The sequence below is a fragment of the Magallana gigas genome, chromosome 3 (assembly GCF_963853765.1).
Source record: "Magallana gigas chromosome 3, xbMagGiga1.1, whole genome shotgun sequence".
Lineage (NCBI taxonomy): Eukaryota > Metazoa > Mollusca > Bivalvia > Ostreida > Ostreidae > Magallana > Magallana gigas.
Genome location: NC_088855.1, coordinates 44,783,915 through 44,928,093, shown reverse-complemented (window position 1 = coordinate 44,928,093; position 144,179 = coordinate 44,783,915). Strand labels below are relative to the sequence as shown.

At 33.5% G+C, this 144,179-nt stretch overlaps 11 protein-coding genes across 16 annotated transcripts; 4 read left to right on the top strand and 7 right to left on the bottom strand.

Annotated features, from left to right (window-relative positions):
* The first annotated feature begins 344 nt into the window (after window positions 1–344).
* Window positions 345–2,477, top strand: LOC136274009 (toll-like receptor 5). Its single transcript, XM_066079979.1, has one exon. It carries the CDS (start codon window positions 450–452, stop codon window positions 2,331–2,333), a length of 1,884 nt encoding a protein of 627 aa, XP_065936051.1. The 5' UTR covers window positions 345–449; the 3' UTR covers window positions 2,334–2,477.
* A 1,235-nt stretch (window positions 2,478–3,712) lies between these two features.
* Window positions 3,713–6,202, bottom strand: LOC105319555 (ladderlectin). The gene is made up of 4 exons (XM_011417146.3): window positions 6,058–6,202; window positions 5,865–5,944; window positions 4,170–4,257; window positions 3,713–3,964 (listed from the first exon to the last, which is right to left on the bottom strand). The coding sequence occupies exons 1-4, from the start codon at window positions 6,110–6,112 to the stop codon at window positions 3,735–3,737; spliced, it is 453 nt and encodes a 150-aa protein (XP_011415448.2). The 5' UTR covers window positions 6,113–6,202; the 3' UTR covers window positions 3,713–3,734.
* A 2,342-nt stretch (window positions 6,203–8,544) lies between these two features.
* Window positions 8,545–11,992, bottom strand: LOC105319556 (C-type lectin domain family 4 member E). Its single transcript, XM_011417147.4, has 5 exons — window positions 11,864–11,992; window positions 10,759–10,838; window positions 9,717–9,804; window positions 8,748–8,970; window positions 8,545–8,664 (listed from the first exon to the last, which is right to left on the bottom strand). Exons 1-5 carry the CDS (start codon window positions 11,919–11,921, stop codon window positions 8,631–8,633), a joined length of 483 nt encoding a protein of 160 aa, XP_011415449.3. The 5' UTR covers window positions 11,922–11,992; the 3' UTR covers window positions 8,545–8,630.
* An 18,523-nt stretch (window positions 11,993–30,515) lies between these two features.
* On the top strand, window positions 30,516–33,466 carry LOC117680712 (toll-like receptor 7). The gene has a single exon (XM_034443083.2). It carries the CDS (start codon window positions 30,567–30,569, stop codon window positions 32,778–32,780), a length of 2,214 nt encoding a protein of 737 aa, XP_034298974.2. The 5' UTR covers window positions 30,516–30,566; the 3' UTR covers window positions 32,781–33,466.
* A 20,197-nt stretch (window positions 33,467–53,663) lies between these two features.
* LOC105342208 (retinol dehydrogenase 12) lies at window positions 53,664–60,349 on the top strand. Its single transcript, XM_034443082.2, has 4 exons — window positions 53,664–53,917; window positions 56,856–57,098; window positions 58,802–59,107; window positions 59,338–60,349. The coding sequence occupies exons 1-4, from the start codon at window positions 53,734–53,736 to the stop codon at window positions 59,718–59,720; spliced, it is 1,116 nt and encodes a 371-aa protein (XP_034298973.2). The 5' UTR covers window positions 53,664–53,733; the 3' UTR covers window positions 59,721–60,349.
* Window positions 60,350–68,131: 7,782 nt separating this feature from the next.
* On the bottom strand, window positions 68,132–77,920 carry LOC105335739 (mucin-22). Of its 2 annotated transcripts, none has more exons than XM_011439805.4 (11): window positions 77,817–77,920; window positions 77,219–77,263; window positions 76,895–76,977; window positions 76,737–76,805; window positions 76,367–76,490; window positions 72,356–72,450; window positions 72,134–72,202; window positions 71,665–71,875; window positions 70,586–70,687; window positions 69,691–69,849; window positions 68,132–69,515 (listed from the first exon to the last, which is right to left on the bottom strand). In XM_011439805.4, the coding sequence occupies exons 1-11, from the start codon at window positions 77,911–77,913 to the stop codon at window positions 68,248–68,250; spliced, it is 2,322 nt and encodes a 773-aa protein (XP_011438107.4). In that variant the 5' UTR covers window positions 77,914–77,920; the 3' UTR covers window positions 68,132–68,247. The 2 variants fall into 2 exon arrangements, with proteins under 2 accessions (XP_011438107.4, XP_011438105.4); XM_011439803.4 differs by having other exon boundaries at window positions 69,598–69,849; window positions 77,817–77,919.
* A 227-nt stretch (window positions 77,921–78,147) lies between these two features.
* Window positions 78,148–81,760, bottom strand: LOC109619698 (uncharacterized). 2 transcript variants are annotated; one of them, XR_010712260.1, is made up of 9 exons: window positions 81,177–81,760; window positions 80,980–81,027; window positions 80,585–80,667; window positions 79,862–79,930; window positions 79,338–79,461; window positions 79,030–79,130; window positions 78,849–78,917; window positions 78,405–78,554; window positions 78,148–78,273 (listed from the first exon to the last, which is right to left on the bottom strand). XR_010712260.1 is itself a non-coding variant. In XM_020070407.3 (9 exons), the coding sequence occupies exons 1-9, from the start codon at window positions 81,208–81,210 to the stop codon at window positions 78,221–78,223; spliced, it is 951 nt and encodes a 316-aa protein (XP_019925966.3). In that variant the 5' UTR covers window positions 81,211–81,760; the 3' UTR covers window positions 78,148–78,220. The 2 variants fall into 2 exon arrangements, 1 of the variants encoding a protein (XP_019925966.3); XM_020070407.3 differs by having other exon boundaries at window positions 78,405–78,774.
* A 299-nt stretch (window positions 81,761–82,059) lies between these two features.
* On the bottom strand, window positions 82,060–87,431 carry LOC105335736 (mucin-3A). Of its 2 annotated transcripts, XM_020070406.3 has the most exons (10): window positions 87,080–87,423; window positions 86,884–86,966; window positions 86,500–86,568; window positions 86,068–86,191; window positions 85,561–85,655; window positions 84,934–85,002; window positions 84,390–84,837; window positions 84,176–84,274; window positions 83,692–83,955; window positions 82,062–83,596 (listed from the first exon to the last, which is right to left on the bottom strand). In XM_020070406.3, the coding sequence occupies exons 1-10, from the start codon at window positions 87,153–87,155 to the stop codon at window positions 82,332–82,334; spliced, it is 2,592 nt and encodes an 863-aa protein (XP_019925965.3). In that variant the 5' UTR covers window positions 87,156–87,423; the 3' UTR covers window positions 82,062–82,331. The 2 variants fall into 2 exon arrangements, with proteins under 2 accessions (XP_065936049.1, XP_019925965.3); XM_066079977.1 differs by lacking the exon at window positions 83,692–83,955 and having other exon boundaries at window positions 82,060–83,596; window positions 87,080–87,431.
* A 5,098-nt stretch (window positions 87,432–92,529) lies between these two features.
* On the top strand, window positions 92,530–110,592 carry LOC105335737 (Na(+)/citrate cotransporter). Of its 3 annotated transcripts, none has more exons than XM_011439801.4 (15): window positions 92,530–92,555; window positions 95,791–96,037; window positions 100,699–100,848; window positions 102,004–102,119; window positions 103,056–103,183; window positions 104,454–104,571; window positions 105,570–105,731; window positions 106,889–107,017; window positions 107,130–107,210; window positions 107,434–107,538; window positions 108,010–108,092; window positions 108,314–108,492; window positions 108,823–108,987; window positions 109,721–109,858; window positions 110,253–110,592. In XM_011439801.4, exons 2-15 carry the CDS (start codon window positions 95,921–95,923, stop codon window positions 110,442–110,444), a joined length of 1,863 nt encoding a protein of 620 aa, XP_011438103.3. In that variant the 5' UTR covers window positions 92,530–92,555; window positions 95,791–95,920; the 3' UTR covers window positions 110,445–110,592. The 3 variants fall into 3 exon arrangements, with proteins under 3 accessions (XP_011438103.3, XP_011438100.3, XP_011438102.3); XM_011439798.4 differs by lacking the exon at window positions 92,530–92,555 and adding an exon at window positions 92,775–92,923; XM_011439800.4 differs by lacking the exon at window positions 92,530–92,555 and adding an exon at window positions 95,450–95,602.
* Window positions 110,593–112,221: 1,629 nt separating this feature from the next.
* Window positions 112,222–115,394, bottom strand: LOC117680710 (glioma pathogenesis-related protein 1). Its single transcript, XM_034443080.2, has 6 exons — window positions 115,257–115,394; window positions 114,601–115,098; window positions 114,197–114,374; window positions 113,967–114,070; window positions 112,822–112,931; window positions 112,222–112,566 (listed from the first exon to the last, which is right to left on the bottom strand). The coding sequence occupies exons 2-6, from the start codon at window positions 115,081–115,083 to the stop codon at window positions 112,467–112,469; spliced, it is 975 nt and encodes a 324-aa protein (XP_034298971.2). The 5' UTR covers window positions 115,084–115,098; window positions 115,257–115,394; the 3' UTR covers window positions 112,222–112,466.
* Window positions 115,395–121,199: 5,805 nt separating this feature from the next.
* On the bottom strand, window positions 121,200–140,383 carry LOC105335734 (TPR repeat-containing protein DDB_G0287407). Its single transcript, XM_066079976.1, has 27 exons — window positions 140,059–140,383; window positions 139,338–139,514; window positions 138,957–139,094; window positions 138,665–138,703; window positions 138,227–138,416; window positions 137,914–138,060; window positions 133,195–133,421; window positions 132,597–132,755; window positions 132,236–132,340; window positions 131,955–132,022; window positions 131,105–131,189; window positions 130,836–130,975; window positions 130,274–130,336; window positions 130,079–130,127; window positions 129,792–129,934; window positions 129,406–129,571; window positions 129,044–129,148; window positions 128,754–128,887; window positions 128,304–128,409; window positions 125,305–125,454; window positions 124,521–124,639; window positions 123,160–123,304; window positions 122,833–122,947; window positions 122,357–122,630; window positions 121,985–122,225; window positions 121,574–121,690; window positions 121,200–121,376 (listed from the first exon to the last, which is right to left on the bottom strand). Exons 1-27 carry the CDS (start codon window positions 140,320–140,322, stop codon window positions 121,215–121,217), a joined length of 3,828 nt encoding a protein of 1,275 aa, XP_065936048.1. The 5' UTR covers window positions 140,323–140,383; the 3' UTR covers window positions 121,200–121,214.
* Between the last annotated feature and the right edge of the window lie 3,796 nt (window positions 140,384–144,179).

The following is a 144,179-nucleotide window of genomic DNA, read 5'->3' as shown; positions in this document are numbered from 1 at the left end:
TGCAAATGGTCCACGTATTGTAGTCCTTTTTTAAAGGACAGCAACTTGTTTTACTTTATAAATTGAAGACATTTGAACTTCCCAGGGCTCCGGACGTCCCCCTCCCTTCACCCCCACCCCACCCCCTCCACTAGATCCACGCATGCATTCGATAATCAAAATTAAAAAGAAGGAATAAACCTACTCAGCACGTTAACTTGAAATGTTGCACGATTTGGAAGCCATTGTACGGGGGCTTCTTATTGGTACTGTTGGAATTTATAAAGGGGGTCACTGCTTATTACCTATACTGTACGCCCGTTGGAGCAGGTTTATCTAGGTAATAAATCGATGACACAGAACGTAAGGACTTCCTTATTGATAAATTTAATAACTTCGTTACTGATACATGTGCTGTGATAAAATGTCTTAATTTTATTTGGAACATTCGGTCCCGAAAAGCCCATACCATGGGGTATGGCTGGACCTCTGTTATTGTTGTTGGATTTTCCATCTACTGTACTAGTTTGAGCAAGAACAAGTTAGACTGTTATGGTGATATACAAAACAGTGATAATGGTACGGAGCTGGTCTGTCTAAAGGATGACCCTGGTTGTTTTAATTGTACTTGTCACAAGGTACCTGGATGGATGACGACAGATGATGCGGTGAAGCCTCTAGGTATTGAGATTGTCAGAAGATCGGGACATTCTGTGCTGATATCGAATTCATTGATATCTGCTTCGTTGATATCCAAATATTTTTATAGCGCGAGTTACACAAACAGTTTTTTGTCTCGACTGCCAGACAATATCTGCTCATTCCCAAGAATTGTAAGTGTGAACTTCTCACACAATTTAATAACAGAAATTGGTGAAATTCGGTGCTTGGTTTTCTTGGATACGTTACAACTTTCTTTAAATAGAATTTCATACATAAAGAAGGAATCTTTCAAGGGTCTGAAATACTTGCGTGTCTTAGATTTGTCGAATAATTTTATCACCGATATAGAACCTTTGTCGTTAACGAATGGACTACCAAGGCTATTTTGGATAAATCTTGAAAATAACCATTTGAAATCGGTATCGATTAAAAACGTCGTATTGAATAAACCGATTTGCAATCTAAATTATGGAAACAACAGAATCAAAGAGATCACGGGTTTATACAGAGTCAATCAAGACACTTTCTTGTCCTCAGAGAGCTGTGGGTTCCTTGATTTAAGCAATAACTTACTGCAATCGTTTCCAAAATTTCTACATCTTTTAGATCTTTCAAATCGAAGTATGTTATCCGAAGTTTTGCATTTCAAATTTTCTCTGGCGGAAAACTTCATCACATGTGATTGCAAACTGTACGAATACCTGGCGGAAGCAAGCCAATGGTTGGAGCAGAATTGGATCGAATATTCTGACATGAAATGTGGAAACCCTTTCGAGTCTCAGATGACAAACATAAAGGAAATTTCTAAATATCAAAAGTTTGATTCCTTAGTCTGCAATATAAGTCGTCAAGAGGGGTGTCCTTTCCCATGTTTCTGTTATTCCAAGCCAAGCAAAAGACATACCGTTGTAAACTGCTCGTCATTTTATCTCACCGAAGCACCCAAGCACCACATAAAGTCAAAGCATCCAGTTATTTATATATTTAAACGGCATTCTACATTGCATGGATCGAATTTCAATATATCTCTATTTTGTGATGCTCTAAGTCTTGCACTAATAGTGGCTATACCTCTCTTTGGTGTTTCGATCGCAATTGTAGTTTGTATTAATTGTGTCTACAAAGAAGACATTTATTTGCTCTCTAGAAGATTAAAATTTCCTCGAATAAATAAAAATGGATATGAATATGACGCCTATATATGCCTTTGTGAAAGTAACATTGGTATCGTCACGTGGGCGCTACACACACTACTTCCGTATTTGGAGAGTTATGGGTATTCAATTTTTTTCCCGCCTAGGGATGAAGCATTTGGAGGTTTTCGAGAAGAAGAAATTATAATGAAATTGAAGAAATGCCGGAACTATATTTTCTTGATGACTGAGGATTTTGAGATTGAAGGAGACAGCGAAAATGCACTTTGGTGTGGTTTGATGTGGAGGAATGCGTGGAAAAACTTCAGGGAACGGAGCAATGACCTAAATATTATTATCGTTAATTGTGACTATCTGCGATGGAAAAACTCGAAAAACAAAGTATTAAAGGCATACTTGCGGCAGCAACTGGCTGTCGAATTCTCGAACAAGAAACACGAAGTCTTGGATGCTATTAGGAAAAGAATGGGTGTTCCCAGAGCACTTGCTTCCGTCTTTTCAGCCACTGCTTCTAATTACAATAACTGTAACAATTGATTTACCTCTTTGAAGGTAAAGTTTATAATAGTAAATTGAAAAATACCTCGTTTGAATGCCAATTCACGTCGTCACAGCATACATTTATACGTCACAACATGAGGATTTATTTATGTTGTGTATAGTAGTACATGTACAGGTCGGTGACGTATACATGTATTACATACACATGTTTACAGCAATATATATAGGCTTAAAGACTGCAGCCTACACGTTATTTCATCAAGATGTATGAACAATTTAAATAAATCTAAAAATTGAAAAAAAATGGAAAAAATTACTGGTCAAATTAATTTAAAAAACTAATTAATCAATCAATCTTGAATCAATTAACTCAATCCGATTAATGACACACCAAACCTGATCACGGCAAATGAGCCCAAGTAAACGTCGACACGCACTTTGACTAGATTTATTATTGTAGATAAAATGAAACAACCAACCTTAATTAACCAATTTGATATGTACTTATGAAAAATAATCGTTAAATCATATCTATTCGTTAATATAATAACGAGTTTTCTCAACAAAGTACAGTATCTGGCACTATGTTTTCAGATAACGTGTTTTATGGCTGTTCCGTCTATCATTTATGGCTTTAAAGCGACGATACATAGATATTTCATTCAAATAAACATCAATATAAATATAAGCATTGAATGCTTATTTTTGGATATTGTCGGTCTTACAACACAGTAGGCCGTGGAGACAAATAGCGCGGTATGATAAATTGTCTGCACAGCCTGGTGTGTTATATACCGACGATATCCAAAAATAAGTATTCCATGCTTAAAAGTGCATCCATAATTAGTTTCGTTATAAAAAGACAAGTTTTATCATTCACCCGGAGAATTAGGTTATGGATTGTAAAGATTACTAATACAGGTATCTGTATGTTTATACATTAATTCACATAGACATAACAAAAAACATTCATTAAAGAATACGAGTCATTGTATCAAGTTAAATATGTTTTGCAAAATGCGTAGTTCTGTGATTGGTTCTGTAACAGTACACATTGAAAATAAAATCCAAAGGAAATCATTTTTTGGCATCTTCATTAAATTGAATGAAGTCAAAATATGGATAAAGTTGTGTGGACTAACTTTATCTATCAAATGCAGATATATCTAATATTGTATATTTACATTTGCAAATGTTTCCTTACATGAACCTATAGGATAGCGAAAACGTTCAATTCTATACGTGGTCAAATCTTTTGAGAAGCCCTTCGGGCTTCACAGGATTTGATCACGTGACAAACCAAGTTCATATCCTGGTGAACTTGCTGTTTATTTCTTAAATAAATTATGTTGTTATGACTGTATGATATTTGACAACATAAGTTGTTACTAACAAAGATTATCAACAAAGCTAGCTGACTGTATTCATTTATTATTTTCACATTCCATTGTTAAGTTCACAAATAAACTTTTCTGCACGCGTGCAGATGTAATCGCCCATTTTGGCATGAAGAGCAGCCATTAAGAGACCGCAGTTAGACGATGTGTAACCGTTCGGCTCATTGGTGGACCAAAGCGATGACGTCATGTTAACGAGTTCCTGTGTAGAAGCGTACATCCACATGTCTTCTTCTATCAAATCGGTAACGCCGATCCAAAAGTTTCCCCCTAAAGTCCAAAACAATTAATTTCATAGTCTTTCTTAGTGGGTATTTCTTGCTTGAATGTAAATACCAATCCCTATTTTAAATGCATATTTGTTATCACTGCTTTCTATATACCACTTGGTGATCTTGCATGGAATCTTACCATACGCGCTTTAAAAGGGTAAAAATATTAAAAGCAAGATAATCTTTAATTTAAAATGTCTTACCAATTTTCTGAGCGTGGCTAGTGAGAAAATGTCCTTCTTCTTCTGTGCGGGGTTCCGCTAACTTTGCATTGAAAGCTTGACAATATCCCTAATAAGTACATGTGTTGTACAAGATAATGTTATATTGTTAACGTTTTGTCTCTTGAATTAGATAGGGTATTAATTATATCAACTATACTAAAAAAATGCCTTATTCGAAAATGCAAAAGTTCAATAATACTTTGGCGATTGAGCAAAGTCTGGAGAAGGGTCAAATTAATCAATTGAATTCATTTAAATGTCAAAATATATTTACTTCAATGAAATAGTTATCAGCGTAAGTATAATATCAGGTCGTGATCCGGTTTGAAGTCGCGAAAGGAGTCAGTTCAAGTTCTTCGAGAAATACTGAAGGAATACTGAATGTATTCATACGCACCAGATTTGGTGATTGGGTCTTCTGTGTTTGGCGTAAATATAACTCAAATCAACCAATGTAATTTAATAGAGGGAAAGAAAGTGAATGTAAATATATTCACATATATGAGGTGATAATAATTTCACAGTCGATAAATTAGGTTAAACGGTTATAAACTATAGTTTACGGAAGAAAATTATAGTTAACGACGTTAATCTATATTTCACATTTGCAAAGCATGGTTTATCTATGTTTCAGAAGTGTAAAACTATAATTATGATACTGAAAACAACAATTTGCGATTGCAAAACGTAGTTTGTCTGTTTAATATAATTTCACGATTGTGAATCTATGATAACAACTCTTAATTATAGTTATCAAATGCAAATTATAGTTCAAGGATCTATATTTATCTAATCTATTGTTAAGGTTTATTTACAGAAAGAAATCAAAACTTAGATTTGCATTTGTAAACTAAAGTTTACAATTGTTAAATAGTTGTAGTTTTACCGATGAAAACTAAGATTAACGAATGGTAAATTATAGATTGCGTTTGTAAACTTCATCGTCGATAAACCTAGTTTATCAACTGTGAAACTATCTTAAACCCATTTTTGTGAGTTTGGCGTGCCATACCTATCGATGCAGTGTGCTACGATTAAAGAGCAAAGGGGATTATCTCTACAGCAAACAGTTAATTCTTCATATTCCATTTATAGGCACGTCGGAATTAAAGATAGAACCATTTTAACAAGAGCTTGGACTTTGGATAGTTGTGTCAAACAGCAATGTGACGTAGGCCTGTCTATTTCATTGCTGGCCACTGAGCCATGGCTCTCTGAAATCAACAAGATTTGTTTAAGCGAAGACTACGCAATCGGTGTATATTTCTCTTGAAACCACGTCATTTTAACTTGTTTTGACGCAAGAAATAGATAGTTACATCCTACTGAAAGTCCAAGGCCTTGATAAAATGGTTCTATATTATGATTAAGAGTGCGGTCGAAGTTATGGAACTTTTGCCCAATGCCAATTGTATTTTTGTACAATAAAATATGTATAAATCAAGGATACATATCCCTTTGGCCGCAGCATCTTTGCACTTTCGCTTTTTCGACATCGCAACTTACATTTCCAAATGTCAGACATAATAAATATAGCAAAATGAACAAAGACAAATATAGGCCTTGTATATCATTTTAAAGTATTGCTATTCTGACATAAAATTGCATTATTTGTGTTGTTAATTTCCTTGATAGAATGATAAGAGATTCAATATTAATTGGTCGTAATCCTACCGAAGCCACTCCCCATTCCTTAGCCATGCTGTTGAACATGTAGCATTTGTTTTGAAATTGAATCCATCCTGTGAAACAACCTGTAGAAAACACGTGGTTTCAGTACATAAGCGCGCACAGAGAGAGAGAGAGAGAGAGAGAGAGAGAGAGAGAGAGAGAGAGAGAGAGAACATTCCAATATATTTTTACTCACTTTCTACGTTGTCAGCGGATATAGCAATCAGGAAGGCAAGGTATACTAGATTCATGATTGATTTTGAGCTGAGAAACAGATAGGACTTGTCATTTGGAGTTTGTCGTTATCTGTTCTAATTGTAGATCTTTGATATGACATATAGGCCTAGTAAGTAATCTTCTCAAAGTCTTTGGAAGGCCCGTTGCAGCGAAAATATAACGGGAAAATTGTAGCAATATAGACATACTAGCATGTTTCTTGCACTAAGCGATGTCAAAACTATTAGAAGAATAAATATCGAAAACATTTTGACATTTTTCAAACACAATTGTCACAAAAACAAATAAATATACACAAAATATCAAAAGATTAAATAGAAAAAAAATAACAAATTTCGTGAGTACAAGGGTTGATTTTATTCCTGCTTAGATTGAATTAAACTTCATTACGTCTCTTCCACATCCCACCACTTCTGGTGTTTTGATTATGTGAAAACATGGACTTAAAAATAAGTCCACGGTTGCCAACTTTTGGGTCTCAACAGACTGTTTCTTAAAATGAACCATTTAAAGTTTAATGCTCCTAGACCTCACTTCAAGGTATAAGCTTGAAACAATTCAGGTATGTAATGCCACGAGCCAAGATGAACTACTTTCACTTATGATCTAGCAGATCATTTTTTTGTTGGTCTTGATAATTTAAGTGCTCAGGGTGTGAGCTTCACACAAATTTTATTGTTTGGCAATTTTAATATTTTTGGATATCTGGTTCTTGCGTAGACATTTATAAAACACCACCTAATATTCATTCTATTTTTTAACATTCGTTTAAGGAAAGCTTTGCCATTCATTTGAAAAGTAATGAGAGTTCTTCACCCGATACTTTTTTCCAAGTTTCAACAGGTCAAAACTGAGTTCGTTTTCATGGAAATAAAAATGATGATAAAAGAAAAAAGACAGAGGCCGAGCAAATTTTTCTTCTGAAACATTTACATGATCTTTCATTTTCAGATTTGTTGTGCTCTTCAATGATTTTTCGATTACCAATAACCATTACCCCGAATGAGAACCACACCAAAAAAAGGTGCGCAATGTTTGTAATGGCTTCCCTGTTAATCCTCACTATGCACTGTTCTCTGACATTTTGCAGTCTGGAGGGCAAAGGTAAAACTATATAAACTAACTAAATAAACTATTTTCACCTGAAGCTATTAATTTCGGTAATGAGATGATTAACTATCAAACAAGACTTGAAAAAAATTGTCAAAGTGCGTTAAATTTGGGACCAATTTAACCCACTGAATTTTGTTTTAAAAGTGCGTTTTGAAGGTACATGAACATTTTTTTTAGTGTCGAGACACTTAACACACTTTGAATAAATATGCATAAATCAGAAATTCTGGAATAGAATTCCTAATTTGTCGATAATGTGATGATTTGTTAACACTTGTGAATCTAATTTACCGTCTTTGAGAACGGGAATGGGGACGGGGGTAGGGGTTAACCAACGATATAGGTCAACTAGACACGATCTCGTTGCGACCAACGAGTGGGTCTTCCGTTTGATTACGAATTAATGATAGGATTGAATTAAAATATTGACATTTGGTACGATAGATAAAAGTCAATATGCTCCGAAAAAGAATTTAAAGGGACTTGGACACGATTTGAGATCAAAAATTTTATTTTTATTTTTTATGTATAAAATGCATTTTAATTGATTGACCAAAATATTAAATGTTAAAGTCAAGTTACAAGCGAGATACAGAGGTAAGAATTGATTGTTATGTAAACAAAGCTCGAGTCCTATAGTTGTTTACAAAAAAGTAATGTAGAGAATTACCATTTCTTAGACAAAATCTCACGTAAATAACAATTTAAACTAATTCAATATCTTCTTAAATAATATTTTCAACAAAAGAAAGTTACATTTGATTGAAATTTACACCAGTACAACGAATATGTAAAAAATGACAATATTCGAGTTTTGTTTACAAACAAAGAATTATAAACTCTGTATCTTGCTTATAAATTGATATTTGAGTTTCAAATTTTGACATGGCATTATAAACTTCTATATTTATCAGTATAAACATTGAAAATGGAAAAATAAAATTTGAAAATTTTAAGTCGAATCGTGTCCAAGTCCCTTTAAATTAAAAAAATTCGACCTATGCTTTTCACTTAGAATATTGCTTGGAATCGCTGCACACTTTCTACCTACTTGCATCGAAAAATCTAAAATATGCCCTGGAAATATCGAATCGGATGTATTAAAATACTAATTAATATTTGGTCCCTTATGATGATCACTCATGGAAATTTAATGGATGACATTTTTTGACAATTGAAAAATACATTAACAAAAAATCAAAGAGTTAAAATTACACATTCGTAAGTGTAAAATTATCAATAGTATTGATAAATGAATTAAGTTTTTCCCGAGTAACTGCATGTATGTTATCAGGATTTGATTGAAATCAACTCCCCAATAGAACTATGTCGACATGGTTTTGATTTTTTTATTACCATAGAGTGATGTAAATTTGTAAAAGTACAATACATCAATATACATGTATTTCTGTTTTTATATCAACCAATAATTACATTTTGTACCTCGGAGAATCTGAAAGATAATACAATCGAAATGTAAACAATTAAAATAGAAATGTATCGAATTCTGATCAGCTGAATTCATTATAAACTTACTCTTGATCTTGTTCACAAATAAAATTTAGGCCTCCGGCGCAAGTATAATCTGCCATTTTGTCATGACTTCCTGACCACAGCATTGCGCAGTTCTCGACAGCGTGTCCGTTTGGTTCGTGTACTCCCCAAAACGAGGCTATGTGAATTGGTTGCTGATTGGACGCATACGTCCAGGTTGTTTCTTCCACCATATCAGTGATCCCAATCCAAAAGCTTTTCCCACCTTAATTAGATAAAACCTGAAGGCTGGTTGGACAATTAGACTATCCGTCAAATCTACCTTAGAACCATTTTAACAAGGCCTTGGACTTTCAGTTAGACGTAACTATCTATTTCTTGCGTCTAAACAAGTTAAAATGACGCTGGTTTTAAGCGAAATATACACCGATTGCATAGTTTTAGCTCGAAAGCCAGACAAATCTTGTTGATTTCAAAAAGCCATGGCCGAGTGGCCAGCAATGAAATAGACACAATGCTGTTTGACACAACTACCCAAAGTCCAAGCTCTTGTAAAAATGGTTCTATTTTATCATAAACAAAATAGTTCTAAACTTTCTTATTTTTTTGCTTTAAATTTTGAATACAATATCTTCCTAGATTTTTTTTTATCAAAAGCCCTCCTTCTAAAGGATGTTAGGAGGCTGGGGGGTGTCACCAAATTAACCATCAAATCTTCCTGACATTTTGTCATGTCATATTTTTGGCCATAAACGAATATCTAATCAAGAAATAACTCCGAATGTTTTAGCTTTAAAATTTGAGCATATTACTATTTATATCTTTAGACAGAAGTCTTCGTCTTAGGGAGGTAAATACACACAAAAAATGGACAATATAATCTTAACGACCACCATCGATCTCTCTTGATTGGATTTACAAAAACTATTTAATAAAAAGTATTTAATTACCGTGTATTGTCCAAGATTTAAAGATGTATTATAAAACTAAATTAATTATATGAGAACAAACCGAATTTTTGAGCATGGCTTGACAGGAAGTGAGCTTCAGCCTCGGTTTGAGGTTCTGCCAACTTAGACTTGAACGCTTTGCAATAGCTCTGAAAAACCATACACGTATGAATGAACGCACTATTCTTAAGCGTTCTTAATGTTTTAATTAACATCAAATTAGGTGTTTTTAAATGCCATGATATACATTAAAATTTTACATATACTGTGAAATCTTAGGTGTTCTTAATTGCTTTGATATACTATATAGACCGATGAAATAGAACCATTTTAACAAAATCATGTACTTTCTGTAGAACGTAAATATTCTTGGATCAAAACAAGTGAAAATGAGTGGTTTAGAGAGGAATTTGCATAAATTGCGTAGTATTGGCTCAAAAGATAGACAATATTGTTCATCTTAGATTAAGAAAGCTAAGATCAGTGGCTAACAATAAAATAGAAATGGGCTATGCCACAATGCTGTTTGACACAACTACCCAAAGTCCAAGCTCTTGATAAAATGGCTCTGATGTACTTTGATCTTAAATGCTTTAGTCAAAACAGTTATACAAAGTTAGTGGTTCTATAAAGTAAACAACATAGTCCGCTCTAAAGGAAGAGCGAAGTGGACTACTAGAAAACTGCAGAGCTGTAGCCCACGCCGAATTATTCATAGTGACTACAGTCTTGCAGATTTAGCCCCAAGAGGTTGGTACATGTATTTAACATCCTAAAATAAAAGAGATAATTTTGAATAGAGTAAGGTTTATGTACTTTATCAATCTGTTCTGTGTTAATACAACAAATCTAATAATTCAGAGCACTTAGACAAAAAAATCAAATAATTTATAGCTTTTTTATGACAAATTAAGAGTTGGTCAAAACGGGTACATTTTATTCCAAATCGAAATATACTCTCTCTCTATCCCCCTCTCTCTCTCTCTCTCTCTCTCTCTCTCTCTCTCTCTCTCTCTCTCTCTCTCTCTCTCTCTCTCTCTGTGTGTGTGTGTGTGGATATCTCTGGATAGTGGATAACAATAATTAGAGGATGAAATTCTTACAGACGCTACGCCCCATTCCCTTGCAAGAACACTGAAGTAGTAGCACTTGTTCTGAAACTGCATCCACCCTGTCTTGCAGCCTGAACATAAAGAAAAACCCACAAAAATGTGATTAGCTTGTAAAAACGTTTTAATTTGAAAATGTTCTAAACAATAAACATTAAAACATTCTCATTAATAATTTACTATGAAGATAATGGGCATTGCAGGGGAAAAAACCCCAAAATCCTACGTTAGCAAATCATTTGATTAATTATGCAATGACCGTTGTCTTTTGCATTTCATTTGAACCAGCGAAACAACTCTTTACGCATGTATTTCCAAATTTCTTCAAACGAACTTAATTAAAGTTCTTAAAGCAGAAAAATGGATTGATAAACATCAATGTAAGGAACAGACTACATCACCTATCCGTAAATTGATACCAATATCTTTAATTCTGTTGAGAGCACTGATATCAAAAGAGTACCTGTATATATAGTAGTACTGTCAAAGTATAAAATACGGCAACTGATAAGAATATCATTATTTATATTTTACTCTTCACTCTAAATGTTTCTGCTAGGTTTGATTTTGATATGTTGGACTAAAACGCATAGATTAATCGAAATTGGTCATTTAAATCAGAATGACGATAAACTCTTTCATGTACAAAATATAAAGAATATATAAATAATATCTTTAAAAAACCATATGCAATAAACTTTCACAAAATCAAAATTTATACTTTAAATCAAATGAATTTATATTCATATAAAAGATGCATTAGGGAATTGAAGACATTTCAAAAATACCAGTTTTTCTACAATTCCTTTTATTAACGAATACAAGTATTTGTATTGCCAGGTTGTGATCGGTATGTTTTGCATACATGAGTAAACTGCACATAATATATTCATTACATTATTAGATCCACTTTACTTCAAAGACTATCGTTCTTGTTCAGTAGGTGTAAATAATGACAATTTCATCATAATAGATAAATAAATAAATAAATAAATAAATAAACAAACAAATATATAAATTTATTTATTTTTGAAATCATTTTTGAAAACTAAACTGGTGAAATTAAGATCCGAGTTTTAATTAAACCACGAGTACATACCATAAGTACAGTTTACGGTCAATATAACCAATAAGTACACGAAACAAAATCCCCTCATGTTTCTTGTGTCCTGTGCTATGTGACCTAGGCACTTGTACAATTCCTTATCTTTATGCCAGTTAATGGGCTGAGGAGTACAGTCTTGTCCAAAAAGTACGATACAGTAAGTCAATAGATAAAGTACGTCTACATTTTTTATAGTCTAGAGACGAAGTTGAGCACCCCTCCCACCACCACCAGAAAAACAATAAAAAAAAATTAAGCTTGCAGCACATTGAATAGAATAGAAAGGTCATTCTTTATGTCTGTAAGGTTAGGCAATTTTGTGCCTTGCTTATAATTATATCTTTCTTTTTCTCGATCAATTTCTTATCATCAGTCGATTCTTGTTGGATTTTTGTTTTGTTCTTTATCATGGGTTTGCTCGACATCAGACACATAGTCGACTCCTTCTGTTTTGCTTGTGTTTTTGTTCTCATCAGGAGAAAAGTAACGTTTAATAAACAGGTCAATTCATTATTTAGAGCAAGAATCACAAGCAAAATCTAAGACACCGTTAAGGCCGGTTAACATGGCAATAGATGTTGTAAACAACTTGTCACATACAACATTTGTGATATGTCCTCGCATATCATCACGATAACACAGATTTAACGAGGATGTGCGGCCATCTTGTACATTTTAGGGATAAGAATGTAAGCATTTCTTGAACGAACTGGCTTGTTAAAGCCCAAAACTGGCCAAAATTGTTGCCAAAAGATATAAAAGCAATAAATAGGAAGTCCTGCATGTCATTTTGTTGGAAAAGTATGCATACAAGAACAGGACAATGTCTTTTTAATCACCCAGAACAGCTGTCGAACTGTGCAGTTACAGACTTATTTGAAGATTTAAAAATCTGAAAAAATATGAAGGGGGTTCATTGGTGTCCTCTCTACAACCATCTGCTCCTAAAATTTCTAAGCTCGCTTATTTAAGTTGCAACTTTGTCTCAAAGTAAGGTATCCAATTCTTAAAATGGGTCCAAAAACCACCAGATATATTTGTCTGTGTCTATGGGGGTACATTGCAGATATATTTTCATTGAAAAGTGATGTATACTTTTTTAATTTAAGACAATCACTTTTTTGGACCTCTATCCCACTTCTAAAAAAAGTTTAATTTATACGTATAGAACTAAAAATTCCCCATAAAACAAACATGGGACAGGTATAGAGATGTATATCAAATTCAAAACAGGTTTGTATGAATTGACATTTATTTTTTTCTATAAAAATATAATGTCAATGTGTCTCCAAAGACACAGGAGTTCTTAGTATAGGATTTTTCTTGTTCTAAAAATAGTTCGCATGCCGACTGATAAAAATAGGGTACCCTATTTGGGGCAAAGTTACAACTTAAATAAGCAAAATTCAAACTTTTTCTTAACAAATGGTTGTTAAGAGGACACCAATGAACCCCCTTCATATTTTTTCAGTTTTTTAAATCTTCAAAATAAGTCTGTAGCTGCGCAATTCGACAGCTGTTCTGAGTGATTAAAAAGGCATTGTCCTGTTCTTGTATGCATGCTTTTCGAACAAAATGACATGTTGTACTTCATATTTATTGCTTTTATATCTTTTGGCAACAGTTTTGGTCAGATTCGGACAGAAACAAGCCAGTTCAAGAAATGTTTATATTCTTATCCTCAAATGTACAAAATGGTCGCACATTCCCCTTAATTTTCAAGTCCAATAACTCGCGCTCGGTTGTCAGATAACGCAGTTCCTTAGTATTTTTTCTCCGAAGACAAAAATTATTCAAATTGGTACGTTAACTTATAAGTATTTTAAGTATTGCAATGTAAAAATCAACTAAATCCCACATCTCAGTCAGCTTTTGTGTGCATTTTTTTTAAATGTACATTGAATGCTCTAGCACCTTAACATGACTGAACAACTGAGTATCTGTGATTTAAATTCCCCTCTACTGTTAATCAAAATTACCGATATACCCTATTTGAAAAAAAATTGTCGACAAGGAAGTAACGGAAAAGAATAAAGGAAAATGACTCATACAAAATATGCGTCTAAAAATTGACCGTGATAATTTGTATATTAGACAATAAAGCATTAAAATAGATCTCTGCAGCCTCTGATTGGCTATCAAAGATAAAATAGAGCGCTTTACAGACTAGAGTCATGCTCTACTTGAAATATAGGTTTAAATGTCAACTAACTGCACCGTATAGCACAGCATTTTGCTGGATACAACATGCTTTATTAATACAGCTTGCTTTCCCGTGTAATTAAGAGGGTAACAATATCTAATGGTTATATACATGAGTCCCGGTGAACAAGGATGCTGCCTGTTTACCTTCGATGAAAAAATGACAACAAAAACCCTGAACCATCTCAAAAATCTATAAAACGAAATACAAATTCAAAACAGAGCAACACGGACCTCCAAATAGATAGAAGTAGGATCAGGTGCCTAGGAGGAGTGAGCATCCTCTTAAATTCTTTTAAGATACAAACTGCTAAGACATCCGAAGGAATGTGGCTCTTTACTAATCTTACATGACTGTGTTTAATTTCTTATAATTTTGTAACTGGTCATGTTTTTAAGCGTGTATCGTATTGGAAAGATGTGCAAAAAGAGGACGTATAATATATCCATTGTTTACATGATCATTTCAAATAGTCAAACACCTGAATTCGAAGGTGTGAACCCTTCACACCTGCAGGGTGGTGTGTGTGTATATAACACCTAACTGAAGCCATTGTTTTATTAATGATACCGATCAGTTTCATTTCCTGTTTTTATAAGATCAACTGGCAAAATTGATATTGAAATAAAAAAACCACACACCAGTTTTAAACTGTTTATGTGTGTCCTAACTACATGTACATGTAAAATAATGTATTTTCATTTACACTGTGTGATGGATGTTTACCAACTCACCTCGGGTAAGTACTCCTTTTAAAGAATTACAAAATGATGCCACTTATTTTAAATACTCGAAATTGAAAAAAATACAAATTAAAAATATACCCGGACCTTTTATGTTAGGCGGACATTTTCTTATACGGGCCGGACCCTTTTAGTGCAAAGGCGGACCGTAAATGTTAACATTTATGGTCCGCCCCGAACCATTTTACAGGGCGGACCTTAAATTATACGACACCGGTAACACCCGCCGTGAGCTCTTTGTCGTAGTCGGTAAAAAAAATCGGAAAAGTCCGTAGACAATTAGGTGATTAATTATGGTATAACAATTAGTATGAAAAACGTCAGTCAGCATGCGACCCATTGGAAGATTGTATTTGCTGACAAGGTCGTTGTATCGACCATAGAACTTACGAAAAGTTGACTTCAAGCGAGACTGTTGATAGTCCTGTGTTATCAACTTGTTTGTCAGTAGCTTGCTTCGTCTTAGAAACTGTTCATACGAAGAGCATGCCCTTGCGTATCGAATCAACTGAGAGACAAAAACACCATATGCAGATGATGAAGGTTTATTGCTACGTTAGTAAGGAAAGTTGAAAAATTAAAGTCATCGCGTTTATCATAAAGAAAGTTTTTTTGTTAGTTTACCATCAATGTCCATGTCCAGGCAAATATCCAAATATGAAACAGATGACTCAGACTCTGTGGTATCTTTTATTTCATCTTCACTGGGATATATCGCGTCGACGTAAGTATCGAAATAACAATTGTTAATTGATAATACGTCGTCGATATACCTGAATGTTGAGTTGAAGGCCACAGCGAGTGATTTATTTTTTTCACGTACAAGTTCTTGAATAAATTCTGCTTCTTAAGAATATAAAAATAGATCAGCTAACAATGGGGCACAATTGGTACCCATGGGAATTCCAACAGATAGTTGATTTACAAAAACTACATAGATGCATATATATGTTGTCTATCAGAAACTCAAGCATCCTTTTTCTGTCAACTTCAGAGTACTTGTGTGTGCAATCATAATGGTTTTTAACAAAATAATATTTAGCCGGGCTCTGCTGAAAGCAGAGTCCTGGCTGTAGGCAGGCAAATCGCCAATGTTACTGTAAATAGCACAACTTCAAAAGTAAACAAAATCCGAAAAGCGTCAAAATAAAAGCTTCCGCTATACTAAATAGTAACACAAAGAGCCACGTTTTGTCAAAAGTGTTGTTGTTTTTTTGTTCGTTTTGTTTTTAATTTCAAGAGAATTGTCTATCTTTTTTAGTGTTCTTATTAAATACATGTTTTAAAAACAGGACGATGCATTTTGGACACATACAATGCGCATGAATTTCCATGAACTATTTTGATGCAACTGTTGAATTTTTTTCTACTAGACATATTTTTGTAGCCGCTTACAAAATTTGGTCGCTCTCCGACGCTCTGCCGACATTTAAAGCACGAGAGAGAGAGAGAGAGAGAGAGAGAGAGAGAGAGAGAGAGAGAGAGAATTTTTCAATCTTTACTACACAAAATGCATAAAGACACATCAAAAGAGCCCGGCTTTCAGTACTTTGATTTAGATATCCAATGACAAGGTGAGCATTTTTACGATGATAGTATTTTTTCTGTTTCAGCTAAATAAAAATCACTGCATATGCGCACAGTGTTTGTCAAAGAAGATTAAGTAGAAATTTAAGAAACTTTCAGAAAAATTACTTTTTTTCTTTTAATTCTTTAGATATCTGAATTTGTGTTTTATTACTTTTACAAATCTTGCCTTAATTAACATTAAATAAACCCCGGATTATGTTTACCTTATAAAACAGTTCCGGTGATGATATACAATACAATATGGCTTATTTAATATTATTTAAATAGGCTTTCAAAATGAAACTGACATCAAAGTTGTTTAAAGACATTCAAATGCCATTTATCCAAATTCTCTCTGCGTAATTGAAAAAAATGCGATTAAGTGACTGAGTCAAAATAATTCTTAATCGCTTAGATCATGATCTAATTTTTCATGGGCCGATCAAAACTATTTTTTCTATATATCTCTCTCTCTATATATCTCTCAATTGAATATTTAATTTGACGTCGTTGTGAACTTCGAGACATTCTAGTAGAGTAAAAGCATTCTATTATACAATGTATATGTATGACCTTCAATTGTACACGTTTGACATCAATTTCAGTAGAAGGGCGCTGATGGTCCAAAACCTTTGTATCAAAATTTCAAATCAAATCATTAAACCACCCAATACCCAACACTTTATAAATAGTTAAGCAAATATGTTTCAATACGTTTGTAAAGTATCAATAGCATGGAAAAACCCAAAATTGGAAGTTAAACCGTCTTTGTTCAGCAGTAAAAGCAATACCGTACCATGTTTCATTACAGAACTTACAGGTACGATATTTGCACATAATAGTTCTCTTGATGTGTCCGTACGAATGAGAAGCAATGTTTATTTTTATTTTCTACGTTGCAATTTTACAAACTATGCAGGGAGACATTACTTTTGGACATTTGTACAGACCCTGGAATGATACAGCAAATCCAAACCGAACAAATCTATTTTGTCCTTCTGACTGTGATCAACAATATGCAACATATATACACAGAGAAGATGGCTGTTGTCGATGCCGTATGAAACCTGCCTGGGAACTGGATCTTACAGACGTTGAATTTCTCAATGTAGAGTATAGAAGGAGGCGCGGAACAGCATTTATCATTTTGATCGAACAACTCATGAACTACAAGTACCAGATATTGATTCATACATACGGATTCCTCAGCAAAATCCCTGAAAATGTTTGTGATTTTGCACAGAAATTGGTAAAACTAGACCTTTCAGGAAACGGAATTACAAATTTTGAAAGCATCAGCTGCTTGACAAATTTGGACACTCTTCTCTTAGCACGAAATAAAATATCACATGTTAAAAACGAAACTTTTTTCGGATTGTCGATGTTGCGTGTATTAGATTTGTCGAACAACGACATAAAAGTGCTTGAACCGAACACCTTGTCAGATACCTCGCTGTTTCTTCACAGTGCAAATTTCCGTCAAAACCAAATGAAGACCATAGACATAACCAACGCCGTCATTGAAAACCCATTCTGCAAAATCGATTACTCAGACAATAAAATCACCGATTTTACAAATGAAGTTTCTTTTCAAATTAATCCAGATAAAATTTATGGCGACGGAGGTTATATCGATTTAGCTGACAACGTGTTTCAAACATGGATTAACTTTACTGATTTGGGCTTTCCTGATCTTAATTATTTTGGAAAGGTTGTTTCCTATGGTTTTGATTTACGAAGAGCAAACTGGACCTGCGACTGTAAAATGCAACCATTTTTGGAGAAAGTGAAGCCTTATTTAGGGAAAATATGGAGGGATTATTACAATATAACGTGCACAGAACCTCCCGAATTGTCAGGGGTCTCTATTGCAGATATGTCCATGAAAAACAAATTGGATAACTTTATATGCAATATTTCAGTTACCAGTGGATGTCCTCTTGGTTGTCATTGTTACGAACAGCCCAGCGAGAGGCGAACTGTGGTAAACTGTACGGGAGTAGGGTTAACAAAAATGCCTTCCAAACTTCCGGCTTTCAGCAATATTGAGCTATTATTGGAGAACAATTTAATACACGAACTAGGCGACATAGAATATTTAACACAACTTAAAAAATTGGAAATTAACAATAATCCGCTCCGGAAGATTTCATCAGCTTTAGCTAAACGAATAAAATACAACGTTGATATCAGTTTAAATTGCACGAATCTGGAGAAAATTCCGATTACGTTTAAACAATTAGACCAACATCGAGTGAAATTAGGCATTTGCAACATAACCTGTGACTGCTCGTCCAAATGGGTAAAAGAATGGATTTTTGCAAAATATGATAATTCTAATCACAATGAATTGTACTGTAAAGCATCTGGGGGGAATATTCCTATTATTTCATTTAACTTTGATGCATTGGATTGCGCAGTCGACCAGTTCCTAATTTACATTGCTATCGCTCTAGCTTTGTTTTTAATTATTTTGTCGGTTGGTATGTTTGTGCTATATAATTACCGGTATGAATTAGTCCTTATTCACAAAAACCCAACCATTGGAAGAGAAAATATGGTCTCAATGCTATACGATATCTATATCGTTGTAAATGAAAATAATGATGAGGCACTTTTATGGACAAAGACGGTTTTAACCCATAAACTAAGAAGACTCGGGTATAACACATACTTTCCATGCAGGGATAACATTTTGGGAGATTTAAGAGAGGAACAGATTATTCAAATGCCATCGAAGAGCAGGGATGTTATTGTTCTTCTAACATCAGAATTTAATTCAGATGAGGAAAATTTAAACACGCTTTATGCGAATTTGGAATGGCGCCATGCTTGGAACAATTTCAAAACCAATTCCAGTGAGCGAAACCTTATTGTTATCAATTTTGATCAGTTGAAAGCAGGGGATTTTGACGTATCTCCCCTAAAGGCGTTTCTCCGTCTGAAGATGACGTTAGATTTTGCAGACAGAAGTCACAGCCTTATGAGAGACCTGCTTGCAAGAATTGGGCCCCCGTCTCGTGTTAATAAAAAACCAATCTACAAACAGACACACAGGGATCACACACAATTTATTGAGCTGTATTTTGAGTGAAAAAAGATTGCACTTTGGACTGAATGCTAATAATGGATATTATAATAACCTGAATATTTTACAATATTTATCAAAATGTAAATAAAAAATGCATAAACGCATGTTCATATTTAATAATTCCTTCTATATGTTGTTATTTCAAGAATTAAAGATGTTCACATATATATCTTGTTTGGTTTAACATTTTTATGAATGTTAAGAATACTTTAATAACTAAGAATGAATCTTTAAAAGCAAATTTATTTTCTGCGATAAATATACTTAATAAGTGTTGTATAATACAATTTTAAAAATACATGTTTACGAAAATTACAATCACTTTTTACAATGTCGTTAAGTAACAATATGCCTATTAGCTATCTGTGCATATGTTTAAATCTAGAGATGGCTCCGCGCCCTAGGCCTCTCTAAAAAATCTACACTTCATAGAATTAAGAAAATATGCCCTCTTTACCCGTCAAACAAAACTCGGACCCCCTTTGGAAAATGTCTGAATCTACGCATAAGCTTCAGTTCTAACTTTACCATACATGTCGAAATTTGATGTTATTAGTCAACAAACTTTATTTGATATAAATCAACAATACAAATTTGAAAAAAATGTCAATTAAAATTACTTCCATGGTTATTTATAACCAAAATTAAACTTTTATAGGTTTATATTTCTGAGTCTAATTGGATCAATTTCGGTGTGACAGAGGAGGAAGAAATTTAATTCATTAAGAACTGGTAATTCTCTCAGCCAACCAATTTACTAGTTACTTGAAGAAAAAATGCTTTCTTTTTGTGATTTATGCAGGATTTGAAGGTGGCGACATTGCGGAAAACTACATAACCCGCGTTAGCAAGTTATATGCTTTTTGCAATGGTTGCTACTTTTAGAACCCGTATGAATTATCAAAGAAAGCCTTTTTGTTTTTGTTTTTAGTTACATCTTTCTTTTAACATATTAATAAATCGCTTGTAAAAAAGTAAGTTAAATTAACTAAATCACTGTTAATAAACATCATTACATTAGTTAAAAGAAACAGCTAAATCGTCTCCTATGGTAATTTGAGTCTTTAACCATCATGGTTATTTCCTGCAGTCCGTAATTTTTCTTTGGTTGTTTTATAATTCTACAAATCGATAGACGGGACGTTTAAATTTTAGTCTTGTCAGTTTCCTGTCAGTTTCAGTCGCTGTAGGTTTTTGTAGGCTGTATACAAAAGGTCAGACACAGAAGCAGTGTAAGACTTAAAAGTGTCTTGATATAATGTCGTAAATTACAAATATCAATCATCATTTTAAAACAATGAAAACAATCACTTTAATGACTAAACTTTCGAACAAAATATGGTCTTGAGGCCAGATTGCAGAATTAATAATGTCATTTCTTAAAGAGCAATTCAACAGAACTATAAATAGTTTTTTTGCAGAGGGAAAGTACAATATGTTGAATTATTTTTCATTTTTTTTAAAAATTATTGTTTGGTGGAAGTTTCGCTTTTATAGTAGATGTAGATAATTACACCCCATTCATAACGAAGAATAGAATCAGCAAAAAAAAATTAAACCGATTAGGATCAGATTTTAAGATCAAAAACTAAGACAAAAGGCCAATTGGCCTTAATGGTCACCTGCGTAGCATATATCCCATACACAAACTTGTCATGGAGGCTCATATATGCATCTAATTAATTAGATTTCATACTGGAGTAGAAAAATTATAAATTTGTAATGACGACCACATTTCAAAAAGAACTGTGAAACCTATAATGTTGGTGAAAAACTAAAAGATCTGGTCTTCAAAATCATGAATTCAGTTTTCCTTTCAGGTGTGTGGGAGTAAAGAAGAAATTTTTTAACGTTATATGCATTAACATCTATACATCCATTTTGGCTCTGCCCTAGAGTCAAAACCCATACCCCAGGGGACATGAAAATTAAAATTTCAGTAGAGGACTTCCTGGTAAATATAATTATGTGTCAGTTTTTTATACAGATGTGTGAGAATAGAGAAGAAGAGTTTTAAACATTATATGCATTAACACTATATTGCCATATTACCCCCCCCCCCTCATGTCCTGAACCCCTGACCCAGGGGCCATGAATTTCACAATTTAGGTAAAGGAGATTGTGGATATTATAACCATGTATTCAGTTTTTTGCCCACATGTGTGGGAGTAGAGAAGAAGATTTTTTAAGTTTTAAATTTTTTTAACTATATTGGCCCCATCCTAGAGCCTGAACACCTAACGAAGGGGTCATGAATTTCACAATTTTGGTAGAGGGCCTCATGGACATCATAACCATGCATTAAGTTTTTAACAAAAATATTTGGGAGTAGAGAAGAAGATTTTCTAAGATTTAATACATTTTTACTATTTGGCCATATTGGCCCCACCCTAGAGCCTGAACCCCTGACCCAGGGGCCATGAATTTCACAATTAAGGTAGAGGGCCTTATGGACATCATAATCATGCATTTAGTTTTTAACAAATATATATGAATGAAGAGAAAAAGATTTTCTAAGATTTAATACATTTTTATTATTTGGCCATATTGGCCCCACCCTAGAGCCTGAACACCTAACGAAGGGGTCATGAATTTCACAATTTTGGTAGAGGGCTTCATGGACATCATAATCATGCATTTGTTTTTTAACAAATATATATGGTAGTAGAGAAAAAGATTTTCTAAGATTTAATACATTTTTACTATATGGCCATATTACCCCCACCCTAGAGCCAGAACCCCTGACCCAGGGGCCATAAATTTCACAATTTTGGTAGAGGGCCTCATGGACATTATAACCATGCAACCAGTTTTTTCCTCACATGCGTGGGAGTAGAGAAGAAGATTTTTGAAAATTTGGCTTTTTTTCACATTTGGCCCCGCCCGTGGCACCCCAGGGGTGGTAGAGCCATAAATTTCACAATTTAGATTCTTCTTACCATAGAGATGCCTCACACAAAAAATGGTAACGATTGGCTTGGTAGTTTTCAAGAATAAGTTAAAAATGTAAAATTGTTAACGCACGACGACGGACGAAGACCAATTGCAATAGGTCACCTGAGTGACTCAGGTCACCTAAAAAGCTTTAACTTAGCTATTTAGCTTTTCAATTACTGGTCCCTTTGTTTTGTACTTTGAGATATAAACCAACAGCCGTACTTTTTTCGAATTATTCAGATAATTTGAAAATTGTTTGCACATTAGAATTTATACCTAATTTATAGCCATGAAGCCAAATACTACTTAGACCATTTGAAATAAAATATGGAGTCTCGGCTATTTCGAATTATTAGTTTTGCTGAATTTTTTTTTTACCTTTTAGTTCCGAAATTATAAAACCAACTTTTTAACCTTCTCTGATCAATTGTACCCCATCACATAACTAAAGGTCTACGTATTTAACACCACAGAAAGATCATTTTCTTTATTTTTTACCATTAATCTTTCTTTATTATTTTTTTCATTACACTTTCTTTTTAATGAAAATGAACTTTGGCAAATTATTTTTTGTAAAATGCCAGCCAGACTTGATAGGAATCTTCTACATGTAATGTTTGTTGTCTTTTTAATTAACAGGTTCAAACTTAAACCCTGCAGTGGACAACACATTCTGGGCCCACGTTCGAAAATGCGTCCATCATCAATTTATTTCGTCGATTCTGTGTTTCAAAAATTGAGTGGTCTCTTGTGACTTCACAAAATCGGAAAATGATGAACAATAATTACGATGTCGTTTTTTTAACTTGCAACTTTGGTCTTTTTTTTCTTATAGTAAATGCTCAAAATAATTTTGTTCAATACTTTTAATGGTACAAAGTTGATATTTATTAGGAACAGACAACTTCTGTAAACATCCGCCTCCGATGACATTTAAGGTTCAGTTTTCGAAACAGGTTTCATATGGCATCGACAAAAGTGTTCTACTCTGTATTTGAATACCTGTCGATCACAGTCAGAATGTCAAAACATATCTGTTCGGTTTGGATTTGCTGTATCTGTCCATGGTTTATACGAATGTCTAAAACTAACGGATCCATGCGTAGTTTGTAAAATTGCTAAGTAGAAAATATAAATAAACATTTCCTCATTTTTGGAATGAATCAATTGTACCAATCATCATTCGTGATTATCCAAATATATAGCAAAATTTGGTGCATTTTAATATTTTGAGATGGCCCCAACTAAAAACCAGACGGTAGAATTTTGTGTTTTTTACATATAAGGTAGGAAATATATTACTAATCATATATAACAATTTGAGAAAAAAGGCTATTGTAGTATTTTTAAAACTGCTTTGATGTGCGGAAAATGACAGTTTTCTATATATTCCTATAGTAAATGTACATCTATTTTGAGATGGTCCCTAAAAAGAACCAGACGGTCGATTTTCATTATCCTTCGCAAATAAACTAGAGTTGGTTTAAATTACATATGGTTAAAAAATAAAGAGTTATGCTATTGTAGTTTTTCCGCAAAAAAACCCCAAATCGGTCTCCTTAATTTGTAGCCAAAACAAAACTGATGTGTTGAAGAAACAAAAAAGTTTCGGTTGTTTTACTTGATAAAAGTAATCTACATAGTAAAATTTAGACGACAATCGGTATGACTGAGCAATAGTACTAACTGACATCCACAAAAAACTGTTCAACACATTGAAAAGTATACATTTGAAAGATAATTCTTTACGTCTGCAAAAAGAGTGAAAGGACATGTCTTCAATTTGTTTATTAATAAACAAAGGAGTTGCGGGAATATAAAGCCCGTACACTTTATCTTTAGGTGTATGTTAAGCAATGTTTGTGCCCACCTTATAATTGTAAAATACCTTTTCTCAATCTGTTATCATCAGTCGATCATTATTATTAGCTTTTGTTCTTTATTATGGGTTTTCTCCGCGTCGGACATAAGTTTGCCTTTAGTCGACTCGTTTTTATCTCCTGCATAAGTCCTCCTAAGTGTGCGTAAAGTTTGTTCATCTTTTCTTTAGGTTTCTGAATTTTATGTGTTCAATTTCAAAACGATACAGTAGATTTTTGTTGTTGTTGAAAAACACAGTCATGGTAATTACCATGACTTTGATCATTATTTTTAATTATCGTACGATTCCTTTGTCCTTTTACAAAAGTGTATTTTCGTTCTTTGGTTTCTCAATTACGATGAATTTGCAAATTTGATTAATAAACATGATATCGTGGGACTGACCGAAACGAAAACTGACGACACCGACAAAATAAAGATACCCGGATTTGTCACATTTATGAAAAACAGGAAGAAACTAACGAAAACCCGCTCCGGTGGCATTATGCTAGTTGTTAAAGATGATTTTGTTAAATATGTAAACATCATAAATACAGATTGTAAATATGTTCTTTGGTTTAAGTTAAGCAAAGTTTTATTGAATACTAAAGATGATTTACTATGTGGTGTTATTTATATTCCACCGGAGGGCAGCAAATATTCCTCCATAGACTGTTTTTCTGATATTGAACAAGAGCTGTTGTCCATTAGAAATGATAAGGAATATATTTGTTTGTTTGGTGATTTTTAATGCTAGATTTGGTCATTTACCTGATTTTTATACACCCGATAATTATTTAATGCATGAACATAACTGTGAAGATATTTTTCTATCTGATATTGCTACTTGGTCTCTGGTTTTTGAAAAATGCAGTGTAGCATTAGAAACTGCACAAGACCATACTGTCAACAATTACGGTTACATGTTAATTGAACTCTGTAAAAACAATGATATGTATATAGTAAATGGTCGTATGTTTAATGATAAGAACATTGGTAGATTAACATGCAAAAACAGTAGTACCGTTGATTATGTCCTAGCTAGTACATATACACATGAATCTATCCGAGAGTTTGCTGTCCTCGATTTCTGTAATTTGTACTCTGATGTTCACAACTAAATTTCGTTTTCATTTTCTCATTGTAAAAACTTGTCAACAAACGAGTGTATAGGTGAAAAGCAACCAACTCTAAAATTATGGTCAACAGACAAAGCACAAGATTTCTGTAAGAATATTGATACTTCAGCGGTAGACGCTATTCAGTCAGACTTAGAAGAAATGTCTGTTTGTGTTAATAATGTATGTAAAACAAATGTTACTACTATAACTACAAAAATGTGTAATGTTTTTCACAAAGCAGCAAGCGATACATTCGGTAATTACAATATGGGATGCAACAAACTTTCAGGAAAAAAGTCGAATAATAAACCATTGTTCAACAATGAATGTAGAACAGCAAGGAAAAATTTTCATTTGGCAAAGAAAAATCATAATAACTGGAAGTATGAGGAAAAATTGAAGTTTTCTTAAGTCTCAAAGCAAAAAAAAAGCGGGTTATGGTCGAGTGTATAAAAAATTACAGAAAAAGCAAAAATAAAGAATGTGCGTACTACAAATACCAAAGAGTACTGGAAAATTTTAAATTCAACATGTAAAGACAAAAAGTGTGCTGTTGATATAAATGATTATTTTAATTTTATATAGGGTATTAGTGAAACTGAAGATGAGTCGCTTGCTGTAGAAAATGATGACTACTTTTTAAATGTCGCTTATGAAAATGTTAATGACTTTCTTAACTGTGAAATAGGTGACGGTGAAATATTGGCTGCGGTTAAAAAATAAAAAAAACAACGAAGCATCAGGTTTTGACAGAGTGTTGAACGAACATATTTGTTCTACTATTACTGTTTTTTTACCAGTGTACAAAAAATTATTTAATGTTATTTTTGATAGTGGTATTGTTCCAGACGAGTGGTTAATTGAATTGTAAAGCCTATTTATAAAAACAAAGGGGACCCTACGAAATCTGAATATTATCGTCCTTTAACTTTATTAAGTTGTCTTGGTAAACTTTTTACATCTATTTTAAGCACACAACTGGAAGCATATGCAAATGAGATTAATATAATAAGTGAAAGCCAAACTTGTTTCCGAAAAGGCTGTTCTACCCTAGATCATGTGTTAACTTTGCAGTTTTTATCAGAAACTCTTATGAAACAGAAAAAGAAATTATTTTGTGCCTTCATCGATTTTAAGCAAGCAATTGACACTATTTGGAGAAGTGGGTTATGGTACAAAATGTCAAAAATGGTATTAGTGGAAAATGTTATGTTTATATTAAAAATATGTACCAGGGTATTAAATCTCTTATTAGTATGAATGGTACCACATCTGATTTTATAAACTGTAATGTTGGAGTTCGCCAAGGCGAAAACCTATCACCATTTTTGTTTTCATTGTATATCAGTGATTGGAGAATTTTTATTAGACAAAAACATTGAAGGTCTCGAGTATTTCAGATGCTATAGAAAATGAATTATTTATGTATATGAAACTTTTTATCCTTTTTTATGCTGATGATACTGTAATTATGACTGAGACTGCCGAAGACCTCCAAAATGCACTGAATGAATTTTATCTATATTGTAGTCAATAGAAGTTACAAGTCAATACTGACAAAACAAAAATTTTGATTTTTTTCAAAAAGCCCTCTACCGAAAAATGTGTTTTATTACAATAAGGTTGCTATAGAAAATGTCAAAGATTTTAAATACCTGGGTATAATCTTTTCCAGAACAGGATCGTTTGCTAAATCTAAAAAAACATTTGTGTGAACAGGCACAGAAAGCAATGTACAGTGTTCTTAGAAAAATAAGACAATTTAATTTACCAGTCGATTGTCCGTTTCACTTATTTGATAAAATTGTAGTTCCAGTGTTATTGTATGGGTGCTAAATTTGGGGTTACGAAAATGTAGAAGTTATTGAACGTGTACATTTGAAATTTTTAAAATATGTTTTTAACTTAAAAAGTAGTACATCATCCTATATGGTTTACGGGGAAACAGGTCGTTTCCCTTTATGTATCAATGTATATACCAGAATGATTTCCTACTGGTCAAAGTTATTTACAAACTCTGAAAGCAAAATTGTTTCTGTTTTATACAAGTTTTTGGTCTTGCAATATCAAAGGGGAAATATGTTGGATTGCAGGTGTTAAAAATATTTCGGATATGTGTGGTTTTTCAAATATTTGGTATGAACAAAATAATGTAAATGTAAAGTGGATTTCTACAATTGTAAAACAAATGCTACAAGACCAATATATCCAAAAATGGTCTAGTGAAATTAATGACTCGTCAAAAGGGCAAATTTACAAGAATTTTAAGAAAAATTTTAATTATGAAAATTACATTTATATATTGCCACTTAAGCTCAGAAAGGTTTTTATGAAATTTAGAACCTCAAATCACTATGTCCCAGTGGAGACTGGGAGATGGTACAATACACCTTTAAACCAAAGAGTGTGTAAACTGTGTAATTCAGGTCAAATTTCTGACGAATTTCATTATATTCTTGAATGCAAAGAACTATTGACATTTTGACGTACTGTAAATATCTTGATGATAAATACTGGTCAGCGCTAAATACTATTAAGTTTTGTGAACTTATGTCTTGTTCTAATGCTACAACCCTGAAAACATTATGTTATTTTATTATCAAAATATACAGTTTGATATAATAGTCTGTCCTCCATTATTATACTTTTTCCTATCTCCATTGTATATATTGTATATTTATGCTTATTTACTATTTATCTACTACTTATCTATTCATTTATACAATGTACCTCTGACTTTTGAACTGTATATAATGATTGACCTCATGTACCATTCCATGGTGTGAGCGAATAAACTGAATTGAATTGAATTGGTTTTTATGTGCGCTGAAGATGTTACAAAATGATGAAATTTAAAGGGTGCAGGTCTGTTGCTCCCGGTATAAAAATATCGGATGGGATCTACGGTTTGTAACGTGATTAAAAGGTGCAAAGGCACACAAAAATTTGCGTAGATTTAAACTGATTAAAGTGATTTTCACGCAAATTCTGTGAAAAATAATTAGTACCATCAAATTTTTCATATCCCCCAAAAAGGAGGGTTGCTTTGAGGTGCACATCAAGAGTTGTATTTTCGACAAACTACAGTACTTCACTTTACGGAGTTCTTGATTTAAAAAGAATATCAGAGACAGGTAAAGATGTTTGAAGTAAAATGAACGAGGAATATTTTGGAATCAAATATTTGTACAGAATCAGAAACATTTATAATAATGATTATTGTTATAACAATAATGATAATTACAACAATAATGATAATTACAACAATAACATTAATAACAATGATAAACAACATATTATGCTAGAGCAATTTTTATTAGTATGTCTTTTTTTGTTATTGAAATTAGTATATTCGTCATTTTGAATTGATTTTATCTTAGGAAATCTTCTGACAGATCTGAAATCATTTTTCGGTAAAAGTTTTCTATATGTCTCTTGTTTGACGGTTTAGATATAATTATTCATCACTAATAATGGTAAATCACATTGCAACACAGCACTGTTACTGTTAGTTGAACGTAAATGGTCGCCAAACATTTCTTTATCCTATATATTGAATAAATTTTCCAGTTTTTTGGGCCATAAGAAATTTTTTAAAGATATGTATATAAGGTCAGATACCAGCAGTCAAAATAATACAACAGAACAACATAAAACCTTTTCACTCGAGCGTAGATCTAGAGTGCAAGATATTAGGAAGAGTTCTGACATCCCCTTCTAAAGATAATAAAAAATATGCATTGATACTACCACCTCACCCCCCAGACACTGGGGAATATGTAACCAATTTTATTATTTGGTAGAAACAGAGAATATAACACGTATAAATGAAAAAAAAGTTTGTCTTAAAATCAGAATCAGTGTAATCATATCAAATACATGAGAAGTTCGCTATAAAAAATTATATGTATATTTATAAATAGTTATTGCACCAAGTAAAAAGTTATATTTCATTTTATTTTTTAACACACACACAAATAATATAGGATTCTAACATGTTTATCGTTTCCACACATAACAACTACTTAATCATCTTATATGACTATTGAGGGTTTCGTGTTTCTATGTACGTAATAATGATTTCGGACACCTTTATTCAGCATACTCTTAAGATAACTTTAGTTTTCACTCTTAAGTTTGACTAAACGATAAAATAGATTTAAACAAAAAGCCTCGGTTGTCAGATAACGCAGTTTTTTATTTTTTGCCTACGAAGACAAAAATGATTCAATTTAGTAATCTTATATGTATTCATGTAAACAATCCACTCATAATCCATGTTTAAATCAGGTTTAAAGAGTTTAATTTTTTAATGTTTTTTTAATACATATTTAACATTATTGAAAAATCGAACCCTGATAATTTAAATTCCCCTCTATACTTATCAAAGTTACCGAAATGGAAAACAGGTGAAAAAATACAGGTGAAAAAGTTCATTTTTTCGTCTACATTGAAGACCCTAGAAGAGAGTTATGGATGGTGTGTATGATGACTATATGAATCGTTCAAATATGGACATCTAAAAGTAGACGTATATCAGTTATGTTTATTAATTAATAAAGCATTATTAAATGTTAAAATCCCATGCCTCTAATTAGTTTCTGAAGACTAAAGGGAGAAGGGAGAGAAGCGACCGAATCATTTCTTAATCGCAAAGATCATGATTAAACTTACTTAAAACATCACCCACTTTTTCATTGGACCATCAAAAGTTCTGCACCAATTTGCTCTATTTCTCTAAGGTGTTGATTCAACATTTGTGGTCGCTGGGAACTTGCAGAAATTCTAAACGCAGAATGCTTTGCAGTTGCTAGTTGAATGTAAAAAGTAGGTAGGTTATGCTAACTAATAAAGATTATAATCTATACACTTTATGATCTACATTTATACACAATTGATATCAATCAATATAAGGGCTTTGATGAGACCATAACCTTTATATCAAACGTTCAAATCAAATATTTAAACTACCCAATAGCCAGCATTTTATAAATAGTTAAGACGACATGCTTCTATACGTTCTTTTTAAATATCAATAGCATGGGAAAACCTCAAAAAGAGATTTTAACCCACTTTGTAACTAACAAAAAAAGCAATATCATACCATGTTTAAATACTGTTCAGATAGCTGAACATAATAGTTCTCTTGATGTGCAAGAACGAATGAGAAACAATGCTGATTTCTATTTTCTTCTTTGTGATTTTACAAACTACGCATGGATTTGTTAGTTTTGGACATTTGTTCAGACCCTGGACAGATACAACAAATCCAAACCGAACAAATCTGTTTTGTCCTTCTGACTGTGATAAAGAAGTGTTCATACACAGAGTAAAACGATGTTGTCGATGCCAAATGAAAACTGTCTGGGAACTGGAGCGTAAGGACGTTGAATTTCTCAATGTAGAGTATAGAAGGAGGCGCGGAACATCATTTATCGTTTCGATAGAACATTTCATGAACTACAAGTACCAGATATTGATTCATACATACGGATTCCTCAGCGAAATCCCTGGAAATGTTTGTGATTTTGCACAAAAATTGGTAAAACTTGACCTATCACAAAACGCAATTACATTTCTTGAAAATACCAGCTGCTTAAAAAATTTGGACACGCTCGTATTAGCGCAAAATAAAATAACACAGGTTAAAAACGAAACTTTTTCCGGCTTGTCGATGTTACGAGTGTTAGATTTGTCAAACAACGTCATAAAAGTGCTTGAACCGAACACCATGTCAGATACCTCGCTGTTTCTTCATAGTGCAAATTTCCGTCAAAACCAAATGCAGACCATAGACATAACCAACTTCGTCCTTGAAAAGCCATTCTGTAAAATCGATTACTCAGACAATAAAATGACCGATTTTACAAATGAAGTTTCTTTTCAAATTGATCCAAATAAAATTTATGGCGACGGAGGTTATGTCGATTTAGCTGACAACGAGTTTCAAACATGGCTTAATTTTACTGAGTTGGGCTTTTATGACCTTAATCTGTTTGGAAAGGTTCTTAAGTATTCTTTTGATTTTCGAGGAGCAAACTGGATCTGCGACTGTAAAATGCAACCATTTTTGGAGAAAGTGAAACCCTTTTTACCCACACTATGGAGAGATTTTTTCAATATAACGTGCAAAGAACCCCCCGAGCTTTCAGGGGTCTCTATTGCAGAAATGGCCATGAAAAACAAGTTGGATAACTTTATATGCAATATTTCAGTTTCCAGCGGATGTCCTCTTGGTTGTCATTGTTACGAACAGCCCAGCGAGAGGCGAACTGTGGTAAACTGTACAGGAGTAGGGTTAACAACAATGCCTTCCAAACTTCCTGCTTTCAGTAATATTGAGCTATTGATGAAGAACAATTTAATACAAGAATTAGGCGACCTGGAATATTTAACTCAACTTAAAAAAATAGAAATGAATAATAATCCGCTTCAGAGGATCTCATCGGGTTTGGCAAACCGAATAAAATTCAACGTTGATATAAGTTTAAATTGCACGAATCTCGAGAAAATTCCGAACACGTTTAAACTATTAGACCAACATCAAGTGAAATTAGGCATTTGCAACATAACCTGTGACTGCTCGTCCAAATGGGTAAAAGAATGGATTTCTGCAAAATATGATAATTCTAATCTCAATAAATTGTACTGTAAAGCATCTGGGGGGAATATTCCTATTATTTCATTTAACTTTGATGCACTGGATTGCGCGGTCGACCAGTTCCTAATCTACGTTGCTATCGGTCTAGCTTCGTTTTTAATTCTTCTGTCGGTTGGTACGTTAGTACTCTACCATTACCGGTATGAAGTAGTCCTTATTCTCAAAAACCCGACCATTGGCAGAGAAAATGCGGTCTCGTTGCATTACGATATCTATATCGTTGTAAATGAAAATAATAATGAGGCACTGTTATGGGCAAAGACGGTTTTAACCCATAAACTAAAAAGACTTGGGTATAATACATACTTTCCATGCAGGGATACCATTTTGGGAGACTTTAAAGAAGAACTGATCGTTCAAATGTTATCAAAGAGCAGAGATATTATTGTTCTTCTAACATCAGAATTCAAATCAGGTGAGGAAGATTTAAACACGCTTTATGCAAATTTGGAATTGCGACATGCTTGGAACAATTTCAAAACTAACTCTAATGAGCGAAACCTAATTGTCATCAATTTTGATCAATTGAGGGCAGGAGATTTTGACGTATCTCCCCTAAAGGCTTTTCTCCGTTTAAAGATGACCTTAGATTTTGCAGACAAAAGTCACAGACTTATGGAAGACTTGCTGGCAAGAATTGGGCCCCCGTCTCGTGTCAATAAAAGACCATTATACAAACAGACACACAGGGATCACACACAATTCATTGAGCTGTATTTTTGGTAAAAATGACTGCACTTTGGACTGAATTATAGTATTTCAAACGTTCGATATTTTAATAATCTGAATATTTTACATGATTTATCAAAATGTAAATGAAAAATGCAAAGAGGCAAGTGCATATTGAATACTATTTTGTATATATTATTATTTTAAAAATTAAAGATGTCCACATATTTTGTTTGGTTAAACATTTTATTAACTTTAATGTGACTTTCATAACTGGGTCTATGAATTCCCAATTAAATTTATTAGATTTGGGTTTTGCTATAAATTTTTTTATCAGTGTTGTATAATACGATTTCAAAAATATATGTATACAAAAATTACTATTACTTTTTAAAATAGTCAGTAGGTAACCACATGCCTATTAGCTACCCGAGCAGATCTAAAGAAGGCTTCTAACCTAAGCCTCCCTAGAAAACGATGTCAATGAATATTCCATGTTTATTTAGATCCAAAGTTAACTTTTAAAGTTTTATATTTCAAAGTCTTAATGGGCTCGATTTGTTGTGACACATGGGCAAGAAAGTTAATACATTAGGTACTAGTAATTCCCTGTCTGTCTGTCGCCCATTTTGTGTCACTCATGATTTATGAAGGTTTTGGGTTTTATGGTTCAAAATTGATTCGTAATGTTATCACAGACAAAGGCAGTTGAAAATGTAAATATATGAATATTGTATGTAAAGGCTTAGATTTCTACTTATGACTTCTTTTTTACATGTGCCTTATTAAAAATGATAATACCTGAAACATTTAGGAGAATAAATGAAGCATAACTTTTAGTTGATGTCCCTTGTTGTATTTCAAAGAGTCAGACACAGAAGCAATGTTACACTTAAAAGCGTCTTCAAATAACAATGAAAAAACTATCATTTTATGACTTACTAAAATTTTGACCAAAATCTGATCTTGAGGCTAGAATGCAGAAATTATAATGTCATTTAAAAAAAATCAAATAATTAGAATTATAAATGAGGGTTTGTTTGCAAAGGAAAGGTACAATATATTGAATTATTTTTCATTCCGTCAAAAGTCACGAAGCCAAATACCACTTCTATGATAAAATATGGAGTGTCGGCTGTTTTGAATTATTATTTTTGTTGATTTTGTTTTACTTTTTTTCCCGCAATTAAAGGAGGAATATTAAAAACTTTCCTGATCAATTGTACCCATCCTTAACTAAAACCCTACACATTTAACAATGCAGAAAATTATTTTCTTTCTTTTTTACCATAAAATCTTTCTTTTTTTTTCTTTGATAATACCTTCTTTTTAATGAAAGAATAATTTATTAGAGAAAATGAACTTTGGCAACTTTCTATTTTGTAAAAGGTTAGCCAGATCTTCTACCTGTAATTTTTTTGTCTTCTTAATTAACGTAGCTCGCGGGTTTGCTGACGTCACAATAGGATTCGGCGTACAGAGTTGACCGTCAAAGCAAACTCATACATTTCTTTTAAAAATAACAAATGATCTTAAAAACATAAAATGAAATATTTTAAAAAGCTAAATTGCACTTTATACAAACATTTATAATTTTCAAGTGCGAAAAATTTAAAGATGTGACATACATTGTCGCATTTAGTCCTATAAGGTATGAGTGTGCGTTGGAACTATTTAATCTGATTTATGTTTAGACAATTACATTGTAAAAAAAATGAACCTTATGCATTAACTTCGCTCGTTCTGTATTTTCAAATACCGATCAAACTATTTAAATTATTTTGGCTTTAGCTAGTTATCGTATACGATTACAAACTTATTAATATGTCAATAGTTGTATGGTAATTGTTTTTGCAATGAATGCATGCATGACTGATTGAGTTTCATGAAAAGAAAAGTAGCCAAGTTTCTTCTCTTCACAACCTTACTTTAATTGCATTTGTGCATTCGAAAACATTTATTATAATTTTGATTGGATTTGCATGTTCTAATATGTGTTAATCGGCTAGTCTGGTCAACCAGCGCATTTTCATTTTTGGTTCTCAAACTAAAGAAATTAATGACGTCGGGCTAACGTCATGATGAAAATATAGGATTTTGTGAAATCTTTTAAATCTTTAAAGTTGTTTTGCGAAAAATTGGCCGAGAACACATATTGATATTTTTTTATGAATTGATTCAAAATTATCTCTTCTGTTATTGTGTTGAGTAAAATTAAGTTCGTCTAGATCGTTTAAAAGTTTGGAGCATAGTTTTAAAATGCGGTTTTCGACTAAAATATGCATTTTACTATATATTTCATTGAAATGGCGTTGCTTGATTTTATCAGCGACACTGTGTTTGAATCACGATAACATTATTACTACGCAGACGAATCTCAAATAAATTTTCAAAATTATGGATCACGTGGACAATTTTTCAAGGTAGGTTTTCTCACAAGCAGGTAAACCCGCGAGCTACCTTAAAAGGTTCAAACTGATAACTCTGGACAACAAAATTTGGGCCTTCATCCGAAAACTCATCCGTCATCAATTTATCTTCGTCGCTTTGTCTATCTTTCGTTATGATTCTATGTTTGACAAATTAGATGGTCTTATGTGACCTCACAAATTCGGAAAATTAAGAACGATAATAACGATGCGATTTTCTTTAGCTAGCAACTTTGGTTTATTATTTGGATTTTATATTAAATGCTCAAAATAATTTTGTCCAATATTTTATATGAATACTCAATGTTACAAAGTTGATATTCATAAGGGAAAAACTACTGTAAAAATCCGTTTTCTATGACCTTTAATCTCCAGCTCCAAGACAGGTTTCAAACGTCGACAACAGTATACAGTTGTTAACTGTGGTCGAGGGCAGCAGTTGATCTGTCAGATCGGCTCGCAAACAGATCAATTGTTGCCCAAGACACAGTCAACAGCTGTTTTGTTATACCCCTTCTAATGAATAACTCGTTTACGGGGAATGCGACGTCACCGGTCAACAGTCTTTTTTAACAGTCGATTTTTAACAGTTCCAATCCAACAGCTCCAGTTCAACAGTCAAAATGCTGCATTTTTTTCCGTATAAAGTTATATAAAAACTGCTTTACAGGGGTATAATATTAAATAAATATTGCTTAACATTCGTACGCAAACATCAAGAGAACTACATATAATATGTTCAGGTATCTTGTCTGCAAATTCTGTAATATGTAATATGGTATTGCTTTTACTGTTGAACGAAGACGATAAATATTTTTTTCCCACGCTATTGATATTTTTTAACCAACGTAACATATATTTTTAACTATTTATAAGGTGCAGAGTTTTGGGTGGTTTAAAGATTTGATTTGGTTTGAACGCTCGATGCAAATGCCTTTTTTCTCATTAGTGCTTAAGCTTGTACTGCATATTGATGGCAAACGTGAATAACCGAAGGTCATACACTGTATGTTTATTAACTGCGTTACATCATAACATACTCTTTATTCAACCTGCAGTCGCAAGACATTCTGTTACTAAGTAATGCTTTTAATTAAACAATAATTTGGGCTATGTATTTTTCTGCAATGATCACTACCTTCTTAGCCCGCACAAATCATCAAAGAAATCATTTGTTTTTTGTTTATATTTACATCTTTCTTTTAGCAAATACATAAAGTAAGTGAAACTAACTTAATTATCGTTGATAAACATCAGTTTCTATACTACCATATTGAAATAATTATTGAAATTTTTTTTTTTTACATTTAATACCGATGAATCGGAAGAGTATTGTCTTTTATTTTATGTATTTTAAACATCAATGCCAATTTGTTTTATTTTTTTAAATCAAGCTTCGCTTATCAAGAATAAACGAAAATCGCTAAAATAAATCCGGAAATCATCTGGATTGTTTGGATTTTACAAGCTTGCGCATGCGCATTACATTCACGCTTCATCACGGGAAGCTCTTTAGTATATGTTTCCACAATATCACATTTGCATGGCTAACTCAGAAATAAGTGTAAATTTTCATTCGAAATTTGCTAAATATTCTGTTCATGGAAGAAAATACGGGAGATTACTTTGCATTTAATAAGACAAAACCAGAGAGTTTACAATGTCACATGGTGTGTTAAGTTGAAACGAGTTAAAATATTGGTGTTGAATTTTTCATTAGTATAAATTAAATTTTTAGATGAAAGGTAATTACAGCCTCAGAATGGTTTGTTATGAATAATTTTACTGTTATTTTCAATGCAGCTTCATTAATTTTTTCCAAAATCGTTTTGGAGTGATTCTGCAATTTCCTGGTACATTACGATATATATATGAAGTATTTTAACTGTGGTGAAGGCCTTTCCCGAGACACAGTTACATTATTCTAACTAAGCAGAATGTAGTGAAAATAATAGTATCATTGTAGACTTAAAGCTTGGTCATGTAAATGTTAACAATACGATGTGTCGATTTATCTATTTCGTAAATGTCTAATATGAAATGTCAACGTGCATGGGTCAAAGTATAATGTTTGATAAAAGAAATATATGGCCTATTTCTTTAGAGACTACTACTAATACAGTTACTGTGCCAAATTTTCTGAAATGATTGCAGTCCTGCAGAGCTTTATTATTATTTTTAAAAAAGACAATAATTTCGACTCGTTTTATCAATGCACAATATCAATCTGTTCTATATATACCATACACTGAATAAATCAATACATTTGGAGAAATATTTTGAATATTTAAAGAGCAAACTTTGTGAAAATTAAATTGAGACTTAATTAAAGATTATATATTTGTCAAAAAGAGTTATCAATCTTTTTCTCTCTTTTTCCCTGTCTTTTTCTGAACGGATGAATAAAAATAATTAGAATAGGGAACTTCTTACAGACGCTATGCCCCAGTATCTTGCTAGAACACTCAAGGAGTGGCACTTGTTCTAAAACTGCATCCACCATGTCTTGGAGACTAAACAGCATTAATTGGTGAATCAAATCTGAAACAAAATCTCTCCCTATTTCTTGTGTCCTGTGCTATATGACCTAAGTTCTTGTTAAATGTCTTATCATTAAGCCAGTTGATGGATTGTGGAATACAGTCTTGTCCACAAACTTAGATACAGTAGTTATTAAAATGCGCGAGACAACGTTTTTCAGTCGAAAGACTAGGTTTCACCCCCCCCCCCAAAAAAAAAACGGTTTAAGAAATAGGATATCAATTTTACTCGTCGAGTTTAGTCAAATTATCGGAGGCTTTGGTCGAGTACTCCTTTTTTGTGATCACAGTTGTGTCCACATGAGGCATCCGGCAACTATTTGCGCACGCATTGCGCCTTGCACTATTTTATTTACTAAGCAATGACAACCATATTTAAATCTTTAATCAGACGTAGATTACTAAAACGGTAATCTTATTCGTTTATCCTGAAAATAAAACATTTATAGAGTTACATACATAATGATTTAAATCCCGTTTTTTTCACATATGCGTAGGAATATTAGTCGGAAGTATAATTTGCCAACTGAAAGTAAAGCTCATTCATGCCTTGCCATTTCGAAAGATCATTCCTTTAAAAGGAATACTTGTCTTACTTCTGCACGTCCTTTAAAAAAAATAATACTGTTGTAGCAAATGTCCTTTATATTGTGACGCTTACGCATAATTAAATTAAATGTCATCTACAAAATCATACCAATATTATTAGCCTCTTACAAAAACGACAAATGGAGCTTCCCAGGCCGTCCATCCGAATTTTTTAGACCGGGAGCTACAGACCTGCGGATACAAAAAGAGTAACAAGACATGTCTTCAATTTGTTTCTTAATAAACAAAGGAGTTGCGGGGATGGAGATGATGGAGACTTTAGCCCATCCATTTTATCTTCAGGTTTAGTTTCAGCAATGTTTGTGCCCACCTTATAATCGTATAATACGTTATCTCAATGTGTTATCATCAGTCGAGCCTTATTGATTTTTCTTTTGTTCTTTATCATGGGTTTACTCCGCGTCGAACATAATTTGCCTTAAGCTGACTCCTTCTGTTTTATTTCATGTATTAGTCCTGTTCAGTGTGCGTAACATTTGTTTTTTTTCTTCGTTTCAGTTTCTGAATTTCATATGATCAATTTTTAAATGATAGTGTAGATTCTAAGATTCTAAAAATCGTTTAAAAAAACAAACAAGGTTTTATAATTTCAATTATTCTAATTATTATTTTTGTTCTCTCGTTTTTGAGGTTCTGAAGATGTATGGAAAATGATGAAATTTAAAAGGCGCAGATCTGTTGTTCCCGATATGAAAATACGGATTGGAACTTCAGTTTTTAACGTGTTTAAAAGCTTCAACAGCACAACTACTTGCGTAAATTTAAACTGATTAAATGAATATGTGGCGTATTTAGAGTAAATTTTTTGACATAAGTTTGAGTAAAAATGTACTCAATGCTTCTCATAATTAGATGTTTCACAAACTCTAGGCCCTTAAAACATGCTCTGTCTTTAGTTATTAGTCTCTAAACACGTCTGATAAATATAAATGTGATCAGCCATCCATAACACCACTACGCATGAGTGCAGTAAAACCCAGCTTTGAAAACAAGATGGAAGAACAGTTTGTTTACACAGGAATCACGTTTTTCATGTCTTAAATTAGATAATCCCTATATTAGATGATATTTAAAGCAATATAATTCCTATATTCATAAAAATTAATGTAGAAAGATGTAAAATGTTAATTATGTGTAGTAAAGATAAAACACGATTTTAGCATCATCGACACGGCAAACGGAGTAAGTACCCCTCTCCCTGACTGATGCATGTTTTTTAATGAGTTTTATATATTCTTTATTAAACATTCCACTTGTGGTTTATAACTTATAATGTCTAAACACGGAACACGTGGAACACAAACCTGACTAGCACAACCTCTGCTTTAAACTTTAGTTTAAACCGGCTTTTATTCCTATTCCATCAATTCACATGGTGTCGGATGACGATCTTCCCCTTGTTCCTATTCTTGTCAGTCTGTCTCTTTTTTCTTTCGTTGCCAAATCTGTCAAACTTAACGGTATATACCCTCTTTCTCGTCGTCGATATTGTTGATGTATGCTACGTGACCCTTTTAAGGCGGGGTTATACAAATCTTATTTTTATTGGAACCTAAGAAAATTAAATATATATAATTTTTTATTACTTGTATCTTTGTTACGCGATTGACTTATACAGCGTAAGTATGTAAAATTCCTAATTTTAATTTAAGTAACGAAGCAAATAATCAGATCTTATAAATGTCATTCACTAAAAATACGCCACATATACATGTACCTTAAACTAATTTCAACACAAATTCTGTACCATCAAGTTGCTCAAACCTCGTAAAAAAGATGGATTAAATTCACGTACACAACAAGAGTTGCAATTTCGACAAACTACACTACTTCGCTCTACGGGGTTTTTGGTTTTAAAAGAATTTCAGAGCGGGTAAACATATCTGAAGTAAAATGTAAAAGGGGTTTTCTGGAATCAAATATTTGTACAGAAAAAAATGACAATAACAAAAACCCATAAGACGAAATAAAAATTTAAAGCAAAGCAACACGGAGGTCCAAAAAGATAGAGATAGGATCAGGTGTCTAGACGGAGTGAGCATCCTCTGCTGACCGGTCACACCCGCTGTGTCCTCTTTGTCGTAATCAGGAAAAAAACGGAGAAGTCCGTAGACAATTAGGTGATTAATTATGGTCTAACAATTAGTATGAAAAACGTCGGTCAGCATGCGACCCAGTGAAAGATTGTATTTGCTGACAAGGTCGTTGTATCGACCATGGAACTTACGAAAAGATCATTTTAAACGAGACTGTTGATAGTCCTGTTTTATCAACTTGTTTGTCAGTAGCTTGCCTCGCCTTAAAAACTGTTCATACGAAGAGCATGCCCTTGCGTATCGAATCAACCGAGAGACAAAAACACCATATGCAGGTGATGAAGGTATATTGCTAAATAAGTAAGGGAAAGTTGACTATAGCGAAATTGAAGTCATCGCGTTTATCATAAAGTTTTGTTGTTAGTTTACCATCAATGTCCGTTTCCATTAAAATATCCAAATATGAAACAGATGTGGTATCTTAGTTTAAGTTCACTGGTATATATTGAGTCGACGTAAGAATGGAAATAACTACTAGTATTGTAAATTGATAATACGTCGTCGATATACCTGAAATTTGAGTTGAAGGCCACAGCGAGTGATTAATTTTTTTCACGTCCAAGTTTTTAACAAAATAAATTCTGCTTCATAATAATGCAAAAATATTTCTGCTAACAATAGGGCACAATTGGTACCCATGGGAATTCCAACAGATTGTTGGAAGACTTGATTTCCAAAAACTACACAGATGTTGTCTATCAGAAACTCAAGCATCTTTTTAATGTCAACTACAGAGTACTTGTGTGTGCAATCAGAATAGTTTTTAAGAATTTTTTTTATATATTTCCAATGACAAGGTAAGCATTTTTACGACTTCCAATGTCACTGAAGAATTTACGGATAGGTGATGTAGTCTGTCCCTTACATTGATGTTTATCAATCCATTATTTTGCTTTAAGAACTTTAATTAAGTTCGTTTGAAGAAATTTGGAAATACATGCGTAAAGAGTTGTTTCGCTGGTTCAAATGAAATGTAAAAGACAACGGTCATTGCATAATTAATAAAATGATTTGCTAACGTAGGATTTGGTTTTTTTCCCTGCAATGCCCATTATCTTAATAGTAAATTATTAATGAAAATGTTTTAATGTTTTGAACATTTTCAAATTAAAACGTTTTTGCGTAACAGCGATATTCCAGATTACAAGCTAATCACATTTTCGTGGGTTTTTCTTTTTGTTCAGGCTGCAAGACTGTATTGTACTTTTTTAGTTCTATTGGGGAGTTGATAACATACATGCAGTTTCTTGGGAAAAACTTAATTCATTTATCACTACTATTTATAATTAATACATTTAATACAATCAAATGTGGGAATTCCCCCTAAATCAGTCGTAATTAACTGCTCCATTCTAAATCATAGAGTCTGTTCACAATCCTCGTCGCCAATGTAGTATCATTTAGCACTGGATTACTATATGATTAATATCGATTGTCAATGACCCATCACCTGGAACACACTATGCATTTCAGACTCTTTATAATCAAGGGCAATAATCCAAACATACATTACACACAGAGTTATTGTTCTTACATATAATCATTACAATTGGTACGTTAACTTATGAGTATTTTTATGTATTGCAAGGGAAAAATTAACTCAATCCCACATTTCAGTCAAGTTTAGAAAGTTTACTTTTTGTGTGCATTTTTAAAATGTTCATTGAATGCACTGGTAGTTTATCATGACTGAACAACTGAGTATCTGTGATTTAAATTCCCCTCTACTGTTAATCAAAATTACCGATATACGCTATTTGAAAAAAAAATTGTCGACAAGGAAGTATCAGAGGAGAATAAAGGAAAATGACTCATACAAAATATGCGTCGAAAAATTGACCGTGATAATTTGTATATTAGATAATAAAGCATTTAAATAGATCTCTGCAGCCTCTGATTTGCTATCAAAGATAAAATGGAACGCTGTACAGAATAGAGACTGCTCTACTTGAAATTTAGGATTAAATTTCAAGAAACTGCTCCGTATAACACAGCATTTTGCTGGATATATAATCGCTTTATTAATACGGCTTGCTTTCCCGTGTAATTAAGAGGGTAACAATAACTAATGGTTATATACCCGAGTCCCAGTGAACATGAATGAGGCGTGTTCATCTTTGATATGAAGAACAGTATTGTTTCTGTTTCAGCTAAATAATAATCACCGCATATGTGCACAGTGTTTGTCAAAGAAGAGTAGAAATTCAAGAAATTACAGGAGTGAAAAAGGATCATTTAGACAAATTCAATTTTCATTCGATCGTCAGTTATGTCGATTTTTCCTTCTTTTACCGTTTTTTTTTAGATAGACGACAAATGATACATGCTCAAATCTGTCAGAGATGAAGGACCATTGGTAGAAGATGTGCAATTTTCGGTCGCTAAGCGTGAAAAAGAACTTTAAATATCGCTATTAATGATGAAAATTTTTCTAAATCATATTTACAGGAAATGACGGTAAAGCGATTTGAAATATAAAGATATAAATTTTTTTTTTTTATTTTAATACTTTAAATATCTGAATTGTGTCTAATTACTTTAAAGAATCTTGCGTTAACATTAAAAAAAAACCCCGGAATATGTTTACCTTATTAAACACTTTCAGTGACGATATATATATTTTATATTATTCAAATAGGGTTTCAATATAAAACTGACATCGAAGTTTTCGCATATACATTCAAATGCTATTTATCCAATTTTTCTCCACGTAACTGAAATAAAATATGATTAAGTGACTGAGCCAAAACAACTCTTAATCGCTTAGATCAGGATTTAACTTACTTAAGGTATAAGTTTACTCAGAATGAAAAAAAATTCCACTGGTGATAATGAAAAACCATTTATTTTGTGTTAAAGACCTATCATGGTAGTACTATTTTTCACTTTCAAAAAAGTAGGTCACTGACCTACTTTTGAGTAAATAGCCATTGAGTATTTTTTGAAAATTTAAGAAAACCCGTAAAAATTTTACACTATGATTGAGATTTTCTTAATTGTGAAATTAACTTTTAAAATGGAAATACAGTTTATGAATGGCAGTGACACTAAACAGACACAAGGCATCAAGTTTTCAATCACAATTTTTATAAATATTCTAGTCCAAATTTCCTCTATCATTTTTCAAATCCCTACCGATTTTTGTTTCAATTTAACAGAAAACTGAATTATGATAATGCTTAAACATCTATAGCATTAAACTTAGTATATTGACTTTACTCTGCAGGCATAAACCTTATATGAGGTCAATGATCAACATTTTGAGATATAGTGTCTTTTATCGTTTTTAAGCATTTTTCAATATGTTTGTGTGTGTGTCATTTGATTATCTAAATGACAAAGTGAGATAGAACCAACAGAAAATATGCAAAATTATGTTGACTAACAAATAAAATCTTAACTTTGAATATTACAGTACTACCAAATATATTTCTGTGAAAAACAAAATCTGAAAATTTTAGTCCAAATTTACTGTTTTGATAAAAGTCTAATTTTGTTTGAACCTAATTCCATAATATAGTAAATATATCGAATGGTATGTCAATAATAATTCATTTCATAAATACTTTTTTTGTTTAGAACAAATTTTACTCATGACATTGAACTTTATAACAATCCGAATTTGAGAACTCAAACCCGAGTAAACAACGTCCTTAAACATGACCCAAATTCATTGGCTAATCCGCATTAATCTTTTTTTCTCTCTCTCTAAGTTGTCAATTGATCACTTCACGTCGCTGTGAACTTAGAGACATTCTTATAGATCTTATAAATGCATTACATTATACAATGTATGGCCTTCATTTATTCACGTTTGACTTCAATTTGCAGAATAAGGGTGGTGATGAGACCAAAACCTTTGTATCAAACGTTTAAATCAAATCATTAAACCACCCAACACCCAGCACGTCATGAATAGTTAGGCATATATGTTTCAATACGATCGTAAAATATCAATAACATGGGAAAACCCAAAATCGGATTTTTAACCGTCTTTGTTAAGAAGTAAAAGCAATACCGTACGATGTTTCATTACAGAACTTACAGGCACGATATCTGAACATAATAGTTCTTTTGATGTGTCCGTACGAATAAAAAACAATGTATATCTTTATTTTCTACATAGCAATTTTACACACTACGCATGGATTCGTTAGTTTTGGACATTCGTACAGACCCTGGAATGATTCTACAAATCCGAACCGAACAAATCTGTTTTGTCATTCTGACTGTGATCATCATTTATCCAAACACAGAGTAGAACATTGTTGTCGATGCCATGTGCAACCTGTCTGGGATCTGGTGTTCACGGACGTTGAATTTCTTAATGTAGAGTATATAAGGAGGCGTGGAACAGCATTTATCGTTTCGATCAAACAACTTATGAACTACAAGTACCAGATATTGGTACATACAAATGGATTCCTCAGCGAAATCCCTGGAAATGTTTGTGAATTTGCACAAAAATTGGTAAAACTTGACCTTTCACAAAACGCAATTACAGTTCTTGAAAATATCAGCTGCTTAAAAAATTTGGACACGCTCGTCTTAGCACGAAATAAAATAACACAGGTTAAAAACGACACTTTTTCCGGATTGTCGTTGTTTCGTGTATTAGATTTGTCAAACAACGTCATAAAAGTGCTTGAACCGAACACACTGTCAGATACCTCGCTGTTTCTTCACAGTGCAAATTTCCGTCAAAACCAAATGCAGACCATAGACATAACCAATGTTGTCATTGAAAACCCGTTCTGCAAAATCGATTACACAGACAATAAAATGACCGATTTAACAAATGAAGTTTCTTTTCGAATTGATCCTGATAAAATTTATGGCGACGGAGGTTATGTCGATTTAGCTGACAACATGTTTCAAACATGGATAAACTTTACTGATTTGGGCTTTTATGACCTTAACCTTTTTGGAAAGGTTATTTCCTATGGTTTTGATTTACGAGGAGCAAACTGGACCTGCGACTGTGAAATGCAACCATTTCTGGAGAAAGTGAAACCTTATTTAGGGAAAATATGGAGAGATTATTACAATATAACGTGCACAGAACCTCCCGAGTTGTCAGGGATCTCTATTGCAGATATGACCATGAAAAACAAATTGGATAACTTGATATGCAATATTTCAGTTTCCAGTGGATGTCCTCTTGGTTGTCATTGTTACGAACAGCCAAGCGAGAGGCGAACTGTGGTAAACTGTACGGGAGTAGGGTTAACAACAATGCCTTCCAAACTTCCGGCTTTCAGTAATATTGAGTTATTATTGGAGAACAATTTAATACCCGAACTAAGCGATATGGAATGTTTAACACAACTTAAAAAATTAGAAATTAATAATAATCCGCTCCAGAGGATCTCAGCGGGTTTGGCTAACCGAATAAAATACAACGTTGATATCAGTTTAAATTGCACGAATCTCGAGAACATTCCGATCACGTTTAAACAATTAGACCAACATCGAGTGAAATTAGGCATTTGCAACATAACCTGTGACTGCTCGTCCAAATGGGTAAAAGAATGGATTTCTGCAAAATATGATAATTCTAATCACAATGAAGTGTACTGTAAAACATCTGGGGGGAATATTCCTATTATTTCATTTAACTTTGATGCATTGGATTGCGCGGTCGACCAGTTCCTAATTTACATTGCTATCGCTCTAGCTTTGTTTTTAATTCTTTTGTCGGTTTGTATGTTAGTGTTCTACCATTACCGGTATGAATTAGTCCTTATTCACAAAAACCCAACCACTGGCAGAGAAAATATGGTCTCAATGCTATACGATATCTATATCGTTGTAAATGAAAATAACAACGAGGCAATTTTATGGGCAAAGACGGTTTTAACCCATAAACTAAAAAGACTCGGGTATAACACATACTTTCCATGCAGGGATAACATTTTTGGAGACTTTAAAGAGGAACAGATTATTCAAATGATATCGGAGAGCAGGGATGTTATTGTTCTTCTAACATCAGAATTTAAATCACATGAGGAAGATTTAAACACGCTTTATGCGAATTTGGAATGGCGCCATGCTTGGAACAATTTCAAAACTAATTCCAGTGAGCGAAACCTTATTGTTATCAATTTTGATCAATTGAAAGCAAGGGATTTTGACGTATCTCCCCTAAAGGCGTTTCTCCGTTTAAAGATGACGTTAGATTTTGCAGACAGAAGTCACAGCCTTATGGGAGACCTGCTGGCAAGAATTGGGCCCCCGTCTCGTGTGAATAAAAAACCAATCTACAAACAGACACACAAGGATCACACACAATTTATTGAGCTGTATTTTGAGTAGAAAAAACATTGCATTTTAGACTGAATATTAGTATTCTGAACGTACGGTATAATAGCCTGGATTTTTTTTACATGATTTATTAAAATGTGAATAAAGAACGCATAGACGCTTGTTAACATTTGATAGTTTTTTCGATATGTTGTTTATCATTGATATCCACATGTTTGCTTTATTACTTTATTAACGTTAAGGTGACTTTCATAACAGTATCTAAGAATTTCCCTTTAAATTTATCAGATATGTTTTCTGTGATAAAAATTTTATGAGTGTGGTATAATACAATTATAAACAATAAGAATATTATGATCATTTAAAAAAAAATTCATTAAAAAAACATGCACATAAGGTACCTGTGCGGATCTAGAGGGGGCTCCGGACCCTAGGCATTCCCTAGGCATTGAAAATTGAAACTTAAGAGAACTGAACACATATGTCTTACATCCCCCGGCCAAACAGAATTGTCCCTCGGACCCCTCATGGGAAATACTTTGATATTCAATTGGCCAATAGTTCTCTAGAGCAGCCAAAGTTTATTTACTCTTATCGATTGAATTTTCATGAAGAAAAAATTGTTATGAACGAGAAATAAGGAAAGAAAATATGGTAAAAAAAAAAAATAAAGGAAATGATTTTTCTGCAGCGTAAAATGTGTAGGCTTTTTGAAAGGAATGGAGTATATTCATCATAGAAATTTAAAAGAAATTAAATGGGTACCGTATATAAAGGTTGAACAAAAATTAGTCGACACCCCATATTTCATTCCAAACAGTCTAAGTAGAATATGGCTTCATGAGTATAAATTCAGTAAAAATTAAGTATAAAATTTCATGTGTATACAATTTGGAAACTACTGTGGTTTCATTAATATTCGTTGAATACCAATTTTCGTGGATTTCGTTGTTAAGTTGATCCATGAAATTAAATGTTCATTGAAATGCAATTTCTATTAACATTTTGTATTGAAATGGTCATAGGCCACGAATTTAGGTATCCTTGAAACTGTGATTTTCACTTTATCCACGAAAATTGATACCCTTGAATATTAATGAAACCACAGTATGTGAGCCCAAAAGGTTAGTCCGGGGTTTACAATTTCATCAATTTAGAATCTAAATCATTTGAGGATGTTTGCATAGTAATCTCAAAAATTGTAGCATTGTAGTTAATGAGAAGAAGATTTGTATATATATTTCCTAGATATATTTTTATGTTAAACTTTGAACCCCTCTTTGGGTACCAGTGTTTGTCCGGGGTCACGATTTTAACAATTATGAATCTTCACTATATATACAAGTTTTGGTGTAAATATGAACATTTTTTGTGTAGTGATTCTTGAGAAGATTTTCAAAGATATATACCCTATTTTCACAGTTTCGCAATTATACCTCTTTTGAAAAAATAAATTTATGGTAATAAATTAATTTTTGTAAAGTTCGAAGTTTTATTGCAGTTTTGTTGTACATCCCAGCAGCTGGAGGCCCCAATTATGTATAGATGTATGTAAGACAAGTGCCCTGAGTGGGGCCGAATGTTTACAATTGTAGCCAATCACAGCTCAGCGTCTTCATTATCTTTTCGTTTTCTCGAGAGTGGCGGCTGGTAACTTTAGCTCTTTTGACCACCTTTTTTTTTTGCCTTTTATACAATAGCTTTGGTTTGGAAGGCCTCTCCTTGTTAAAAACGTCATATTTTTAGTAATGATATTTAAACAATCTTGTCAAGTATTTAAGTATATGTTGTTAAGAGTGGCCTCCCATTTTTTTTTTATGTATTATGTTTTATTTTCCACTTCATTTTTCAATGAATGTTATTTATGGAACCTGATATGTTGTTAAGTTATCTTTTATTGGCAAAAGAACTTAGCTTCATTGTTGGCAGTATTTTTTTAAAAGAGCAAAGAAGTTTTACTTAAAGTGTTTTGCTCTTTATTTTAATTATTGAAAAACCCCTTCTCATAAGGATGCTTTGTATCAAGTTTGGTTAAATTTCGCTCAATTTTTTTTTACAGAAGTAAAAAAAAATGTGAAACGTTTACAGACGGACAGACGGACGACAAACAACGATCAGAAAAGCTCACTTGAACATTCAATTCAGGTAGGCTAAAAAATTGTTCACAATAGGTACATTGTAAAATATTAGAAAAGTTTGTGAATTATCCTGTTTAAATTTTTAGAAAATGTTATCATTTATCTCGTCATTTTTTTCAAATAATCTACAAAAACTTATTACTAATTGGACAAAATTAACATAATTCAGTTTATTGCGTTTTCCTTTTGCAAGCCTTAAAACCTTTCATTATTCTTTTGCTTGGGTAAAACATGACTTTATTATTTGCGCAATCTCGTGTTCATAAAAATATTTTGAAAAGCAGAGGGGACATCAGTTGAAATCGAAAAAATAATGTTTGTCTTGTTACTTTTGTCAGAATAAACAATAACCGCTTGAATTGAATTATTTGAGTAAATTGTTACGTGGTATTCATCTTTTTAAAAACCCCGTTACTATACTTTAAAATCGCAACCTCGGTAACACAAAGACAAATGCCAAGGAACCTTAGTTTAACTTGACTTCCTCTGAAATTTATTCAAAAAATATGAATATGATATCTGAAATTTCTGATGTCAATTGTTTTGGTAATTTAATCCTGCAAGACATGTAAGATGAAGAAAAATTGCACTTCTTTTAAACTTCACGTAAGCAAATATATCCCCAAGCGCTTTTAAAGTTAAACTAAGGTGCGTTATGCTAAATAATACAAAACAGGAAGCAAGACAGAAATCTTTATATTAATCGATGCAATGAGCATTTTCCCATCCAGTGAATATGAGTGGAGAATACATGAACCAATAATGTCAGTGTGTAAAAGTCATGTAAATATTTGCTTATTTTGTGACGTCATTACCAATAAACATTTGGATAAAAATGTTGTTTCTATAAATAATATGTTTTACGGTGCTAGTGTTGTGGCGAGCGCAGCAAGAATTACGAGAGAGAGAGAGAGAGAGAGAGAGAGAGAGAGAGAGAGAGAGAGAGTTACATAAGTTTATAATATTATAAGTTAAAAAAAATAATACAATATACACAGAATTGCCTCCCTTTACAACCGTTCTTTACTTTTTAAGAGAAAGGTTTTTGTCCAATAATTCCATAATGACCTTGTCTGCTTTAGTGTCCTTTTCTAGTTTACGATTTTTTTTTACATATATATTTATGTCAAAACGTTTCGATTTTTCTTGTAACTTCGTACGTTGTATTTTCAGCTTTGAATTCGTGCCATCTCAGACTCAGCACTTTGTAGTTTTTCAGTCATACTCTTTGTAAGTTGAACTGACATGTTATCTGAATCTTTATGCTGTGTACTTGAGATATCAAACAAAGAATGAAATTGATTGTTACGAAGTGAATTAAACGACAATTCTTGCAAATACGTTTGTTCTCAAGATATCTGCAGTCATTGTCTCGAGTGTTAAACAATGACGGTAGAAACTACATCTTTTTCATTACTCTTTGACTTTGGCCTCATTATCTGTAAAAAAAAAAACCCAACACATCCTTGAATGATTTTCGATTCTGTGACATCAGTATCACCCTGGTTGAACGCAAAACATAAAACGTTGGAATGCAAGTTTCCGCAAATTCCGCACACTGGACGCTGATATGAATGAAAGCTGGACTTCTTCTGTCTCCACGGTCGGAAAGAATATTCCATGTCAAATCTAGTTTACATCGTCTTCTTCATCTGAAAACTCTGATTCTGGGGAAACTAATAAACTATAGTAGGGGTCCAATATCTGACTAATACAAAATACCGGTATATGGAGCAGTACCGGCTGTCGTTTCCCTTAGGATTCTCCAACCAAATAATACGGGACACTCTTTTACATGCGGGACTTATACAAGTCCAACCCTGAGATCATATATTTCCTTGTTGTTTGACCCAGCCTCATGAAACCTCCAACAAGCCAGCTCGCGTTTTCGTGTTCAGAGTTTTATATAGATTTTGCATGGGATATACTTTTGACTGAGTTTGGTATGCATCAGCACCGAAGCTCTGATTCCATCTGACCATAATTTACAATTCAAAATTAAATATAATGAACAATGGAATAACACAAGAAGGATTAACATGATGTGTAGATGTAAGGAAATCAGTTATTAAACAGCTATTGAGTTAATGTGACATTTTAGCAGCATGTACATAAAAGGATTAGTAAGTGAAGGATGAAGTGTTAATAAACATATTACATGTAAACAGAAGTCATTTAAAAGAGTAACTGTCCATCTTTGACTGTGCCTCAGGTGGGATTAAGGCTGTGTGGAATTTAGAACGTTTTTACAGATGTCGAAATAAAGGAAAAGTCCGAAATTAGATTTCCCAAAGCAGGTAAAAATAGCCACTTTGAAGCGGCGTAACTCCGTTATTTTCGCACCGATTTCGATGCGGTTTTTGCATTAAATTTTTGTAAATAAACTCTTTGACATATGTTTCACATCGGCTGGGCTGCAGGTACCCTTTAAATTACACAATAACTAAAAATAGTCTGAATGATAAAATTTCACACACCGTGACACGTATCTCGACATAGTACGAAGGAATGGAAGCTTGTAAAAAAATTCTTGGTGGTTAGCAAAGCTTGTGGGATACTCAAAACGTGTCTTCAAACCTCAGGAAACCGTGAATTACGAGTTAAATATCAGCCATATTTTCAAAGCACTACGGGTGCTGTACTCTGTAAGAAAGCATGGGATACTGCCAAAAAAATTTTCTTGATGAATCTCTAGGTTTAGCGCGTTCTTTTTTCCGCGCACTGGTTCTTAGAGCGCACCGGCGAGCTGCGCTCGCTATTACACACATTAAATCATATTGATCAATCTTAATGCACATATCCCGGTTTTCTTACAGATTTCAATTAACCTACATTTAAAGAAACAGTTTATATATTAATGCTACGCAAGGGGGCTTCTACCTAAATTGGGATTTTTTTTGCCACAGAATCAGGGTTCTGGTAGTAAAAAAGGTTTCCTTGAAAATAATATTTTGTGGTTCTAAAGATGGAAATTTTAAACAAAAATCATGAATTACCTTTAGATCGTCATCATCCAATCGTGCATTATGATCTGGTGATCAACCTGACACCGACTTCTGAGGTTATCAAATATATTCCCTATCCCCCACCCCCGTGTTCACTATACTTTCATCCCCGCCCCCTCCCACAGTGTTCACAAATACAATATCTTGAATACTGTCTAGATCATGCATATATTTATCCATGTATCAATATACATTATCGCATTCATGTGACCGTTAAGGCCCTTGAGCATTTTTGTAAAGAAGGGGGAGGGGACTCTTATTGGAAATTGTGGTGGGATTTTTGTCTATCTTATCTATATAAATTATTGCCGCTGACATCCAAATGCATTCACATTTACTGTAATTTAAGACAAGTGTCTGTAGGGCCATCCCATATCATACTTGAATTGGTTGAAATCACTACATCAAATCATAATTACATTTAGATGCTGTTTTGCGTGTTGTCTTGTGTTACTTATAGATTGGTCAGTTCTCCTGAGCCACCCCCGTCACTTTTTTGTTAAGTGGTCAAACAAATATGACCCTCCTCTATACCATTCCCTAAGGCTTCTGTCGTGGTTTATTGAAAGTCCTGTAGAATCATATCTTCAATGGCGCCTTACTTTCAGCAAAGTATATACTAGTTCCTTAAACCTACTTTCTCCTTTAATTAAACCCATTCATTACTTTTCAAACGAAAGAATACTAGAAAACTAATAAATAACAACACACTGTGTCGAATTAACAACGAAACGCTGCAGATATTTAATATTTGGCATATCATATATATGTATACGAATACATAATTGTATGGCATAAGTTGAATAAAATTGATGTTACTTCAATAAATATTTCATATAATATAAACGAAACGCTGTACCTGTCGTCCAAAATCCTATGCATTTCTATATATCGCATTGCTAAAGAATCACGTGACATAGAGATATTCGATTAAAAACTTTACATTTTCGGACAAATAATTCAATATTCCACCAAGTAACTGTTTTCTGTTTAAATCTTACCTCAAACGAAATATTTCCTTGCGCATCTGATATTAAAAGTGACATAAATATAATACCTGCATTTTCTTACATGAGGATTTTAGCTGCAGATCAATCAGGCATGCGCAGATCTAGGGGGTCGAGGGGGCGGATATTAAATATCGGAAATATGCCCCTGATCCCCCATCCCTCCCTCCCCCTCCCTTGAAAAAATTTTCTGGGTCCGCGCATGAGCAAATCAGGTTGCTTTTGGTTTATGATTTGAACAAACTTGAGAAACAAACTTGAAATCCGTTCAGCACCGAGGCTCTGATTAAACCATAGCTACACTGTTGTATTTTTTCACAGTAGTTCAAATAAACATACAAACTGTTTTGTTGAGATGAAGTTCAGTGCTTCGTTTTTTTCCTTTTAAAGATTAAGGATACTGGTATACAAAATTATTCATTAGATCTGCCTTTAACTTTAAAATTAGATATTTTGGCCATAAACTGTTAGTGAGAAATATAGAAATTCAAATCATTCAGCTTTAAAATTGAACATTTTTCTATCTCTTTACACAGAGCACTTCGTTTAAAGGATGTAAATAAAGCCTATAATGACATGACAATTTAGCCCACATAAAATAACAAGTTCAGTCATAGAAATAGCACATTTTTAAAAACCAGAATGAAATTCTCATCCTCATCTCATATTGCGTTCACAGAACCTGTTGAATAGAAGGACCCGTGACGGCAATATTATTTACAGTCATATTTTAGCGTAAGTGTAAAGAAGACTGTCGTATTTTGTAGAAATAAAACTTTCACGTTAGAATCAAGTTTATGATTGTAAAAATATCTACCAATCAACTCGCAACTCAGCTGACGATAAAACATATTATGCAATCAAAACTCTGTGTGTAGCACAGATCTCGGAAGAGAGGGACAGTGTTTGGTAGAACCCGACGATGGATAGCGTTACAAGAAAACCCCTTCCAGCCAAAGGTGTTCAAAGCTTTACACTTGTCATCATTTCGACGACTTTTTTATCCTCTGTGTTACTTGGAATATTCCTCTGGCGAATGTATTTACGCTGGACCGTAAAATGCAAGAGCGAAAATCGTTTAGACGGAAAAACTGTTCTTATTACAGGTATTTATATTTACTGTTTGATACATCAAGTCAAATTTTTATAAATTACAAAAATTACGCTTGTTTATTATGGCCTTTAAATCTTCATATGTTACTTTATCGTATTTACAATATCAAGAACTCCGATATTTTAAAAATATCGCGTGAAGTAAGTTGAATTGCGATATTTATATATAATTTTATATAACCTAAATGGATAACCTTTATAATAAACGTATTAGGAATCTCGGCCTTTTGTTTTTGTTGTGAACGGGAATTTTATTCCATTTACAAGGAAGGTCTTGTTTTACGTACTATATATCATTTGCTACTCCTACACGCGAGGAGGAAAATAAATACTAAGTTTACAAACAAGGAATGGTGAGAACTTTAACATATTACAGTGAATAAGAGGGGATCCCTTTCATTTATCATTTATACATTAAATCTATTCACCCTTGGTGTACCTGCCTGTGGTATTGTTGCAGAAAAAGTTTTCTGACTTTACAGCGAAATCTTATATTTGTCTAATTCAAGTCATAAAAATCTTGGTTTTGTAAAACCTTCCTTGTAGAATTTTGCGTTTTCAATTATGCAACACAAAGACGTCGATTTTTTAGTAGAGTATTCTTGTCGGTTATCTCGGATTGCTGCTGTGACTAGGGTGAGTTTAATCGCGTATTTGTATATATGTCTGATGGCTCTGAACTGTGCAATTGATATTATTTTGATGCGGAAATTTCAGACAGGCGTACGTTTTCACTATTCGGTGTCTGGCTTGCAGCAGATGCGTGACCAAATAAAATGCATCAACAGACAGAAAAGAATATGGGGCAACTAGAAATTAATGTCGTAAAATTCAATTTGTATGTAGTACCTTAAGAATATTGGTTTAACGTTGAACACATGGTGAGGAGATATGAAGATGTATTCTCCAAATAAAAAAAAACATATTTCCAATTTTGTTTTAGATGAACTTATATTTTTTTAATTAAAACTTATGCTGCACTCGTCCGAAGAGTTGGACCGTAAACATATTACGTAATTATCAAAGGCACAACTAATTCCACTTGTCCATCATGCAGGAATCAAATTTTGATATTTTGGGGTGAATGTGATTGTTTGTTTGCTCTATTTTGTGTGTACTTTGCATCAAAACACACCGTGTATGCCAGTGTCGCTGGAGGTGCAATGTAAAGTATCGGCTTAAATTCGTTTGGATGAACAAATCACTCTACAAAGGCGTTGACGTCAACGGTACATGAATTTAATGTAAAACTTGGTCCGGGTGTGAAATAAAACCATTTTGACAAGAGCTTAGATTTTGGATAGTTGTGTAAAGCAGCAATGTGACACAGGCCTGTCTATTTCATCGTCAGCCACTCAGCATAGGCTCTCTGAAATCAACAAGATTTGTCTGGCTTTTGAGCTAAGACTACGCAATCGGCCTATATTTCGCTTGAAACCTTGTTTTGACGCAAGAAATAGGTAGCTACGTCCTACTGAAAGTCGAACGTCTTGTTAAAATCGATCTACAATCAATAAAAACAACAGCACGGCCGATTGTGCTTTAAAGTTTTCAATATAAATAAACTAATAAACAGACGTGTTAACTGGTGAAATGTAACAGAAGCTAGAACAAGTTTCAAAGCACGTGACAGGTTGTCTGTCCTTCAATGGACAATTATAAACTATTTCAATCGAACATTTCTATTTTTAAAAAATAGTTAATATCATTCCACCGCAATCGTGTTTAAAGTGGCAGTTTTATTCTTCACAGATCAAAAGGAAAAAAAAACAATCTGTAAGTTATCCGATTATAACCTATCATTCAGAAAAACGGTGCTCAACTGTGTCACGTGATATCAACTTTTGTTTGAAAATGAGATGTTTTTAAAGAACATGAAACATGACATTGGTTTCTTTCAACAGGCCGCCTGCTGCAACTAGCTATAGACACCATGCAGAAATATAAACAACCTGTTGCGCATATGTGACATTGAACCTCGTTATACTTGACCTGTTACTTGTTATAATATGTTTCTTTTGTCTAGATTATGAACATTTGGGCAGTTCAAACTTTTCCCCAAATTGTCATATTTTCGTTTAAAAAAAAATATTAGAATCGTAACAGAATCGTTTCATCTGACAGTGCATTACTATGTCACTTTATAAAGTAAAAGGAAAATTCCTCTACGGATGGACTCGCTGATTATTATCCGGATGCTAAAAAGGCGAGCATCGCTTTCTACTTCGCTAAAACTTTTGCATTTCTTAAAAGTATTCAAAATCATAAGTATTAGTGTCTAGTGATAATTGATTTGCAATTATCGATAACTGATGTTGACTAATCATCGCATACACATAATATAATTTACATTCTATTTGTTCAAGTAAGTAGTGATAATAAATGTGTGAGAGGATTGTCTCATATCAGTTGAGTAAGTTCATTCCTTGTATCATAATTCTGTCCAGTTACATGTAGTTGATAGATTGACGGGGATATGAGCTCATCATTTGCTAGGTACGCTAGACAACAATTTACTTTACTTGCTTTGCCTGCTCAGTATACCAAAAGGGAAGCAAATGGAATATGGAGAAAAAAATTATGTATAGAATGCAACAAACGACTCCCTCCAAAAATTGATTAAGGACCCCCCCCCCCCCCCCCCGGACAGGATCGAACTGCGTGTTATAGCACTAAGATATTTTCTGAATGGAAACATGCATACTTGAGAAGAATTCCTTTATCCATGTTTTAATTATACGAACAACAAATTTTGCAGGTAATAATCACCAGAACACCTCTAAGATAACAAACTTGTCAAAAACGTAGCGGGATGTTTATGCAACCAACAATTCCCTTCCGCTGTTAAAAGTATCTTCGGGAAAAAAAGTGGCTTTTGAAGCTGATTAATTTTAGAAAATAAATGCCCTAGCGATCTTTTATCTTGAACAGGTGCAACTTCTGGAATAGGAAAAGCAACTGCACACGAGCTGGCCTTGCGTGGAGCAAGGGTGATCCTGGCATGCCGCAATCAGCAGCTGGGAGAAGCTGTAGCCAGAACCATTAGTAAAAAGACGAGGAATGGCGACGTCATGGCCTTGTACCTGGATCTCGCCAGTCTTCAATGCATCCGTGATTTCGTAAAGCAGTTCAAGGAAAAAGAAAACAAACTGAACATTCTAATTAACAATGCCGGTAGGTCTTTCACAGAATACATTGTCAAGATTGCTATAGATAGTTTTGAATTCATTGAATTACAAAACATCAACACATGCGCTACTGTCTAGGGAAAAAATCTTTAAAGACAAATAACTTCCCTTCTGATCATACGATATTTGCGAACCACCGACTAAAATTTGAATGGTTAACTTTAAGTCGACATAAAAAATGTGCTAAAATGATACGTTTCTCATTATAAAAGCAATGACAGAAATAGGAATATTAAAGAACCCTGTTACCTCAGCCCACCGATTTTATGTTACTTTGTGAAATTGTGAGTGTTACAGTGATGGTAAAAAGAAAAAATATATAAATATAGTGCATGTCATAATTTGCACGCAATTCGAATTTTCTGAATTAAGATGAAGACAAGGTTTAATAATAAAAGATGATTTTAAAGCAATCTCTTTGTTTAACAAAGTGTAGGAATTACATCAGCAGTACATATTGTTTACAACACCATATGATAAACAAGAGCCCATGGGCCACATTGCTCACTTGAGCAACAAAACATAATGAAATCAGCTTTATGGGGTCATATACAAAATACGTCGTATAATACTTTCATGTTTATCATTGAACCCCTTTGTAACAGGATGATTTTACAGTCATATCACATATTGAGCATTGCAGTTCTCGAGATAATCTTAAACAACTGTTTATAGATGGATAATAAACACTAAGTCTACATAAAATTTCGAACCCCTTGTGAGGCCCAAGAATTGTCCAGGGGCCAGAGTCTTTACAATTTTAAAGAATCAACAATATGTCAAAACGCTTGCATGTAAGTTAAACAATTTATAATAACATTTGAATTTTTGTGGATAATTTAAATGTTTTCCTTTGTAAAATTGGACCCCCCCCCCCCCCCCCCCCCCCGTGGCATAACCCTACTTCTGAAGATTATATATTTGACAAATTATAATTTATACAATCTGAACTGACTGAAGTTACAGCTTTTCTAGGCAAATCGTGTTTCAGAAAAGGATTTATAAAGATTCTCCCTATATATTCTTAAGTAAAAATTTGAACCCCATTCCCCTGCAATTGTGGCCCCACCCAACTCCCAGGGGGTAATGATTTGAAAAAACTAAACATACCCTACCTGATGATGCTTCCACACAAGTTAAAGCTTTTCTGGCCGATCAGTTTCAGAAGAGAAGATTTTTTAAGATTTACTCTTTATTTTCCTATGTAAACATTCGACCCCCTTTGTGTGGCCCACCCTACCCCGGGGGTCGTGATTTACACAACTTTGAATCTACACTACCTGAAGATGCTTTTACATAAGTTTCAGCTTTCCTGGCCAAATGGTTCTTAAGAAGATTTTTCAGAAACTTCTCAAAAAATTTCAATGATTCCTAATTATCTCCACTTGAAAAAAGGTGTGATCATCAATTTTCACAAGTTGAAATCCCCTTAGCTTTGTGCCAAGTTTGATTGAATTTGTCCCAGTGGTTCCGGAGAAGATGTTGAAAATGTGTAAAGTTAACGGAGAGACGGACAGACGGACGACAGACAAAGTGTGATCAAAAAAGCTCACTTGAGTTTTCATCTAAGGTGAGCCAAAAATGAAGTAGGTTAACGTAAAAATACCGTTATTTGTAATTAATTTTGTTTATAAAACATTTTTTATTTGTGCATAAAAGGTTCTCAATTTGTAAACAAATGCCTTTTAGGATATTTTGGTCCGAAGGCAGCTACAGTAGATGGGTACGAGAGGACATTCGGGGTCAATTACCTGGGACACTTTTACCTGACTTACCTTTTGCACGACCTGCTAATGAAAAGCGCCCCCTCCCGAATAATCAACCTCTCGTCCAATTACTACGTTAAAGGGAAACTAGATTTCAATGACTTGCCATTGGTCAACTACGATATGATGGATGCCTACAGTAGGAGCAAGCTGGCTATTCTGCACTTTACAGTGGAGGCACATCGAATGTGGTCATGGGAAGCCATATGGACGTTTTCTGTACATCCAGGTATTGCTAAAAAATTGAGTGGGGTGTGTTATAGTGTATAAGTTTTATTTATTAAATCCAGATTCGTCTAGTATTCGAAGATTCCTTTTGTTCGTTAATTTCATTTTCTTTCAAAACTCAATAATTTAAACTAAATGAGTTATGATATCTATAAAAATAAGCTGGGTTCATTTGACTATTGAACATACGACGTTATTAATGTTTAACATGAAAATGATTGTCCTCTTCAGGTTGCGTAGCAACAAGCGTACTGAGGCGGTATCCGGGTCTGTTTGGTAAGATTTTACGTGCGTTTTCGGCATTTATGTTTAAGTCTTCAGATGATGGATGTCAGACTGTTGTATACTGTGCCGTAGCGGATGGACTGAGGGAGGAGTCTGGGAAGTTCTTTGAAAACTGCAGAGTCGTTCCTACCAAGGACTACGTGAGAGATAAAGCCGTCTGCAAAAATCTTTGGCTCCTCAGTCTCCATTTGTGTGGATTAGATGAAACGCATCCCGAGAATAAATCGCAATCCGCCGCCACCAACAGTTTATCAAATAGCGAAACTGAAGCGGGGTCGGTGAACCGAAGACAGATGGTCAAAGAAACAAATAGCCGATCGGATCGTTAAAAATATGTTCCATAGGGCAAAGAACTTTTCATTTTGTTCAAGCCAGTTTATGGTACTCTGGAAATGAAGTGTGAAGCGCCTTCATCTATTTGATTAATTAACACCGTCCATTTCTCTCTATAAATCACAGTTTAGCTAAAGTTATTATAATCAAGAAATCTTTGAAATTCCAATTGTTTATTGGGTACAGACCCACAGAAGACAGTTCCGGTACTTTATTAAAAAGCTTAAATTATGTAAGAGTTTTCTATCATTTCTTAAACTCTAAAAGCAAGATTCACTTAGTGCCATGTTTTGCAATTGAAGCAAATGTGTGAAGGCCTAACACGTTAGAGATTAAGAGATTAATCTTGATGCCAATTTCCTGTCTGGTTGTTTTTCAGCCTTAGAATTTTGGGTTAATAAACCCTCGGTTATTTAAATGATTTAGATAAAGGAATGTGTTTTGTTTGTGTTTCTTTGCCGCTGTTACAGACGACGTTTAGAAGTGCGTTCACGTGTGGATATCCTATCGGACGTTATCTTAAGCCAGTAAAACAATGTTCAACTTCTAAGATTCCATAAGTGATATAGCCAGAGTGGTGTTTTTATTGTTGCCGACAGTTTTATTAAAAATAAAAAGCAGATAATGTGAATTAAAGTGTTGACTTTTTATTTAGAGTATGCGTAAGGAATGTCGGATTTTACAACATATCGCTGATGATCTTTTTATTATGTCAGAGTACCCACCATCTTCCTGCGACTTTAAAAGTGAACAGAGCTCAGCAAAGACACTGACACTCGTGAAAATAAGCACGAACCTTCGTTATCTAATCTTTGTTTCCACTTGCATTTTTTCGTTATTTGTAATGCTATGTCTAATATTGACAAAAACAGCCACTGTTCTCCTGATAACCGGAATGTAAGCTGTTTTCTTGTTGGAATTCTGTTTACTGTACATAATGTGGTGTTTATCAAATAAAAATGCTGAAACGAATCAAGAAAAAGGACAACCAGACACCAGCGCGAGTTTATTTTTAGACATTTTGATTTTTTTTTTTCACGAAAAATTTCAGTTGCTTTCGAATTTGCCTCTTTGCTCCTTCATTTAGTGGGCCATGGTGATGGAGGCTATGCAAAAATTAATTCATGCAAACTGTTCTATATTTGGACAATTTTTATCTGTTTAATTTATAAATTTTGGTTTTATAAAAGCAGGTTTGACATGAAGAAGACGTTATATCTGATTACTATAGTACACCCGACATCGATTTTCGCTTAAAAAATAAAATACAATTTGAAAAATATTCATAATATTTACACCGAATGAAAATCTTTTCTATTTGCCTCTAGTTCTTTTTTTCAATGGTTTATTTCTAGACAAAAATAATAAAAAATATATATTAATGTGTGATAAACATAGAAGGACCTGTTTTCCTCATCCCCGTGGAGAACCCAACCATTACTACCATGGTGAAGATGTGCTCGATTAACCGTTTACACAGCGGTTGTCAAAATATCAATAATTAAGTGACAAAGAAAGTTGTGGAATATTAAGATTAGATTCAAATAATATAACAATAATGTGTAATTGCACGTAACACGTACTAATTAAAAATAATCCTTCAGTTCTTTATTCTGTGAAGTTCAAACATAAAACTACATTGTATCTCATAAGATTTACAATATATCAGATATAGTTGATATTCAATTATAAATTAGAAACATGGTAAAGTTTAATAATTTTGTAACCAATCAATGTATATTAGTAAAATATAAATATTTTTCTGAATTATTTGGATTTTGTAAATTTTTGTAGTTTTTACTACAAAATAATTGTTAAGCTTCGAAGACACTTGGTCTTCAGTAGAAGTGTTATTCAATTATTTGTTTGTAAAATTACGATATACTGCACAAATGAATAATAAAAAAAAATCTTTAATCGCATTCACTTATTTTATTATACTTGTTAAATTACCATCCAGTTACACACCTACCTATTTTAATCCTCAAATCATGTTTCCATAGTCTCATCGATCTACAAGTATACTCACACTTTTCTGTATTTTACATAGGTAGGTTTCCTTAACACTGGTGAGGAAAAAATATTGAACCAAATGTTTATAACTTACGCGTTTCTATTGATTTCAAATGTAAATCTCGGTTAAGTATATCGCACATTATTAATAACTAGACTTTGACCCTTGCAAGCACAGTTTGACATTGCATATGATATCGGACATTTACGAAACAGATATCGACACACCTTATTGTTGGCATTTATCTACCCGAGCTTTAAGCCTACAATAATGCTATTAATTTCACTACATTCTGCTTAGTTAGAATAGTCTAACTGTGTCTCGCAACAGTTAAAATGCATCCCATATACCCATAATGTTGCAAAAAATTGCAGAATCGCTCGGGAACGATTTTGGAGAAAATTAATGCAGCTGCATTGAAAATAACAGTCAAATTATTCATAACAAACCATTTTAAAGCTGTAGATACTTTTCATCTAAAAATTTGATTCATATAAATGAAGAATTCAACACTTTTTCATCGACGTTTTTACTCGCTTCGAATTTACACACCATGTTGATATTCGGAACTCTCGGGATTTTTCATATTAAATGTACAGAGTTAGAGTTTTCTCCCATATTTCCTTTGATGAACAGAATATATGACCAATTTTCAATGAAAATACACGTATTTGTAATATCGTTTCTGAGTTTATCCATGCAAATATGATATTGTGGAAACATAAACTAAAGGGTCCTCCGTGATTTACTGTGAATGTAACGCGAATGCGCAAGATTATGAAATCCAAAAAATCCAGATGATTTCAGGATTTTTAAAAGGAATTCTCGATGATTATCAATCAGCGAAGCTTGATTAAGAAAAAATAAAAACAAATTGGTAATCTTCAAGTACCAATGTCTTTAAAATATATAAACCAAAAGACAGTACTCTTCCGATTTCTCGGTTTTAAAGCCCAAAAATTCGAGTCTATTATTTTAATATAGTAGTATAGATGATAGCCAACTTTAGAAATACTATAATATCAGTTTTGGGCGAGAATAAAATTCTAGCGACCACTATACTGTTATTGACTGGATAGGAGGGCAACATGAATAGTTGGACCTGAAAGTGAAAATTATTGAGCTTCCATTTTGACCTTCAGGACCAAAAATCATATTTTGCCCGAATGCCAGTCAACCACTGTTTTGTTATACCTTTCACTTAAAATATATTCCTTTAAAAGCCTGTGACGCCATTCTTGGTACCAAATGACAAATCTTTATTCACTAAACTTCGCTTATTTCTTTTCCTGTGAGGTCGGACGAAAATTAATTAGCTTTGACCGGTCAAACAATTTTGATGTTTGACCAGTAGACCGGTCAACATCAAAATTGTCAGACCAGTTGAAATAACATTTGTTTGCTTGGACTTTATTATGGGAAAGAATTCTCTTTTTTATTGTTACAAAGTTTGTATTCTCCTAATGTGATTTATACGTGGTCAGTAAATTCCATACGGGGCGAGAGCGGCGGAGCTCTTACCGACTGTCATTGTATAAATGGCAAATAATGAATAATAACAGTAAAAAGTTAGGTTTTAAAAGTTTTAATTTGAATGAAAAAAACCCCAGGCCAGATATAGCATCTTATCCCTAATAAACACAGTCACGTTATAAAACTCTATGTATGACTGTACATATACAATGTATCATTGTCTCCACGTGACTGCTGTTAGCCAATAATTTTCTTATAATTTAGCAGGAAGTAAGACATCATGATAGAAGAATATTAACGAAGTATAAGGGTATAACAAGCATGACGTCAGGCAACAAATGGAAATATGACCTCTATGATCGTCGTGTTACAATTGTTCTTGATTAATCCCCTGATCATAAAAATTTGAATTCAGTTTATCATATAAATACGCCATTCTAAAAATTCGTTTTTCCTATTAGGATACAAGAGTTTTCCTTCGTAACTTTCGGTCGCATTGTCTTCGAACTTCTACGACAAGGTTGAAAATCAGACGATGTCTGGTGTCACGAACTATGTTCCTATAAACAACGTGTTTTGTAGTAGGTGTGAATTAATATGAGAATGGTAGACACAAACAATGATAGTAGGTTTGTTTAATGCGGGTCATACAACATAGCGTTAACACTGTGCCAGGTATTTATGACAGTATCAAGGTGGCATTTCTAGGCCCTTCTAAGGTGAAGTTTGAACGAGTTCGAATATGAATACCAGATTTAATCAAAGTACTGAAGAACTGACGGGAGTTGATTTTGTCGATGTTTATTTATTTCAAAATCAATAATATGTTATTTTGCATGACAAGTACATGTAGTTTCTACTTTGTATTTGAATTACGCACATTTTTATAATATGAATTTTTGGACTTTTTCAACAAGAATGTCAAGAAACCCCCATATGAATCATGTGAAATAATATTTAAAGATAAAATTAATTCAATCAAACTATGTATCAGTAATAGAAATATTTCTCGAAAAGTGTATGGATCCAAGCAATATTGAACTCTTGTCTCGTTCAACCAAATGCTCGGCTGACACCGTATATCTCCGACAAGCAAGAGGTACTCTCTGCTTGTCGGAGATTTACGGAGACAGCCGAGCGTCGAGTTGAACGAGACTATATTGAACTCTAGCGTAGGAATACATACGAGTACAAAAAATATCTAAATTGTTCGTACCATTTAAAATCTTACTATTTTCAAGGTATTTATAAATAGGTTTCCTTGAAAAAACAATGCTTTAGCATACATTACACCTAATTTATCAATTATTTTCAAGAACTAAGTCTTGTCAGCAGCGATGATTTGTGCTGAGGTCCAAACACTGTTTCACTTTCGGTTTGTCTGAGTAACTGCATAGGAGAGTTGATTAAAATCAACTCCCAAAAATGGACAGGGTCAGAATTTTGCAAACAATCCCAAAAATCATGTTTTTGTTTACATTTGGAGTGTAAAAAAGGAAACTCCACAATAAAACCTAAAATCGACAAACATTTAATTAATAGCGACTGTTCAAAATGAATTAGCAGTAAGATACCCAAAATTTAAAAGAACCTTTACCGGTATATTAAACCAAAGTTAACAAAAACAGGACACGAGTCTTGTTTACATAACAAAGAACTGTGAGCTCTGTATCTTGCTTATAATTTTACGACTAACACTCTAATCGTGGTTGATCATTAGAAATGCATTTCTACAGCATAGTAAAGAATGAAATTAGAAATATAAAATTTGACCATTCTCCTTTAAAACCGATGTACAATTATATCATAGTAACCTTATAATCACATTGTTCAGTATTCTCTTTTGAGAAGTGGACAGGCACAGCCTACATCCACTTCTCTTCGCAAGCCCTCATATTTTGATTCTGGAAAACGTGTAAATGTCGGAACCAAAGACGGTTTACGCTTCAACCCATGTTTCGACTCCAGTTTCCCTGAATTTTCGTAACAGACCTACATTTTAGACATTAATGCATCCATATATCACAAATAAATCAACACTAACCCGCTGTCAAACCATTTTCGCAACTTCTACATCCCGGGTTTAAATTTTGTGTATCACATTGTTTATCTAGGTCAGCGCAGATTAAATGTTTATGTTTCGGATAAAATTGGAAACCCATTTAAGACATTAATGTCGAAAACGTAACTGAATCTAATTTATCTTACAATGTAGAAAAAAATACTGAGTCACAAAATTACAAAATGGTATTTCTTCCCTTTTTAACCATCTTTTATGGTGACAAATTTTGCTCTACATCTGTTTTTAAACATTGCAACGAACACTGATTAATATAGCATACAAGAAAGATTAGAATAAAGGGATTTTATTGTTTTATGTGACACAATTACTTATTTCATCGTATGCATTTTGTTAATTTGTCTTTTATTGTAAAACTACTCTTTATACCTCTTTAAACTATATGAAAAATACCTTTAATCTAAAGTCTACCATCGGAACACTATCTTCCGTTTTTTCCGACTGTAAATTTTCTATGTTTTAAACCACCTATAGCAAACGATGTCATAATTTAAACCCGGGATGTAGGAGTTGAGAAAACGATTTGACAGCGGGTAAGTGTTGATTTGTTTGTGATATATGGATGCATTAATGCCTAAAATGTAGAAATGGTAGGTCTGTTACGAAAATTCGGGGAAAGTGAAGTCGAAACATCGGTCGAAGCGTAGACCGTCTTTGGTTCCGACATTTACACGTTTTCCAGAATCAAAATATGAGGGCTTGCGAAGAGAAGTGGATGTAGGTTATGCCTGACCACTTCTCAAAAGAGAATAATTGTTCAGGAGAACTTGATTTGAGAAATAAGCGCACGTGTGTTGAAAACATGAACATGTCTGATTTATTTGTTAAAAGACTATTAAATTTTATGAATGACTCATGTACGTACTTCTATGAACCTGTGCAATGCAAGTGGAAACATATACGCCAGCGTAAATAGAGATTCCCTCTAGATCTACTTTTATGGCTAGGTAATTCGTGCATTAGGTTATACACTAAATACCGGGGACTAATGTTTCTTATATACTAGCACTTTTCAAGCTTCGTGGCCCTTTAATTTTGTAATACGGGTTACCCATAATTCTCTGCAAATGAGACAACATTTTAAGGGCAGCTCAAGATTTGCTGTACTAAAAGCAGACCATGGTAAGTATGATTATTTTATCGTTTAAGGTATCTCACTCTTTACGATTTGGTTTCATTGCGCAGATGTTCATTATATTTTAAAGGAACATGATTATTAATTTAGATCATAATTTCATATGATAACAGAACATAAATAAAATCCACTTGAATTCAAGGAACAAACGAGTTTTGGGGGAACTATTTTCTCGTGCGGAAGATTTCAGTCGAAAATGACAGAAACAAGCAGTTTTATGAATTATATTATATACTTTTCTTTTTATAATACTTAATTCATTATTCACTTTTTAAACATTTGATAGATTTGTGACATGTTCTTTAGGTCCTGTGTGACTTGTACAAAACTAAAAATGGGCACACAAAAATTAATGCAGCTTAGTACAATTTTTTTGCGTAATTCCTCTATTCAGTGTGACGTACCATTGTGCATAATTAGAAAAAAAATATTTCATGAAAAATTAATTAGAATATTAAGATAGAGTCATTCTGACTAAGCCACTGCCAACATTGTTTTGTCTCAAGCTACAAATGAGATTTATTAGTTTGAGTCAGTAATCCGTGTTGGGTTATTGCATTGACAATTTTGATCTGGAGGAATCTGTTGCTGTGAACAATATCATGGACGAATTAGAAAACAACATTCTTGATGTTTTTACTTGAGAAAGTGTACGGATTTAAAATACGTGTGTACAGAATGAGATAATCCACACTTTTAACAACGGAAAACACCGGAACTGATTGACAGGAAGTGTGCGCCATATTGATTTTGTTACTGTTTACAGGTCGTTATGGAATTCAACTTTGTAAACATATCATTTGGATACATTTTTTTTATATTCTTATTGTATGTTATAAAAATAATGTTACCATAATAATGTTGCCTACATATCGTTCGTGTACTTATTACAGGAATTTTTTTTAGCATTTTGACTTGGTTATACAACGGTGAAGGTTTAGTGGGCAGAACCACCCTGATGTTTATGGAGATCAAGTAGAGAATTCCAAGTCTCCTCAGTGACATCAGCGATGATTGAAATACTTGTAGATGATCAGTGATTGAGATAAGTGATCACTTGACTTGAACACAAGTGATAAAATATTAAGGAATTGATATGTGTTGAACAGTTGAGAATAGTTTTTCACGTGAGGTGTGGCAATTATGAAATAAGTTTACAAAATTCATTATATACCGGTTTTACGTCTGTTTATCAGAAGAGCTTTTTCATATTATTTTATTTTCTTGAGTTTGTTAAAGTAGTTTTATTAATTACAGCAAATTGAATGAGAATGGGATGTGAGCGAGTGTGGACGTGAAGAGATATTGTAAAAATATTTCATTTGTTCTTTTGTAGATAAATTTATAAAGCTGAAGCTGTCTTAACTGTCATTTGGAGAACGCCTGGCTCATCAACGTTATACGGTTTCATGACAAAATTATTGAATTAAAGCAAGTCTAACCGTTTGCACAGTAACCACCACCTTGACACCAACATAATTATCTCGCAATGCATCCTACCGTACCAATTATCATTACCTTAACCCGGTACACACACATATGTTTAAAGATTTTTATTTCTATAGTTTAAAGTTTAAGATGAATGTTCCAGAATAGAGACTGTGTTAGTATATTTTTCGCATACATTTATATTTACTAAAAAATTTATTTCATATATCTTTCTTAAATCATGAGTGGTTTTGTTCGTTAATAAAATAAACATAAATGAGTTCTATAGTTTTATTTCTTGCATGTTATTGTTAAGAAATGGTTTTTGGGGTTAGGATCCAAACAATAGTGCACGACTTCATTTATGTGTCATTCAAATAGAGTCACTGAATATCAACACTTTAATCCTACAGGGTATCCATAACCTTGAGCATAATCAAATCCATACGTAATCAGCCCAAACTTACTTCCCGATGAACTATTCACCTTATGTAATCCAGGATCATCCATCTCTAAGCTTATAACAGAATAAGACTTTCCATTCATATGCACAGTTTGCAAATTGGAGTTAAATGCGTCATATTTTTTCCCATCAATATTGATATCATCAACTTCACTCGAATTTGTTATAATTGTAAGGTAAGTCCGGTATTTTGTTTGGAGGTTTCGTTTTGGAGGGTCGGGGATTATGACGTCATAGTCAGATCTATATTGTTCAACAGACGGGGTCACAATCATGGCTCCACTGGCCGTGTCGTAGTGAGATTGCATTGTTTTTGCTACTTGGACCACTAAAACTGGCTTGTCACTCGAAATATTGACTGAGCGTCCATTGAATGATTCTAACGTTTGGAAGGATCCCTCGTTTTGAAGAGTGATGTCTCTGTTTCCAACGGTAACGTGAGTGTTTGGACTGGAAGCGATTATTTTGTAATAAAAACTATGTCTGTCTTGAAGTTTGGGAACGATGAACTGTTTGCCAAGAGAAGGTACAGAAGGCATCATTTGGGAAAGGGTCTGTGCATCAAATATATTGGACGGGTCAACGGGTTTTGGAACAACAGTAGCTGTATTGCCCGACAGAACAGAAACTGGGTTCGAACTCTGAACTATGGTACCCGTGAAATCCGTTAGGCCTGCAATCTGAAAAGTTTCATAACGACCCAGAGAGATGTTTAAAAAATCCTCGTCTCCATACTGTCTGCCTTTTAACTCTATGGTATCATTACCAGTTAGTTTGAGTTTGAATGAAAGATCAGTGTTGTCTTTCAGAGCAGCCACGGTAACATAGGCTGGATTGGCTCCGTCAAATGCAGGCTCGGTGGACACTATATATTTAGTTGACAGGCAGTGCGTTGGTAAGGCCAAAAATCCCGTGTCGAACACGTTCCGATACTCTTGTACGTGTAACGTGACATTGACGTCGGTCAGAACATGTACCGACTTGTTTTCTTTCTGTAGATTGTCAACAGTTAGGTGAGGATCTAGCCCTATGATATTTTCTCCCTTAGTTAAGGTTTTGTTTATGTAGGCGTTGTTTTCAGGAATGTAAATACTTATATGACCATTTTCAGGGGAAGTAACCAACAAGGAAATGTTGTCGGCGTCATTTCCGTTTTCATGCTTTGAAAAGGCCAAAAGGAACTCTTGTCCTGTTGAGTCTTCAAAACAAAAACTTATATCACTTAAATTATATATATACACAATGGAAAAAAATATTAGTCATTAAATTTTCATTTGTACCTGGGCCATTGTTCTGTGTCTGGGAAGATGTGGGGGAAATCGTTGAAGTTAGCGGTACAGTACCAGCGGTCGGTATTGTAAAGTTTGAGATACCTTGTGTTGTACTGGAAGACTGTTGCATTGTTGCTTGTGTTGTAGGAGAAGATTGTTGCCATGTGTTTTGTATCGAGCTAGACGGGTGAAAGATTTGTGTTGGGTGTATTGTAGGAAGATAGGCGGTTGACTTCGAAGACGATGGAGTAGTTGCTTTATCTAAAAAAAAAAAATACCGAAATTATGTTTAACATATTTTTTCCCATTTTCATCTTGAAAGTGCACAATTTATGAAATGAAAACTTCGCCTATCCAGACACATAGTATTTTTTTCAAAGAGAAGTTGCGTGTGACAGATTTTCTCAAATAATCTTAACATCAACTCCAATCTCTTCACCCCTTAACACTAAACAATTAGATAAAACGATATTTGAAGAGATTCTTTCATTTTTGTTCTGGGTACACATATTGCTGTTTTTTAGGTTATGTTTTGTAGTAAACTCGATAACAAGTCCTAAGTACATGTAAATGTGTTATACGTTATGTTTCATGTACACATGTAATATATGCGCATATATTTTTGGCACTGCAGTTCAAAAACTTTCAAATGCTAGTAACAAATCCAATAAATGAGTGAGCTATTAATCTAATTGCTTAGCAATTTTTGTTTTAAACGTTAAAAAGCTTATTTCACATAAAATTATATTCACTGGGTTTTAGTATATGCATATTTTTATCTTTAGTGTGTTAATGCCTTCTAGTAAACATGCAAAATACGAAGCACGTTCTGTCTTTCCGTGGTTGGTCTTACATTTTTCTGCATCGTTTGAACTGTAAATGATTAGAGCACATGGTTTTCTGGCTTTGACACTTTCTGTTGTGATACATTTGGTATTTAAAAGATGTATTCAGGGTTTTTTTCCAGATAAATCTGTGTAGATAGTTGGCGACTTACCCAATCTGTGACACTCGTAGTTGCACAGATCACCATGACAGCATTGACTGCAATCTACGTATCGTTTGTGGAGCACCAGTCTTCTTCCGACAACTACAACTCCTGAAACAGCCGAAACACTTCCAAACTGAAGTCATTCATGTTGTCGCATGCAAAAATTTACGCCAATATTCCGTCAACAACGTTATGAATCAAAGTACTGAAGTACTGACGGGAGTTGATTTTATCAATTATCATTTATTTTTAAATCAACTTATCTTGCGTGGCAATTAGTTTCTAATCTGTATTTAAATTACGCACTTTTTATAATATGGAATTTTATTAGACTTTTCCGACAAGAATTTAGAGAAACCCCATATGAATCATGCTGTGTAATATTTAAAGATAGATTTCAAACTATGTATTAGTAATCAAAACAATTCTAAAAGTTGTATGGATCTAAGCACTATTGATATCGAACTCTAGTCTCGTTCAACCAGACGTTCAGCCGTCTCCGTTAATCTCCGACAAGCAACAGAGCCTCTCTGTTTGTCGGAGATTAATTTTACGGAGAGAGCCGAGCGTTTGGTTGAACGAGACTATATTAAACTCTGGCGTAGGAATACATGAGACTACAAAAATAGCTAAATTGTTTGTATTAAATAAAATCTGACTATTTTCAAACTGTTTATAGATAAGTTTCCTTGAAAAACAATGCTTCAGCACACATTACATCGAATTTTTGTATTATTTTCAAGAATTAAGACTCGTCAGCGGTGATGATTTGTGCTTAGGTCCAAACACTGTTTCACTTTCAGTTTGCCAGAGTAACTGCATAGGAGAGTTGATTAAAATCAACTCTCAAAAAAGTACGTTTGCTCGTAATAAGTATTCACTTTCGTTTAAATTTCTTTTTTGATTTCCATGAGCTAAAATTGCATCTCAAAATTGGATTTAAAATGGATAATTATACTTAAAACGGAGCTACATGAAAAAAGCGAAATAGGTAAATAGGTAATTATTAACCTTCAGCTTTCCTTGCTTGTATATTTCTTTGCAAAGTGTATACATGTGATTGCTAGTCTTGTTATACAACTTACCCATCGGTGGTGTGACAGCCTGTTTCGTTGTGTGTTTGGTGTGTGTGGCATGTGTGTGGGTTTTTCTGGATGACGTTGTGAATGTTGTTGTTTGAGCTTGTGATGTCGTCGTCGACATTGATGTTGAAGCGACGGTGCTTGCTCTCGTGAAAGTGTGCCACGAGGACAGATCAGCTATTGCATTCTGTCTGGAGGCAACACTCGAACATAACTTTAAAACATGGATTAGTGATTCTTATGTTGAATTAAAATAATTATAATGACCGTATATTTTAAATAATACTTATTTCATTAACTCGTAACCTTAGTTTTTTTTAATTTCAAAAACACCTATGCTTAGCGTTTCCTTTTCTATATTTTATTAATCTTCTACGTACTTCGTATATTATACATTTGGGTTAATTACTATAGTGATCATAAAGAAAACGAAATTTTAATACATTGAAACATTTCAAACAATTTAACTTACTTGTGAATGAACACACCCGGTAGAGTACACCTTATCTCCGAACTCAACCTCGTCAGTTATGTGACAAACCTGAGGAGAACTTGGTGAAATATATACTTTTCTCCAATTACAAAAATCTCGAATTGCTTTACATTTCATAAAATGCGACTGCAGGTTTTTTAATACTGCTAATTTACCAACGAACCAACATGCAGTGTTTTAAATATCAACATGTCCTCTTACCTCAGTCTGCCTACAGTACGTGATTGTACGACAATCTGTTGCATTGCGAATCTGAGAGCATCCAAAGCACATCGGTCCGCGGGTGGAAGGAATGCCTCAAATGCATATGATTAATTAATAATTATAAACAAGAGTCCCATGGGCCACATCGCTCACATGAGCAACAATAGGCATGATAAATTCAGCTTAATGGAGTCATAATAAAAAATATGTGGACAATGTGGTATAATACATGTAGATCCTGTATAAATAAAAGTCAATTTCCCCCGGATATTTTTGTATTTATGATCCAGTCCCAGATGATTTTATAATCATATTACATGTTGAGCATTGCAGTTCTCAAAAAATCTTAAACAGTTGTTTATAAACAGGATATAAACCTAAATCACACTCTAAACCCCTTGTGAGAAACAAGAATCGTCCAAGGGCTAATGTCTAAACAATTTTAAAGAATAAGCAATATGTCAAAATGCTTGCATATAAGTAAAACCATACATGATAACATTTCAGTTTTTATGAATAATAAAAATGTTTTCCTTTGTACAACTAGATCCCATATGTGGCCCCACCCCACTCCTCAAAATTTTGATTTTAACGAATTTGAATACACACTATCTAAATTTGCTTTCATTTAAGTTACCGCTTTTAAAGGCGAATTGTATTTTAGAAAAAATTAAGATTTTTCTTTATATATTCCTACGTAAAAATTTCTCTCCTTCCCCCTGTTGTGACCCCATCCTTATCCCGGGATTCATAATTTGAACAAACTTGAATCTACACAACCTAACGATGCTTCCACATAATTATCAGCTTTCCTGGTTGATTAGTTTCTGAGAAGACGATTTTAACAGACTGTTCACTATATACTTCTATGTAAAGATATGACCCCCCCCCCCCCAATTGTGACCCCATCCTACCCCCGGGAGTCATGATTTTCACAACTTTGAATCTACACTACCTGAGATTGCTTTCACATAAGTTTCAGCTTCCCTGACAGATTCGTTTCTGAGAAGAAGATTTTTAAAGATTTGCTCTATATATTCCTATGTAAAAATTCCAACCCCCTCCCATTGTGGGCCCGCCTTAAGCCCGGGAGTCTTGATTTTCACAACTTTGAATCTATACTTCTTAAGGATGTATCCACACAAGTTTTAGATTTCCTGGCTGATTGGTTTCTGAGAGGAAGATTTTTAAAGCTTTACTTTATATATTCCTTTGTAAAATTTGACCCCCTATTGTGGGCCCGTCCTACCCCTGGTAGTCATGATTTTCACAACTTTGAATCTACACTTCTTAAGGATGTATCCCCATAAGTTTCAGCTATCCTGGTTGATTGGTTTTTGAGAGGAAGATTTTTAAAGATTTACTCTATATATAATCCGAATATATATATTATATAAAATTCGACCCCCAATTGTGGCCCCACCCTACCCCTGGGGGTCATAATTTTCACAACTTTGAATCTAAACTACCTGAGGATGCTTCCACAAAAGTTTCACCTTTCCTGGCCAAATGGTTCTTGAGAAGATTAGTTTTAAAGATATCTCAATTTTTTTAATTTTCCTAATTATCTCCCCTTGTAAAAGAGTGTGATCCTTAATTTTTACAACTTTAAATCCCCTTTGCTTAAGGGTGCATTGTGCCAAGTTTGGTTGAAATTGGCCCAGCGGTTCTGGAGAAGATTTTGAAAATGTGAAAAGTTTACGGACAGACGGACAGACAGACAAAAAATTATCAGAATAGCTGATCAATTTGCACAATTTCAAATCTCAAGTTACAAGTTTTATTTCTTTTGACATTACTATTATAAGGCGAATAACACGCAGCAAGTGTTTTACACGACATTGTGATTTGTTGAAAACAACCCTGTATAAACTAGTATGAAATTGAAAGTTGATACATATTTTAGCTCACCTGAGCCAGAGGTAAAAGTGAGCTTTTTAAATAAAAATTGTCCGTTGTATGTCGTTGGCATCGTCATAAACTTTTCAAATTTTCATCTTCTTCTCTAGAACCTAATTGGCAAGTTTCAGCCAAACTTGGCACAAAGCATAATTTTGGTGAAGGAGAAATAATTTTAAATTATTGAAAATTTGTTGGTTAACTTAAAAAATCTCTTAAACCATTCGGGCAGGAAGTGTAGATTCAAGTTTTTCAAATTATGAACCTTGGGGGTAGATCTAGAGTTGAGCCAAATGGGGGTGTCGAATTGTTAGATAGGAAAATCTAGAGAAAATATATCAAAATCTTTTTCTTAATCTCCAATTGGCCAGAAAGCTGAAACTTGTGTTGCATTCTCTGGTTAAATAAATTTAAGTTTGTTCATAGTTGGGGGGGGGGGGGGGGTGGTGTTCGAATTCTTTCATAGGAATATACATGTATGAAAAAAAACCCCTTAAAAACCTTCTCAAATACCAATTGGCTGGATAGCTAAAACTTGTCTGGAATCATCCCGAGGTAGTGTAGATTTAAGTTTGTTCAAATCATGCATAATTATTATCCCCAGTGGTAAGGTTGAGCCACAATGGTAGGTCATTTTTTTTTTACATAGGAATATATGGAGTAAAATATTTTAAAAACTTCTGTTTCAAAACCAATTAGCCAGAAAGATGAAACTTGTGTGAAAGCATTCTCAGTCAGTGTAGATTTTAGTTCATATCATGATTTCCAGGGGTGATGTTGGGCAACAATTGGGGTAATTCAATTGATTAAATCTTTCTAAAATGTTCTCAAATACTGACGAAATAAAAGGAGCTCAATGTTAACACTAACGAATATGTTGAGAAAATTTTGAAAGTCTTTAAAAGTCGAGATATATACTCTTCTAAGTTATCTAGATATTTATATATTTGATACTCCTATGACGGTCTCCAGCGTTTGTTAGCTGTTGTTGCTCAAGGGAGCGATGTAGCCCCTGAAGGTCTTGTTTTAATTATTGTTACAGCATTTTATGCTCCATGTACATATTTTGTTATAATTTTATTGTACTATGTAACATTCATATATTTTGTATATATTCTTTTTATATTGAGCATTATTGTATTATAGAAAAAAACCCAGAAAAAACAAAACAAAACGAAATGTCCCCATAAGTGTCGCAATGATTATTTTACTTAATAATTAGCTAATATTACTTTTTATGTCGAAATCTTTAAATACGTTTTTCTTTTATTTTCAAATTAACGTCAATTGTTAATTAAGCCTCACAATAAAACATGTATTTTAATAACATAATTCAACCTGTTTTGATGTCTTACCTGGCACGTGTGGGCGTTTTAATTACATAATTTGAACAGTGATTATTAACGCTTATTATAATGATTGTTACCTGTTCGTTTCATTTTTATCCACGCCCACAAATAATTAAATTACCAATTATATTTTATATTTCGGGATTAACTTTATGGGCGTGACTTTGTAATTATCGACGAAATAAAACCAAAAGCCAAACGCAAATTGTCACCTTTTGACATTTGCAATCTAAATTAATAAACTTTATATTTTGGCTTTATTTTAATATTTGGTTTTATTTCGGAGGTAAATATATTTTTATTTTATGGGTTTTTTGGTGTCAATTTTAAGAAATGTTTTTATTGTGAATTTACACCTTTTGACATTTGCAATCTTAATTAATGAACTTTATATTTTGGCTTTATTTTAATATTTGTTTTTTTTTCGAAGTCCCCGAAGATCCTTTATTCCCCGCTACCTCAGCAAAGCGAGAACACAGAGAAAAAAATCCGTTGTAACATTATGATCAGTTGGTAATGTTTTTATAAAATACCGGTCTCAAAACTAGCTAGTTTAAAATAGAAAAAAAAAACCGTGTTAAATGCATCTGCTTTATGCATGTGCAATTCTAGATTTGTCAAACATTTTTCCTAATCTATCTGACATTTGTGACTTATACAAGAACCTGTACTAGTAGTACGATTCGCGCAGACTTTTGGTATCTGGAATAAATACATGCACCTGAAATCTTGCAAATTTAAGATAGTCCAAAGTTTCTACCTGGTTCCCCACAACCTTCCGAGTTACACAAGTCACTCTGACAACAATCCGTGCATGCGTAAGTCTGAATCAGTCCGTCTCCTGAGGTTAATGCTGAGCTGCTTGAATTCTGTACTTTACAAATCTATTAAAAGAAAAATTTTCCCCTTCATCATATATGCATTTATGCAATTGTGTGATAACATTATTAGATGATAACGTGGCGAATTTAGTTTTTCTGCTTGTCTTGTATGAGACAAGTTTTATTTTGTCTAAAAGCAAATTTATTTTAGCGTACTTTTAATTTTACGACCATTTCGCAAACTAGAAAGATGAAAACAAAATTAAAGAAAGAAGAGAGAGAGAGAGAGAGAGAGAGAGAGAAACTTACACCTTTCTCCATACATCCCGAATTGAAACGGATTCCATCTGTTGATATAATTTTTTCCACATAACAAACCTGAATAAATGGTAAGAGTTTAAGCATATTTATTGAATTGTTCTGTTATTGTGACGATCTAATCTTAGTTATCTTGGAACGAACCATGCCTCGTTGTCAGCACAGTAAGTGATTCCATGGCAATGACGTGGCTGAATGACGTTTACACACTGTAAGCACATTAATCCCAGTCCTAAAATAAAGAAAAAATCTTTTTTTACTATTTCAGAAACATTGCTCGACTTGAGAAATCGTCAGTTTAGATCTATTAGCATATCTAAACTAAATTTTGTATAGTTTGCAAAAGAAGAGGTTTAATACAAACAATTAATACTGAAATCAAGTCACACGCAAATGAAGGTTATTTTACAAATGAAGGTATAATAGTTTGCTTTTTCACATCAATGTGCCTGTTCTTAATTTTTCGTCTATACCTTGGGTTACTGCAATACTGAAGAAAACACAAGCTCCAATGACGTCTAAAATCAGACGGAAAGAATTCTTAGCATGTGCAAATTGTTGATAATATCAACGATTGATTAGAAAGTTACACAAAAACGATTTATTTTCTTTCATTATATCGTTTACAATACATACTGCTTGTTCAGAACAAATTCTTCTCAAGCCCAATCCTTTTATGTTGTGAACTTGATGACAGAAAAGTTTCTACGTATTAATCAAATACAACGGAGATTCGAAACGGAAAAGTTCCCTGAAGAGTTTGAGTTTTCAATTTAAAAATGATACCATTAGAAACTATTTATTCATTTTAATTTTGATGCACACAACAAAACGACTATGCATTAAAAAAAAAACTTTCATATGTTCACATGCCTACGAGTCATGTACAAGAAAGAAACTTCAATATATACAGTACAAGTTTTGTTTTGCCATTATCGTTTTGATATATAATACATGTAAATGATATATGATAAAATATCCAAATTCAGAATACAACCAAACATTGAATAACTCCCATTTGTGATTAAGTTAAAACTAATTTTAATGACTACATAAAGTCGACTTTCTTACCTTTCATTGTCAGGTAGTAGTTCACTGATAAGAATCTTCTGTTACAATACGAGACAAGTTTGTAAAGTTCACATGCGTATTTGTTAATTCGTATCATAAATAATTCGAAAACGAACCATATTTTACTTAAATTGTTACAAACATCATGGGAATGATTTAAAAATTTAATTTACAAAACATATAAAAGGAGGGCGAATTTTCCCCTAATACAGCAAAAGGTTTGGACAATTTAGGGAGAAAAGAAATTAGGTTATTCTAAGAAAAGACACTGTAACCGCTTTTAAGCTTAGGTTATGATATTTTGAACAAAAACAGTCGAAGCAACACAATGTGAATTTCTTTCATATTTTATATATTGTTATATAATCACCATAGAACATTTCTAAAGACAGCTTTGTTTCTTGTCATTGGCGCGGCGGCGAGCCCGTAAAGAAGTGGGGAGTTGGTGTGATTTTGCCTGTAAATAAAGTTAATAAGAAGAATTGTACGTGTATGTTGGAATCGCACACATTTCCAAATTATGTAAAAAATGCAAATTAAAATTTCTAAAAGTTTTTTGGAGAATGGAAGTAACAAACAAGAACTCACTGTGATGTGCACAAGCATTATTACACAGATCTCCTCGGCAGCAGTGTTCACAGGAAGTGTACCGCTTCTGTCTCTCCTGTCGTCTGCCCACCACCGGTATACCCATCAGGGCTGCTGTTGTGGACAAGGTTGATACTGACGTCGGAAGTGCTGTAGAATGTACAGAGGTTGGTATGTTTGTTGTGTGACCTGGAGTCGGCGTTTGGGATTTGGTTGGACTTGCTGATGTTGGCAGATTAGTCTGTGCTGATGTCAGCAGTTTTGTTGAACTTGCTGACGTCATTAGTTTTGTTGTAGTTGAGTACGTATAATGATGCATATTAGATAGGTCCGTCACGGCGTGAGTATTTGAAACTATGCTAATGCATTGCTGTTTGAAATGAAATACAGTTTTTAGTTTAAGAAATAGAGCAAAAGTTATACCTGAAATTTTTTTTTGAATACCTGAAAAGGCATACATCCAGATGAATATACTTTGTCTCCAAATTCAGACTCTTCTTTAATAAAGCAAAGCTGAAATAGAAGACATTCCAAAGGTGATGCTGCATGTACATGTGTATGTACTCGATAAAGAATAATTTGGTCTTCAACCATAAATTGTGAAAAATAAAGTGGTTTTGATTACCTCTGAGTTCCTGCAGTGGGCTATTTCCCGACACTCTTGATTGTCGAAGAGCTGTGAACATGCCAAGCAAACTGGCCCTCTTTCTTGTAATCGAGGATAACCTAGAAGTAGGTGCCCCAAATCAGCTCAAAAATCTTCCAACTGTATACGCATTTATCATAAACAATTCTCTATGCTTTGAAGAAAATATATTAATAATAAAATAGAGCTAAACTAAAAAACAATAGAGAGCAAATATAATAAAAGTATCTATTCGAAAAGAAAGAGTACCTCTAACCTGTCGGGAGAGAGTGGCTCCTTTGTCTTACCTGGTTGGCCGCACCCCTGGGCGTTACACAGGTCGGTGTGGCAGCACTCCGTACAGGTGGGGGGAGCCAGGATACCGTCACTGTTACTGTGTATGTGTAAGGTTTTATTCTGTTCCTCACATACCTGTAACGTTCATGTCTTATTGGTCATAATGGACCAAAGGCACTTGTCGTTTATTTTCTCATCATAAAAATATCTCCCTACCCAGTATCACATTGTACATTTTTTTTCAATTGTGGGGAAAATACATAATGTCATGTGTATGTGTATTAGAATTGCTTACTGCTTTCAATCAGAATCATCTTAATTCGTGTTTGTGTTTTATAAGGAAACAACCAATTAGGATCATTGATCTATCCTCAATGAACAATTTTTTCATTAAAAAATAATTCACGTTTTTACGATACCTAAGTAAAAAATATTAAACAGCTGATAGTTTATTTCATAACATCTATGTATTTGGTCGTACATGTAAGTCGCAAATTCTTTTCGTAAAACGCAGGCCTGAATAATACAAACTTACGGGTCTCTGTAAGCATCCTGTATTGTATCTCACGCCATAGTTAGACTCCACTCTTTCAACAAAGCACACCTTTAATTAAAATGAAAGTTATCAAACATAAATGATTTAATAGTTTATTCATCATCAGACAAGCATAAAAAATTGTCCTATATTTTTTTGTACGAACTACCGGTATGTGACTCAGCACATCCGTGTATTATTTGATCGATCTTTTAAAATATGATTTCTCATTTGAAAATTAAACATCTTGCATGCTTTTTTAAAAATGATACTTAATGACCTTACAAATGTTGCAATTGCACCAACTTAACAGGGACCTTGGCTTCTATAAAACAGAAACACAATACATGTATATTTTGTTCATTTTTTGTTCTGTAACACAGGGTTCTATTTTGTAGATTTAGTATGTGTATTTAATTTAGCAATTTTGTGACTGGAAGACCTTTGTTAGTTTGTTGTGTTAATTGTAGGCCTTTCAGTCATATTTGATTTACTGAATGATGTTTATAGAATGTTGTGTCATCTGTTTTACTCGTGACTCTGTTTAACAACTTACTTAGCTACACTGTTTTGCTCCGATATGGAAACAGTGTTGTTTTGGATCAAAAAGGTTTAAACGCAAAGAGCATTACACTTGTATATCTTATGTTTGAAAGGAATCATGATGGAGACGCCAGGTTACAATGGAGTAGTAAGGAGAGAGAAAGTTCCGTCAGTACTCACCTCATCGTCCGCACAGTAAGATATGCTGTGACAATGGCGGGGCTGAATGGACTGATGGCAACTCAAACACATCAACGGGGTTACTATAGGTAAAGGCAGAACATTGTCATTTATAGCAATATCAGTTAACTATAGGTAAATGCAGAACATTGTCATTTATAGCAATGTCAGTTATAAATCAGGAAATTAACATTTTTCATTATAATAGTCGTTAACGTCACATGTTAGTACTTCAGATTAAATCATATGTTTAAATGAACATTTTTTGTATAGCGTCGTCAAAATGTGCACAATTATAATTCGCTACAGTTTGAGTATGTGACTGTAAAGACTGTGTGATAAACAAGACATAACTGAGCGTCTTCACCCAAAATTCAGGCACAGATAAGTCTTACCTTGATCAACTGAGAAACAATGAAAAACTAAAAGAATGCTTAGTAATTCTGTAAAAGACAAAACATGTGTTACTTTAATGAAAAAAATCAGTTCCAGCTAATATTGATTTTGTATATTTATATACTAGGTATTATCCTGAGTATGAAAAATGGTATGATTCACCTGGAATAGAATAGTATCAAATGGTTTTACTTACCATATTTATTTTGACCGATCCTAAATGTTCTCATTTCAATTTTAAACAACTAAAAGAGTTGTCTCTCAATGTTCAAGTTGACTAAATATAATGACAAGGTAACTTTGTGATTGATAGCCATATAAATTCGATTACAAAGAAGTAGGTCAACACAATACGTTCTGCGTGTATGTACTATAGTATACTAGAATACTTATAAGTTGTGCTCTATTTTGACTTCACCAGGGCATCTGAGCTCTTATATATAGTTTAGCAATCAGATATCAATAAATTCGCTGTCAGTACTTTTCAAAGATACAATCGAACCACATTGGATGCTGTTAAATCATATTCGAAAAACAAAAATAAAATATTCAATATTTTTATCATTTTTATTTCGTTTCGAATTTTTAAATGTATACCTAAAGAGACCGGACTGGAATAAAACCAAATCTAACAAAATTCGAGTAATTCTACAGTTTCGAACGGAAACTGTGAGTAAATAACTGGATTTGGCCAGATTGGGGATGATCGTTTGGATAAATGGATTTCACCCAGCTCTATCTTAGCGAAAACTTATTGGCCGTGTTTTGCCGGTTTTCCATCAGCATGGACATGTAAAATCTCTAATGTACCATCGCAAAAACTTATTATAAACAACAAGAGACAGAATCCAAGTCCGTTCTACAGCTATCTTTCTGAGTTCTCAGCATTAATAAAGAAATTCTGGGTTTTTAGATGAGCGCTGCAATTTTTTTTTTTTAATTTCAAGAAAGTTGTTGGTGATACAAAGCTCTTCAATTTACATCGAGTGCTGAGAAAAAAGGTTAAAATTGCATGAATTTCAACGGCAGTGATAACGTCATTACATAACTGAAGTTGTTGAATAAAAATGAAACTTTTTTACGCATATTTTGGGTTGTACCCATGTGTTTATTACATTAAAATTAAGAAACAACTTATAGTTTAAGAAACAAGTGTGTATACATTTGTATCTTTGTATCTTTCTAAGCAAAGAATAACAAAAATGATAAAAAATATACAATGATTTTCATGAATAAAGCATTAAAACCTAGCACAATTATTAATTAGTCAGTTGAAACGGTAAAACAATCATTGGTTATTAATTTGAAATGCTTAAAGAATAAATGATTAGTCATTTGAAGTATAAAATATTCAGTGATTTGTCACTTTTAGACCAACAGGAAACCCAAATCCTTGGAACTGTTTAAAACCGTAAACTGTCAATCCGAATGGGTTTCCCTGAATGTTTTCCACAACATGACCACCGTACTGATTATAAGGCATGTTTATAATCGTGTACGACTGTCCTTTTAAGTGTATATGGTCCATGGTATTGTTATATGCACTATAATGATTCCCATCAATACGAAGGTCTTGTTCGTCTCCAGTTTTTATCATAATGGAGATGTAATTTCTATATTCGCTGTCGTCAAGAATACTGAAGTGGTAATCGCTTTGGAATTGCTGAACGGCCGGAACAACTATCATAGCACCACTGGCGTTTCCATCGTCGGCTTTCATTGTGTCTGCCATTTGGACAACGAGGATTGGCTTGTCGCTAGATATACTAATTGGATGGTCCGTAGCTTCAACCTCTACCACAGATCCGGGTGACGTCAGATTCATGGTTCCAGTGTTTGTAGTGACGTGAGTTCCGCCTTCTGAGCTGATTACTTTATAGATAAACTTACTCCTATCCTCCAGCTTTGGAAGAATGAAGTCGGTACCCAGGCCCTCAATAGGTGGTATCATCTGTGTGACAGTTTGAGTCTCGCAGTTTTGAGTGCAGGACGAAGATGGTATTACGGTAGATTCTGCTCCAGCAAGAACAGCAATAGGTCTTGTACCCTCAATGAATGTTCCACTTAAATCCGTACCATTGACCTCTAGATGAAAGGTTTCGAACTGATTCAGAAGAACGTCAAAGCTTTCACCATTTTCATATCGGTAGTTTCTCCATGGCGTAATGTAAGCGTACTTGCTTTTGTCTGCAATATGAAGATCAAAGCGAACCCTGGTATCTTTCTGCAACGCTACCACGGTAATGAAAGAGGGATTATCTTTCGTTCCCTTGGCGGTGGCAGTCACGTATTTCATGGAAAGACCCGAAACGGGTAGAACTGAAAAAGCTGTATCGCTTCCATTTTTGTTCTCCATTACACTTACAGATATGTTAACATTAGATAAGATATGAATCCCCTTTTGTTCGTTCCAGGGTATAGATACAGCCTGACTTGGGTCCATTGGTATGACGTTTCTGCCCTTCGATATAGTCACATTGATGAATGACTGAGTGTAAGCGCTGTAGATACTAATCTTTCCATTCTCAGAGGAAGTCACAACTAGGGATATGTTGTCAGCATTTTGGTGGTTTTTGTGTTTGGAAATTGCCAGCAAAAATTCAGAAACAGCCATACCTTTAGAAGAGAAGAGAAGGGTTTGAAAAAGAGCATATAAATCAAAGGCAACTTTATTTTTCAGCTTTTAGCATTTCCGGAACGTGTGTTATCACCTGTATACATCGTTGGAAATGTTGTCGTTGTCACAGTAGTAGTCGTGACAGTTGTTGTTGACGTCGTTGTATTAGAGTACGATAGAGTTGTTTCACTTGTGGAAGTTGTTGTGTTTGACATTGTAGTTACATTGGTTGCAGGGATGGAGGCAGTGGCCATTGGTGTTGTTGGCGGTGATAAGGATGTTAGTTCCGTTGTTGTTGGCATCTTTGATGTTGTCGGGGGTGTGATTGTGTAGTAGTTGGGAGTGTGTGTCAAAGGACCTTATATTTTTTAAAAATTGCAGACTTAGTACTTGTTATTTCAATATCATGTCTTACAAAAACTAAAACTGAAAATATCGTTTGTTAATTTACTTTTACATTTTTCTCACATTTACAAGTGCTGTCCTCTGGATTTCAATATTTAATGAAGAATTGTTTTAGCATTGAAAAAACTGAACATTTTTTAATCAGTATCTACAAATTATATGAAATTTTTTACTGTTTTGCCCGCAAACGTCATTGCAAAGATCTCCAGTGCAGCACTGATGACAGGAAGTGAACCTCTTGGGACGTCTGCTCTTTGGTACGGGCGGCAAAGCTTTGTTAAATGAAATAGATTGAAAGAGAGGCTTTGGTTTCACCAAAACCAAACGGGTATTTAAGTTTTTTTAAAATAAAAAACATGATTTTGACAATGTTGAATTAGCTGTTACCAAATTGTGAGAAATCCGCTCTGCCTAATCTAAGGACTGGAGGTATAGTCTCGTCGATGAAGTGAATGAAGCTTTCGGTGATCCCCGTGGGTACAGCGGTGGATTGCGTTATTGGCGTAGGTACAGGTTTTGAAGTTTTGCCAACCGTATGCACATGTTGATGCGTTGTTCTAGTTAGGATGTGGTTTGTAGTTGAAGATGAGTCAGTTGTGGGTCCGCCATCAGAAGTGGTTGGTGGATAGGCAGTTACGAACAGTGAGGTTTCTGGTAATTCGGTAGTTGTACTTGATTGGAGTGTCGGCTGTATAGATGACACGCGAGGAGTAGATGTTGTTTGTATTTTGATCTGTGTGGTTGTGTCCTGTTGGAGTTCTGTTGACCTTGTGAAGTGATGTGAATTAGACAAATCTCCAATCGCATTGGTATTTGAAACGATACTCAAACATTGCTGAAAAACATATTTTTGTCATGTCAGATACGAGATTTGAAGACACTTGTGTGTATCATATTTATGCTGGTATATAGAGTACCCATGCAACAATACCTGAAAAGGCAGACAACCTGTCGAGTATATTTGGTCACCAAACTCCTCTTCCTCTTTAATGTAGCAGAGCTGAACAAATACAAAGGTTCCCTTATTTTAAAGAAAATATGTATGGTTTAAAAAATTTTTTAAAAAGTAACAAAAATATCATTTTTTTCCAATTTGACAAATTTAAACACTTTGTGTCCAGTTTGTCGAGAAATACTTGATATTATTATAATTACAAGTCGATCTTTAAATTTTCCCATCATTTTGAGTTGATTCTTCTTTCTTTTTTTTTTAAGAAAATGTGTTACATCATTAGAAAGACAAAATCTATATTTAGTCTTTTGGGATATTTTGTGAGGGGTTGTCTCTCTGGCCAATTAAGAAATCCCAGTGTCTGGATGGAGTAGGAGAATTCTCTTTTTTTCATTTTGGCCAAATTAGTGAAGTAAATGAAAAAATATTGAGTACAACTTTTTACTTTATTAATTTTCAACTGCTAGAGTTTGTGGGTTTTCTTGTTGATCTTAACAACTTTATATCGGCACTTTTTCTTGTACAAGCTTTGTCTGTTGTAACTAAACTGGTTACATCCCGTAATACGATGGTCAGTTTTATCAATTTCTTTTACATCGTACTGACCTCTGAGTCCCTGCAGTGAGCTATCTGGCGGCACTCTCTGGCGTTGTCGTGTTGGTAACATGCAAAACAGATGGGACCTCTGGCCACGGGATATCCTTGCAAAAAGAACAGAGTGCATGAGAGGAGACTTCATAATACTTAATACATGATTTTCGTTTTACAAAAATCTTTATTGTTAAACAAGTCATAAACTCAATACAACAATGCTGTATTAATTAAGTTTTTCAGTAATTTATTTTTACCCCTTATAGTAGAAGTACACAATCTCCTAACCCCTAACAGTACATCTTAGTATATCAGAAGGAGCCTCTATTACCTGCAATATATCTTAACATACATGTATCAGAGCAAGCCTCTATAACCTACAATATATCTTAACATACATGTATCAGAACAAGCCTCTATAACCTACAATATATCTTAACATACATGTATCAGAACAAGCCCCTATTAATTATAGTACAACTTGGCACAATAGACCAAGGCCGAACCCGCTATAGTACCAACCTTTTTGACCGCATCCCTCCGCGTTACACAGATCAGACTGGCAGCATTCAGTGCACGTGTACGGACGATGGTTGCCGTCACCATTGTTATTAATAGGATTGGACTCATTTTGTTCTCGACAAACCTTGAAGAAGCATGCACGTATTACTCATGTTTTCATTTTCGGCTAATTTAATTGATTTAATTTGATCTTTAGTCTTTAAAATCTGTTATATTTTCTTTGGTCAAAGGTATTATGTACATGCATTATACATGAATTAGTTATCAAGTGCGTTATAATAAACAGTTATTTTCACAGTAATTTTTTAGGCCTAACAATACGGTGATTGACATAACAAATTCATATTGATTATGGCAGTTGGTAAAAAATTGATATAACTGGCGCATAAATGTTGTAAGCTCATACAAAAAAAAAACCCTCAGAGAACTTGCTTTTTCTTGAAGGCATCCCACGTTGTAGCGAACACCGTACATAGATTCCACTTTCTCGACAAAGCATACCTAAATAAACAACAATCTTATTAAGGTCCCATAATCCGTGTACATCATAATTTGTATCATGTTTTTTTTTCTTTTATTAAACTACCATTTTGAAACTAAAAATACAAAAATATCCCTCAATGATAAATTCTTATCAAAAGGTTAACTAGACTAGAATCTTCATCGCGACCTAATTTAGATCGGATATAGACTTTTTATCCTTTTTCTGAGGGAAATACATGTATTAGCAATATTTCGGCAATCTAGAAGGGAAAACATTGTCAAGATATTCTTTGTGATTGTCCTAAGCGTGTTTCCGGTCAACAGATGGCGCACCTCATCTTCCGCACAGTACGTGATTGTGTGGCAGTGACGTGGTTGAATGGCGTCATTACACTGCAGGCACATCAACGACATCCCTAAAACACAAACACTATACTCCTGCTGATCGACAATTACAGGTACTAAAGAATGAAATGATATTCATAATCAAATTCAATAATTGATAAATATTTATAAACTACTTGTATACCTTTTTCTATCTGTAGGAAAACAATGGCTAGTGTGATGTACTCTGGAAGTAAAAGTGGACATTTAAAATAAAACATGTGATCTGAGATTGAAGAACGACTTAGAGATCTTTAGTTTAGATACACTATACACCCTATAGGATGTCAAATACCATATAAGATGTATTTATTTTATTACATTTTAGATTATTAGAATTATTGACTGTCGGTCATTTTAATTATTAATTGATTTTGACATTGTGGTTTATCAACAGAAAAAATCTATCTGGTCTATCTGGGGGTCAAACACAGACGTAGATTTCCTAAACGTACCCATTACTTACTTTTTTAAACTTACTTTTTATAAAAAAAAATCTGTCATATGCTGAAACTAATAATTGTTAACTATCTAGAGGTCCTATTAATTACTCTTTTTATATCAGAAGTAAAGCATCGTCTTATTGTTCAGAGAGAAATTTAAAACTCTCTCAACATATTGCATATTAATACATCCATTTATTAAAAACATATAGTTAGAAGATATATACTGTATGATATCTCGGATTATGAATATATTAACGATAATGGTACTTGTATCTGTATAAGAAAACCATGCGATATGAAGAGGCTTTTCCTCGGATGTTGGATTCAGCTTTATATGAAGGCAAACAAGCAGGTAACTCATCAGCGCTTGCCTCGTACTGAATTTTATTTTAGTAATCCCTTTAAATGGATTTTTTTTCCTGATGAACTCAGTTTATCATTAATTTTCTTTATGTTAGTGTTGTCGCGTACATAAACTACATAAGCTGGTGAGATTGAATATTTAACGTCGATCTTCTACACGTGACAAAAATTGAGGACGATATTATGGTTTCCCGATATGATGAAATTGGAAAATCTTAAATATCGGATACAAAGCAAGAGGTGTGTGGGGGGTGGGGGTGGGGGTGGGTACTCAGGAGTAGAGAGGAATGTTTTAAAAAAACAGTTTACATGGTCTACCACAGTTGCTTTAGGACAGGACCGACCATCCCCCTCCCTTGCCCCAAGTATCTAGACCCCCGGAACTTTACTCATTCTTTTCATAGAATTATCCTTTTATGGCATATTTATAAACTAATGTATCCATTGTTTACATGATATGTGTTTCTGTGTATTACAATGAAATCAACAAATAAAACCACGTTTCACCGTGTATAAAATACATGCGGTATTTATGTACGAGAAAGTGAAACATTTATCTTTTTATATTATAGATACATATGTAACCGAAGATCGACTTTCACTCTTTGAATTTAAATATTGACATCATAAACGAAACTAACAATGATATCAGAATTACCTCTCATTTTATGAACCTTCCACAACATTGTTTAATAGATACATAAGATATACAATAGAACATGCCCAGATCTTATCATATGTAGGTAAAATAATTGTCATATCTTCACCTTAGCTTGGCACACACTAGGTCAATATAGATGATGGGTTTTTTTTTTAATATACTTCATATCTATTATAAAATGATTATATTTATTCTAGAATTAGAAATCCCGTATAATACTAGTAATCAAGAAAAAGAAAAAAGATAGTAAAATTTAAAATTTGCAATGTTGGTAAACCATAAAAGAGATCATGGATCTCCGGTATTTTCATGTTTGGAATCACGTTATTGTATGACTGTGTTTCTACAATGAGATTTATATTTCGAGAGTAAATATGAAGTAGTTACAAAAGAAATTTGTTAGTTCCAATCATTGTATATGTGTATTTTTCTTTAAAAATAGAACACGAAAGAAAACTCATATTTCAAGTTATGAAGATTACTTGCTTCGCTGGTTCGTTGTCTTTATATCTATTACGGATTCACAGCCCGGCGGATAACGCAAACAGACTTCCAACGGATGACATTTTTTCCGTTCTTCTCCGTTTCCATGCGTTTATTATCCGTATGTATTCAAAGAATAATGTTAAAGGGAAGATCAGGTGAAATTTTAGCATGTTCAACAGGACTTTTTAGGTATGCTTGGCTACATTGAAGCGTTGTAAGCATGTGCTTACAATTTTTTTCTGAATCTTAATTTTTCATTGCAAAGCACGAATTTTGTTTGTGTCAAAACCCAAACTTTTTTCCATAGGTGCTTGTTTCTGTAATAAAAGTTCAGTCAAGTATACTAACAAAAGGTATCTAACTTTCAATTTCGAATTCCGTTGAGTACCCCCCCCCCCCTCACCCACCCTTCCGTGAATTGCATTCATTTTCCCGCAGTGGTAAAGTTCTTACTACCATTTTCTTTCAACTGTTTGCAAAATACTAGTACTCTGTGTTAAAACATTGTAAAAATTAAGCATGACGATCACAAACCAAAAAAACCGGAAAAGTACACCTTATTTATGTTTTACTATGGTGGCATATCTCTGCCCCTCGTGTGCAAGTTATTTTTTTATCAAATATGTTGACATGCAAGATAGATATGTTGACATGCAAGATAGTTATGTCAACATGCAACATAACTATGTTGACATGCAAGAAAATTGCAATCAAATAAGAATTATAAAAAAATCTCAAATATCGCCAATAAGTGACATCCAAGATGCTAAATGCAACTTATTTATGTCGACATGCAACTTATTTATGTAAACATGCAAGATAAATATGCTGACATGCAACTTATTTATGTCAACATGCAACTTCATTATGTTCACATGCAACTTTTTTATGTCGACATGCAGTTTTATTATGTTCACATGCTTCTTATTTATTTCATCATGCAACTTAGTTATATTCACATGCGAGATGAATATGTTGACATGCAACTTATAAGTTGCATGTCAACATAACTAAGTTCCATGTCAACATAAATATGTTGCATGTCAACATATTCATCTTGCATGATAACATAATTAAGTTGCATGTCAACATAAATAAGTTGCATGTGGACATAAATAAGTTGCATGTCGACATAAAGAAATTTCATGTAAACATAAATAAGTTGCATGGCAACATATTTATCTCGCATGTTAACATAAATAAGTTGAGAAAAATAACTTATATATAAGGGGCAGAGATATGCCACCATATTTTATACATCGTATCATGAAATATTTTTAATGTCGGAGTGAAACAACTTCCAATTTGGAATTCAGATTTAAAAAGAACTTAATAAAGGAAAGCATGTCATATATGGATTTGTAGATATATTATTGTTAAACAGAAAATAATACTAGTCCAATGAGCGGATCCAGATATTGTTTGGGGGGGGGGGGTGGTTGTTTTTGTTTTTTTTGTTTTTTTTTTACAATTCTTTACTTATTTTAAAGTTACTTTAATTTTTTGTTACAATATATTTGATTTTATGTAGAAAAAAAAATAGACGGACCCCCCCCCCCCCAAGTAAACGCAGACCGATCCTATATCTAATAGAGCTTTTTGTAAGTACAATTACAATATTATGCTGATATTTTTAAAATTAATACTATAGTTAAAATTATTTCCACCGTAATTAAACATAAGCCCAGCCTCTGCTTTCAATTTTTCGAAATAAACGATAAAATTAAAGGGGCATGGCCACGATTTTGGTCAAATTCTATTTTTCTGTTTTCATTATTTACAATGCTTAAAGAAAGCATTTCTACTGATCAAATGAAATTTGAGGGTCTGTTGTAAAGTTATAAGCAAGATACAGGGCTCACAATTCTTTGTCATGTAAACAAGGCTCGTGCCCTGTTGTTGTTTACATAGGTTCAATATACCAATAAAAAATCTTTTTCAAGCTGATTTGTCTATCTTCTTATTCATTTTAAGCATAAATAAACAGTTCCTTACGTTTAACACATTCATTAGGTCTAAAATTGGAATTTTAACTTCAACATTCAAAATGTAAACAAAAGCTTTGTTTACATAGCAAAGAATTGCAAGCTCTGTAACCCGCTTATAACTCAACAAATGACACTCAAATTTTGGTTGCCTATTAAAAATGCCTTACTGAAGCATTGTGAACATTAAAATCGGAAGAATAATTTTTGACTAAAATCGTGACCATGCCCCTTTAAGTATCATTTAATAAATAGTCCCCCCCCCCAAAAAAAAAATTGTCATCTAACAGCGTAGCACAGTGGGTTGGGGGGGCCGGGGATTTTAAATTTTTTTACCTTTCCAAAAACGTATTTTTTGTACAATAATGTAAATTTTGAAAATTCTATACCGGTGAAAATATTTCAATTTTAAAGTACATTAATATTGACAGATGTCCCATACCCACCTTACTTAAATGGGCCTGCTCAAACGTGACCAATACACAACCGTTACTTTACCGCTTGAAAATCCTCATGCGTTGCAGAAACGTTCGTGAGCGAGTTATCCGAAATAAAGTTAGAAAAGAAATTTTCCGTTAATGAACGTCTTTTCTGATTTATTATCAGAAATAAAGAGTCTACAGTTACATCTTCCATATAAAAGTTACATTCATGACAACATTTTTAGAGAGCGCAACATGTTTCTGCCTGTACGAATCTACGATGCATATTATGCTTTAGATATATCAATGCTCTAGTATTGTATTGCGTATTTAATTGATTTTCATAGAATTTCATGCCATGATTTTTTTAAATTAAAGAATAAAGATATCAAATGTCAGAGTAATATTAATGTGGCTGACATTATGCGGCCAAAAGCTATGTGATTATATTTCACCCACTTAATTTTCATTCGCCCATTTTTTTCAGTAAAGGAAAAGGAAAACAAAAAAAAGATGTGTATATATCTATTTTAATTATATATGGGCATTTCAAAAATGATATTTAAAAAAATGATAATAACACCATAGTGTTGGGAGAAAACTTTTGTGTACAATATCTTGCAAGCAAGTCTAAAAATTCTGATTTCAAAAGCTTTCTATGCAACGATATGACGGCCCTTCAATTAAAGGACCCGCAAACAACACAAATTATTCCCCATCGGTCAGTGAAATATCAAGTGTACAAAAATGCATGTTTATAAATGTTTATTTTTTCCTACACATACACATAGCAACATTCTTAAATATTATAAGCCTTTACTTAACCACAAAACATTTTATTTGTTTTGATAGCTATTAATGCCAACGATCGTTAAATAAATGGTGGTTGACATATGTTCTTTAAACCCGTATTTTCGTGTATGGGTTTACGTGATAAAGTACACATGCAGACCATGCACAACAATAAAATCAAATCTATTCATCGCATTGTGATTTTAAAATTCAATACTAAGTAACGCGTATTTCACAATATTTTCGACACCCAAAGGTTGTTAGTTTTCTCCTTCAAGGTCACTTGGAAATCAAACGTCGATTTTAATTTATTTTCTAAAACCCTTTTTTTTAGTTGCGACGTATAAAACGGAACTATCAGGGTACAAAGATGAGTCAGGTAAGGCCTCTCATTCCCTAAATCTTTATTGAAGTATTACGCAATAACATGTTTTCAGTGGTGTGTTTTTCTGTCAGATCGAAAAAGGTATTACGTAAATCTGTAAGATTCTCCTTTTTCTGGTTTCGTCTAGGCTATCTATATTTTATGTGCATCGTAAGTTTTAATTTACAAGATGCACAGGTATTTTCTTTTTTTTAAAGGCAGAAAAGTAAGTTGAAATACACATATAAGCCTGGTAGGTCAAAATATCTAGGTTCTCTTTCCCGGTCGCCGGCGAATTCGTGGTGCTTCCCTGTTCCTTGTAGAGTTTTGTTTTAATTTATGGTAGATAACACATCACATTTCTTGTTGACGTGAATTTTACTGATTGAGCTTTTCCCCCAATTTCTGTGAAGAAAGCGAGAGTGAACAAAAATCATTTATTATCGGACTTCTTTACTTTTATCACTTAGGTAAGTTTATTTTTATCTACCCTTGAGAGCGTTGAATTTCAATTCCCGTCTATTCAATTGTTCGTAATCCTATTAGCATATAGAAGTTTTACAGAAACAATTTGTAACTCGAGGATAGACCCATCATCCTAAATCGGTAGGGTTGTACATTACATTGCAAGCATTTCTTCATTTTACATACTTTTGATAAGTGGGCAATATATTGGATATTGACAACATTTGTATTTATAATGCATAAAACGTATGATTTTTTTCTCTCTAATCAATGGTACCCGAGGAAGAAAAAAAGACTTTAAGAAATTATTACATTTGTATATCATATCCTAAACCCTTTAACTCTTTCTAAAAACAAGACAGTTCTGTTATGTGCCCTGGAGTTGAGGGGTGGGTAAGCGTCTATACAACTTGATTACAACGATACACGCTTGTTTATCCTACTCACTCTGTAACAAAATGTAACAAAAAACAGATCCAAACTTCTTATTGTAACTTTTAATGTACATGTAACATTATCTTAAGGGGAATATACGTGAATTACATATGCATAATATTAGAAAACATATGGTAATGTTGCTCTGTCCTATCTTACTTGATAGAAAATTAACAAATGATGATACTGCAGAAATTCTAGGTCTTGTGCTCACCTACCTACATTGTACACCTAATATATTACCGTAAATCGTCCAATATCCAATTAAGTTATTTGTTGTCTTTTGCTGCAATTACATGTAACCTTAAAGTTTGATTAATTTCTACAAAAATATGAAACCGCTGCTGTCTGTAAGTACCTTTTTTTCTATGTCCTTATGCATTAGGATGACGTAAAGTACTTGAAAAACTGAGTTAATTTCCTCAACAAATTTTAATCGGATGAGATTTCCATTTTACAAAAAACACCAAGGAAACATAAGTTTACTTTCCTCAAATGGCTAAGGAAATCTTTGTTATCATTTGGATTTGCTTTGCACAAGTATATTTGTATATTTTAATTTCCCTATTCCTAAATGTATTTCACAGTGAATTTATAGGGAAATTAAAGGTATGTTTATTTATTCCCTGGGAACCAACAAGATTTGACTTCTCCATGCGTCAAACTACAGAAATATCGATGTTCTTCGTCATATTTATAAATAGTCATACATGTACATCACTTATTAAGGCTTTTCTAAGCATATGTGTAACGGATGCAGTTGTTTTTTTGGTTTGAGAATATTTCTGAATATGGTACCTTTGGTAATTAGATAGAGCTAGTGCTCGAATATTGACACAATGTAACATTTCCACTGTGTAGGGAGATGCTGTAGTAAATATAACATGTATTCTTCTGCTAGTAACAAACGAATACTGTGTTTCATTGAGAATTTACAGAACAAAGTGCTTAACAATGTTCACAATTTATAACACTCTCTCTCTCTCTCTCTCTCTCTCTCTCTCTCTCTCTCTCTCTCATCTAAATACAGGGAATAAGAAATAGAATATCCCCACCCCAATCTGGTCTGTAACCGACCATGCAATGTGGGTCACCTTTGTTTATGTTTACCGGGGTCTGTAGGAAGGTAAATGGAATGACATTCTGCCGTCTGCCTTGTTTTGACATTTCCCCAGATATCAAAGAATTCACACATTTTTTGCTGTTATTATCAAAACAATTTCCTTTTTATGGTCTGATAACAAACCCACCCATCATCAGGATGTTTCAACATTAAGTAGGTTTCATTTGTGAGCAGGAAAACATTTTTAAAAGTTTCAAATATATATATAGCAGAAATATTCAAATTAAACAAGATTAAATGGTTTCATCAAACGTAACATGTAGCCATGCACCCTTTTTGATTAACAAGATAAAAGTTAAAGAGCAAAGCTCTAAATGATGTTTATAAACATATTTTAAAAACTGCCATTAAATAGACTGAACTTTATCTTATTCATCATGAAGGTATTGTGTCCACCAAAAAATATGTTCTTTTTAGTCTTTATTTTTTCAAGGTCAAAATCTTAAGATTCCAATCAAATGCATCCAGACTAGCCTTGATATTAGGACTGTTTCACTAATCAAGTAGTCAATTGGTTACGTTGAATATAACTTTAAACAAATATCTATAAATTTATCAATAAACCCCCTTTAAATTTGAACATTATAGATTGCCCCTTGGGCAAAAAGATCGGACTCTGCCTTCTTTGAACACAGTAAAATACTGTGATTACTAAAAGATTAAATTTTATTTATATATGCAATCTAGGATGTATATACAGAAAATCGTTTATGACAGTCAATTAATAATATAGGAATAATTGTTAGATATAATGTATTCAACGATTTGTTTAAAACAAACCAGTCGGTTTCATGGGTTTGTTTCTAATTATGGCCCGACGATCTTTGGCTTTGTCTTATAGCATCATTCTGCTTCGTGCTTCATCCCATTGTCATATCCCTTGACAATTTTTTTTATCGTTTGAAAACTTCTACAGCAAGAAAAAATCTGATTAAAATAAAGTAGATATATAACGCGACAGATTTGTCATTTCATCGTTAGTTTTATATCTCGATGCTACGAGGAAAGTTATCAGCAGAAGAAAATCGATCCAAACCCACACAGCCTAAGCATGTGTTAACATTCGCTTCCGGTGAAGGTCGAAGTGTCTTAGCTGGAAATATGATGTTGGGAAAACGGTTTTCTAGTGAATATTTTTCGATTGTTTTTAACTTGAAATCGCTTGTTACTATATTGATACATAGAGAGTACCTTTTTACTACTCCTGATAAACAGTGTGTCTTCGATTGATGTAGTGCTGCTTTATACCTATCTGTCTGGTCGGATATTTTCATTTTCCATTTCCTGTAAGAATGATTAGATCTGCTATTTCAGACGAAGCTGATAAAATGTCAAGTGAAGTCGCTACCAACAGGATTTGTACCATGTACCATAGGAACTAGAGGCAAGCGAGTCACACACCAACTATAAGAAGACGACGCATGCGTGTACGAGGAACAACAAAATGTCTCTAGGAAAAAATATCAAGAAATATTTGCGGAGACTTTTACAATGGAGGACAGTATTTCTTGCTTTTCTGATTCCACTAGTGCTACTTCCTATAGCCTTATCCGATAGTAAAGTAAGTACTGTTTATTTAAATTTACATCTAATTTGATACCATCACACTTTTTAATTTTACAAAATATACATATTGACAAATAAAGGCCAAAGGAAAAATGATGAAAGAATTTCGATTTGACGCTTATTATTACTTGTTTTATCATTTTCCTTTTTTTAATTCATTAGTATCGTTTTTGTAATCTAAAACACTATATTCATAAATTAACAAAAATATATTAAATCAGATTAAAAATGTATGTAATATATATACATGTGTACATGCACGTTCGCTGTTATTTATTAAAATTGCCAGGAAACCCCATTCTAGTCATTACTTCCTTGGTATTCCAATACTTCCGTGCGACTAGCCATAACAACAAATTTACTTATAAAGTGTATTAAAAATTGAAACATACATTTGTATGTACCAACATGTGTTAACGAGAAAAAAAATCGGGAACTCGAGTTTGCGCTATTGATTTTTGCTCAAGTGTAACTTTGAATGTATTGAAATTAATGATGTAATTTTGGACCAAAATTTCTCGACTCTTACAGACCATAGCAAAAAAGGATATTATATTATAATTCTTTTGATTGAAACTGACACCTTAATGATTTAAACACTATTCTGGTTTACTTTTCTAGGTACTTCCATTAAAAAACATTTCATATCTTGTCAGTTAGATTATGACACATATTGAATGAAATAAAATTACATATTTGTTTGTGTTGTGGAGGGGGGGGGGGGGGGGTATGACGGTTAATGCATCAAAAAACTTATCAAAGTTAGTTTTTATATTAAATGTAATTTTTAAGTGGATATAGCGTTTGGATTAAAGGTCATTTTAAACTAAGTGAACCTTGTATCCTCTAAGACAGTAGTAAGTCGTCACCAATTAACACTGACAGATGGGTACATTGATTATAGTACGAGAGGAAGGCCCGACTTCCATTTCCCACGTATCAACAAACAAGAACGTTCTTTAACACAAAGTACGTTTTCATATGTGTTTAAATAAATTCGTAAACAACAGCATCTGTTAAAACCAATCCTCACTTTTCCTCCAACGACAAAGAGATTTTATTGTATGATTGATTTTCAGAAATTCCAGACATTTGCCGACACGTGTTTTATTGCCCAATCCTTGTATTGAAGTACTATAGTAAAACTCGTGTGAATGACCAGTAAAAAGTGTATCCCATCCCTATTGTTATGTAATTAGGAATCTTAAAATACGATAACTTTGAACCAATCCTGTTATGACTAAATAATTAAGCTTACTTGCATGCGCTTGTCCTCAGAGTTTAAACAGCGGTTGTTCAATGCATATTGGGAGAAGGCGATTATTAATCGTTAACCGATAAAATCAATAATGATTTCCCAAACATTTCGCAAGGGAGAGCGTCTGGTTTGTGTATAACTATAAGGCATCTACAAGACATCTATAATAAAACACAACTGAAGGTTAAAATTGTACCAGCCTCTTCCTTTTGTTCACCATGCAAGACACAAACGTTTGGAATAGAGATATAAATATTTAAAAACTTTTCACATTCGTTCTGTGCAGATTAAAAAACTTTAAAATAAATTCATTCATCCATCTTTTTCATTTCATTGATCTATCCCCGTCCTTGAAATAATTCATTACACTGCACGTGTGATTAGTCACGTTCACATATAGAGAGCCCACCAATGTCTATACATTTGTCTGTCTTTCACCTTTACAAGAAAAAAATTATTGATGGCTTTTCTGTTACTTTTAATGATTAATGCGCAGTAGAGTCTCACATATTTCAAGCAGTTGAGAAATATATGGTGAGTCGGCAAACAACGCGGATGTAAGAGTTAAAGAGTGCAGAATGTGAAGTGTTTAAAAGTATTACGCAATAGGCCATACGCGTAGGCAAGACACATCGAATAGGTATAACAAAATATATTTACATTCTACTGTGTTTTTCCATTAAATTCCGTGATGTTTAAATGCCTCTAAATGCAACACCTATTCACTGCGTATGAATTTACGAGTAATTTACATAAGTAGTTCTCAAACAGTGATTCCTATGTTATCTGTCAAAAATGCATTGCATGAATGTTGTCAAAACACCATGTTTTATAATTATTCAACAAAAAAGTTGACTTTATTGTTAAAAACAACATTTCAAGAGTTATTTATCATGGATTATATTTTCATGCTCGTCGATCACATCCCAACAGTCTATGTGAAAACCAGTTTGAACAAGTTTTGCGAAACAGCTGTTCTTGCTGTTACTTAATCACTCCCTCCGTGATCTGCACCTTATATCGATTTATTTAAGTAAACAATTGATTTCTTCAGTAAGGGAATGTAAATATAAGCATTGAATGATTTATTTTTGACGTCGTCGTGTCAATAACTGCCGTCAGGTGAGCAAACAAATTATCATAACGCGCTAACGCGCGTTATTCAATTTGTCTGCTCACCTGACGGCAGTTATTGACACGACGACGTCAAAAATAAATCATTCAATGCTATATTAAAGAGAAACTCCGAGAAAATGATCGATAAACATTATTCGTTACTTCATCTAGGGAAGGGTACTAGTAGTGACGTCATAAAGAGACGATACGCTATCCGCTATTAAAAGTTATTAATGTGGATGATATCCAATTTCTTTATGATTAATTAAATAAGCGATTCACTTCTGCACACCTTTCTATTTTATGCTTTTAGCAGCGTTGAAATGGCATTTAATATCCCATTAAGCACTCTATATTGCAATCAAATGCTTTGAATCAATTGCGAATATTGCAAAGAGTTATTATTATAGACAAATAGTTTGTTTAAATCTTCTCCTGAGTTTATATTTCACACTAACGACACGCTTCAATGCAGCGTATCATTTTTAAGTCACCTGAGTCACTCAGGTGACCTATTGCAATTGGTCTTCGTCCGTCGCCGTGCGTCGTGCGTCGTGCGCTGTGCGTTAACAATTTTACATTTTTAACTTCTTGAAAACTACCGGGCCAATCGTTACCATTTTTGGTGTGAAGCATCTCTATGGTAAGAAGAATCTAAATTGTGAAATTCATGGCTCTACCACCCCTGGGGTGCCACGGGCGGGGCCAAATATGCAAAAAAGCCAAATTTTCAAAAATCTTCTTCTCTACTCCCATGTATATTTATTAAAAACTTAATGCATGATTATGATGTCCATGAAGCCCTCTACCGAAATTGTGAAATTCATGATCCCTGTGTCAGGGGTTCGGGCTCTAGGGTGGGGCCAATATGGCCATATAGTAAAAATGTATTAAATCTTAAAGCTGCTTGGTCCGATTTATTTGTTATTACAGTATCAATTTTTTTTCCATACAAACCATTTATCGTAGAAAGTTATGGACTTTCTCCTATTTACACCAGCAGAATCAATCTCCTTTCAAAGTTAGAAATATTCAAAGTAAATAAAAATAATTTCTCTTTGGGCAAACGAAAAAACAAACCAAAATGCATCACGGGAATGTTTAGAAAAAGAAACCATTTGGTTTCGTCCCCCGAATGATTGGGGTCATTCAACACGCATGCTCTGCATCGATTGTAAAGAAAACAAACTTCAGAAATATTAGCGAACAAAACGTACACATGTTTATTTGTAATTTGTCTGATCATTTCGACCTTTATTCAAAGCGATTCAAAGCGATGACAAAGTCGTAATACAACTATACCCGCCTCGTCGTCAGGGGTGAAATTTAACATGAGGCGAAATAACGCGGTACCCTTTTATGTCGTTTGTTTTGTTAGCAATAATGTGTACGTATTTTTCTTCATTGAAATTTGGCTTAATTGTCTGGGAAAACAACTGCAATGTCTATTATTATACATATACTAAGCATAACCATAATTTAAAAGCGTGCATAAGATTTGATAAAAAATCGGACCAAGCAGCTTTAAAAATGTTCTTCTTTACTCCCACACATGTGAGCAAAAAACTGAATACATGGTTATGATGTCCACTTACTCCTCTACCAAAATTGTGAAATTCATTGCCCCTGGGTCAGGGGTTCAGGACTTGGGGGGGGGGGGATATAGTGTTAATGCATATGTTTAAAAATCTTCTTCTCTATTCTCACACATCTGTATGAAAAACTGACTTCATAATTATGTTTACCAGGAAGTCCTCTACTAAAATTTTAAATTTCATGTCCCCTGGAGTATGGGTTTTGACTCTAGGGCGGGGCCAAAATGGATGTATTGGTCTTAATGCATATAATGTTTAAAAATTATCTTCTTTACTCCCACACACCTAAAAGGAAAACTGACTTCATGATTTTGTAGACCAGATCTTTAAGTTTTTCACAAATTATAGGTTTCATAGTTCTTTTTGAAAGATTTCAGGCAGGGAGGTGGTCGTTATTACAGATTTATAATTTTTCTACTCCAGAATGAAAACTATTTAAATGCATATATGAGACTCCTCGACAAGTCTGTGTATGGGTTATATACTACTCAGGTGACCGTTAAGGCCAATTGGCCTCTTGTTGGAGATTTAGTGAACTTACATTTCGAGAGGAAATTCTCTTAAAAGTCGTAAGATATCTTTTTAAATTGCATGAAAATCATTCGTTAAACGTAAATTAAGGAAAATGGCAATTCAATTTGAAATGTATCTTGATTAAAAATATAACTTTGTTGTTTTATTTAATAGGTTGCAAGAGCCGCATATGGTGTTTTGATTATCGCCATTTTCTGGGTTTTTGAGGTGCTTCCATTGGCTGTCACCTCGTTACTTCCGGTGCTAATATTTCCATTACTTGGTGTGGCCAAAGTCAGCAAAGTATGCTCCAGTTACTTCAAGGTGTGTATTCAACTGTCTGATTAAGTCGATAATGAAGCATATTTCAATTAACACTAAATAAGTCATGGCAAGATGAATGACTTTTAAGGTACAAATATTGTTCTGAAAAGAGGGATAACTCTAACGAATACAAATACTGCCTATGAAATTTCTGTTTCATTAAAAAGCGCTTTCTGTTAATTTGGCATTATGAATTTAAAGTGTTCCTTTTATATTAAAATGTTGATTTATATATTTTTTTTAAATAACAAAAATAATACATCCGAGCAAAGATGGTTATTGCATCGTCCATGAGACAGTCCTTGCATTGATTAAACTCTGTGTTTATTTTTAAATCAGATTGAGGATTTGTTAGAACCGACTTAACATTATTTCTTTGAAAACGATCAGAATCATTTTAACAGGGCTTGGACTTTTGGTAATTGTGTCAAACAGCAATGTTATGTAGGCCTGTCTATTTCATTGCTGGCTTCTCACCCATGGCTCTTTGAAAATCAACACGATTCGTCTGGCTTTTGAGCTAAGACTACGCAATCTGTGTACAGGCGTCATTTTTAACTTGTTTTGACGCAAGAAAAAGATAATAACATCTTAACAAAAGTCCAAGGTCTTGTTAAAATAATTCAGCTTATAAACGAGATTGCAAAGGATTGATGAGCCAAGATATTTCGGCAAAGGCCACAGGCGGTATCGCAATGGTTAAGAAATGAATATTACGTAACATTGTTTGAAAGAACAGCTCGCAATAAAACGCAATCAGGAACGATGCTAAAAATAAAATGTTATTGCTTCAAGACAGAAGGGAAGGGATGAATATTCAGATTGAGTGAAGCCTTAAAAAAATATGTTCTGTCTTATCAAAAAATGCTATTACCAGCTTTGCAACGGTAATTACGGGTATCTAAACTAAGATGGAACATGTACATGCAGCAGTTGCTTAGCCACTTGAAACGAGAAAAGTAGACATGCTGTCATGCATATTCATAACAATACCATTAATTGTTCCATGCAATTTTCAATTCTCATTGAAACGCTATAAATATCACGCCACAACTTGTTAACATTGTAATTGCAGCTGTATTTTGAGAAGATAGGAAAGGCAAATGAACCTTTTGTAATAGACGTAACAATATTGCTTTTGTTTTGATGTTTCAGGACACGTTGATGCTATTTCTGGGAAGTTTGATAGTGGCTGTTGCAGTAGAAAAATGGAATTTGCATAAGAGAATAGCTCTGCGAGCTTTGACGTTAGTCGGACCCAATCCGAGATGGTAGTTCTCTTATTTTGACATCACTCATTATTTTAGATGAAATCTGCAATATGATACATGTAATCCTTCAGGGTGCTGAGTTCACTCACGGCCACGAGTGGACTCAGGACCCCTGACTGGGGATAAGAGGCTTTGTAGTAATTAGCTGATGTTTACCTTCGGTTATGATTCTGTTTTATGGACATGGATTTAAGATGCTTTTTTACATTTGACATTATTCTTGTTACCTGTAGGGCGTGATTTATCAAATCTATATAATTAGCGTGAAGTTTTGTAATCCGATAAAATATGTTGATGTAGAGATCTAGAGTTGACAGAGAAACAGCAAAAATCAATTCTCATTTATACATCGACCATGTACATGCAATCTGCAGTTTCCTCAGGCAAAGATTAGTCAATCAAACAGCATAAATGTATGACTTAACGGCAGCGTAGGCTTTCAGTAGCAGTCAAAGAAAAATCGGTTTTGTAGCAGGCGTTTTAGAGCTGTCGTGTGGACAAAATGTTTTATGAGGTCTTTGATAGAAAAAACCCAAAGAATTAGGGGTTTGAAACGGTGCAATCCTTTTAGATTTCTCTAACTAAAAAGAAGTTTACGTTGTCTAGGATAATTTGTCTCGTTGTCAAAGTTGTTAATACGTTACACTTGATACGTCTTGACTGTACATTGAGTCATTCGGTTTATATAAACTAAACGATTGTATCTCGGAATTACTTTTACTGTCAATTCTGTTTCAACAAAAATCATCCTAACAGAATAAAGTTCAGGTTCACTACAAAGACTGTTTAAGTTAAAACAAATCGAATGTAGCAGGATGAGTTTGCTAGCATACATGTACACTTATTTCACGTCCTAATAACTGTTTTATGAATAATTTGATTTCTGTGTTTGCGCTATGTTTACTTTAACTATAAGTCTTGACTTCGTTTAAACAGGCTGATGCTTGGGATCATGTTACCCTGTTGGTTTCTGTCCATGTGGATGAGCAACACCGCAACCACAGCAATGATGGTGCCAATCCTTGGCGCCATTCTCCACGTCATGAGAGAATCCATGACTCAAGGTTGTACATATATAACATTACATGTCTCAAAGTGTTGGGGACAATGCGTAAACCATATAACCAGCGTCCTTTTGCAACAATTTTCAGACAAAATATTAACGACGTAATGAATTATTGATTTAAGCTACGGAAGAGAAATATAACAAATCTTGAGTCTTTTCAAAATTTGATATTATATTTCAATTCTTGTCTTCCGTAAGTTCGTTTGTTGATGCAAACTCTGGTTATCTCCGCCAGTCAAAGGTTCGGTTCGTTGTCAGAGGAACATGCAAACATTGGCTAGCACAAGAATGTATAAGCATAAGTGTAAATCTGATCTGGATCTAGAAACTACATTTGAAAAAATCCTTTATATGCAGGAAGGAAAGCCCGACTAAATCTGTAGAAAAACAATGTGACGGTTTGAGATTGCTTTGATTAACAAGGGAAGTGCCCCTATCCCCTCAAGATACTGTAAATCAAATAAGTCTGGAAATATTTGCACCAATGCACTCTGTGCGTTCAGTTTAATGCTTGCTGATCAGATATAGGAAAAAGCGACATCTTTTAGTTTTTACCACATATCTAAACTCATACAATAATAAGGCTAAGATTAAATGTACATATGGTGTCTTTTTATGATGTTCAATTTTTAATGTATTAGGTTTTATGACAGAACCAAAATCGCTTTCTAATACTTTATCAAATTAATATAATAACCTTCTATTCGTTTAAAAGGTGGATGTGGCTACCCCTTTTTCAGTGTCGTTAGACGGCGGTTCTTTACTTCTTGAATACATGTAGTGAACATTTACATGCAGAACCTAGATTTTAAGATTTTCTGTAGGTTTTGATTAACATATTATCGGACGATATATACATATAATACATATATATACATATTACATATAGTCGGAAACCCACAACCAATCTCACATAGGCTTTCTTATTGAACTTTTATCATTTTTTTTTTTCAAATACTAATAATACATGTAGATGTATTTATTATTGTAATTCGGTATTGAGTACTAGAACACTTTTTTGTTTTTAAAAACTATGTTCATTTAAGAAGGTATGAAAATATATGTAGATTTAGGTGTAAACGTTAGTGCAATTGATGAGATTTACTTTACGATGGTGTAAAGGTGCCAATTTGAATATGGTATGAATTCATTCATGAGAATGTGAAAAAAAATATCCGATGTTAAAAATTCGAACAGACCATGGGTTTTCGGCGAAGTTACACGTAAATTTATTGTTGCCTGATAACAATTTTAAAATCTGTTGATAGAGCCGGTAGAGGAGACCGAGTTAGTGGAAGAGCCCGAGAAGTCCCGAGTGAACGGCACCACGGTGGTGGAGACGCTGGAGGGAGAGGAAGTGGTGGTCAAAGGCCGGGACAGGGACGAGTAAGTTACAGTAAGACGTAATTCAAAGTTCTCACTGAATTTATGATAAAATCCAAGCTTAAAATTTCAAGTTTATTTGCATTCTGGGCAAAGTGTTTGAAGTTTATTAAAGTTGTGCGCTGGCATGTTGACCAAATATAACGGATAGTGCATTTCAGCAAGTTACATCTATATGCCTCATATTAATAATGATGATACATGTATACTGAAAACTTCGTTACGACGGGCGCTGATTTTATGGCTTCATGAATTTCAAAGAAATCTTTCAAGTGATTGAGTCTTCGTATAAGTGCATATAATATGATTACATGTATTCGATATCCACTATAGCAGAGGGACACGAAGATTTTTGCGTTGTCATTTTTCACGTGAAATTTATCGCATGATTGGTCGTGCAGTCGGTATAAGTTAGATTTTTATAAGACATCTTAATCAGTAAAATTATAAGAAAGAAAAACTCTAAAACACCTCTTTATTGAAGCTTTTTCGGCAAGGGAATAGCATCGTAAGCGCGTATAAATATCAATATCCTATAAATGCCTCCTACATGTATCTTCTGTAGGGTTTGTACTTATAAAGGGCTGGAATTCCTCAGACCTTGTTACCGGAGGAAACTGCGTGTCTATGCTTCAATTAATTAGTTTCTGAATCAATGGAACCAAAATCAATAGAAATTCTGACCTAGTGTGGAATCTAGTTAATTGATTCACCTTGTAAATAGATAGAGAATGCGGCAGGAATGGATAACATTCCCTTAGCATAAAGCTTCAAAGTTGTTCTGGATGTGAATAAAATTCTATTATGCATAAGGGGTGTATGAGTTAAGGTACATTGAATATATATGCCAGTATAATTTACATAAACAAATATTGTACTGCCTATCTTATAGGAATGCCTCGGATTTGTTAATTATAAAGTTAAGATAAGTAATGTTCATGACAAGGGAAAGTTTGAAGTGAAACAGCACAGAGACCATACTTTTTTCTGTCGTTTTGCAGGGAGAGTCGAGACGGTGAGCTGGACAGCATCACGCCCAACGAAGAGTTCGTCCGACTGACCAAGACGTTCGCACTTTGTACGGCCTTTGCCGCTAACATAGGGGGGATGGCCACTCTAACGGGAACCCCGCCCAATATCATACTGAAGACCATAGCTGACGAGTACGTGCAGCGCCGTCATTGTTGTGTGTACCCTATAGGATGTCCAATGAAAAACTCTTAACGAGAGAGAGAGAGAGAGAGAGAGAGAGAGAGAGAGAGAGAGAGAGAGAGAGAGAGTCTCTAAAAACAAGCAAAAGTCTTAACGAGAAAGTGGGAGAGAGGGGCTGGGGGTGAAACGGGTTTGCATGTAGTGAAATTCTACAATCTCAAACAAAAAAACTTACCCTGTTTGAAATTCCAAAACCACAATGATCTATGATACTACATCTGCAGATATTCTTTTGGTTATCTAGTGCTTAAATTTTTTCATCGCACTATGAATTTATCTTTTGATATATCTCTTCTTACATGTATATGTATCCACTGATACCTCTTTCACTTTATGTATTTATTAATACATTTCTAACTATATATTTACTTATAGATTTACTTATAAATCTCTCACAATGTTTACTTATCTACTGACTCGCCTCCTATTATTTACTAATAACGTCACTTACTTGCGCAATCTATTGGTGCATCTCTTAATATTATTCGCAGACTACGTCTCTTATTATCTACTGATACAAATATACGTCCCTTATAATTCACTGATAATAATTCTTTACTATCTATCCATACGTGACTTATAATTTACTGATAATGATTCTTTACTATCTATATATAATATTGAAACGTCACTTATAATTCACTGATACTATATACTGATATTAATGTCTCTTACTATCTATTGATACGTCACTTATGATTCACTGATAAGGTCTTTATTAATCTATTGATACGTCACTTATAATATACTGATAATGTCTCTTACTATCTATTGATACGTTACATGTACTTATAATTCACTGATAATGATTCTTACTATTTATTGATACGTCACTTATAATATACCCATAATGTCTCTTGCTATCGATTGATACGTCACGTATAATTTTCTGATAATGATTCTTACTATCTATTGATAGGTCTTGTTTGATCTTCTAATGCTCTAATTTTCTAGAAATACCCTCTTACTTCATATATATCTGCTGATAGGTTTTTTACTTTCTACTAATACTATAGTACTAGTATATCCCATTTTATACTGATTTATCTGTTACTATTGATTCAACGCTTACATTTTACTGATGTTTCTTTTATTTGACGGATTTCAGGCTATTTGAAAAAGCGGGCGGTGATTCGGGGATTTCGTTCGCTAATTGGCTGATCATTGGTCTACCTTTGTCGCTGATTTGTCTGGTGATCACGTGGCTATGGTTACAGGTGCTCTACTCCCGTAAAAAGTGAGCTAAGTGAAGAAACGACTCTATAGATTACAACTACATACAAATTTCCTTACACTATAATAAACTTGAAATTTTAGATAGAAATTTAAATGGATGCTTTATCTTGTAGGTGTTTTAAAAACGATTCGGAATCTTACGAGAGTGTAAGGTTATATCTCAAAAGAGCGTACAATCGGCTAGGGCCCATCACGTAAGGACTCGAAAGCTTTTACTTGTTTACGTCTTTAATTTTATTTTGCAATTATCCGATGATACAGAATCAAACCGATTTTCATTAAGGAAAAATTGAAAATAATTAATCTATATAGCTTCCTTTTTTAATATCTCAATGAGTTAACACAATTTTATACAAAGAATAACCATTTTTTATGACTGTATGATGCGTCAAATTCTCTCCTTACAACGTGTTTCAGGTTCCAGGAGACCGTTGTTCTGATCGTCTTCATCATCCTGGCTCTGTTGTGGATGACGAGGAACCCCCAGGTGGTGCCGGGGTGGGGGGATCTCTTTGAAAAGGGGTAGGCATCTGGCGTGTCGAAGTTACTGTACACAATAGCTAAATACAGTTGTAGCAATAAATAGCCTATGGGATTTTTAAAAAGTGTATGTGCCAAAGTTCACACAAATAAATTATACGCATGTCGTCCTAAAAGTAACAGGACTGGTGATATTATATACATATACATGTAAAATGGCATGAACATTAATGGTGAAATGTATTTCCTTAAAGTACAATTAATTGTCGATTTATTCAGATTAATGATATAATGTTTCTGTTTAAGTATCAATAAAGACATGTACATTCAGTCTGGCTAGATCAAACGTCATTATATGGAGTTCACCGACATGCAAGACAAAATTTTTAATGGAATTTGAGGAGGAACACGGCGTTTTCAAAACACAATATTGTATCTTCAGTTAATTGATACTCTGTACAATGTACGTGACTGTAAAATTTACACGGGGTTGTGTTAACCATATTTTTGTAGATACACCGGCGATAGTATAGCTGCCGTGTTAATAACAGCGTTTTTATTTGCATTCCCATCGCAGTTACCCTGCCTAGTTAAAGGTAAGTAATGTTACTACAAGTTTACAAGGTACTGGTTACAAATATTTTAAAGCTGATGAGCCGAGGCTCCAAGTGAGCTGGCGTTATCTAATTCTATAATTGTTGTTTGCGTTGGAGTATACATTTTTTGTCAATTTTCCATATTCTGCAAACTATTACATTAAAAAAAACAATCTTATTTTGTCGCTCTTTTAATCAATAATTTTACATCTCATTTTAAGCAAAGAAAAGAGACGTAGAGGAGAGTACGGACGAATTGAGGGGTGAGGTTGAGGAACCCTCGGAGGAGGAGAAGTGGAAGTTTCAGCCCCTACTGGACTGGGATACGGTTAACCAGAAGATCCCCTGGGGCGTGCTACTGCTGATGGGGGGCGGGTTCGCCGTAGCGGAGGCATGCGAGGTACGGACAGCAATTTTAAATGCAATAATAGGTTCCGGCTTGGTTTGGTTAAAAAAAATGTGTTTTTCATTCACTCTGAAATTACTTGATTACTACTAAATTATCATGGAAAGAATTTATGTGGACTGAAAAGCAATTCATAATTATGTTTTCGTGAAGTCATGTACAATCTAAAATTAACGTTTCATTTCCTTGATAGATTATAATTAAAGTTTCGAAAAATCTTTATTATTTTGTTTTCTAATGTGAACATTAACATAGTGATGAGTAAAGTTTGCTAGGATAGAGTCATTTTTTAATCTCTGATGAAGTTTAATTTTCCCGCTCCAGTCCTCAGGCCTATCTGAGTGGGTGAGTTCACAGCTGGCTGACGTCATGAGGAATATGACGACGTCCTCGGCGGCGCTGTTGCTATCCCTGATGGTGGCGGCGGCGACCAATGTGACGAGTAACACCGCCACCGCCACGCTCTTCCTGCCCATTGTTGGTGAACTGGTGAGCATTAAAACAGTGGCCACAATGCATTGAGACTGCGAGTCTCATATCGTGAGACTGGATATCTGTAGATTTAGGTGTCCATTAATGAAGAAATTCAGAGAATATGTATCGGATTTCGAATGATTATTAAAGCAATATGAGCTGTATTTTTTAGAATTTTATTTTGCTGCAAAAACTTGCTAGTAGGATAAGTCTGCATGTAACTTAAAAACTTTTATAATAAAAAAGATTTGAAAATATTAATTTTTGTCAGAAGAAAAATTTTCTTCTAAGGAATTTATAGCAGGTCAATTTTGTACAGGACGACAATAATTCAATTTTACTTCAATTAAAGCTTCTTCATGACTTTTTCCACAAAAATAGGGCTAACACAAATGAAAAAACCACGATATATTTAGTCATTTTAGTAGTATATAATATTTTCTTGAAACAAAATTTCAGCATGAAAATTGCAGCTCATATTGCTTTAACGGTTTATGTACAGAGATCTTGGGAAGGATTCTCTGAAAATGTAAATGTTTGAATTTTATCAGTCAAACGTACAAGTAAGCCTCCGTCGGTTGCAACGACCATATCTGACGGCCTGACTTATCCATTTGTCTTTCCTTGGCAATGTTTATAGAGGAAGAGTTGCTACTATATATCTTTTCTCCAACATGCTTTGAGCATACTGTACGAAAAACAACTTGTTTCTTTGAGAATTTGAATTCTAAACAAATTTTGATTGTAGGCAATAGACTTGGGTGTACACCCTCTTTCCTTCATGATCCCTGTAGCCATTTCGTGTTCATTTGCATTCATGTTGCCTGTTGGAACGCCGCCAAATGCAATTGTTTTCTCAACCGGTTATCTGAAAGTCAAAGACATGGTAAGCGTTAAGTAGCCTATAAACAATGATGTAATGAAGCGGATTCCACATTACAACATTTCTTATAAAACTCATACACAGTTTATAAATACGTTCTTTGTTAGAAAATACAATTAATTTTTAATGAAAATGTGGTTCGAATAGCTGGGAATCGAGAAAAAAGAACAGAATTAAACATGTGCTTTTTCATTTCATTTCTCTTAATTAAAATATGTACATAGACTTCTGCTTTCGAATAGATACAGTTAATATCGCTGATTAGGTCAGACTTGAGGCTATGTTGTCCATTCTATATGTTCAATGTACTTCAATGTTGGGGTTGGTTTCCAGTCTCCCCTTCAAACTTTTCAATTAATTATATTAGACATCCTCTCTAATTCAATTATCTTTTCAGGTGGTTGGTGGTTCTCTAGTTAATCTGGTCACAGTATTAATTCTGATTTTGGCCATGATGCTGTGGATCACTCCATTCTACAACTTGAACGAGTTTCCGGAAGTGTTTAAGGTCGCCAAGAATCTCACGCAGTCAGCTGTTAACGGAACTGGGAGCATAGACATTAATCTTCCATACAATGTTACTGCATAACACTATACGTGATGCATTTATCCACACTTGTTATAAGCTTTCTAAGCTTGTTTACATCCAATAATGTTATACTAAAATTGCTTAATTGGTGCTTTGTTACAGATTTTTATATTTAAACTTACTTTTATTTCTATATGCTTATCTGAGTTTTGCATATGGTTGTTATAGAAAATATGTTGTTTTTGTTATAAATTATGATGTTTTAGTTTATAGTGGAAATTTGCTGTGCATGTTCATCTTTGGAGCTTACATGCATGTTAAGTATATGTTATTGCTTGATTTGTTTAGCAATAAGAATCATCATAATATGCGACGAAACAAATCACTGCAGACAGCAAATGCAATTCCAAACGGAAGTCCATAAGACACACGATGTTCAACTAGAACTGGATAATTATGATACCGGACTGTCTGGTTGTTATTGTGATATGGAGTTACAGTGGTACTGTGTGTTATATCGCTAAGTTGTCGCACTGTCTGGTAGTTCTATGGAGTGTCGCATGGCGGCATTGACACGATATATCACGTGATACTGACTGCCTCCCAATCCTTGTGTTCATTCTACTGTTACATATTTTTGTATAAACGGCGTCTTTCACAGCATGAACATATCTTATATTTTGTGCATCAAATCATTTAACGCATTCCATTGACTTTGAAAATTGTATTATACTTGTATTTAAAACTTAGACTATTTATATTTAGAGACATATTTTTAGGATTTTTATTTATACATTTACTCTATTACACATCTTTTTTCTAGATATACTAGTAGTCTGTTAATCTTACACCACTGCATTTAAGTCAAATAAGCTTAAAAATTGCTTCATTTTACAAAGTCCTCGATTTTTAGCCGGGCTTTGCTGAAAGCAGAGTCCTGGATGTAGTCAGGCAAATCTCCAATGTTACTTTAAATAGCACAAAACTTCAAAAGTAAACAAAAAACCAAACAGCGTAAAAGTAAAAGCTTCCGCTCTACCAAATATATGTAGTTACACAGAGAGCCATGTTTTTGCGTTGAATTTTTTCCCTTTCTTATTAATTACGTGTTTTTTAAACAAAACTCTGCGTTTTTGGCACATATATACAATGCGCATGAATTTCCATGAACTACTTTTCAAAGCATTGGAATTTGGCTGCGCATAGAAGTAATGGGGCGAAGGGGTGGCTTTTATAACGCTTGTTTCAAAATTCAACTCACTGTTGATTTTTTTTCTACTAGACAGGCATATTTTTCTTATTAGCCGCTTACAAAACAATTCAGTCGCTCTCTGGCACATTTCAGACATTGAAAGCATGAGAGAGAGAGAGATTTTGCCAGTTTTTAGTACACAATATGCATAATGACACAAAAAAGGAGCCCGGCTTTCAGTACTTCAGTACTTTGATTTATCCTTATCTTTGTTAACCATCCTCCTGCATTGAACAATGAACTATGGTACGAACTTTTTTTATGTTTTAGATTTTATTTTTGTATAATAAAGAGTCAATGAGAACTCATACTAAATGTATTATTAAATTGACTTAGATATGTTGTTCAAATAAATTGAAGTTGAAAAAACACGAAATTTTCAATAATTAGATACCTAATGCTTTTGCTTCTACTTGTGCATTTAGCAATGGCAATTCTAGTGATATGGAAACGTTTGAATTGTAATATTTATTCATCACTTTCAAAATACGATGGGTGTATGATCCTCTTGTAATTTATAATGTATTGCATACGAGCATTTTCGATAGGATTATAAGGAGAAACGTACAAGTGAAGTGTAACCAAGTCATTTGTATTTTTTATACAATAAAATCTGCTCAAATCACAAACAAATTTTCATAAACAAAGGTACAGGTACAACTCCATAGAAACAATGGAAGATCAATAGACCGTCAAATAGTCGTCACTATCTCAAAGGTGCTATTTTTTGGGAAGGGGGGGGGGGGGAGAGAACACTAAGCAAATCTTTCAAACGCGTCACAATATAATGACCTTACGCGTCACGAGGGACGTGCTTGTTCACTGGTCAGTCACCGCGCGTCACACAGGCCCTGCACACACACAGGGTGGCCTGTTGGACAATCGGAACATGCCTGGCCCTCGGCATATGGCTCGGGGGATTCGTTGTATCTGAAATATAGAAAAGGATTTCTCTGAATATTTTTTCTGGTTCAATTTAAAGATTATTTAATGAAATAATGGTACTGATACTATATACACAGAGACACACAAACTGAACATTAATAAAGTTTCTTCATCAAATAGATTAATAAAATTTCATCAAATATCCCCTTAATGTCTGAAATATAGGTAATAAAAAAACTAGTATACTTTTGTGTGTGTTTTTAAAAGTTCTCTGTTTATTTGTTCTATAGTTTGAATTACCCGTCTCCGTAATTACAGACAAAGATGTGAGCATTTTGGTAGCTGCGTCCTTTTACAGTTTCACATAGGGCAGTCCCACAACCGATGGCGTAGGAAACATCTTTCACCATCTAAAACAAAAATTAAGAGCCAGTGAGCTAGAACTGATGAAGATAAAAAAGTCAGTACATTAAATGTACGATTTTTTGTAGAAATTATTATCCATTTTAACTAACAATAATTAAGGAGACTTGATGGGCAACAACTAACCCGTCAATCTCCCTTTATACCCTAAAAATGATATTTTTGGCCAAAAAAATTATTACATAAGGACCAAACTCACAAAAGTATACATAAGCTTTAAAGCTGCTTGGTCCGATTTTTTTGTCATTACAGTATCAAATTTTTTTCCATACAAATCATTTATCTTAAAAAAAATATGGACTTTCTCCTATTTACACCAGCAGAATCAGTCTCCTTTCAAAGTTAGAAATATTCAAAGTAAATAAAAATAATTTCTTTTCTTTTTTTGGCAAACGAAAAAACAAACCAAATTGCATCACGGGAATGTTTAGAAAATGAAACCGCTTAATTGGTTTCATTCCCCGAATGATTGGGGTTATTCAACCCGCATGCTATGCATCAATTGTAAAGAAAGCAGACTTCAGAAATATTAGCGAACAAAACGAACACATGTTTATTTGTAATTTTCCGATCATTTCGACCTTTATTAAAGCGATGTCAAATTCGTAATACAACCATACCCATCCCATCTCGTCGTCAGGGGTGAAATTTAACATACGGCGAAATAACGCGGTACCTTTTAATGTCGTTTGTTTTGTTAGCAAATTTTGTACGTATTTTTCTTCATTGAAATTTGGCATAATTGACGGGTAAAACTACTACAATGTCTATTATTATACATATACTAAGCATAGCCATTGTTTAAAAGCGTGCATAAAATTTGATATAAAAACGGACCAAGCAGCTTTAAAATTTGACTAGTTTTCTCCTACTTTATACGGCTATTAGAGGGTTTTTTATTTATAAGAGCTCATAATGTAGTCTACAAATGATCGCGATCGTACAGCCCTCTAAAATCTTTTGATAAGAAAAACCATTTTTCCAATCAAATTGAATAGTTACACTGATAATCGTACATGTACCTGTATATAATGTCCGCATCCAGAACAAGCGTTAGGGTTGCGGTAATCAAACTTATCTCTCTCCTTCCACCATCGATGTAAAATTTTCGTCAAGTTCAAAGGAACTGCATATAGGTAAATGTATAAAGCCATGAAACAGTATGTTTAAAATGCCATACCCATAAAAATTCATATCATATATATGAGACTTTGAGTCGACGAGATAAATAGAACAAAACGATTGTAATTACGTGTCTTCTGTTCTAGGATGCCATTTTTATACTCCGCCACCCAATCCCAGGTGTGATGAATATTCTCCCCGACGTTCCGGAAGTCACCCCATTTCCGCTTGTGTCTTTCGGCATTATGTGACCCGGAGCACGTTTCTGCATATTGCTGAGCTAGCTTTTCTAGCGTTGTATCCCATTTCTAAAAAGAGGACAGTGTTATATGATTTGTTTTTAAATTTATCAGATAAGAATTTTTAAGAGAATAATTTTATACCTGATTTTTAATTGCTAAAATGATACATCTCATCACGCTTTTAAGATGACAATATTTTCATAGATTAATTTAAATTCAAGGCATTACTTTTTTAAATTTTATCCTCATATTTGATATCATTGCTGTCCACTTAGCGAACACATTTACTTACCATTTTCTTCATGTTAGACGCTTTAGGGCTGACATTTCTTCGTATCTTGTTATGCAGGTCGACTATCTCCTTCTTCTGAGCTGTTGTAAAATTGGATAAAGAAACACCTGTAATAATTTGTTGTCCAGATCTTGAATCCTCTCTTGGAACCACCAATCTCCTGCGTGAATTCCATGTGTTACGATTGCCACTGGTCGGAACGGGTCTCCCGCGATTCCAATTTGTAGGATGTATATTTTGTCTACTGACATGGGAATTCGCTCTGTCGGGTCTTGGAAATAAGTTTCTTGGAGGGGCCCTGGTAGAAAATGTTGAATGTTGTCGATTTCTCAGATGGTGGTTGTTTCCAAAGTTTCCTCTCGCAGCTTTGCCGTGTACGTTTCTTGGGTGGGTATCATTGGTGGCCCAAGTGATAACCAGTGGCAAATTACATTGGCAAACCTCTGCTGAGAGCACCACAAAGATCCATAGCAAGCAACGCATGTTTGCTGCTTTGCACTGTCAATTTAAAAACTAATTCACTTCACATTCTATTTGGTTCTTGTCAAAGGAAAAATATTTCCCAGCAAGCTCGGGTTTATTTTTCAAAGTAAAAAAAAAATTCAATCAATTATGCTTTTTAAAACGTCTACAACTTTGCTTAGAGTTTTAGTTACCTTTTTCTCAATGTCTGCTGCTCAATTTCATCCTCCTTTATGAATTCTAAAACGCTTATATAGACTAACGACCCCCAAAACATTGCAACACAAGTGCTCATCTAAGTAAAGATATACTGGGGTTTCCGACGATTAGAGAATAAAGCCCGAAGTCAAAGAAGTGTGTTATTCACATCTTCAATGACAGATGTACAAAACCTAATCAAGCCAAGGGCTTTTCTTTACATGAATCACCGTGCGAAACAGTCTGTACAAATTATGTCAACATCTGCTTAATTTAATGTCATTAAATACACTACAAATTACCGCCAAAAAACTCTAAAATTTTGAACATCTTATTTCATTTAAAATACATGCATGGTCAAATCGATGTAAAACGCATATTACATGGACTTGTCAAGTTTTAAAACAGACTGGAAGCATGTTTAATGAATCGAACTGATTTGTCTTTTCTGAAAGGTTTTGTATCATGTGGGTTGCAGACAGTTAAAATGATGCTTCGTTTATCATGTTATTTTCAGACATACACGCGGTTCACCGTCTGTATCCTGTCAATATTGAATGGCGACGTCTTTCATGCTAACGACCTGTTGCTGGTTTCGCCATGTTGTCTGCCCTTCTTAAAAAAGTTCTATTATTAATTTATGACATGAACAAAATATATTTTAAAATGATTAAGCTGATCTGATTAATTACACCATCTTAATAAATGTTATTTGCGTATAATGTCAATCTTGTTCCACTATTTTGTTTCAGTGAGATGATTGGCGCTATTTTATTTTAGGTTTTTTTTTCAAAACGATTTTTATCATACTTTTGATACTTTCATTATTCTAACAAGTTTAGATTTAGTTTTTATTTGGCTCTTCTATAAATCACACTTTATCCGCGTTTGTTTATATGCCTGTTTCCTACTTTTCACATTTTCAGTATTTACTCAACCACTGGACCAAGGCCAGTGTCAACCAGACTTTTAAAGCACTAAGAGACTACAAATAGTATATAGTAGGCGTTTTTCTTATAAAAAAAACACCAAACCAGAAATACCATTATCTATGTAAAACATTATTGTAGTAAACATTACGTGTTCAAACTGTGACCCCGCCTCCGCTTCTTTGACCAAAGCAAGACCCCGGGGTGTGTAGAGTTAATAGTAGGGATGACTCCGAGATCAATCATGAGATCCAACGGGGTGCTAGGATTTTTTCTTTAAATAGTAGAAGATAAAAGTCATTTTACCCACTGAGTTTTAACATATTGATAAGAACTGTTTTCAGGGTTTAAGAGTGTTAGTTTCATCATAACTCCCTTATACCGGGGTGTTGTTGTGTTTGGGTTAAAAGTTAAAATTGAGAAAACCTAAAAAGTAAAAAAAAAAATTCACGTTAGAACTTTTTCTCAGGTGAGCAATCTGGTCCATAGACCTCTATTTCAAATTTGCCCATCCTTAAAATTTTTTATTGAGAAGAAGAATTTGATGTATACAATTTTAGAGCTGAAAAGTTGAAGTTGAAAATATCTAAATTTGAAATACGTGTTTATATATTTCATATTCAAGTTATGATTAGAGTATACATGCATGCGCGGATCTAGAGGGGGGGGGGGTCGGGGGGGTCCCGACCCCCCCCCCCCCCTGGAAAATGAAAATTTATTAAATTTACATAGTAAAATTATCGCGAAAATATGCCTCGGACCCCCCCTGGCAAACACAATTATCCTTCGGACCCCCCCCTGGAAAAATTTTCTGGATCCGCGCATGTACATGTACACAATAAAGGGGTGTGCATAATTTATAGAGTTCAAACAAATCACTGGCTGTTGTTTCATTTTCCTTCGGGGATATACTTCGGCAGTAATATACTGGCCTACCACCGCCATTGAATGACTGTAAAGCTGTAGATATATGAGTCAAAGGTTAATCATACATGTAATTGTTCATTCTTATGACGTTTTGCCACCAACGAAGTTTTTTCAAAGCACAATTGAAAATATAACCCCCCTCTTCTTTTTTTTGGGTCTCTATGTGCCTCACGTAAAGAAAAAAATTGTTGTTGGCATTAGATATTTCATGAGAGTAAAGTTACATGTATTTATACACATTTTCACAATGAATTATATAAATTTTATCGTGCTCTGGTAATTTTTGGGAGAGGGAGAGAGTAAATAAACAGATACCCTCAGGGACGGGTCAATAGTGTAGATGACTTTATGAAGATTACAGAATAAACGATAATTTTAAGACCTTCGAAATTTAAAAGCCTTAATTTTAAGAATACAAATAAAAAAAGTCGTTCTTTTGAAAAACACAACTTACATATCAAGAAATTATAAATAGATCTGGCTCAACTCGTTTATATACCGGTACCACATGGCAGTTTCCCGCCAAATTTTCATAAAAGGGTTTTTAAAACGGTATTTCGATTCAAATACAAGGTACAGTTCCATGGAGTCTGATGTATTTTACATTTTTAAAAAGTGTCATTTTTTAAGTTACAACCCTAAACACCCTCTTAAATTTTTTTTATTCTTTTTGTGGGGGGGGGGGGGGTGTTTTAGTTATATTTAGCTGGTTTAACCCAAAATACAGAGTTAACCTTTTTTATTTGATTAAATAGTTCATGTCTATGGTAATTCATATTTACCTTAACAAAAAAAACTTGGACAACTATGAGTTATTGCATGTGTGCAACAAAAAAGAAATATAATTTTATTTTAATATATTTCAAAATTTGTGGTAAAAAGGGGGATTAAATTTTGAGGTTAAAAGGGGGATTTATTGCGGAAAAGAAACCTTAATGTCTTGCAAGTTATTTAAAGAACAGGTTGAATTTACGACATGTTAAACACATGTCCAATGTATGTTAACATGTGTTTGAAAGGTATGAAGGTTAAGCTGACATGCGTTATTGAAATGTTAAAAGGCATGAACAAATGTTTTACTGAAACAAATAGGTATGTCAGTAAAACATGTACATTCTCAATGGTTCCTAATTGAGAGGGCTCGATGGTCGTGGCCATATTTAGACTGTATTGATCTCCTTTAGAAGAAGATTTCTGTATAAAAATATGGGAAAATACCCAAAGCGAAAAGGAAAATATGGAATTTTTTCTTTACTATATGATTGTCTATCGCTAAACAAACCATATCTTAAAATCTATGGTAGATCTGATTTGTTGACCATTCAGCCTCCTAAAATTCTGCACAATATGTTTGATAACAATTGAACTTGAAATGTAAATCTGCAATACTGAATGGATTTAATTGATGTTCAAATTGATAATTATTTTATGCCTGCTTAAATTACACGAGAATTTAGTGTAAATTTAAGTAATTCTTTATATCAGCTAGTTATGGTCACTATTCTGTATTATTATACTTTCATGTTAAATACTGAAATCTGATTGGCTTAGACGCAGTTGATAATCCGTTCTATCACCCTCAGCGTTAGCAACGCACTTGGAAACGGGTAACACAACGAATTGTTACATGCGCGTAAATTATGCGCGTACGGTTCGCCGTAGAATTCATGTCATTTTTATATAAAAGCAGTAAAATTTTCTCTAAAATTAAAACATTCAGTATAATAAAATAATCAGTGCCTGTTTGGGAGGGTAACTGTTGAAATTGACACCCCTCGAAAACCGTTGTCAACCTTCGCTTCGCGTTGGTTGACAATGGCATTCTCGGGGTGTCAATTTCAACAGTTACCCTCCCAAGCAGGCACTATTTATAAAATAACACATTGCAAATATGAAGTACGGATGCTGGTAGCATAAAATGCAGTCAGTAAATTTCATGCAATCCCAAAATATGTGTTAATTGTGCTAAAATGTTTCAATCCCATATCCAACCATGTCCAACAGTATTTTCTTTGAAAGAGAAAAACGAAGTTATACATTATTCTCATTTACGCTGGTGAGACCAAGTATTTTAAGACGTCCTTGGTCTACTTTTTCAAATTCCTTCACAAATGCAATAAATGTGTTAAGGAATGTGCTTGTTGGAGTGATAAACTTGCATAAATTAAGTTTACATTTAAAAAAAAAAACGAAAGCAAATTTGTGCTTTTGATTAAATCCCACGTTTTCTTTTTGCCTGTGGTTGCTACATTTTAGTAATCATCGAAATTACACTATGGCCCGCCTTCCTTCAAAACATTGAATTCTAATTTTTTATATATATATTAAGGAAGCATTGATCATTGTCAACACTCGACCCTTTCATCCACATGTAAAAGATAATACTACGTATTTGAAATCAATATAAATATTTTTAAGGATGACTTAACCAAGAATGCTTTCTTTTACTCTCTTGTTGTATGATGTATCTTTGCTACAATTATTTTAAAAATATTACGTCCGAGTACCAATAAGGTGTCTGTATTTGGCTGCATTCGTTACATACTGAGAAAGCACTTAATATTGAATCAACAAATCAATATTCAATATGTATATAAAATTATACAGAATTTTGATGTTATTTTAAAGCGTTGTATATAATGTAATTATTGAAAGAGTAGATAATCTAGGTAGATTATATTGATATCTGACGAGATATACTGTTTGATAACAAATACAAATCTCTAAAAATAAAAAAAGTAATTGAAATAGTTTTAGGCATTTTATTGGTAAACCAGACTAGTAGCTACTAGGTACATTTCATAAAAATCAAAGGAATAAAAACAACTCTAAAATAAAAAAAAATACAGATAAAAAACAGCTTCCATAAAAGAAAAATATCACAGATGTGTGTATAAATTATAAACATCAATCAAAATTCTAGAATACATACATGGTATTCTTGAGAAATGCAAAGTTCTGAAAAATAGGCATTGGACCCCTTAAATAAGGACAGATGCGACGTTCTTCGGTTTTAGATAATTTTTCTTAATAGATTATTTCTTCTTTATTTGCATTAAAACCTGTTCATGACCATAAATTCAGGGTACAGTTAGAATATTTTGAATTTTCATTTAATGGATGCAAAATGCAATTGAACGCTAATGAATAAAGTAATAGTATACCCTGATATACCAGTTTGCGTCTTCCCAAAATGATAAGCAGTGAAAATCACGTCAGGCAATAAAATCAAATGAAATTATGTATCAATGATTATCATATAATGATTATAATTTGCATATCATAAAAATATAAAAATGTCATGTTATTGTATTGCACAATCATGTCATATTTATTTGCAAAGAATAAAAATTATTTTAAATGCACAATGTTGAATGATACAAGCATTGTTTTCTGAATGTTAGATGTCAGCAAAATTGCAGAAGAGTATTCCAAATACTGTCCTCACTAGCAGGCAATAGCTATCACCAATAAATCATACTATAAGTCATTAACTGCAGCAGTTATTGAAAGATTCCTAGGGATGCATTAATCAATTTAGGATAATTCAATACTATGTCTTAATCCTTATTTTAAATGACATGACATAAGACAAGATACCATAAAAATCAGACAGGCATTTACTAATGTACAGTGTAAATTGCTATAAAAATTTGTACTGTGCTGCATGTCTTTGAATTTTCTGTCATGAGATGGGTCAGCAGTTTAACCATTTCTTGCTTAACCAATCTTCCTACAATCTTTTTGATTCTTGAGTCAATCGCTTTTTTTACTCTCCTCTGCTTCTTCTAAAAATCCCCAAAGTTGCAATATCTGTAAAATTAATAGGATAAAACAATCAAATAAAAAAAAATAATACTAATTTTATTCTCAGAATGCATCTGAAAGACAATTAAATAAATCATGTATAAATTCACTATTAAAAATGTGTGAAAAAAGATTTCAATAACAAGGTCTATACAAGTACAAAATTAAAACAGCACAATTGCTCTCCTAAGTTTCAACCAATTATAGACATTGAAATCATTTAAATAAGACGTAAATATAATAATAATAATTCAGTTATACAACTTTACTTTGATGTTCACTTTGCAGAGATCATTTTGTTTGCAAAAAACAGATTCTGTAAAGTTCAACACTTGCCTTTTGTAACTGTTGGGCTTGACTAGGGCCGCTCTTCTCTGCCCTTTCTCTGGCCTCCGTGCAGTATTTCTTGGCTTCATCAATGTCCCCTGTCGACAGAGCCAAGCAGTAGGACACCTATAGAAAACAACATTTCAGTTTAATTCCTTACCTCGTTGGAAAAATTCTTACAATCAGGTGTAAAAAGAAACTACAGAGTGCATGTACATGTATGCAAACTATGTTTTATGATATTTCATGACTTCATATATATAACCAATTAGAGAGAGAGAGAAAGAGAGAGAGAGAGCAGACAGGCAGGCAGAGATTCTTACTTTGAAATAAGGATAAGGGTTGTCTATGTCTATTTCTATCCATTGTTTGTAGAGTTCCAGTGATTTGTCTAATATTTTCTCTCTTTCATAACTTTCTGCAGTATTCCTCAGACAATTCTGTTGCAAGAGAGAAAGATTTTGCTTCATTTTTCTAATAAAGTTTACACATCATTTTGCTTCCATTTTTAAACATATTAAAAAAAATTCATATTGTGTCATAAATTATTAAATTTATTTTTAACAAAGTAATAAAAATAGTTTTAACTGACTTTAAAGAAAAAATTTTGTTCATAGCAAGTGCTGTTAATTACAGCATCCAGGGTATTTCAACCTGTGCAAATATTTTCTGGTGATTGCCAGCAATAAAAAATCTAACTTTAAGTAACTTAAAGAATACTTTAAGTAATGTACCTTAATGCACTCCATTTCTGTCTTTGGAAGGTGAGAAAGGGCATTTTCATTGAATTCAACAAACATTTTGGTGCTGAATTTCTCTGTTGTAGCAAACATTCCCAGAATAAAATTCACAAGACTGGTAATGTTATAGATCTCTGGACACACAGAATTGAAGAAATCTATAAGTGCTTGGGAATCCTCAGAGTTTATGAGATTTCGGATTTTATATTCCAGTAGTTTACTATCACTAGGCCATCTAAAACGGGCAATGAAAATTAAAAATACTATTGTGCAAATAAAAACTTTTATCATAATTCTTGCTTCTTTTATAAACATTTTATGCATATTTTTTGTTTTTTGTTTTTGATGTTTAAGCAAACTGCTTACTCCTTAAGAGCCTCGTCAACAGACATGGACCCATCGTAATCGTCATTTTCTTGTGCCTTGTCTCCAGGATTCAGCTTTGTGTTGACCTCCTTAAGAAGTACATAATCTAATGGAGTGACAGCCTTTGTTTTAACTAAGGTTTTGAGAACTTTTCTTGCAACTTCCTCCTGTTTATTTTTGATCAGATACTTTAGTATGTCCATATGGACTAATGGCAGAGTACCATCGATCAGGTGAGAGTTGCCATTTTTCATCTCCTTTTCTAAAAGTTCAACTGGAAAAAAATTGCTTGATACTTAATACTTGACTATGAGGCTTGTTGCTTTAGACACACAGCATAAAACAGATTTAATACTCAAGTTTACTAAATGCATTTGGTATTTTCCCTGTTAACTGTATGTGTATGATCTTGTTAAAAAACAAACACTTATAAATGAGGTATTGTTAAGTATTTCAAAAAAGAGAATTTTACTCACAAAATGGTATGTATAACAATCCCGCTTCTGCCTTTCTATCCAAATTTAGTAAATTCAATATCACATTTTCTTTGCATCTCACATAGACCATATCATTTTCAGGTGTATCATTTCTCTGAAATATAAATGGTACATATCTTGAATTAAGTAAATTTATAATGTGACAATAATATACTTATATATTTTTTTATAAAAAAAATAATTCATACAAGTTGAATAAACATGGCACAAAATTAATTATTCTTAAAATATTAATACAGTATATTTCCATTCTTGAGCTTGCTACATGTACAGTGACTGTATACCAATATCTCGATCATCATGTACCTTGTAGATATCCACTGCTAGCTGATTGTATTGCAGAGCTTTCTCTTCATCCCCCCTCAGTGTTTCAATGACACTCAAGCAGGTGTACGTCTGACAGAGCAGGGGATGATGGTCACCCACAGTGTTTCTCTTCACATCAAGGGACCTAGCATGGATCAGGTAATTCAACGGATGTTATTGTATAGAGTATTTTTATATCATAGTATAGAGTATTTCATCTTTTCATAAATATATATGTACTTTCAATGAAATATTGACTGGAAGCTAGTGGTTAGGAAATGAAGAGGCCCAAGGTCCTAGACAGTCACTTGAGTTTACTATAACCCTTTTAATCAAAGTGGATCCATGCTAGCTAAAATATATGGATTGAAGAGTCAACCATACATTTGTTTAAGCAAAAAAAAATCTTCTAGAATTGGTTTTAGAAACATATCAATTAGGACTTATCATCTGAAAGATTGATCACATAATGGGGAAAGTGAAGGAGGACCCAGGGTCACTTGCTCAGCTTTCACCTCCTCAATGACATAAGCAGCATGAAAGTATACAAAACATGTACAGCATTTTTTTTCAGATATTTCAACTTTATCTTCTGCAATTTGTAATCGAATTGTAGTCTTTATTCATATTGCTCCAAGTTGTGATTGCATTAATGCAATTTTGATTTTTTGATTAAAAATTAAAAGACATGTACATATTATGACATTTGTCTATTTAATATTGTTATTGAGATTTTGTAAAAAATGCAAGAGTGAAAGGTGAGGTGGTGTGGTGATATGACATCTTCAATACCAGTGGCACCTTCCTGCTGGAGAATCTGAGTTCAAAAATTTGAGAAATTCTAACTTATATGAAAGCCATCAATAAATTGAATAAATATAGTGTTGTCGATAGCCATATCATAAAAATATTGCTATCTGAACAAAATAATATGCTAATAAGGAATTTAAAAGTTCGGATTTTAACTAAACATCAAACAGAATTTTTTTTACAATTTAATACACTTGTAACTCTAATAATATTTTATCTATCTTGTTAATGAAAAAAAGATTACATGGTCCTCTTTTAGATATTCTTCAATGATTTACTGTTAACGTATTACAATTGGCTGTGTATTCTATTTAGCATTTTTGGCGGAAAACGGTGTCCGCTAAATCAAGTACATAAAAGTATATAAAATATATAAGAAGAGTAAAAGGTACATTCAGAAATGCGCTAAATCAAATCCACACTAACCTGTTAAAAAATCATATTCCGCCAAATTATCGTATGCGCTAAATATAGTACGTTTACAGTATTTAAAATGCATTTTTTGTCAAAAAACGCATGTTGGGCCACATAAGTCTGTGTTATATACTCACAATTGATAATATTTCTCAGCATCATCCACTCTGTTCAGTCGTCTATGGCATAGTCCCATGTTATTGTACAAAAGTCCCAGATATAAGGGCTGATGGCCATAGTAGACCTCTTTAGTTAACTGTAGGGGGATCAAATTTTTAAATGACTATTTTTATGATACATAACAGTTATCTATGGACTACACAAATCAATATTTTACCAAGTGTTTAAGATACGCTAGTCAAGATTGTTTTTATTTAGTACAAGAATTACTTGTGATATAATTTTTTATTCATTTGTCTCATTTATTGGCACATACTGCATTATTTGTTCTAAAAAATAAATGAAAGTAAAATAGATTTTTTTTCCATCAAATCAAATGAGACAAAACTGTTCAATTTATTCACATTTTTTTTCTATTTGAAACATAGAGTATGTGCAGCTTTGAAAAAATCTACCTTGCTGGTGTACATGAGAAATTTATTCTGAACTGGAGACAAAAGGAAGACAAGATGGAGATGAAAGAACTCTTTGGATTAAGGGCCATCAAATGGAGTAATACTCATTAATTTTCTGATCAGGTGTAAAAATGATTTTAATATGTTTATTGATATTGATAACATTTATTTATTTGTAAGGAAAGTTATGAAAGTATAAGAGTATTTTAATACAAATTTTCAAAAATTAATTTGATAAACAATTATATACAGCTTTAATTAATGTTTCATAAAATCCAAAAACTAAATTGATCTCCAAGTCAGTAGAAATAAAAGATCTGACATTTTAGACCAATGAAACTCTCACCTGAATGGCTTTCTCTAAGCATTTCATTGCTTTGTGATTTTCTCCCATCTCGGTGTAGATATTAGCTAAGTTCATGTGACAAATGGACTCATTATTCTTGTCCTGACCTTTTTCAGAGCACTCCAAAGATTTCTTTAAGTATTCTTCAGCCTTAAAAAAATCAAAATATAACATTGGTACAGTCAACTTTGTAATGGATAAAATTACATGCAAGTACATGTATTATCAATTTGAATTTAAAATTCATTATTTTTATGGAATATGATTATAAATGTACATAGTACAAAATGCATGTGCTGATCATGACTGGATAGATTGATATATATTGTGCAACAACTTGCTTTGAGAAAGTGTTAACTAAATTATAATTCATTTAAACTACTATGTCAAATTGCAGAGCTAACTTTTACTATAAAGAAATTCATTATAAAAGTCTTAAATTTCATCATTTTTCACCTGTGCAAGACTCAAAATCAGTTAAAAATCTCTGTAAAATTGTATATCCAAGTTTGTTATAAACGTAAAATTTTGTAAGGGTTTAATTGTCAAGAATTCTGCCAGGAACTTCAAACAAGAGGCCCAGGGGCCACATTGCTCACCTGAGCAACAACATTATAAAAGTCTTAAATTTCATCATTTTTCACCTGTGCAAGACTCAAAATCAGTTAAAAATCTCTGTAAAATTGTATATCCAAGTTTGTTATAAACGTAAAATTTTGTAAGGGTTTAATTGTCAAGAATTCTGCCAGGAACTTCAAACAAGAGGCCCAGGGGCCACATTGCTCACCTGAGCAACAATATCCTTAACTCTGATCAAATTAGCATTACAGTATCGAAATCAAAATAATGACAACTAATTACAGTAGATCTTGCTAAAAAAAAGTTTTTTTAAATCTGTCGATTTTTATCCACCTATTTTTTTTGTTGTACCTGTAAGAAGATTTTTTTTATTCCTATATACCCCCCTTCCCCACTTTGTGGCCCAACTTTTCTCTAAAGAATCATGGTTTGATCAAAGTTTAATCCGCACAACCTATGCTTTCACACAAGTTACTGCTTTTTCGGACTAAAAACTTCCCCAAAATATTTTTAAAGATTTTCTCTATATATTCCTCTGTAAAAATTCACTCCTCCCCCCCCTCCCCCCATTTGTGACCATGCCATACCCCGTGGACCATGATTTGAAAAAACATAAATCTACACTATCTGAGGATGCTTCCACTCTAAATTGAGCTTTTCTGGCCTAATAGTTTTTGAGAAGAAGATTTTCTCTGTATATTCCTATGTCAAAATTCATTCCCCTTTTGTGGCTCCACCCTACCCCCGGGGAACATGATTGGTATAATTTTGAATTTTCACTACCTGAGGATGCTTCAATACAAGTTACAGCTTTTCTGGCCTAATAGAGAAGAATATTTCTGAAAAATACATGTACCAACAAATTTTCAACAATTCTAAATTATCTCCCCTTGAAAGAGGGTGCGGCCCTTCATTTGAATCAACTTGAGTCCCCTTTACCTAGTGATGCTTTGTGCCAAGTTTGTTTGAAATCCTTCCAGTGGTACTTGAGAAGAAGATGAAAATGTGAAAAGTTTACAACAATGACAACGCCAACACTGACAGACAACGGACAAATTTTTATCATAAAAGCTCTCTTGAGCTTTCAGCTCAGGTGAGCTAAAAACTTCATTATATTCCAGATTTTGCTATTTCCGTGTTCGTACTAAAAGAGTTTTACTGTATTGGTCTAGTGGTCACTGTTTTAACAATTCAGAATCTACAGTATTTATGGATGCTTTTATAGTAATCTCACAATTTGTAGCATTGTAGTTCATGAGAATATTTTTAAACATTACCTCTAAATATTTACATCTTCATCTGTCTTTCTGTGATAGCATTAGGAATCAATTTTGAACCCTAAAACCCAATAACTTCATAAAACATGAGCGACACAAAATGGGCATGTCTTATAGCATAACCGAGAAAGGGTATTGGCTGCGCGTAGTAATACTTAGTATGTGCTACATAGAAAAAAAGTGGTTTTAAAATAATGTTGTTTTAAAGTGTACAAATTGGGGATAACATAAATATATGTAATAAGGAATCATTCTTTGAATATTATGAATTATGATATTAAGGAATAAGGAATCATTTTTTGAGTATTATGAGGTCATAATTTTGGTTGGAGCATGGTCAAATCTATCATAAAGCCCTTCGGGCTTTATTGGATTTGACCGACCGAAATTATCACCTCATAATACTCAAAAAATGATTCCTTATTCCTTAAATAATTCTATGCTTAAGTTAGAATTCCTCTTGGGACCCCAGTATGAGAATGGTTTTAACAATTTAGAATCTACACAATCTCAGGGTGATTGCTTATAAAAATCACAATTTGTAGCATTGTAGTTCTTTAGAAGATTTTTTAACATTTCTCTTATACATTTCTGTGTTAAAATTGGGCCCCAGTATTAGTCTGGGGGTCACAATTTTTACAATTTAGAATCTTCTCTATAAATAAATGCTCTGGTGTAATTATTAGCATTTCTGGTACAGTAATTCTTTAGAAGAAAATTTTTTAAGCATATTCTTATTTTCACTATTTCGCAATTATCTCCTTTTGAAAAAGAGTTTTGCCCTTTATTTTAACAATTTAGATTCCCCTTCCCATAAGAATGCTTTATTCTGGCTAAATTTAGTCCAATGGTTCTTTAGAAGAAGTCAAAAAATGTGAAAAGTTTACAGACAGATGGATGGATGGACAGATGGATGGAGGACAGACAATAGCTCACTAAAAAACAACAAAATGGTAAATGTTGACAATGAACACTAAAAATATTTTTTTCTTTTTTCTGGATTATAGCCAGAATTGTGACATTAATTTCTGCACATTTTTAAGAGGGCCAGTATATAAACTTGAATCTGTAATTACATCTACCAACATACTGAAATCAAAAGCAGCCTGAAATAAATGTAACTTAACAAGTTTTTATTCTGACCTTCATGTAATCACCAATAATGAGGTAATTTGTTCCAATTCCATTGTAAGAGTTTCCTAAACGTTCCAAGTCCTCAGGACATGCATTCTTTAAATCTGGCACTCTTCTGTAGAAGATTAATACATTTTATAGGCCTATGATTTGCAGCACTCACCTGCACAAGTCATATGATGCTGGACAGGTATGTATACATATGATTCTAAAATTCTATCTTTTCTCTATGTTTTTTATAAGGTCAGCAGAATCTTTACAGGAGTTTAAGAACAAACATTGGACACTACAAATTTGAGACCATCTTATTTTTTCTTAAGCTTGTAACTTTAATAAAAATATTTTAAAATGTATATATCTATAATCCCAAAATCATATTGTAAACTAAAAAGTTTTTAAAATTAAGGTGGCATGGAACACCAATGGAAATTAAAGGAAATACAATTTTAAAATTCTTACCTTTCTATGTCCTTTAAAACTTGCAGGTGAATATCTAAACTTTTCTGGAGCTTGCTATTATTATGGTAAGTGGTTGCCAGTTTATACATTGCTGATTCTCTATTTAAACTCTCTTTCATGTTCACTTCATTGACCTTAAATTATGAAAGATCTTATTCAGAATTTTAAATCAATTTGGCCATACTGGTATTGCACATGTGAACAAAATCACAAATTGGCCTAAATTCTGTTGCAAGATACATACAAATGTTATAACTCAAACTGAACCTTTAAAAACTGTTTTCACTTACATTTTGGTCTTCCATGTGCAAAAGCCTTAACAAGACTTTTTCACAACCATCAAAGTGATGAACATAATCCAACAAATTAAAGATGTCTAATAGATTATCCATAACCTAAGAATAAAGCATACATGCTTGAATTTACTACATATGAACTGGTCATTGGTAATTACCTGTGTAATTAAAGCCAACACATTGCTACCAAGAGGAAAAATTGCACAAATATATTCATTGATGCATTCTATGGTTACAAAAAAGATATTTTGTATCAGAGAAAGTTGTGATAGGAAAAATAGAGAATACAACTATATAGTTATCAGCAAAGAACTGATAAAGTTAAACATCAAGTTAAAACTTTGTTCTATGCACACCAGACTCCCTGGGGTCTGTTGATGGATGGTGCCCTCTTCCTGCTGGACGATGTACACGTCAGCCACCTGTACATCGACTGCTGTCAGATACCTCTCAGTGATCTGTCTCCAGCCATAGCCAGTGCTCTCCCATAGGTCATACAACTCTGTCAGGTACTGCTTCTCTCTGTCAAAATAATAACAGGTTCTTCTCTATAAAACTTTCACTCATGTCTGATAGAGGATTGGTCCTCCTATAGCTAAACTCTGCTTCAAGGTCAATACAATGTACCAGCTAGTACATTCCCACATTAATCAATGGGTTAAACCACTTTAAAAAAAAAACTAAGCAAGCATTTTTACATGTAATTTGAATAAAAGTAGAATCAGTTTGATAAGGATCTTACATTAAGCAACTCAACACTGAGAGATGTGTTAAAGTATTGGCTAGGTTTGGTGAATCATTCAAAGATTGATAAGCAAAGGGTAGCTCCAATGAAACTCTGGCCAGGTCATTGTTTTTACAAGAGGATTTCAACTTTGGAAGTCTCTGTAAAATCAATCAGAGCATGCTTGTATCAAAAAAGTCAATTGCCAGTAATGCATTATTAATACATGAATTTGGTATTTTTAAAATCAAATTCATTTACAATATTTTTTGTTTCAGCTGTTTAATCATAAACTAGTGGATTACCTGCATTTGTTCCTCAAAATAATCTGCGATGAGCTGTGTGTACTTTTTCCTGTCAAATTCAGGGAAAGTAAACCTTTAAGAAAATCTCTTTCGAATAGGATACTTCTTTTTTTTTTTTAATGCAATGTTCAAGATTCTATACTTAATTAAGGTAAGAATTTTTGTATGAACTGTCTACTTGTCAAAGTAATATACCTTATGGTTTCAACTGATAAGTACTTTCTTTCAACTGCATCCTTCAGTTCTTGAAAACCAAACCTTGAAGGTAAATCATATTTATGTTTAATAAGTTATGTTGTCATGGGTACCCAAATATCTGTACATTCTTTTGATATCCCTTAAGGTACCTCACTACATCATGACTTATACTTTCTAAGACATTACATCACAAGAAATGTTTTGTTAAACTGTTTCTATACATGTACTATGTATTGATTGTATTGATCATAGCTCAGTTGCTTAAGTGTCTGGCTTGTGATCCTCCTACACTGTATCATCTGAGATCATAGAATTCGAATCCACCTGGGGCTTTTGTTTATATTTACTGAATAAATTTTTTAAAATCAAAATTTATCACTCAAAATTGCATAGTTTTTAGCCTATTTGACTAATATACTTCAATATTCATCCTACTATTTCCTGCTGATTTGAAAAACTATTTCAATGAAATTTTCAAGATGTATTGAGCTACTTAAAGCATGATCTTGGAGATTTCACATAATGGAAAAGACTGTTAGGTGTTATATATGTAATTTACTTAATAAGTCCTCCTTGGTTTAAGAGATACATATTAATGGAGAAGAAGAATGGTGACCAGACATGAGAGGGGATGTTAAACATGTTGACAATCTCAGCTTCTGACATTCCTTGTCTGGACAGGAAGATAACACAGGTCACCTGATATAAACAGAGGACCAAGGTTAATCAACACAAAAATAAATTGAAGGGTCAACTTTACATAACAAACTCAATCAACATTTAATTGATTGGCTACATTTTCCACAGGAACTACAATATAATCAGTACCTGTTCAACCAGGTTTCCTTCATAGCCACTCTCTTTGTTGTCATCCTCTAGTCTCTCCAAGACTTTTTCAAACAACTCATCAATACTAAAAAATTCCAATTGAAGAGAAACATTGCAATAATTACAAGCATTTTATTTAATGTAATTTAATACTGCAGACAGGATTATTTTCACTCTGTTTTTTTGCCCTATATTCTATAAAATTAATGCAAACGGTTTCATCCCATCTTGAATTTACCCAGATACAATTTTATGATAGATACTCGATCTTTCTAATAACACAGTAAATAAAAAAATGTTTTGATTTCACCCAGTTTATATTTGCCAGCTGACTTTTATTATGGTGAAAAGAAGCAAAAAATAAACAGGGCAAATATTGCCCTGTATACAGTAAGAATATAATTCGTTATACCATTATATCATACTAATTACAGATCAACATTTATTTGTTAAACAGTTCAAATCAGTAATCATTATCAAACTTTAATGAGAGATAAGCTGGAAATAATAGAATACTGTAAACCAACTTTTATTCACAACAACATTATTTCATGATTTTACTGAACACAAACTGGTTCACAATGACTAATTTTTGTGAGTTATCTAATTAAAGACCTGTGTTGTTATTACAACCATACGACAAGGGCTGGTTCGCGGTGAGAAATATTTGCGATGACGATGCTCTTGCGATCCTCGCAAAAAAATTTTCACTCACGATTAAAAGTTGGTTTACAGTATTCAACACTACTAACATCCAAACCCACTCCACTTATCAACTGAGGTCCGAGTTTTTTGTTTATTAAAAGCAACTCATAATTCAACTCTATTCATAGAAAACATAATTTAATACCTTTCACATTTCACCAGGGAGTCTATTTTCTGATCCAGGAGACGAAAGTATCCAAACACAATTAGCTCCTTTAAGAAAAGACAGAAAATAACGCTTAACAGTGTCCTCCAACTTAGCCAACATTTTAAGAATGTGATGGCTAAGATACCCATGGGGTATACAGGTATAGAGAACAATTATTATATAGATTTTAATTTTAGGTAAGCTGTAGCCATAAAACTATTGTTTGATTTAAATGGAGGTGGCATGAACTTTTGTTAGGGCATTGTGTTTTATCTTACATTCAGCAAAACCTTCAGGTAACGAGGGTTCTCGGCAGCAGCAGTCTCTACAATTTTCTTCATTTGAGAGGGAGATAACTCTTTTCCTCGCTCCAATAGAGTTTTCTACAAAAAAAAGCACACACATTTTAAAAACATGTACAAATTTAAAATTCAAGTACATTCAGAATACATACAGAGGTTCAGTGCTTACAGTGTGAAAATCTGCACACAGTCATTCTTTACATTGTAAATAATGATATCACTCTAGATAACACAATCAATTCAGATATATATTTTCACTGCTGGAGTTTTTCCCCTTTAACCTTCACTAGTGCAAAATGCATTAAAACTAATTTTAAATTGATGTGGATTTACAGACCTTGGCAAATTCCTGTCGCATTTCCTCAGACATCTCCTGGATTTCCATTTTATTAAATGATCTTTTAGAGAGCTCATCCAAAATTTCTGGCTGTGAAGAATTAGCTGATACTATCACTATTGTTCCTTCTGGAAGTTTGTGAGGAAGCCAAAATAGCACCTTCAGTGTGAAAAAAAGGTAATGAATTAAATCTGCAAAGAAGCTAGTGGCTGTGAACTTAAGAGTATTTTAGAGTAATCTGTTGAGTAAAATTAGCACGTGCAGTGCTCAGCTAATTTACAGAATGAATCTTCCAACAAAATTTTTCAAAATAAAAAAAAAAATACATGTGTATTTAAAAAGTGGTCCCTTCAATACTTTGTGAGCATATAGTAAGGTTTGTGGAATATCACACAACTGGAATTTTTCTGTAGGTGTAAATTTTTGGTCTTTGATTCCAGGACCATATTCAAGGTACAATTATTGTTTGCTTTTTCTGAATTGATGACATATTTTTCTGCGATTAGAATATTTGCATTTTGGAAGATACTGTTTAATTTACCAAAAAATAGTACAATGCAGAGAAACTAAGTTTAAGATTTGATTCAAATCTACTGACCTCCTCTGTTCTTTTTGCCTTTGATGCTTTTTCTACTCCATCAATTATAACGATGCATTGCTTTCCTTTGCTCTGAATTTTACTAATGGCGGCTGCAAGCTGATTTATAATGTCTCTCACATCTTGCACTTCTGCCTCCTTCTGGGACTTTTTCTCCTCTTTTCCCTCCATCACATCTGAGGCAAACTCCAATTCCTCTGTAAGCCTTTGCAAAATTTGGTCTGGACCTTTAAAGTAAGGTAAAAGATTCAAGGAGAAGTGCTTATTTATATTTGCAATGATTGAGACTTTAGTTAAACTGCCTTTTTTTTATAGTTTTTACAACATCTCTGAAATATACAAGATCTTGAAATGATCAAATTATTCCGAAACAAGATACAGCAATCTACGGAAGCCTGTTGGTGCCACGTAGGAAAAATATTTTATCTGGCGGCTGCCAGATAATTATTTGGCGGCCTCCACATAATTTTCTGGCGGCCCCCACATAATTATCTGGCGGCCGCCACATAATTATCTGGCGGCCGCCACATAATTATTTGGCCGCCGCCACATAATTATTTGGCGGCCGCCAGATAAAACTTGGCTTCCTGATGCGCGCGCATGTTTTAATGGGAGCTTTTTAGGGAGTTGTGGATACACTCTAATTTATTAGTTTTATTAATTTTTTCTGAAACTTGACATTAAATATCAATTGAAGAGCTTAGGATTTTGAAAAACTGGTTGAGTTGAATGTATAGAAGACTTTGTTGTTAGAATCTAGAATGAATTTTATATTACTTTGTGTCTTGTATTATACATGTATGTTGTAAAACATGGTATTTTAGAGTTGATTCTGAACTTTTAAAACTGAACTAAACACCCGTTCAGGAAATCTTAACATTAAAAAACCTTAATTTGAGAGGAATTTTATGTAAACATGTATAAGTAAAGGAACGCACTGCCTTCTATATGTTTTAATTTTAGTATAAGAATTTACCAACGCAGATTAAAGTCAGCTTTATTGACCACGACAGCTAGTACAGGCATATTATCACGAGAGCAGATCCATCTATGATTTTATAAGGATAAACTAGGATAAGTGTGTACTAGCATTCGTGGCCTTAAAAATGAAACTATTTAACTGACTGTGTTATTCCAAATCACAAGAAAGGCAGTACAATAAAAAGACCGTGATCGGCCACAGTCTCTCTGGGTAAATCAAAGTACTGAGAGTACTGAAAGGCGGGGGTCTTGAAAGTTTGAATTTGTAATTGTTCACGTTTTCCTCCATTATGTTTCAAAAAATTATGAGTCTGAATTAGTTGCTTCAATCTACATGTAGTATGCTAAAGTTACAAATGTTTTAGGACATTGTCATTTCAGGGATCTTTGTCCTTTAAATACACCCTCGTTTATTAAACGCACAATTTAATGCGTGTCTTGGAAAAATGAACTTCAAATTGTTCGAGAAGCTACAATAAATGATTTGTAAATCAGATTTTAAAACTATGATAAAAACTTACTTTTTTTCTTCTTAAAATTAAAATAAGTCCTATTCATTTACATGTACTACCACACAATAAATTAAAAATTTTAAACATAACAACCATGCATTATCTCTGAATTCATAGTTCTAATATTGGTGCGAGATATTTATCAATGGGAGAAAGATCAGCTGAGTTTCTGGTGAGAGGCATTAAGATATTGATGAAGAATTCTTTTAAATTATGAATATGACTGGTTTTGTCCGTTATAAAGTATAGAAAATGTCTCATAACATTAAAACAAATTACATGATTGTATATTCCAACTAAGCCGGACAACATGAACATTAACATTTAACATGATTCTTCAATCGATAAGATTGTATATATCAATTAATCTATTGGTCACCCAAAATGTATAATCTATATAGATTTTGCTTACAATGTATTGTTCAAAATATAAATTCAGTTTAATTAACTAAAGAGTCAATGAACGAGAAGGCAAATTCAAACTTGTTTTTATTTTCTATGTACAAATTGTTTTATAGAGATGAACAGCAGTCATAACACGTGTTAACTGGAAGCAAATGAAAAGCCTATTTAATATGTAGGACATCTGTGTATTTTAACCTCGGCTCGCGCATGAAGTTCGGTTATGGTGGCATATCTCTGCCCCTTGTGTGCAAGTTATTTTTCTATCAAATATGTGTCGACATGCAAGATAAATATGTTGACATGCAAGAAATTGCAATCTGATATGAATTATACAAAATCTCAAAAAATCGACCACCTGTAACATCCAAGATGCTAGATGCTATCTTTTCTATGTCAACATGCATCTTATTTATGTTAACATGCAAGATAAATATGCTGACATGCAACTTATTTATGTCGACATGCAACTTATTATTGTCGATATGCAAGTTATTTATGTCGACATGCGAGATGAATATTTCAACATGCAACTTAGTTATGTTTACATGCGAGATAAATATGTTGACATGCAACTTATAAGTTGCATGTCAATATAACTAAGTTGCATGTTGACATAAATATGTTGCATGTCAACATATTCATCTTGCATGTTAACTTAACTAAATTGCATGTTGACATAAATAAGTTGCATGTCGACATAAAGAAGTTGCATGTTAACATAAATAAGTTGCATGTTGACATCAATAGGTAGCGTATCTAGCTTCTTGGATGTCACATGTTGGTGATATTTGAGATCTTTTATAATTCTTATTTGATTGCAGTTTTCTTGCATGTCAACATAGTTATGTTGCATGTTGACAGTAACTATTTGCATGTCAACATATTTATGTTGCATGTCAACATAATTAAAAGAAAAATAACTTGCACACAGGGGGCAGAGATATGCCACCATATACTTGGAATAATCTTATTGTAAAAAAGAAATATTTCTAACGTTAGATGCCTGTGTTTGTAATCGGTATACAAATGTTAACTTTGTTCCATAATTCAACAGTTTGAGAGTTTTCGGAGTTTCCATAAACCTTGTATAACAGATACCGTCCAACTAATAGATTTTCCCTTTGATCACTAAATTAATAAATATAACGATTTAAATTATATACCTAAATATAGTTGTTTTGATTTTCCCGGTTAGTTGTAGTTTTTTAAAAAATGTCTTATTTTACATAATATACCGTTGTGTCAATTTTCTACAATTATGAAGAACAGTCCCGGTCGGGATTTAGCAAAATTATAACAAAGTATCAGGCAATTGCAAAAAGCCGAACTTAAGCATACTACATGTAGATTGAAACAACTAATTCAGACTCATAATTTTTGGAACATAATGGAGGAAAACGTGAACAATTACAAATTCAAACTTTCAAGACCCCTGCCTTTCAGTACTCTCAGTACTTTGATTTACCCAGATCACGGTCTTTTTATTGTACTGCCTTTCATGTGATTTGGAATAAGAGTTTAACAACACAGTCAGTTAAATAGTTTCATTTTTATGGCCACGAATGCTAGTACACACTTATCCTAGTTTATCCTTATAAAATCATAGATGGATCTGCTCTCGTGATAATATTGCCTGTACTAGCTGTCGTGGTAAATAAAGCTGACTTTAATCTGCGTTGGTAAATTCTCATACCAAAATTTAAACATATAGAAGGCAGTACGTTCCTTTACTTATACATGTTTACATAAAATTCCTCTCAAGTTAAGGTTTTTTAATGTTAAGATTTCCTGAAAGGGTGTTTTAAGTTCAGTTTTAAAAGTTCAGAATCAACTATAAAATACCATGTTTTACAACATACATGTATGCATAATACAAGACACAAAGTAATATAAAATTCATTCTAGATTCTAACAACAAAGTCTTCTATACATTCAACTCAACCAGTTTTTCAAAATCTTAAGCTCTTCAATTGATATTTAATGTCAAGTTTCAGAAATAATTCATAAAACTAATAAATTAGAGTGTATCCACAACTCCCTAAAAAGCTCCCATTAAAACATGCGCGCGCAACAGGAAGCCAGGTTTTATCTGGCGGCCGCCAAATAATTATGTGGCGGCCGCCAGAAAAGTATGTGGCGGCCGCCAGATAAAATATTTTTCCTACGTGGCACCAACGGGCTTCCGTAGCAATCAGATGAGAATAGAAAATCAACAGAATAATTCATGTCTAAAAAAACTAGATGTGTCCTAACGCCACAAATGCCCCCGCAGGGGGCCAAAATTCAAATGCCAAATTTAGTATAAGGATTGATTGATTGCTGAATAAATTTAAATCCCTCAAAATTACTCATTAATTTTATTCTTAAGTTCAAGAGGCACAACTCTGTCAAAAATCATTAACCCTGAACTAAATTCAAATTCAACCTGTATATTCCTATAACACATCAATATATCAAATTTGAGTACGAGTAAAAGTTCAATATGTGCAAATGTTATTGAGATAATGATAGGAAAGTAAATTTCCAATTTTTTTTTTTAAGTTCAAGTGGCATAACTCAAAGTAAAAAATCATCTAACCAAAACTATATTCAAACTCAACATGTGTATTTATAAGATACATCCATGTACATGTATCAAATTTGAGTTGAATGTGTGCAATGGTTGTTGAGATAATGATCGGAAAGTGAATGATGATAGAATGACAGAAGGATGGAATGATGGAACAGGGTATGTCCCGTCCATTTTATGGCGACAGGATGCATAAATGCTTAAACAGATAATTGAGTTACAGACAAATTTCACAGAGATCTGACCACTGACCTGAGCTTTCCTCAGCTTGTCCCACACAGTGATAGGCCACTGAAAACTGACTTCTGTACTCCAACTTCACCCGAGAGATGAACACACTGAGCAAAGTGGATTTCCCAATTCCTGAGGACCCAGTAACTAAAAGGGGGGAAGGACACTCTACAATATAATGTAAAACTTTTAAAAATAGTAGTATAAAAATAACGATTATCAATTCATTGTAATCTTTAAAAAGATATCCAAATCATAACCACCTGTTTCTTTCTTCATTGTATTTTCCAAGTTAATGTTATATTGTCCCTCTGATACTCATATATATGTATACCTTCATTTAACAAGTTCAGAAGAGACCTGATGTTTTTGTCTCCCACTCCATACATCTTATGTCTGCTGGCCAGGAAGGCATCGTGCTGAGCCAGCAGCTTGCTTCTCTTGGTCTCCGTTGTTACTGTTTGAAGCTCTGGTAGAACATTGTTCAGAAACTTCCATATTGCATCAAACATTAGCTTGGCTCCCTAAAATGGAGCAAAAATGCATAATTTTTTTTCTCCAATTACATTTTCCAACAGTTTCAGGAGGCAGTTTATTAACTATTAATATATAGAGTTGAACAATAAATGATTTAGTGGCAACTCAATTTCAAAAATCAAACTTTTTTTATCATTATAATTTATATTTTGATCATTTTTTATTAGTTTTTCAATGACTTGAAAAAAAAAGATTGATAAACTATGAATAAATATATAAATGAATAGCTTAATACCTCCAAAGGATCTGGATAACTAAGATGCACTCCATAAGTCTAATGAACAATAAATAAATAAATAAATAAATAAATCATCAAAATTCATTATACATGTTTTCTAGACATAATTTATTAAACAACTGAAGGCATGAAACCATTCATATTTCAAAATTCAAATATTCAACAAAGGAAGCTCTCTCTCTCTCTCTCTCTCTCTCTCTCTCTCTCTCTCTCTCTCTCTCTCTCTCTCTCTCTCAACATACTGTAATTAATACATGTATATCCTTCTTTTTGATATTTCTTATTGTACCTTTTCCTTGGTCTGATCACATCGCAGTTTTATGTCCTCCATTAGCTTGGTGGATTGATCACTCTCCGCTGAGTATTTGAATATTTGCTTCTTGTCTCCCTTTTCTTGTGCCTTCTCTCTTTCTTTGTCATCATACGACTTAGAAATTCATACACAAATGATTTTATCATTTACTGATACAAAGAAGGCAAAATTTTGTGGGTGTTCTAAGCAATTGTATGCTAAAGTTATATAAAATGAAATCTACGGTGACCCAAAAATAACAGGAGATCTTAAATATACCAATATATAAGATTTTAGCAAAGGATTAAAGTGTGTTCATACAAATGTCAGATGGCCTGATTATGGTTACACAAAATGTTGATGTTGTTTATAATGTACCTTATCCCTGAAGCAAATAACAGCTGGTAGAGCACCTGGGTTGTTGAGATGACCATGTAAGAACTCTAACTCAGTGACACTTTTGTCTCGGAAATTTTCCAGCCAAGGATATCTTCCCAAGGCATTATCGAAATTGTCTTGCAGGTTGTCATCATCTCTTCCATGCCAGCCATAGCGCTGATTAATGATTATATTGTTAAAATTAAATTCACAAAATAATATCAATTTATATTTCTTTATCACTTGATAAAGGGTCACATCAATATACATATATGAAATAAATTGATATGCTAGGAAATAGCTAGGTGTATACTTGTGATTCTACATCATTTGCCAATAAAATGAAAAAGGGGAAACTAAAAACAACATATACACTAAATTGGAAAGTCATTTTATACTGAAAAGCTTGTAATAATGTTGATATGTGTGGGAGGGGCCCAATTAAGATGTGTTATTAGTACATTTGTATTTAAGCCATAAAATCACTGACTAAATATATAAACTTTTTTTTATTTTCTAGTGCAAATGTTGTTGTAGTATATACTATTTTGAACAACAATAATTTTTACAATGTAAAATAATAAGGACATCTAAACGAATCGGGCTCGACGTTCTAGGATTGTTTACATTCGATACCACAGTTCGTTTGCATTTAATTAATAAGAATTTCAGCCAAATTGTTAAAATACGTGCATTGCGATTGCTAATTTTATGTTACAACCTGTCCAAAAAATCCAGCGAAAAAGTCGGATCGGTCTAACTCTCGCAGACAGATGTTAATAACTTGAGAATTGGAGGAAGCCTCGGAGGTGATGCCCCATCTCATGTCTACAGCGACGAAATTCACACCGTACTGGCTACAGAAATGTTGGATTTGGGGGAAGTACTTCCTCGTTAATTCCTCTCTTTCGTCTTCCATTCCTCCGAATGGAGATGAGAAGAATATTCGACATGTCTGGGGATCTTTCAACTTAAAGTTTGACATGGCCTGGCATGCGTGTGTTTGTTTTCAAACAGTTTAGACTTCGAGCCCGATTATTATAGTAGCCACACTTTACAAAAGTTATGTCCCTTGACCACCATCTTTAGGGAAAACCCTATAGGTCTCACAGTAGCCTTTGTAGTTTAGAAGTTTGTAACTTTGTCATTTGACAATAAAATTCTGTTTCCGTTGTGTATTTTGATTGCCCCAGGATGGGGCAACCCACACATCAAAGGAATAATTTAAATTCAAAGGACGCCCAAATGTTTGTTAGCATAAAGAAGGAAAAAGTTTGGCTTTTCCCTTTTGACCTTTGGGTTGACCCCGCAAATGGAAACAACTTTTGCAAAGCAGTGTGGATTGGGGAAACTCATTAAAAAACATGACAAGCAAAAAATAAAGGCCCAGGGGGGACTTCTCAAAATCATAAAAATCACAATCCGGGAGGGGGGGCAGAACTTCTTATAAAATCAGTGTTACTGATGGTGACAAGATGGTAGATTCCTCCGAAGAAAGGTTGTTGTGGTGGAACCTGGTCCTCTTACACACCTGGTCTACATTTACTTGTGATTCCAACGAACTCAGATTGTTGTTGATAGTTACTCACAGGTACTTAGCTTTAGATACGAACATCTATCTACTTAATTATCTACTTTTAAAAGCAATAAATGATATTCAGATTTAATTCTTTTAACTTAATGAATTTTATGTACTTCCTTCTTTTTCGACCATTGTACTTAAAAGGACTATTCCCTACCCCCAAGAAGAACCAATTGTTACTTTACAAACGCCCTTATAGATGATTGAACAATAAAGACGTGGACTTATGATTGATTTACCCTTCGCGAATTTATGCAAACATACAATGAACTTTAATCCAGGTGTCACATCCTGGCAAATTACATGCCAGTAGTAAGAAGAGAACCTTCTTAATTATATACATATGTACAAGACAAGCTCGCGCGTATGATATAGTTTTGCAAGTTCAAGGTGGGAAATTTTAGCGTAAATGACCGCTTGTTTACGACGAGGGCTTAAACTTTGAATGTAATTTTTATAGATTTGGGATTATTTAGTATTTATTTTGAATAAAAAATCCACTCCTTTTTTTCGTCACCCTAATTCTGACAGACAGAGCTCTTTGCTTAGTTAAGAGCAAATTATAAATATGTAATACTGGTATCATTTTGAATAAAGGGTGTATTTTATTGATTTATATTTAAAGACCCGGTTCCAAAAACATTTCTACAAACGATTAATTACCCTAATGGAATTTTATATTTCATAACTTTTAAGTAAATTATGTACATGTTCCCTGGCACATAGAATTTTAGTTACTTACTTTCATCAATGATGAAAATTTCTTTAAAAGTATAATTATGTAAACATTACTGGGGTAAAAATCGCGGACATGTTTACAACTGACAACAAATTTGGAATAAAAGAGATGTTTCTACTGTTCAAGTTTCTATTTTACCTGATCATCTAAATCTGCGTAATATACTAATCAAATTGAATGATTCAAAGCCAAGGCTACATGTATGCGGTCACTTTGTGTTAGAAAAACAACATGATCATACGCAACAACCATCAAAACACTTATGTATAATGAGAAATGTTTATCAACTTTTTTCAAATCAAAATATTTGAAGACCGAGTATTTGCAAGGACAGCCTAATGAACTTGTTAACGAACTTCTTTCACTTCATATCCAAAGTACGATATTCTCAAGGTTCCAAAACATTAAATTGCGTCAAAGCTCTCGTGCCTTCATGCGTCTTGTAGAAATATCTGTTACTCTATCCAAATCAAATATTGACAGCTTATAGATTGGAGTAAACTTTTCTCAACATTTGACAGAGAATAATTGATTTAAAAACTCGGTTGACATCGATCATGTTAACCTTTTCGGAGACCCGTTTCCTTACAAGGATAAGTCGGGGAGTTTTAATTTCTTTTGAGTTGTGTTTGGTCGAGTAATTACTGACAAATACCCACCCACAAAACCTCCGTGTTTTGGATCTGCGTCACACACCTTCCGTATGTCATATCGGAACATGGGGTATAAAAAGAAGAAAGTTTCTGGAGTAATTTATACACCGTTTGTGAGTTTTCTTGTCCATACCTTACCTGCAAAAACCAGACTAACAGAGAAAGATGCCACAATGTTTGGCTTTAGGGGAGGGTAATCTAATCGGCACGAAATCAAACAAGAAGGACCATCATACAAGTTCTACGGATTCCTTATACCGGGAAATAATCCGCAAGAAGATGCACCCAAAGTCTCTCAGTGGTTCTGTTTCCTCCCTCCCAGATCGTCTGGACGAAAATGACAGTCGATCTCACTCTAGCATGGAGTCCAAGAAGTCATGTTCCTGTGAACATATCAGATCATCAACCCCATGCGAACACGATGACTGCATCTGTGAGATTTGCGGCAAATCGCTCGAAAAGCGTTTTGGTAAAATGGACGGTCACAAAATGGCCAGCTTCTACAAGCTGTGGGACCGACCCTCCAGACAAGATGTCGTCTCCCGCCCCCTGGAAAGACCCCGGTCCCTGGAGAGAGTGGACAAGTACAGGGACTGTGGGTGTTATACCAGGACGTATCTGAGAAAGGAACAGAAGTGGTGCACAAAGCCGCATTCATTGCACTGACGCCCTGATTATAAACTGTCTGTAAATGGCCATGGAACTGTGCAATGGACAAATTGTTGATACTCCTACTACTAAGTGCCAATACTTTAGTTATCATATATGTGGATAGTTGTTTGTTAACGTATGTAGTTATATAGTTTATTGCTGTTTTAAATTGCTTTGCATAGCAATAAATACATTAATGTTACTGTTTATATTTTGTCTTTGTTTCTTTTAATATTCGAAACCACGTTTTTGAGGAGGGAGGGGGGTTTGCGATTTTTTTTACATTTCGAGATAATTTATATGGATAGCGTTTTTTAAAAATCCAATTTATAAGCTTTGCTATAAACACTTTTGAAAAATCTTATGACGTATGTATTTAAAAAACAAAATTAACGCGTGAATCTTAATGAATGCAATATTTATTCAAAGTATTGCAAAGTCTGATTCTTTTAAATATTTGCATTGATTTTTCTTTATTCTTCGATTTTCAATAACCTCATATGGCTTTATCCACAAAATATAGGTTACAAAGACTTAAAGACTTATGAACCAATCTTATCTCATCTTCTGCGACACAATATTAATAAAAGTAGCTTATTTTGCTTTAATGTAAAGAAGGTCTTCAAGTTGCACGGTTTTCAAAGTTTAAAAATTTAAATTCACCTTTGCAAGAAAAATTACTATTCTATAAAACAAGTCTACATATACTTGTGACTCTTTGCATTTAAAACTAAAAAGACAAAATTGTAACACCATTTTGTCTTTAGAATACTAGCAACATTGCCCATTTATATGATGCCCTATTCAGTCAAATCAGTGTCACAATCGATATTATACATTAATGAAATTAAAGTCACAGTAGAGACAAGAGCTTCCACTCCATTCAACATTGAAGATATAGTGAGAAGTCGAGTATAAATATATTATTGTGGAACACCCTCCTCCGATATTTCCCTGTAAAAGTTCTTGAAATGTCATATACTGAAAGTGTGTTCTATACCATGCATTTTAGGAGCGAGTCCACTGGCGGATTTAAGGGGGGGGGGCGTGGTGGAGGGCGCACGCCCCCCCCCCTAAAATTTTCAAAGTATGCATGACTGTAGATGATTTGATAAATTTTACAACGAAAAGTTCCCTCTTTTACGACTGTGTACTTTAACTCCTTTTCATACGTGTCTACCACTACATTTACTGCTTACTAGTAATGGAATTCGAAA

Coding starts and splice junctions, on each gene's coding strand:
- LOC136274009 (XM_066079979.1), top strand. CDS start 450: ATGGGGTATGGCTGGACCTCTGTTATTGTTGTTGGATTTTCCATCTAC.
- LOC105319555 (XM_011417146.3), bottom strand. CDS start 6,112: ATGAATCTAGTATACCTTGCCTTCCTGATTGCTATATCCGCTGACAAC. Junction 5,945..6,057: donor ATCCGCTGACAACGTAGAAA/GTGAGTAAAAAT, acceptor TGTTTTCTACAG/GTTGTTTCACAGGATGGATT. Junction 4,258..5,864: donor AGGAATGGGGAGTGGCTTCG/GTAGGATTACGA, acceptor TGTACTTATTAG/GGATATTGTCAAGCTTTCAA.
- LOC105319556 (XM_011417147.4), bottom strand. CDS start 11,921: ATGAGGGGATTTTGTTTCGTGTACTTATTGGTTATATTGACCGTAAAC. Junction 10,839..11,863: donor GACCGTAAACTGTACTTATG/GTATGTACTCGT, acceptor CTTTATGTTCAG/GCTGCAAGACAGGGTGGATG. Junction 9,805..10,758: donor GGGAATGGGGCGTAGCGTCT/GTAAGAATTTCA, acceptor ATGGTTTTTCAG/AGCTATTGCAAAGCGTTCAA.
- LOC117680712 (XM_034443083.2), top strand. CDS start 30,567: ATGCTGATTTCTATTTTCTTCTTTGTGATTTTACAAACTACGCATGGA.
- LOC105342208 (XM_034443082.2), top strand. CDS start 53,734: ATGGATAGCGTTACAAGAAAACCCCTTCCAGCCAAAGGTGTTCAAAGC. Junction 53,918..56,855: donor AAAAACTGTTCTTATTACAG/GTATTTATATTT, acceptor TATCTTGAACAG/GTGCAACTTCTGGAATAGGA. Junction 59,108..59,337: donor GACGTTTTCTGTACATCCAG/GTATTGCTAAAA, acceptor TGTCCTCTTCAG/GTTGCGTAGCAACAAGCGTA.
- LOC105335739 (XM_011439803.4), bottom strand. CDS start 77,913: ATGATACGAATTAACAAATACGCATGTGAACTTTACAAACTTGTCTCG. Junction 72,451..76,366: donor GGAAGGTTGTGGGGAACCAG/GTAGAAACTTTG, acceptor TATGCATTTGAG/GCATTCCTTCCACCCGCGGA. Junction 69,516..69,597: donor GACACAGAACAATGGCCCAG/GTACAAATGAAA, acceptor TTTGTTTTGAAG/ACTCAACAGGACAAGAGTTC.
- LOC109619698 (XM_020070407.3), bottom strand. CDS start 81,210: ATGAGAACATTTAGGATCGGTCAAAATAAATATG. Junction 79,462..79,861: donor CAGGATGCTTACAGAGACCC/GTAAGTTTGTAT, acceptor TGAACGTTACAG/GTATGTGAGGAACAGAATAA. Junction 78,775..78,848: donor CTGGATGTATGCCTTTTCAG/GTATTCAAAAAA, acceptor CATTTCAAACAG/CAATGCATTAGCATAGTTTC.
- LOC105335736 (XM_020070406.3), bottom strand. CDS start 87,155: ATGTTTTATTTTAAATGTCCACTTTTACTTCCAGAGTACATCACACTA. Junction 85,003..85,560: donor CTCACTGCAGGGACTCAGAG/GTCAGTACGATG, acceptor GTATTTGTTCAG/CTCTGCTACATTAAAGAGGA. Junction 84,275..84,389: donor AGCGGATTTCTCACAATTTG/GTAACAGCTAAT, acceptor CATTTAACAAAG/CTTTGCCGCCCGTACCAAAG.
- LOC105335737 (XM_011439801.4), top strand. CDS start 95,921: ATGTCTCTAGGAAAAAATATCAAGAAATATTTGCGGAGACTTTTACAA. Junction 102,120..103,055: donor GTCGGACCCAATCCGAGATG/GTAGTTCTCTTA, acceptor TCGTTTAAACAG/GCTGATGCTTGGGATCATGT. Junction 107,211..107,433: donor AATCGGCTAGGGCCCATCAC/GTAAGGACTCGA, acceptor AACGTGTTTCAG/GTTCCAGGAGACCGTTGTTC.
- LOC117680710 (XM_034443080.2), bottom strand. CDS start 115,083: ATGCGTTGCTTGCTATGGATCTTTGTGGTGCTCTCAGCAGAGGTTTGC. Junction 114,375..114,600: donor CGTCTAACATGAAGAAAATG/GTAAGTAAATGT, acceptor TCCTCTTTTTAG/AAATGGGATACAACGCTAGA. Junction 114,071..114,196: donor CATCCTAGAACAGAAGACAC/GTAATTACAATC, acceptor ACCTATATGCAG/TTCCTTTGAACTTGACGAAA.
- LOC105335734 (XM_066079976.1), bottom strand. CDS start 140,322: ATGTCAAACTTTAAGTTGAAAGATCCCCAGACATGTCGAATATTCTTC. Junction 122,948..123,159: donor TAGCAGTGGATATCTACAAG/GTACATGATGAT, acceptor TTTATATTTCAG/AGAAATGATACACCTGAAAA. Junction 122,226..122,356: donor GTTGACGAGGCTCTTAAGGA/GTAAGCAGTTTG, acceptor TGCCCGTTTTAG/ATGGCCTAGTGATAGTAAAC.